The 144,179-nt window shown below is 42.6% G+C and overlaps 4 protein-coding genes and 1 non-coding gene across 11 annotated transcripts; 4 read left to right on the top strand and 1 right to left on the bottom strand.

The window, feature by feature from the left end:
* The first annotated feature begins 3,601 nt into the window (after positions 1–3,601).
* On the top strand, positions 3,602–28,144 carry LOC135545991 (septin-6). 5 transcript variants are annotated; one of them, XM_064974043.1, is made up of 11 exons: positions 3,602–3,695; positions 5,892–6,006; positions 7,970–8,165; positions 9,437–9,623; positions 11,753–11,914; positions 12,660–12,756; positions 14,667–14,835; positions 17,717–17,849; positions 19,276–19,466; positions 22,384–22,432; positions 26,537–28,144. In XM_064974043.1, the coding sequence occupies exons 1-10, from the start codon at positions 3,666–3,668 to the stop codon at positions 22,385–22,387; spliced, it is 1,284 nt and encodes a 427-aa protein (XP_064830115.1). In that variant the 5' UTR covers positions 3,602–3,665; the 3' UTR covers positions 22,388–22,432; positions 26,537–28,144. The 5 variants fall into 5 exon arrangements, with proteins under 5 accessions (XP_064830115.1, XP_064830112.1, XP_064830113.1 ...); XM_064974040.1 differs by lacking the exon at positions 26,537–28,144 and adding an exon at positions 24,144–25,250; XM_064974041.1 differs by lacking the exon at positions 26,537–28,144 and adding an exon at positions 23,604–25,250.
* Positions 28,145–33,988: 5,844 nt separating this feature from the next.
* LOC135545990 (NF-kappa-B-repressing factor-like) lies at positions 33,989–38,927 on the top strand. 2 transcript variants are annotated; one of them, XM_064974037.1, is made up of 3 exons: positions 33,989–34,092; positions 35,607–35,731; positions 35,930–38,927. In XM_064974037.1, the coding sequence occupies exons 2-3, from the start codon at positions 35,641–35,643 to the stop codon at positions 38,176–38,178; spliced, it is 2,340 nt and encodes a 779-aa protein (XP_064830109.1). In that variant the 5' UTR covers positions 33,989–34,092; positions 35,607–35,640; the 3' UTR covers positions 38,179–38,927. The 2 variants fall into 2 exon arrangements, with proteins under 2 accessions (XP_064830109.1, XP_064830108.1); XM_064974036.1 differs by having other exon boundaries at positions 33,989–34,133.
* Positions 38,928–39,581: 654 nt separating this feature from the next.
* LOC135545989 (ubiquitin-conjugating enzyme E2 A) lies at positions 39,582–43,439 on the bottom strand. Its single transcript, XM_064974035.1, has 6 exons — positions 43,208–43,439; positions 42,862–42,942; positions 42,578–42,603; positions 41,249–41,338; positions 40,998–41,086; positions 39,582–40,796 (listed from the first exon to the last, which is right to left on the bottom strand). Exons 1-6 carry the CDS (start codon positions 43,249–43,251, stop codon positions 40,668–40,670), a joined length of 459 nt encoding a protein of 152 aa, XP_064830107.1. The 5' UTR covers positions 43,252–43,439; the 3' UTR covers positions 39,582–40,667.
* Positions 43,440–53,517: 10,078 nt separating this feature from the next.
* trnae-uuc (transfer RNA glutamic acid (anticodon UUC)) lies at positions 53,518–53,589 on the top strand. Its single transcript has one exon. It is a non-coding gene; the product is annotated as a tRNA-Glu (tRNA).
* A 291-nt stretch (positions 53,590–53,880) lies between these two features.
* Positions 53,881–142,972, top strand: LOC135545988 (ETS-related transcription factor Elf-1-like). Of its 2 annotated transcripts, none has more exons than XM_064974034.1 (9): positions 53,881–54,324; positions 106,932–107,267; positions 122,624–122,795; positions 122,965–123,069; positions 123,377–123,532; positions 123,813–123,896; positions 124,575–124,767; positions 131,963–132,343; positions 139,266–142,972. In XM_064974034.1, exons 2-9 carry the CDS (start codon positions 107,196–107,198, stop codon positions 140,056–140,058), a joined length of 1,956 nt encoding a protein of 651 aa, XP_064830106.1. In that variant the 5' UTR covers positions 53,881–54,324; positions 106,932–107,195; the 3' UTR covers positions 140,059–142,972. The 2 variants fall into 2 exon arrangements, with proteins under 2 accessions (XP_064830106.1, XP_064830105.1); XM_064974033.1 differs by lacking the exon at positions 53,881–54,324 and adding an exon at positions 76,223–76,311.
* Positions 142,973–144,179: the final 1,207 nt, after the last annotated feature.

The raw sequence follows: 144,179 nt of genomic DNA, 5'->3' as shown, positions 1-144,179 counted from the left end.
CGTTTCATACACATCTATGTGCTTTACCGAATAAATTAAACATGTAGGCTATGAGGATTTTATGTTTATATTCATAGCTACATCCATCGTAACAAGAAATAGATATTGATATAGATGACGGTGGTCATGTCAACTCGGATTTTTTCTTAACCGCTATGACTGATTGGTTGCACAGACATACTGATCCGCTAAAACAGTTGCCTCATAGGAGAGTGAATGCGGGTCCCGACAGAGATCACTGCAGCGCATTCGGAATATTTCATGCTGCGGGCGGATAGAAATACAATTTTGTGATAAATTGTTTTTGTTGAACCGCAGGTTATTTGTAAACTGTCATATTTCTGTGTTGTATGTGTTAGCCTACGTATTGTATTAAAAGCACACTTTTGTCGCATTATTCACACTCTCAGAATTCGCTGTTTCAAGATAAGATAACTAAATGGGACAACCACATATCTCAGTCATAGTGGTACATTCTTCCTCAATAAGGTAGAGATCAGTAAGGTCAGAGCTACTAAGGAGGGGGAAAAAGTCAAGTGCTAGTGTTAGTTCAGGATTATGATTTTTTTGGGGGGTAGGGGCGGGATGGCCAAGATACCAGAGGTGTTAGAACAGAGTGCCTCGGGTTGGGGTGTAGAGTTGGAGTAAAGCCTGAAGGTAGGGAGAGGCAGTTCCTCTTGTTGCTCCTTAGTCAAGTACCATGGTCTTACGAGTTTTGACTGGAAGCCAGTGGAGTGTGCAGAGGAGCGGGGTGACATGGGAGAATTTGGGAAGGTTGAACACCAGGCAGGCTGTGGCGTTCTAGATAAATTGTGGGGTTTGATGGCACCAGCAGGGAGCCCAGCCAACAGCAAATTGCAGTAATACAGATATGCGATGACAAGTGCCTGGATTAGGACCTGCTCCGCTTCCTGTGTATGGTAGGGTCGCACTCTATTGATGTTGAAGTGAATGAACTTGCAAGAGCGAGTTACTGCGTTGATGTTTGCAGATAACAGCAGGGTGTTGTCCAGGGTCACGCCAAGGTTCTTTGAACTATGGGAGGGGGATGCCATGGAGTTGTCAACCGTGATGGAGAGGTCAGGGAGCAGACAAGCCTTCCCAAGGAGGAAGAGGAGCTCCATCTTGTCGAGGTTGAGCTTGAGGTGGTGGGCCGACATGCAAGCTGAGATACCTGCCAGGCATGTAGAGATGCGTGTCGCCACCTGGGTGTCAGAACGGGGAAGGAGAAAAGTAGTTGAGTGTCATCCGCATAGCAATGATAGGAGAGATCATGTGAGGATATAACGGAGCAGAGTGACTTGGAGAGGGCTTAGAGAGGAGAGGGCTTGGAACCGAGCCCTCAGGGACACCAGTAGTGAGAGTACGTGGTGCAGACACAGATCCTCTCCGTGTCATCATGTAGGAGCGGCCTGCCAGGTAGGATGCAATCCAAGTGTACAGCCATGAGAGGGTGGAGGGGAGGATCTGAGGGATCACAATGTTGAAGGCTGCGGATACATCTAGGAGGATGAGAACAGAGGAGAGAGACTCAGTATTGGCAGTGCGGAGAGCCTCCATGACACAGAGAAGAGCAGGCTCGGTTGAGTGACCCATCTTGAAGCCTGACTGGTTAGGGTCAAGAAAATAGTTCTGAGAAGGATAGCAAGAGAGGACTCGTCAAGGACGAGTTAATGAGGTCTCCAGAGATGATCTGGAGAAGGGAGGAGGCAATGGGGTCGAGCGGGCAGATTGTGGGGCGGCCAGGTGTCACTAGTCGCAAGATTTCATCTGGAGAGAGGTCAAGGCGTCGGGGAGTTCCGTGTGAGTGGGACACATGGACTCAATAGGCTGAGTGAATGAGGATGTTGTCAAGCTTCTTTTCAAAGTTGTAGATAAAGTCATCCGCATAAAGGGATGAGGGGGGGTGAAAGATTAAGGAGGGAGGAGAAGGTGGAAAATAGTTTCCTAGGGTTAGAGGGATAGAAAGTGGCTTTAGCAGTGGATACAGAGGAAGACAGGGCAGAGAGGAAGGAGTGAAAGGATGATAGGTTCTCCGGAAGTTTAGTTTTCCTCCATTTTCACTCAATTGCCCGCAGCCTCAGCCACAGAGCAGGAGGGGAGGGCTGAGCCGGCCTGGAAGAAAGGGGACAGTGCGAGTCATAGGATACGTAAAGGGAGGAGAGTAGGGTCGAAGAGGCAGAATCAGGAGACAGGAGGGAGAGATGATAGGATAGAAGAGGAAAGAGTAGCAGGAGATACAGAGCGAAGATTGCAACAGTGCGTGACCATCTGGGTAGGGGCTGAGTGGCTAGGGTTGGAGGAAAGCGGCACAGAAAAGGAAACAAAGTAGGGGGGTTGCAGTAAGATTAGTAGGCAAACAGCCTCTAGTAAAGATGAGGTCAAGCGTGTTGCCTGCCTTGTGAGTGGGAGGTGACTAGGAAAGGTGGGGTGAAAAGAGGCAAGGAGGGGAAAGAGAGAGTTGGAAAGAAAGGAATCGAAGGCAGGCGTCGGGAGGTTGAAGTCGGCAAGTACGAAGAGCGGTGAGCCATCATCAGGAAATGAGCTAATCAAGGGGTCAAGCTCATTGTGGAACTCTAAGGACACCTGGTGGGCGATTGATGACAGCAATGTTAAGCTTGAGTGGCCAAGTGACAAGTGACAGCATGGAATTCAAATGAGGAGATTGACAGGTGAGAGAGGGAGAAAGAGAAAATCTCAATTTAGGAGAAATGTGCCACCACCGCGACGACCAGATGCTTTCGGACTATGAGAGAAAATGTCAAGGGACTGAGATAAACTCACTGTTCTTGACTGCAGATCAGTAGTTCCGAACACTGCCAGAGACCAGGAATTCCACATGGGTTGTGCGTGCAGGGTACACTTAATTAGAATGGTTGCAGCCAAGGGGTGGGGAGCATCTGTAAAGCCTACAGGAAGAGGAGTGAACTGAGACACACATAGTTGCCAAAGCTACAAAAGAGCAAAATGAGATCATTTGAAAATAACTATCTAAAATGCTCAAGTGAGAGAGTGATGCGGAGCCTACCTCTCCTTCCTTTCGTTGAATAACTTTTTAAAGGTAAAATCGCAACCCCAATTTCAGCCTTTGCTCAACCCCTTAAAAAAAAAAAATGCTTTTAGGTGAGAAGGTACTCCCAATCCCACTTTTACATCAGAACAAATAAGTTAGTTTTTTCCACTATAAACCAATATGTAGTTCACATACAGTGATTTGCGTTGTGGCATATGGAATGGTGTAGTAAAAGGCCATCAACACTCCATATTGTTCAGTGTCCCAACACTCCGTATTGTTCAGTGTCCCATGAAATTACACCATACATATAGATTCTACAGACCCTACTGGCTACTCCCAACCCCACTTTCACATCAGCATAAGGAATCGTTTTTTTTCTTCTTCACTTTAAGCCCATATTGTCTACAATTCAGTCTAAACATACGTCCCCCCCATACATTTCTTCTTGCATTTGCTTATAAACACAATACAAATCGACATTGAATAAAATGTTATCTATGTTTAATGTTATCCACTTTGCAATGTTTTTGAAATGCGGGCTTTTATTTTGAACGTTTGACATTACCATAGGAAAGTGACGTCGTTGTTAGTGTTGCTAGCAGAGTGGTAGTGCAGCTTCCTACATAGGGTCTTCATAAAAAAAATAACCATGGCGGCCACTGAAATAGCTAGGCAAGCGGTGAGTACTATAATTAAGGATGATTTTCTCGTTTTCTTTTGGCTAGGGCACCGTTGTAGCTTGCTAAAATGATGCATTTGGTTAATTAAGTACTGGGTGAATTGAACTCAAACGGCATGGATAGATGTCGGTGGAAAGCCCCACTCGCCATGGTTGATGCAGCGTTTTTTTAATAGGCTAACTCGATATCAAATTACCTCTATTACAACGTTACTATCGTTATGATACAATGCATTTAGATAAATATCGCTCATTACGTAATCGCATGATTTATTAAGATACAAATTCTTGGGAACATTCGATAGTCTGCATTTGCACGCATGCGTTCGCTTTTATGGTTATCGTTGCGATTCAGTATCCTCATCATTTCTCCATGAAATCTGTAGTTACTTCACATTGATATGATATTTAAGGATATTAGGACTATATATATTTTTTTAATTCTGGACATTTCAAATTTCATGCATATCCGCCGTCTATCGTGGGTTCGATTATGTTAGTAAGTTAGCCTATCGCGTTGTTTCTGTCAGCCCCGTTACTTTGTTTGCTGGGCGTTGTCTGATGTGCATAACGAGTCATATAGGGTACAACTGAGTGGGAATGATTTAATATTTGTATATAATATAGACCTAAATAAGAACGAGGGTAATGTGGATTCATCAAAAGTGGTTTCATTAATTTCAGAATGTGAGAGTCAGTAGGCTTGAAAAGTCACTGGGAGAAGGATTGGTAGTTGCCCAAAAGCCGGCAGATGGCGATGCTGAGTCGTTTAGACCATCAATACCGGATCAATATTGCCATCTGCCGGCCTTTCGGCTAGATTGGTAGGTTAACGTAAATCGGCTTTTCGTTTTGTGTGCATTTAATTCAAGAGAACAACAAGCATTATGTCATTGTGCAACTCAAGATGTGTCTTTGATCCCAAGTAGGACTTGGGTTTGGGAATGCTGCACCTGCACATGTAGGCCAGCTGAGGAGTGTTTGTTTCTCAAGAAAAACCATCTGTTAAACTAATAGCCTTTCAGCTGTTTAAACACAATTCTAACTATACAATTGACAACTGTTTACCCCAGTCTGCGGAACTATTTTCAACCTCTCCCATTTTAACCGAGTGGATTTTGCAGTCTGCCTCAATGCCACAATATATTTTCAAAACATTTAGGCCTTTTAGTGGTGGGGTTGCTTCACTATCGAGGGCACATTTTGGCAGTTCCATGTAATCTAAAATTCCTTGTATTCCTGCTCACATAACCATCCTGTGCAGTTCTAGAAGCAGAGAATGTGTGATGAGCAACTTCCTTCATGCACACACACATTTGTTTTACTGTCCTTGTGGGGGCCAACCCCCTAAACCTAACCCCTAACCTTAATTCTAACCCAAACCCAAATTGTAACCCTAAGCCTCCTGCCTTCTTCTTTGTGGGGACCAGTGAAATGTCCCTACTTGTCTGAATTGTCTTTGTTTTACGATCCTTGTGCGAACTTCTGGTCCCTACAAGGATAGTAAAACCAAACACACACACATTCATATCCATATTAGACCCTTGTGAATTTAGGGTCAGGCCTACAACAGGAGGATCCATGTCACTTGTTCAAGTTGGGTCATTTGTTGTGATACATTTATAACATAGAATTGTTACTCTCACACAAACATGCAATCGTTCTACTGTGCATGGTTTGTTTTCAACACCTGTACAGTCTGTAACTCTTAAAATGTGATGTTTTACTTTCCATATATGGACATTGTGGTTTCAACGGTCTAGACTGTGCAGTATGCAAATATGTTAGCAGGAAACAGGAAGTGTATCACAGCTAGAGCACCAGAGAAATTAGCTGAGGAGTTATCTTCATCGAATACATTGGAATGTGTCTGGCAAAAAAATCTAAATTGTAGCTTAAACCATAGAAGATTGTAGCTATGGTTAACACTTCAGTTTGTGCCTTAACTGCACGACCAGTAGTTGTGGGAGTGAATGTTTGAAATGTCATATTTCTGTGTAGTCTGGTCTTGCATGAAATGTGTAAACGGAAGTGAAATAATAATATTATGGTCAGCCTAATTTTTACCTAAGTTACGATAGCCTTATCCATACCACCCCTGTTTCATATGCATCTGCGATGATACCCGGCTGTTCATGATTAATTACACACCTTTACTCAGTGTTTCTAATTTCAAAACCATTCTTTTGTCTTTAGGGAGAAGGTGCTCGTGCCGTCCCTCTAGCCGGCCATGTCGGCTTTGATAGCATGCCCGACCAGCTGGTCAACAAGTCTGTCAACCACGGCTTCTGCTTCAACATCCTCTGTGTCGGTGAGTGTGTCATGCGTAAAACCTCCCTTCTCCTCAAGGCAAAATGGGAGCCCTTCTCCAATCCCCTATGTCAGGCGTTTCCACTGTAGATGTAAACCCAGTTCATTCTGTCTTTGTCCCACTTTGGTTGCTTCTCACTGGTCAGCAGTCAACTCTGATTACCGTGGCTCATTCATCTTCAGTCAGTCAAGCTATCGTCTGGGACTGGGGATAGAAATGGAGACCCTAAAATGATTCCAGTCAAGTGTAATTCCGCATCTCCCCCCATTCATTTCAAAGCAATAGACACCAGACATGCATGTTTATTTCACTCCCTATATTACTGTCTGTCTGTTACAGTATCTCAGAATTCAATTCGGGGTGACCTAGGCCTCATTTTGAGGTTGTATACAACTTAGCTGAATGGTGTTTGGGCATAATTGACAGAGAGAGTTGTCATAGATCTATTATGGTGAAATGGTCTGGTTATGCCTGTCGTCTTTTAGCCTTGTTTTGATTTATATGTTTAAACCAAATGGTACATTTAGTACATTTGGTTGAAAGTAGGAAACCGAGAATACAATTCCCTCTCTATTTTACACACTCTGAATTACTTGAAAGCTATCAGTGGCAATCAAAACATTCCAAAGCAATGCTAGAAGCCGAACGAACCTCTATTATTACAGCCTACTCTAAAGTCAGAGAAAGCAAAACAGTTGTAAACTGCACAGACCTAAAGCTTAAAGCCCCAGAAATGCGATCTGGAGGCTTGTGGTTGTGGTCTAAACAAAACAGCAAGAACTGAATCGAGAGCAACAACAAAAAGTTGGCTGTAGTACAGCCCCGTTTTGGATTCATAACGACTGCTGCTTTTCTTCACTAAAGTTAGATTTTTAAGATGCTGGTACATTCAAATGTGAACCTTTGGATGTCAGGGCCCCATCTTTAGCATGGGGTTCAGCATGGGTCCCTACCAATTGAGATGCTCATAGCTTAGTTCAGCCCTGAGAAGTTTCTATAAGGAAGATGAGCGACCACAGAAACCTCTCGACAAAGACCCGAGGTGGACGTTCTCTCTCAGACACAGGCACTGTGCTGTTCCATTCTATCTCCCTTTTACTATTTAGTGTGCACTGATGCTCTGTGAATAGAAGACTACTACCGTTGGCAGTCTTCTGTGTGCTCCATGTGTATATGTGGTGTCAGATGAACATAAATAGGCCTGCATCCCAAATGGCACCCTATTCCCTATGTAGCGCACTACTACTACTTTTCTGACCCAAAATATTTTCTGGCACTGGGAGAGGAAGGCGGCTGGCTCACTTGACTGATAGCTTTGCACAGTATGAGTTTGTCAGAGCCCATCGGGACATCCGTGACTCGGACCCATGCTGCCCTTTTATTTTTTTGTTGCCAAGGTCTGTTCCAGATATCAACCATGGTGAACATATGATTAGCTTGTTGAAGCGCTGCCCTACTTACTCTTACAAGCACCCAAGATATTAGACGTTTCTTCGGCGTATCTTTTTTATTCCGTTGGAAAGCTCCTCTCCTGCCAGAAGCAGCAGAGAAGCCAGAGGGGTTCACACATTACATTTAAGAAGATGTGAAACATTGGAAGTGTCCATATAATTACCATTCTGGTGGCATAGAGAGATCTGCTCTGCAGCCCGAGTCCAGATTGTAGAACTGCAGTCTTTTCAACAGGGATGCACAGTACTAAATACTGTCATGCACAGTATGTAATGTGCCTTTTTAAGCCCACATTTATTCTGACAATGGCCCAGTCTGGGATCTTCCCTGCTGTTTAATGGTCATTTCCAATAATGATATACTGTAGCCTATACCTGTTGATTATTGAAGAATATAGCTTATAAATGCCCAATGAGCTTAGTACAACTGCCTCACACAAACTCAAACTCCAGATACAGAGTCCACAAATAAAAGGACACAATAGGGAATTAACTGAAGGTGTGTGTTTCAGGGGAAACGGGCCTGGGCAAGTCCACTCTTATGGACACCCTGTTCAACACCAAGTTCGAGGGCGAGCCCACCCAGCACAACCAGCCGGGTGTGCAGCTCAAGTCCAACACATACGAGCTCCAAGAGAGCAACGTGCGCCTCAAGCTGACCGTGGTCAACACTGTGGGCTTCGGAGACCAGATCAACAAAGAGGACAGGTGAGAGACAATGACGTAGATCAACATGAATATAATGTGTGTGTGTATGACTTTGGGTAGAGAGCCCCAGGTTCCTCTTCATGTGTCTAAGAGATGTTTACACGGTACAAGAACTTATGAGTCACATTCATTAGGCACAAAATAGAAGAAAACGAATGAATACGATCCTGGTGTTTATATACCACTACCAAGAATGTGTTATCTTTCACTCTTATTCAACTTGTATTATCCCTCTCCCCATACCTTATGGAAACACAATAGACATACCCCGAGACTTGAGCCAGGAGTCTTCAGGTCTAAATCATAGTGTTTTGTCTGTGGGAAAGGGAGGACTCCTCTACCTGTCACTTTCTCCCCTGATGGCAACATTCTAGTCAACGTGGGATCCAATTGTCTCCACTCTCTCTCTCCCAACTCTCATGTGATCCTCATTCCACGTCATGAGAGATCACAGAGAGAAAGGACGGATGATGTCATGTGAGCGCCAGGCCAGGCAGCTCTCTCTGACCTCAGTCTGTCCCAGGCCCCTCAATCTGCTCTTGTTAGGCACCGAGGGGGAGGCTGTGCTAGATTACAGGGAACCCTCTTGTAGGTCAGTGCTCCAGGTTCACACTGCTTCACATCAGTTTCAAATGGTGGATGGGTGAATGGGAGCTAAGGGCTAGCAGTTATATGAGCAGCCATTTGGCTAGCTTCTTATGAGGGGGAGTGGAGGTGGGAGGAGATGTGTTGGGGGGGCGGGGGCTAGACCTGTGTTTAATCAGAGGTTCCATCTCACCTTTGTACGCGCGGTGCATCTTCCCCTTCATTGGCGGTGGTATGCCTTTGATGCCTCCCCTCTGCTCCCTGATCCGCGAGCTCCCAAATATCTTCCACCACCATGTTCTGCCCGATGACTGCCAGCTAATGAGACCCAGCTCAGCTGAATGAGGGATCAGCAGGTTCTTTATAGGGAGTTGAGCTGTACTCACTTAGCGAGCTAGCTACTTCCCACTGACTACGCTCTGGGACTAAAGAACAAAACTGGTTTTAATCTCTCACTTAAGAGATGCTTCACAACACCTTCTAATATTATAAGGTGGTGGAACTGTCTTCATTTTGAGTGAAACATTTTTAAAAAGGCAACCGAATAGCTACCCTTGAATTCTTCATAGACAATAGTAAGATACTTTCTCTTTTTGGTGCTTCGCTGTCATAAAACTAGTTTCCTTATTACCTGTTTATCATGCGTTTATAACACATTAATAACACTTATGTTTTTCTCTCCTCAGCTACAAGTCCATTGTTGAGTTTATCGACACCCAGTTCGAGGCCTATCTGCAGGAGGAGCTGAAAATCAAGCGCACGCTACACAGCTACCACGACACGCGCATCCACGCCTGCCTGTACTTCATTGCGCCCACCGGACACTCCCTCAAGTCCCTGGACCTGGTAACTATGAAGAAACTGGACAGCAAGGTGAGCTGCAAAGCTAGCTAATTACACTATGATTCCAATGGATCAATGGGCTCAATTCCTGCATGGGCCAGATACAGTATACTAAGTTGGTCTATATGTGTCACTGTCAATGTTGTGTCACTGTCAAAGTCGCGTTGGCTCAAGATATCTGCTAAATTACCATATTATGCGATCCATTCATTGAACTCTGCTGATTTGAAGTGTCACGTGAAAAGCCGTCTCCCTAATATGACGGTACCCTCAGTTGAAGAGTCATATTTTTGTCATGGCTATTTATAAAATGCAGGGGGGGAAAGAGAAAGGTCTCTAGCCTCAAGATGATGGTGGCTCATAAACTCTTCCACACACTTTGCATGCTCACAGATGCGCTCCTGTCCTGTGACCGCGTCGGTGTGGGTCAGCCGTGAAAGGCAGGCCCTTGGTCGCCACGGTGACCGCTCACTCTGTTTTCCTAATGCCACACCAAAAAGCCCTATTTGCATAGAGCCTTCCTGGATTTCGGAGAAAGGGGCTCCTCAGTGTTTGCCAGAGCAGCTGTGCCCTACCCACCTCTCAGCCTCTCGCAACAGTGTGATCTTTGATCCAGAGCAGAAGCCTCCCTGTGTATACATCACACGGCCCTTAGCATCAGCCAAGCATCATTGCTGCAAGTGACTGTAAAGCCCTCCAAGAGCTAGTACTACTGGATGGCGTTTGAGTCCGGCCAAAGTGAGTGAAACAAAAGTTGGTTGTGCAGGAGGAAGTGCGGTGTCTCTTGAGTTTATGAGCAACAAGTGGTGGTGGGTGGATGTTTGACACAGACCCCCCCTGCCTATTTGTGCTTCTTCAGTCCTGTGGGCTCCATTAAAGCGGATATATGGATATACTGTATCTCTTCCCTCCCTCCCACTTCATGTTCTGCCTCTGTTTTTCACCAAACATGGGCGCTGGAGGAAGTGTTTCTTCTGAGCTAGCTGGATCAGTAGGCTCTCATCAATTAACAATGTGTTTGGAGGGCTCTTCACGGGATGGCTAAAGCGTTGGAGGTTCACTAGTACTACTCTCTCTCACTACTCTCTCTGGTAAATGCTCTTACTGCTCTGCCAGTTAAAAAAAAAAAATCTCTACTTCGTTCCAAGCTCTGATTTTTGTCAGAAATGCACATAGATAAGCCGAATCGAAAATGCACAAATATTCCTGAAGCTAGTAGAGACTAGAGGTGTACAGATATAAAAAGACAAGCTATATTTTTTTTGTTTTCGTATCCGGCTAGATGATATCCCTGCTTTTGACCAAGGCACAAGGAATCCAGAGAAACATTAGGAAGGGAGGGAAGACCCATATCTCAGGGTCTTTTCATATCCTGTCTTGGCCAGATGTTCCCCAATTGTCTCAGGAGGTTTAGCTAGCTAGCTAGCTGTGATGACCTGGCTGCATAGGAGATTCTCGCATGTAAATGTAATTTCAGTTTTGTTTTATAAATTATAAAATATTTCTAAAACACCGTTTTTGCTTTGTCATTATTGGTATTGTGTGTAGGTAAATGAGGGGGGGGACTATTTAATCCATTTTAGAATAAGGGTGTAATGCAACAAAATGTGAAGGTGTCTTAATAATTTCTGAATGCACTGTATGTGCTTATTATAGATTAATCTTTTTCCTGTACTTAAAATAATTCTCAGTGGAGAAGCTCCATCAAAGGGCTTTTTAGTCCAGGAACTAGGTTTCATCTTTATCTGGGAAACCAACCATTAATGTGTGGAGCTGAGACTGGTTTTGTATGAAATATAATTATTCATGGCTTAAGTTGGAATGTAGATCCAATTTAAACAATTTATTTTCAGTTGTTGTTTTCTCCTGGTGAAAGTATAGTGTTGTAAATTGCATTTGCCATGAGCCTCAAAGCCAATCTTTTATTTAGCTATATCCCAAAGTATAGGCATTATTTGTTTGCACCTTGTCATTGTGTCTTCAAAATAATTGTGATTGTGTGTTTTTATCTTGATGCAAGTCTGTAAGGTATAACAGGATCTGTGTTATTTGTATGCATTTTGATGGATTATTTTGTATACATGCAGCACACATCATTTCCTCATCAGCGGATAGCCTAATAACGTTTTAGAATCTAATTTAATCTCCTCAAATGAAAGGTCAACATCATCCCCATCATTGCCAAGTCAGACGCCATCTCCAAGAGCGAGCTGACCAAATTCAAGATCAAGATCACCAGTGAGCTGGTCAGCAACGGTGTTCAGATCTACCAGTTCCCCACCGACGATGAGACGGTGGCAGAGATCAACTCCACCATGAACGTAAGCTAACCCTTCTCTGATGCCGCTCACTGTAGTTCAGTAGCATTTCAGCAAGTTTTATAAATACAGACTTACTAGTTATAGTTGTGAAGTATAAGTATGGACAAGGTTTGATGAGGGAGAAATATCATATGATGCGTTTCTTGATGGTCTGTTATCATGGAATACATTTTTGTGAGGACAGGCACATTTGGGCTCCCGAGTGGCGCAGCGGTCTTAAGCACTGCACCTCAGTGCAAGAGGTGTCACTGCAGTCCCTGGTTCAAATCCAGGCTGGAGCACATCCGGCCGTGATTGGGAGTCCCATAGGGCGGCGCACAATTGGTCCGGGTTTGGCTGGGCTAGGCCGTCATTGTAAATAAGAATTTGTTCTTAATGGATCTGTCGAGTTAAAAAATAATAATAATTAGAAAACAAAATACATACAATACAGTGGACAAAATCATTACAGGAGTAGATATGGTTGTCTTCAATTGGGGTTTAGAAAAGGATTTTATGTTTATTTTAATATTTTATAGCAAAATGGTGACCAGCCCTGTAGGGTTCACATACTTTCAAGCAGCACTGTATATACATTTGCAATTTTACGCCTAACATGACATGTCACGTGTAATTCAGTTTGTAATTGGTTCACTCTGCAATTGGTTCCCCTGTCAAGAGATATGCTCCAATTGATCAAAGTCTAAACAAATAAATAATGGAGTTATGTAATAGAGTGAATCCTTTCTCCACTACGGCTCTGCAGGGCCATTTGCCGTTCGCCGTTGTGGGAAGCACAGAGGAAGTAAAGATCGGCAACAAGATGGTGAAAGCGCGGCAGTACCCCTGGGGAACGGTGCAGGGTAAGCTCGGTCACGTATCACAGAGGAAATGGTAGGGGTATCCTCCCGCCATCATTTCCCTCCCACTCATTCCGCCCTAACTTCCTAAACAACTACATTCATACCGTCGAGGGTCGAGGGAAGCCATCACTGCTGCTTATGTAATCTCATTCATGTTTGTCTATTTAACACTGCATGGCTCCACTCTTGCATAAATGTATAACCTGCAGCAGCTGTTGCTTGAGTCATGTCACTTAGATGGGGGGAAAAACCAAATCCCATGTCAGAAATTTGAGGATTTATTGATTTATCTCAATAATGCTTGAAAAGTGGTAGATTGTGAAACCTGTGACGATTATCAGAGAAAGTTACTGACTTACTATAGAAATATGAAATGTCTCGTTATTTGGTTTCCTATGTTGTGCTCGTACTTATGTCAGTTTTGGCTGTGTGTGGATACGTGGGGGGTAGTATGAACTAGAGGTCGACCGATTCATCGGAATGGCCGATTTAATTAGGGCCTATTTCAAGTTTTCATAACAATCGGAAATCTGTATTTTTGGGCGCCGAATTGCAGAATTAATGTAATTTTTTTTTTATACCTTTATTTAACTAGGCACGTCAGTTAAGAACACATTCTTATTTTCAATGACTGCCGAGGAACGGTGGGTTAACTGCCTTGTTCAGGGGCAGAACGAAAGATTTTCACCTTGTCAGCTCGGGGATCCAATCTTGCAACCTTACAGTTAACTAGTCCAACGCAATAACGACATGCCTCTCTCTCGTTGCACTCCACAAGGAGACTGCCTGTTATGCGAATGCAGTAAGCCAAGGTAAGTTGCTAGCTAGCATTAAACTTATCTTATAAAAAACAATCAATCATAATCACTAGGTAACTACACATGGTTGATGATATTACTAGATATTATCTAGCGTGTCCTGCGTCGCATATAATCTGACTGAGCATACAAGTATCTAAGTATCTGACTGAGCGGTGGTAGGCAGAAGCAGGCACGTAAACATTAATTCAAATAGCACTTTCATGCGTTTTGCCAACAGCTCTTCGTTGTGCGTCAAGCTTTGCGCTGTTTATGACTTCAAGCCAATCAACTCCCGAGATGAGGCTGGTGTAACCGAAGTGAAATGGCTAGCTAGTTAGCGCGCGCTAATAGCGCTTCAAACGTCACTCGCTCTGAGCCTTCTAGTAGTTGTTCCCCTTGCTCCGCATGGGTAACGTTGCTTCGAGGGTGGCTGTTGTCGATGTGTTCCTGGTTCGAGCCGAGGGAGGAGCGAGGAGAGGGATGGAAGCTATACTGTTACACTGGCAATACTAAATGGCCTATAAGAACATCCAATAGTCAAAGGTTAATGAAATACAAATGGTATAGAGGGAAATAGTCCTATAATGACTACAACCTAAAACTTTACCTGGGAATATTGAAGACTCATGTTTTAAGGAACCACCAGCTTTCATATGTTCTCATGTTCTGAGCAAGGAACTGAAACGTTAGCTTTCTTACATAGCACATATTGTACTTTTACTTTCTTCTCCAACACTTTGTTTTTGCATTATTTAAACCAAATTGAACATGTTCCATTATCTACTTGAGGCTAAATTGATTTTATTGATGTATTATATTAAGTTAAAATACGTGTTAATTCAGTATGGCTGTAATTGTCATTACTACAAATATTTTTGGTTTTTAAATCGGCCGATTTAATCGGTATCAGCTTTTTTTTGGTCTTCCAATAATCGGTATCGGCTTTGAAAAATCATAATCGGTTGACCTCTAGTATGAACTCGCCCTGTCCTCACATGGAACACAAATACAATAGTGCTGGCCCTATCCTGTCTCGGACATTGTGCTCCACACTCTATTCAGTTCACTCTATGGTGTGTGTGTGTGTGTGTGTGTGTGTGTCGTCGGCAGTGGAGAATGAGAACCACTGTGACTTTGTGAAGCTGCGGGAGATGCTGATCCGGGTCAACATGGAGGACCTGCGGGAGCAGACACACACGCGCCACTATGAGCTCTACCGCCGCTGCAAGCTGGAGGAGATGGGATTCAAGGACACGGACCCCGACTGCAAACCCTTCAGGTGCGGCTGTTTCCCTTCATATTTCCTCCTTACTTCCTTTTTTCTCTTTCCTCCCTACATCCTTCCAGGACTGTGTCACAATTCTCCACCCTGCACGCTTCCTGTCATGGATGTAGCTCTTTACGCTTGTACCCGTATTCGGGTTGAAAGTGGCAGATTTGGATACTGATAAGCACCTAAATTGGAACACAGTGGATGTACCGTAACATGCTACATGATGTCAGAGCTCAGGGTCTCCACTTCACAGACCTGTATGGGTTTTGACTGACAGCCTTTCTGAACTTGAGCACCGCACGCGAACAAAAAGTTGACCCCATCCCTCCTGATAATTGGGCGACTTTTGCTAATGTTTTGTTGTCTGAGTGAGGGAAAGCTTTAAATTATGAGGACTCAATGTATTTTGAAAGATGAGACATTGAGGAATATAATATATACTGCTTTGATGTCATACAAGCAAGCTGAACACCCGTGAGTTCAAATGTGCACTCCAAATTTCCATATCATGAAACCCATGTAATATATAGGATCAACGTATATAATCACTATGTTTGATGTACAGTTACAAGCATCTGAATGCACTCATGACTCCATTCCATGCGCACCAAAATGACCATCTGCTTCTCTGAATTGCCTTGTGAAGCCTAACACTGTAAGATCGTATTCAGAATGGACAGATTTGCAATTTATAATGGACCATTTTTGGATTGCGTAAATAACAACAGTAATTGTGTAAAGGCAGGGCTGTGTTCCAAACAAAACAACTACAAGTGTGCTTACTCTAGTTCCTTAGCGGCACAGCGAGGAGAGCAAAAAACAAACATAATCTTTGAGTCATAAAAGTGCATTGTTGAATTGACTTAGGAACTGTGCACGCTTTGAGAGGTGTGTGGCCACTTGGAAACACCAGTTAAATCTCTCTCTAACCTGTCATTTTTTTTGTCGTTTGTTGCACCTACCCCAAATTTTCAAAGAATATTCTTATCATGTTACTGAATGTATCCAGAGTATTTGCAGATGTTGTTATCAACAAATAAATGTTAAATGCACATAAAATCAACAGGTGAATTGTTGTCCTCACTTTTTGTCTAATAATTTCCCCAGAATTTAAAAACTGTTCCCTTTTAATTTCCACCATGGTTTCTGTAAAAAACATTTCAATTTAGCCCTATCCATATAGTCCAATTCCCACTAGAGAAAGGGGTTTTCACAATGGTTGAAACTTTGGAATCACTACTTTCCAATTCCTACCACCCCCTCAGTTAATCACAACTACTTTTTGCATTCTGATGTCAATTACAGTCTGATGTAATTGACTGTAATGTGAATGTAGGGACATAGTACTAACATACAGTGCCTTCGGAAAGTATTCGGACCCCTTGACTTTTCCCACATTTTGTGACGTTACAGCCTTATTCTAAAGTTGGTTAAATAAAACAATTTATTCAGCAATCTACACACATGCACCCCATAATGACAAAGCGAAACAGGTTTCTATTAATTTTTGCTAATATATTAAAACAAAAAACAGATACCGTATTAACATAAGTATTAAGCTGAGGCGCATCCCGTTTCCATGGATCGTCCCTGAGATGTTTCTACAACTTGATTGGAGTCGACCTGTGGTAAATTCAATTGATTGGACATGATTTGGAACAGCACACACCTGTCTATATACGGTCCCACAGTTGACAGTTCATTTCAGAGCAAAAACCAAGCCGTGAGATCGAAGGAATTGTCCGTAGAGCTCCGAGACAGGATTGTGTTGAGGCACAGATCTAGGGAAGGGTACCAAAACATTTATGCTGCTTTGAAGGTCCCCAAGAACACAGTGGCTTCCATCATTCTTAATGGAAGAAGTTTGGAAGCACCAAGACTCTTCTTAGAGCTGGCCTCCCGGCCAAACTGAGCAATCGGGGGGGAAAAGGCTCTTGGTCAGGAAGTTGACCAAGAACCAGATGGTCAATCTGACCAGAGTTCCTCTGTGGAGATGGGATAACCTTCCAGAAGGACAACCATCTCTGCAGCATTCCACCAATTAGGCCTTTATGGTAGAGTGGCCAGACAGAAGCCTCTCCTCAGTAAAAGGCACATGACAGCCCGCTTGGAGTTTGCCAAAACGCACCTAAAGCCTCTCAGACCATGAGAAACAAGATTCTGGTATGATGAAACAAAGATTGAACTCTTTGGCCTGAATGCCACGGAAATGTGGCACCATCCCTACGGCGAAGCATGGTGGTGGCAGCATCATGCTGTGGTCGAGAGAAATCCTTGATGAAAACCTGCTCCAGAGTGCTCAGCGCCTCAGACTGGGGCAAACATTCACCTTCAAACAGGACAACGACCCTAAGCACACAGCCAAGACAACACAGGAGTGGCTTCGGGACAAGTCTCTGAATGTCCTTGAGTGGCCCAGCTGGAGACAGGACTTGAACCCGATTGAACATCTCTGAAGAGACCTGAAAATAGCTGTGCAGCAGCACTCCCCATACAACCTGACAGAGCTTGAGAGGATCTGCAGAGAAGAATGAAAGAAACTCCCCAAAAACAGGTATGTCAAGCTTGTAGCGTCATACCCAAGAAGACTCAAGGCTGTAATTACTGCCGAAGGTGCTTCCACAAAGTACTGAGTAATGGGTCTGAATACTTATGGGCATGTGATATTTCATTTTTTTTTTTATGAATAAGCAAACATTTCTAAGAAACAGCTTTTTGTTTGTCATGATGGGGTATTGTGTGTGGATTGATGAGGGGAAATGGATTTTAATCAGTTTTAGTACAAAATGTGGGAAAGTCCAGGGGTATGAATACTTCCGAACTCATTAGTATATGACTCATTAGTATGACTTAATTTCTGAATGTCCTCTTCCTGTCTGGACCCCAGTCTGCAGGAGACGTACGAGGCCAAGAGGAACGAGTTCATGGGTGACCTGCAGAAGAAGGAGGAGGAGATGAGGCAGATGTTCGTCCAGAGAGTCAAGGAGAAGGAAGCCGAACTGAAGGAGGCCGAGAAAGAGGTGCGTGTTTGTGTGTGTACAGGAAGGTTTTTCCATTACCAGTTAAATGCTTTAATTCTGCCACATCATCACGCATCCTACCAACCTCACAAGAACTAGGGTTACATGTGCCACATCTCCATTTGTACTCAAAGCTACAGATATCTGTATAATTCTGGCCCCTCCTTGGACACTGTGTTAACTAACCTCCAGACAAGCTTCAATGCCATACAACTCTCCTTCCGTGGCCTCCAACTGCTCTTAAACGCAAGTAAAACTAAATGCATGCTTTTCAATCGATCGCTGCCCGCACCTGCTCGCCCGTCCAACATCACTACTTGGACTGCTCCTACTTAGAATACGTGGACAACTACAAATACCTGGGTGTCTGGTTAGACTGTAAACTCTCCTTCCAGACTCACATTCAGCATCTCCAATCCAAAATTAAATCTAGAATCGGCTTTCTATATCGCAACAAAGCATCCTTCACTCATGCTGCCAAACATACCCTCATAAAACTGACCATCCTACAGATCCTCGACTTTGGTGATGTCATCTATAAAATAGCCTCCAACACTCTATTCAACAAACTGGATGCAGTCTTATCACAGTGCCATCCGTTTTGTCACCAAAGCCCCATACACTACCCACCATTGCGACCTGTACGCTCTCGTTTGTTGGCCCTCGCGTCATACTCGTCACCAAACCCACTGGCTACAGGTTATCTACAAGTCTCTGCTAGGTAAAGCCCCGCCTTATCTCAGCTCACTGGTCACCATAGCAGCACCCACTCGTAGCACGCGCTCCAGCAGGTATATCACACTGGTCACCCCCAAAGCCAATTCCCCCTTTGGTCGTCTTTCCTTCCAGTTCTCTGCTGCCCATGACTGGAACAAATTGCAAAAATCTCTGAAGCTGGAGACTCACATCTCCCTCACTAGATTTAAGCACCACCTGTCAGAGCATTTTACAGATCACTGCACCTGTACTTAGCCTATCTGTAAACAGCCCATCTATCAACCTACCTCATCCCCATACTGGTATTTATTTATTTATTTATTTTGCTCCTTTGCACCCCAGTATCTCTACCTGCACATTCATCTTCTGCCGATCTACCATTCCAGTGTTTAATTGCTATATTGTAATTACTTCGCCACAATGGCCTATTTATTTCCTTAACTTACCTCATTTGCACTCACTGTATATAGACTTTTTGTTTTCTTTTGTTCTACTGTATTATTGACTGTATGTTTTGTTTATTCCATGTGTAACTCTGTGTTGTTGTATGTATCGAATTGCTACGCTTTATCTTGGCCAGGTTCGCAGTTGCAAATGAGAACTTGTTCTCAACTAGCCTACCTGGTTAAATAAAGGTGAAATAAATAAAATATCACACCTTCTAAATGAGTTTCTATCTAAGATGTGCGTTTTTTCCCTCGCCACACAGCTGCACGAGAAGTTTGACCGGCTCAAGAAGCTGCACCAGGATGAGAAGAAGAAGCTGGAGGACAAGAAGAAATCCCTGGATGACGAGCTCAACGGCTTCAAGCAGAAAAAGACGGCCGCCGAGCTCCTACAGTCCCAGGCCCAGCAGGCAGGGGGCTCCACCACACTCAAGAGGGACAAGGAGAGGAAAAAGTAAGTATCTCCTTCAACGTTCAACTCCCTCCTCCTCACACAGCAGGCATAGGTGTTCAGGGTCGTTTTCATTAGGCACCCAAACAGAAGATAACGTCACGAAACAGGGAGAGACTACCTGGACCTGTCAAATGAGAAATGCTAATTTTCATGTTCCATTGCGAAATGTTTTAACACGTTTGCTGTTGCGTGCCCTAATGAACACAACCCAGCTATCCTTGAGGATTCCTTAGGTATACTGGACCGGAGCTGTCTGGATGTTACAACCTGATCTAGGAGGATCAAAGAACAACTGGATAAATTGTCACTATAGTGTTTCCCCTAGAATGTTTTCCAGGCAGGGCGCAAAGGCCCCCAAATCAACATTTAGGCCCTCATTAACCAAAATGAGAGGTGTCCGCCCAAACAATAATATGGGAAACACTAGGTCATTAATTCCACTTAGAATAGATGCCATCTAAATTATTTCTCAAAATAATGAGTAAATGTATTCTTGTCCCTGCCTATCCCATGTATGCACAGTGGCAAGAAAAAGTATGTGAACCCTTTGGAAATCCATGTATTTCTGCATAAATTGGTAAAAAATGATTTTATCTAAGTCACAACAATAGACAAAAACACTCTGCTTAAACTAGTAACACACAAACAATTCTATGTTTTCATGTCTTCATTGAACACGCTGTGTAAACATTTACAGTCCAGGGTGGGAGAAGTATGTGAACCCTTGGATTGAATAACTGGTTGACCCTCCTTTGGCAGCAATAACCTCAACGAAACGTTTTCTGTAGTTACGGATCAGACCTGCACAACGGTCAGGAGGTATTTTGGAACTTTCCTCTTTACAAAACTCTTTCAGTTCAGCAATATTCTTGGGATGTCTGGTTTGAACCGCTCTCTTGAGGTCATGCCACAGCATCTCAATCGGGTTGAGGTCAGGACTCTTGACTGGGCCACCACTCCAGAAGGCGTATTTTCTTCTGTTGAAGCCATTCGGTTGTTGATTTACTTCTGCGTTTTGGGTCGTTGTCCTGTTACATCACCCAACTTCTGTTGAGCTTCAGTTGACGGACAGATGGGCTTTCCAGCTTTATGCAAGTCAACAGTTTTTAATCTTAGGTCTTCTGTTCGAGGCATGGGTCACATCAGACAATGCTTCTTGTGAATAGCAAACTCAAATTTTCTGAGTGTTTTTTATAGGGCAGGGCAGCTCTAACCAACATCTCCAATCTAGTCTCATTGATTGGAATCCAGGTTAACTGACTCCAATTAGATTTTGGAGAAGTCATTAGCCTAGGGGTTCACATACTTTCTCCAACCTACACTGTGATTGGTTAACTGATGTATTCATCATTTGTCAGTTTGTCTGTTGTAGTGACTTAGATGATGATCAGATACAATTTTATGACCAATTTATGCAGAAATCCAGGTAAGTGTTTACATGCTTTTTCTTGCCACTGTACATCTGGCAATACAGAAGATGGACGAATCAAAATATAAATGTTGTATGCATGTGGACCACTTTACTGGTGTGCGACACTGTACACTGTTGCATCAGCCGCACCTCAGATATGAAGAGGCCTGGCACACACCACACGTAAACAAATGACACGGTCATTAATCAAAGCTTTCATTTGCCTTATGTCGACGCATTTGTAGGAACTCTTTTCCTGTCCACCGCTTTGGCTTGTCCCATTAATGTCACCAAGCACTGAGTGGTTTCTCTCCCCAGTTTAATGGATTAGCGATAACCAACGTAGCTGGCTCTGATTACATTGAAATGGAGGAGCAATAGATGAATAGATGCTCCCTAAGGCTTAGTTTAGCAAGCGTTTTCTCTTATGCCTTCATAACTTTGGTATAGAGGTGGACTTGCTATTTTTCTCCTCCAAAATGAACACACATATGCACCAGAGATTAGGATCGCTGTCACTTTACTAGGATTTTACATTGTTTTCTATCCACCTTTATTATACAGAGTACTGTAGCTAGTAATATCCTGAACCCTTCTCTGGCCCTCAATGTAAACCAGATTCATCTAGATTAGATTTCGTATTACAGTAATCTGATTGTATTGAACCCAGGCTAGTGAGACTGCTGGTATAAGTCTATATCCCATAGGAATGTTGGTTCAGTAATTGTGACGTTTTGTTTTACCTGTAGTATCAGGCTGCAGTAGGAGGGCCGTGTTGACAGTTAGAGGTTGTTGTCATGGGTCCCTTCATGTTGGTAATCACTCCTGGTTGTCTATTCAAACTGATGCGAGCCCTGCCACCTGTCTGGTTAGAAAGGATGAAGACACTTGCACTGAAAGTTTTTTTTTTTTTTTTGTAAATTATTTTCTTTACAGTTCTTCTGTCATTTCTCTCCGCTATCTCTAAACTCTGTAGTTTTTCCTCCTCCCTTTCACTTAATGTTTCTGGGTTACTGATCAAAACATTATTGGCCAGTTTCCCGAACATAGATTAAGCATTGACCTGGACTAAAAAGCCTAGCTTAGTCTTGTCTGAGAAACCGGCCCGATGAATGCTAGTTAGTACTTCCTCATTTGCTAAACCTTTGGATCCCAACTTGGCCTCTCTATTTCCTTATCTTGTTCAAAACATAATCCTGTTGATAGCTTGGGCTACAAAACCAATGTTTTATTCAGTCACCAAAGGACATGAGCATGGCATGTTTTAATGAGTGGTGTAGATGTGACATGGAGAATGTGTATGTGTTGCTGTGTTTAAGACCACTCGGAAACTCAGAAATGTCCAACTTGGAAACTTGTTGTAGAAAGATCTGAATCAACCAATAGGATGCTCTACGCCCAAAAAATATGTACATTTTAACTCGGAGGTTCCGAGTTGTCTTGAATGCACCATATGTCTCCCATGAGTCCATGTGTCACCTATGTTGCATCCATGCTGTTTTACAGTTAACTCCTCCCCCCACTTGCTGCATGCTGCATGAAACATCTTGTCCTGGTAAGGCTTGCTCTCTTAACTGTTCCCCTGGTAACCAATGACAAAAAGCACATATATATATATATTTAAATACAAATTTAAAAAAACATCTAAATCTAATGTCAGTTAAACACATATTTGAATTTAAATGAGAAGGACAAGGAAGTCCTTAAATGTATTTTTTTTTTTTTTAAGTAACAGTATTTTACCTTCTAGTAGCTGTTATAAACGCAGGCAACATCTGTACAGTAGGCCTACTTTCAAAACATTAGTCTACATTTTATACTAATCAGACCTGGGTTCAAATACATGTGTATTTGATTTTTTGGTATTTCAAATACTTTTGTCTGTGTATTTGAGTATTTTAAAATACATAGCCCAAAACAAGTACTTTTATTTCAGTATTTGAATTATTTGCAAAAAAAAATAAAAATAGTATACCAAATAGTTTGAGAGTATTTTCAAATACACTACATGACCAAAAGTATGTGGACAGCTGCTCGTTGAACATCTCATTCCAAAATCATGGGCCTTAGTAGTTGGTCCAACCTTTGCTGCTATAACAGCCTCCACTCTTCTGGGATATCTTTTCACTGGATGTTGGAACATTGCTGGTGGGGCTTCCATTCAGCAACGAGCATTAGTGAGATCGGGCACTGATGTTGGCCGATTAGACCTGGCTCGCAGTTGCTGTTCCAATTCATCCCAAAGGTGTTCGATGGGTTGAGGTCAGGGCTCTGTGCAGGCCACTAAAGATCTTGAAAACATCTCTGTATGGATCTGATTTTGTGCACGGGGGCATTGCCATGCTGAAACAAGGAAGGGCCTTCCCCAAACTGTTGCCACAAAATTGGAGGAGGAATAATGGTCTGGGGTTGTTTTTCATGGTTCAGCTAGTGCCTTTAGTTCCAGGGAAGGGAAATCTTAATGCTGCAGCATATAATGACATTCTGTGCTTCCAACTTTTTGGCAACAGTTTGGGGAAGGCCTTTTGGTCATGTAGTGTACATTAAAATATTCAACTTGTCTTTTCAAATAAAATATATCTGAATATGAATGTAATTTGAGATATTTAAAACAGTATTTTAAATCAGGTTCTGATACTAATTCAATACAACAAATATTTTGTAACAAATCCCATAACATTTGTGTTCTTACATTTTATTAATGTCTGTATCCACCCACGGTTTAGCTAAAGATGACATCACTGCCGCAGAATTGGATCATATCCTGTGGTTGGCTGTGCCTGTGCCAGCCTCTGAAAGAGTTTCAAATTAAATCAGCAAGTTTATTAGCCTCTGTCTGATGTGCTGCCCCATCTGCCCTCTGAAACCACAACAATCTGCTTTTGTGGTACACCCCTGCCCTTCCCGGCCCCGCCTAGCCACTACACAAAGAGCATTCAGAGTCCAGCGGGAACTGCAAGATTTTTACAGTCCTTGGTATGACTCGGATGGGAACTCCAAATCTTCTAATCTCAGGGCGGACTCTCTAACAACAAGGCCACTGAGTTGGTGTGTTAGCTCATTAGCATACCAAATAAATGTTCTTTCAGCATATACCCTAAATCTCCCCACCTCCATACAATCATAAGTCTTATTAACAGTAACAACCTTAACACATGTTCCTTCCGACATTACATTTGACCAATAACATGAATGATTCTGTTATTTGATTGAAAAAGTTTGTCTACTAGTGTTAACGCGTAATGCTCCTTCTCTCTTATTTCCAGTTCAGGATTCCTGTAGAAAAGTGCTTCCTCCCTCAGCCAGCTGTGAATGAGTTTTCACCCCATCCTTGGCAGTGCCATGCTGTTCTCTGTGCCCCCCCCCCCCCCCCATTCCAACCCCCGCCCTGCTCTGAGGAAGAATCCAGCCATTACTGTGAATGGGAATCCTTGACTCGAATGCATGCTTCTTTTATACGTTCTTTCTCAAGTCATCATTCTGCGTTTGCCTGTTTTTTGTGTGGTTTTTTTATGTTGGAAGGTAGACCTTCTCTTTTTGTTTGTTAGCCTGTTTCCGCACGACTGAGTGTGCTTTTAACTTTAACATGCGCAACTACTGTTTTGACCGGCAGGAGTTTGTGGAGGCTGAGGTGAAACGCACATCCGCTATGGTCTGACCAAGCGAGTGGTGTGTGTGTGTGTGTGGCATGTAGTCTGTGCTCATTGCATATACTTGGCAGGGGCAGCATATTCACGTCCATGTTTCATACTACCACTATTCTACTCACTCTACTAAACCACTCCAGTAGTTTGAGATAATAAAGATGTGCACTGATATCGTATTGGCATACAATGCATAATTATTGAAAATGAAGACACAATCATAGTACGTTTCTAAATGAAGGCATGTTGTCCACCGCCCATCAAGAGAGTAGCCTGATCCCAGATCTGTTTGTACTTTTGCCTACTCCAAACCATGCATGACTATCAGTTACAGGAAGTTGGAATGATAGCCTCGGCGCCAGTTTGTTTGCGCTATCAAGACAGTGAGTGTTAATAGTGAACTGCTGATGTTATTTCATCTTAGCCTGGTGCATGTGAAGACATTCATGCTTTCTCGCCATCTCTTTGCCATACCTCATTGTTTTTAATATACTTTGTTATCTGCATACTTGTTAGCTTTTGACATTTTACACAAATATGATTTTGTATTTCTATTGCAATTGGGACTTTTTTATGTATATTTTTTTATATATGTAAAAGCACATTTTAATCAATTTAAACAAAAAACAATCATGTAGTGATCAGTATTACACTTGTATCAGTGTTACACAAAAATACTTAATATCCAAAGGAAATAAAGCGTGAATTTCACCAAATATTTCAACTGTGGCCACGATTATTGTGTATGAAATGTATAATCAAGCAGTATTTTAAACATAACAGTGTGTGAGTGGGTTCTGCAAATGTGAGGATATAAGGGTTTCACATAGATTCTGATTACAGTTGGAAACACTTGGTTTGGTCTAGATATTTAACTCCTTCAAGGGCTTTGAGATATCCCACCATTGTTATTGTCAAAACAACTCTCCTTACAGAGCAACATTGTCTGCAAACCTGAATTCATAGGGCTGGATCCCAACTTGAGTCAAATGTCCACAGATGTAGGTATTTTTTTTCCGTCTAAATGTATCGAAATGAGTCGCTTACGTACTTACACATTCTTGTACAGTGGTGTAGTAGGTGTGGTTTACAACTTCTCACAATCCCTTCTCAAATTGCTATTTGTCTCAATGTCTCTGGGGGAACTGTTGTCCTAAGCTCTATGGGTTGGCAAGGTGTGCCTTGGTGTGTGGTCATTCATACATACTGTGCTTTAGTTCCTCTGCTCACTGCTCTGTGTGTATTTACCTTTCCTTTGCAGTAAACCCTGGCTCTGCACTGAGTAGGTGCTTCCACCCTCAAGCTTTGCTAAGGGACCAGGCTTTGTGGGTAGCGGGTACCCCAAGGCTGAGGAGAGGCATTGTGAACCCACCCTTCTGGGTTAAAAAAAAACCCATTCATCTGCTTTATGTATTAACAAAAGGATACCCCTATCTGTATTTCCTTGCTGCTCTATGTGCTGACTCTGTGGCTAAATCTGTCTTTTGCGTATGGTTATGCTTTTTTGTCATGTCGTGTTTTTGCTGTGCTGACTGACTAATATCACCATTTGCTTTTTGATTCTGTAGGGATAGATATTTTCTGGACTGTTTTTGTTGTGCACTTGGTAGTTTGCCCATCATTATTAGGTTTAAGATGGTCTTTTTTGATTTATTAACTGACACTGAATACCTTTTTTGTAATTTACAGAGGACATAATATCTGCTGCAAGCAGTTCTCACAAGCAATTTATTCAATGTTTTAAATCTGTATTATGCTCAAATTGAATTGGTCAACTCAAGTACTGTAGTATTTTATTATGAGTAGTTATTTTTTAGCTTACCACACAGACATTGCATTTGTAACAGAGTTAGTGTCATTTGAAGTACAGTAGCAACTATACATGCGTTAGGAAAACCCAAATACGTACGGTCTTCCCTCCCCAAAATGTCAGTAATCCTTCTGGTAGGCACTGTTGCTCTCCCTGACTGCTTGGGCATCTCTTGTAACCTTGCATTTGTCTCCTTTCTCTCTAGCTTCTTTTAATCTGTCTTGGCCACCTGTCTGAAGAGGGGATTGCAGCTTCAACAAGAACTAAGCACCCATTTCCTCTTCCTGTCTTTTCTCACTGCATCAACCTTTTTTTAACTTCCATCTCATCTGCTTTGTTGAACATGGCCGTATGTGGACTTCACATGGTATTTTTTGGATAGTTGACCTTTTGCCACCTAATCAAGGTACACTTTGGCAAGTGGAAGTCCTTCACTGATAATATTTTGCAGATCTGTCTTGGTGTATGAAAGAACAAAGCTTTGTTCAGGTGCTCAGGTAGGATTCTAAACAGTTGTTCAAGAGAAAAACATCAAACCAATAGTTTCATCATACCATTTCTGGCTGAGCCAAGGCTCTGGATTAATTTATATTTTGCATAAAACTATCAGAACTTAATTAACAGTACATTTTAAGAAAGTCTTTATGTAATAACGTTCAATCATATTCAGTCCATTTTGAGAAGGACTCTGTTTTGAAATAACCATTACAAATTGCCTATTATTAATGTGCTCATCATTCAAAGGGGGGGTTATGATTTTTATTTATTTAACTAGGCAAGTCAGTTAAGAACAAATTCTTATTTACAATGACGGCCTACCCCGGCCATAGCCTAACCCGGACGACGCTAGGCCAATTGTGCGCCGCCCTATGGGACTCCCAATCACGGCCAATTGTGATACAGCCTGGAATTGAACCAGGGTCTGTAGTGACATCTCTAGCACTGAGATGCAGGGCCTTAGACTGCTGCACCACTCGGGAGCCCCTATGAATACAAATAGCACAACCCAGATCTCAATAAAGCACTGATGAACCCGCCATATTTATTTGATTGATAGTGCGACGCCTTACCTTGCGTGTGAGTAGTAGAAACTTTTGTCAATACGGATTTAAAAACCATAGGACAATTGCGATCCAAATAAATACAGTATTCTTTGTTCACTGCATAGGTTGTTTCATTTGAACTCAGAAGAGCCAAAGACATGTTCATGTCAAGCACTTATTTAGTGAAAACACCTTTTCCGTACTGAAATGCCATGTAGGTCGCATTTAATGCCCTTTACGCATTGTGCTTGAACTACCATCAGTCTATTCTGTATTTTGCATGTCTTTTTCTTTCATCACCTCTGTGATCTTAACCTTTTGCTCCCCATTGTAGTTTTCTCCCCTAACAGTTTTGCACTCTTTCACATTTGATGCTCTATTGTTTGGACCAGTTTTATCTTGTGTATTACTAGTTGTTATGTGCAGTTATACCCCTCTCCACAATTTCCGGCACCCATATTGCCAAATATTACAATGAGATGGAGTTGAATCCAAAATGCAGATAGATACTCATGCATTTGTATAATTTATAAGGATATATTTTGTGTATGGAAGTGGAGACCTGTTTTATGAAATATGATCTTTGGACGTGACTCTTCTCTCTGTGTAAAGTTACATTTTGTTGTAAGAAATTGCCATACCTTTTTCTAGCATCTGCCATAATCACCCCTCCTAGTCAATTACCTGTCCACACCACAAATTAATGATAAAATATGTGATTGTAGTTTGATTCCATTTATGTAAATTTTCAATAAAATGATGATGAAAAAGTGTGTGTATATGTTTTTTATGCCAAATAACTTAGTTGCGCAAATAATAAACTGAAGACAGGTTATACTTTAAATTCACTATAAAAGTGAAGAGAAAGACTGCCCCCTTCTGGTTAATGGGGGGAGGGGGTAAAACCTATGATTTTTCTTAAAGTATTAGCCAGCCAGCTATTTAAAATATATACTGAACAAACATATAAATGCCACATAAAACCATTTCAAAGATTTTACTGAGTTACAGTTCATATAAGGAAATCCGTCTATTGAAATAAATTCATCAGACCCTAGTGAAATCCATAGACATGACTGGGAATACAGATATGCATCTTTTGGTCACAGATACCTTAAACGAAAGGTTCGGGTGTGGATCAGAAAACCAGTCAGTATCTGGTGTGACCACCATTTGCAGCGTGACACATTTCTTTTGCATAGAGTTGATCGGGCTGTTGATGGCCTCTTCAATGGCTGTGCGAAGTTGCTGGATATTGTCAAGAACTGGAACAGGCTGTCATACACGTAGATCCAGAGCATCCCAAACATGCTCAATGGGTGACATGTCTGGTGAGTATGCAGGCCATGGAAGAACTGACATTTTCAGCTTCCCGGAATTGTGTACAGATCCTTGTGACATGGGGCTGTGCATTATCATGCTGTAACATGCTACAATAACAAATGATGATCAATAACATCAAAGGCTGTACTGAATTCTAACATTACAGCTCCAACTACCATCTTATTATAAGAATGGCACGACAATGGGCCTCAGGATGTCGTCACGGTATCTCCGCATTCAAATTTACATCAATAAAATGCAGTTGTGTTCGTTGTCCGTAGCTTATGCATGCCCATACCATAACCCCACCGCCACCATAGGGCACTGTGTTCACGTTGACAATCAGCAAACCACTCGCCCACACGACGCTTTACACATGGTCTGCGGTTGTGAGGCCAGTTAAGACATACTGTCAAATTCTCTAAAACGACGGAAGCAGTTTATGGTAAAGAAATTAACATTAAATTCTCTGGCAACAGCTCTGGTGGACATTCAACATTGTGTTGTGTAACAAAACTGCACATTTTAGAGTGGCCATTCATTGTCCCCAGTTTAAGGTGCAATTTTTTTTATGATCATGCTATTTAATCCGCTTCTTGATATGCCACACCTGTCAGGTAGATGGATTATCTTGACAAAGGAGAAATGCTCATTAACAGGGATGTAAAATGCAAATCTGTCATCAAGGCAAAGGGTGGCTACTTTGAAGAATATCCAATATAAAATATATTTTGATTAGTTTAATCCTTTTTTGGTAACGAGAGGATTCCATATGTGTTACTTTTGACTGGTACTGGTCAAAGATTTTAGAACACATACTCATTCAAAAGTTTTTATTTTTTTACTATTTTCTACATTGTAGAATAATAGTGAAAACATCAACTATGAAATAACACATGGAATCATGTAGTAACCAAAAAAGTGTATATATTTTAGATTCTTCAAAGTAGCAACCCTTTGCCTAGATGACAGCTTTGCACACACTTGGCATTTTCTCAAACAGCTTCACCTGGAATGCTTTTCAACAGTCTTGAAGGAGTTCCCACATATGCTGAGCACTCGTTGGCTGCTTTTCCTTCACTCTGCAGTCCAACTCATCCCAAACCATCTCAACTGGGTTGAGGTTGGGTGATTGTGGAGGCCAGGGCATCTGATGCAGCACTCCATCGTTCTGCTTCTTGGTCAAATAGCACATACATAGCCTGGAGGTGTGTTGGGTCATTGTCCTTTTAAAAAACAAATGATAGTCCCACTAAGTCCAAACCAGATGGGATTGCGTATTGGTGCAGAATGCTGTGGTAGCCATGCTGGTTAAGTGTGCGTTGAATTCTAAATATATCACAGTGTCACCAGCAAAGTACCCCCCACACTATAACACCTTCTCCTCCATGCTTTACGGTGGGAAATACACATGCGGAGACCATCCGTTCACCCACACAGCATCTCACAAAGACACGGTGGTTGGAAGCAAAAATCTCAAATTTGGACTCCAGACCAAAGGACAAATTTCCAATGGTCTAATGTCCATTACTTGTGTTTCTTGGCCCAAGCAATTATCTTATTCTTATTGGTGCTGTTTAGTGCTTTCTTTACAGCAATTTGACCATGAAGGCCTGATTCACACAGTCTCTCCTGAACCGTTGTTGAGATGTGTCTGATACTTGAACTCTGTGAAGCATTTATTTGGGCTGCAATTTCTGAGGCTGGTAACTCTAATGAACTTAGCCTCTGCAGCAGAGGTAACTCTGGGTCTTCCATTCCTGTGGCGGTCCTCATGAGAGCCAGTTTCATCATAGCGATAGATGGTTTTTGCGACTGCACTTGAGGAAACTTGTTCTTGAAATGTTCCGGATTGACTGACCTTCATGTCGTGTAAAGTAATGATGGACTGTCATTTCGCTTTGCTTATTTGAGCTGTTCTTGCCAGAACAGGTACTTGGTCTTTTACCAAGTACCTGTCACAACACAACTGATTGGCTCAAACGTAATAAGGTAAGAAATTCCAATGAACTTTGAAGAAGGCACACCTGTTAATTGAAACACATTCCAGGTGACTACCTCATGAACCTGGTTGAGAGAATGCCAAGAGTGCGCAAAGGGTGGCTATTTTAAGAATCTCAAATATATTTGTATTTGTTTCAACACTTTTTTGGTAACTGCATGATTCCATGTGTTATTTCGTAGTTTGTCTTCACTATTATTCTACAATGTAGAAAATAGTAAAAAATAAAGAAAAACCCTTGAATGAATAGGTGTTCGAAAACTTGTGATGGTAGTGTATATATACAGTGGGGCAAAAAAGTATTTAGTCAGCAACAAATTGTGCAAGTTCTCCCACTTAAAAATATGAGAGAGGCCTGTAATTTTCATAATATGTACACTTCAACTATGACAGACAAAATGATATTTTTTTCTCCAGAAAATCACATTGTAGGATTTTTAATGAATGAATGAATTTATTTTTATTTTATTTAACTAGGCAAGTCAGTTAAGAACAAATTCTTATTTTCAATGACAGCCTAGGAACAGTGGGTTAACTGCCTGTTCAGGGGCAGAACGACAGATTTGTACCTTGTCAGCTCTGGGATTTGAACTTGCAACCTTTCGGTTACTAGTCCAACGCTCTAACCACTAGGCTACCCTGCAAATTATGGTGGAAAATAAGTATTTGGTCACCTTCAAACAAGCTTGATTTCTGGCTCTCACAGAGGCTCCTCTGTCCTCCACTCGTTACCTGTATAATGGCACCTGTTTGAACTTATTATCGTTATAAAAGACACCTGTCCACAACCTCAAACAGTCACACTCCAAACTCCACTATGGCCAAGACCAAAGAGCTGTCAAAGGACAAGAAGACTGGGAAGACTGAATCTGCAATAGGTAAGCAGCTTGGTTTGAAGAAATCAACTGTGGGAGCAATTATTAGGAAATGAAAGACATACAAGACCACTGATAATCTCCCTCGATCTGGGGCTCCACGCAAGATCTCACCCCGTGGGGTCAAAATGATCACAAGAACGGTGAGCAAAAATCCCAGAACCACACGGGGGGACCTAGTGAATGACCTGCAGAGAGCTGGGACCAAAGAAACAGCCTGCCATCAGAATCACACTACGCCGCCAGGGACTCAAATCCTGCAGTGCCAGATGTGTCCCCCTGCTTAAGCCAGTACATGTCCAGGTCCGTCTGATGTTTGCTAGAGAGCATTTGGATGATCCAGAAGAAAGATTGGGAGAATGTCATATGGTCAGATGAAACCAAAATATAACTTTTTGGTAAAAACTCAACTCGTCGTGTTTGGAGGACAAAGAATGCTGAGTTGCATCCAAAGAACACCATACCTACTGTGAAGCATGGGGGTGGAAACATCAGGCTTTGGGGCTGTTTTTCTGGAAAGGGACCAGGACGACTGATCCGTGTAAAGGAAAGAATGAATGGGACCATGTATCCTGAGATTTTGAGTGAAAACCTCCTTCCATCAGCAAGGGTATTGAAGATGAAATATAGCTTTCAGCATGACATTGATCCCAAACACACTGCCCGGGCAACGAAGGAGTGGCTTCGTAAGAAGCATTTCAAGGTCCTGGAGTGGCCTAGCCAGTCTCCAGATCTCAACCCCATAGAAAATCTTTGGAGGGAGTTGAAAGTCCGTGTTGCCCAGCAACAGCCCCAAAACATCACTGCTCTAGAGGAGATCTGCATGGAGGAATGGGCCAAAATACCAGCAACAGTGTGTGAAAACCTTGTGAAGACTTACAGAAAACATTTGACCTCTGTCATTGCCAACAAAGGGTATATAACAAAGTATTGAGATAAACTTTTGTTGTTGACCAAATACTTATTTTCCACCATAATTTGCAAATAAATTCATTAAAAATCCTACAATGTGATTTTCTAGATTTTTCCCCCTCATTTTGTCTGTCATAGTTGAAGTGTACCTATGATGAAAATTACAGGCCCCTCTCATCTTTTTAAGTGGGAGAACTTGCACAATTGGTGGCTGACTAAATACTTTTTTGCCCCACTGTATACCTAATACACATTACATAAGATAATACAGTCGACCACCTCCAATATATTTAGTTCCTCTGCCTGTCTGCTACATAAGATAATACAGTCGACCACCACCAATATATTTAGTTCCTTTGCTACATAAGATAATACAGTCGACCACCAATATATTTAGTTCCTCTGCCTGTCTGCTACATAAGATAATACAGTCGACCACCTCCAATATATTTAGTTCCTCTGCTATATAAGATAATATAGTCGACCACCTCCAATATATTTAGTTCCTCAGCCTGTCTGCTACATAAGATAATACAGTCGCCCACCTCCAATATATTTAGTTCCTCTGCCTGTCTGCTACCAGCTCCGCGGTTACATGCGGAAACTGACGCCACGATTTGAGAGGGACAAAAAAAGAGGGTTATTATGGGAGGTTGATGCGAGTAGCTACTGTAAATTCACTTCGAGTGAAATTCTGCAATCAATTGCTCAACACATTTCTGAATGCCACATAACGACCAGTCTCAATATAGCTACCACTGCAGCATTCGAGTCTACTTATTTTCCACCATAATTTGCAAATAAATTCATTAAAAATCCTACAATGTGATTTTCTAGATTTTTCCCCCTCATTTTGTCTGTCATAGTTGAAGTGTACCTATGATGAAAATTACAGGCCCCTCTCATCTTTTTAAGTGGGAGAACTTGCACAATTGGTGGCTGACTAAATACTTTTTTGCCCCACTGTATACCTAATACACATTACATAAGATAATACAGTCGACCACCTCCAATATATTTAGTTCCTCTGCCTGTCTGCTACATAAGATAATACAGTCGACCACCACCAATATATTTAGTTCCTCTGCTACATAAGATAATACAGTCGACCACCTCCAATATATTTAGTTCCTCTGCTATATAAGATAATATAGTCGACCACCTCCAATATATTTAGTTCCTCAGCCTGTCTGCTACATAAGATAATACAGTCGCCCACCTCCAATATATTTAGTTCCTCTGCCTGTCTGCTACCAGCTCCGCGGTTACATGCGGAAACTGACGCCACGATTTGAGAGGGACAAAAAAAGAGGGTTATTATGGGAGGTTGATGCGAGTAGCTACTGTAAATTCACTTCGAGTGAAATTCTGCAATCAATTGCTCAACACATTTCTGAATGCCACATAACGACCAGTCTCAATATAGCTACCACTGCAGCATTCGAGTCTATTCAGCTAGCTAGCTGACAGCGATGACCCCCCCCCCCCCCCCGGATGTTATGGTGATGACCGAAGCCTTTGCCGAAGCTGTTAGTTAGCTACGGACATTCAATACGCATTGAACTTGCTAGCCTGCTAACTATTTTTGAAAAACTGACATCAAAAGGTACAAACAAAGAGACGTTGGACTTGGAACTTCGCATAGAGGTCAGAGTAGCTCAAATCTTCATTTGAGCTAAAAAAAATCAATTCGACAAAATCTGTCTCGTGTTTCATATCACATTTCCGTGCAAGATGATGCATCAATCTTTTTTTTCCAATGAGCTAACTAGCTACCGTTAGCCATCTTTGCTCGTCTGCTGCGTCACTTGTTTCGCCAGATAACATGTTTTACTTTTAGTCAGATAATTGTCTGCAGATTAAATCACAACTAAAATGAGCAAAACATGCTTGAATTATTTGACTTCATTGATAACGTAGCCAGCTAGGTAACGTTAGCTGTTGTGCTAGTTGTGTGCACGCTAAATCGGTATACTTCGTAGACATTTTTTGGGGGGGATAAATTGTGCACGAAATGGAGTCGTAAATTAAACAGATGTAGCCAATGTTAGCATTAATAATTGCAGTTTCCACATTAATGAACGGTTTTGACCGAAGCATCAGTCAGCCTATTCTTATTGATCTATCACTTAGCCCCATAATTCTTAGCGATAGTGGCCATGCTGGCAGCTGGTAATAGTTTTTGCGCAGAGGAAGAGGCGAAGCGAGAGGCATAACTGGGCCCAAAACCTGTCTTCTCCAGCAGGTGGCGTTTTTTTCCTGCTCACCAAGCGAGAAGCTTTTCGTTCAATGAGTGTCGAATTTGGTCAAAAAAAATGTAATGGTTTATTTGCTACATGATACTTGTTTGATCGAATAGAAGTTTCGTAATGCATAGACTACTGATATAAGTAGGACAGGTTACATCCCGGAAACTTTGAAAAGACAAAAAAAAACACACTTTATGGGAGTTGTTCCTGTCGTTCACCCGCGACTCTGCCCTCTCATTGGCTAGAATGGGCCCACCTGATCTTGCCTCCAACCGACTGCCTTCCATTTTTGAAGACATTTATTATCGTTTTTAGAGCTGCCACTTGAGTATCTGGTCAATATAATGGATAATCTGTGACTGCAGTCTGTAAACTGAGTTTGTTAGCTATCACTAGTTATGTTGGTGCCATCTTCCTGATGTAATGACGACATTTACACAGCCAAATCCCTCTCAATGAGTTTTGAAAGTGAGGAACAGTGGTAGGCATATAACGATTTATTGTGAAATTGTATTATCAATAGTTTTGGCAAACAATGTCTTCATCATGGGGTGCAGGTGGGATTTCAGAAGAAGAAAATTACTTGAACTGACTTGAATTTGACCTGAATTTAGAGAACTATTTCACCCCATCACCCCCCATGTGCTTCTCTGTCCAACAACAAAGCATATCCTGACAACTGGATAATGAAATGGGCATCTACCTTGCCTACAGATTTGTTTTTAGTCCTCAATTTGATGTGGGAAGTATAACAACACAAGTTCTCTCCCTAATAGAGTATTTCCGGTAATAAAGTGTCAGTATGTTACTGTGTTGGGATGGAAATACACATTTTGCTTGTTTACCTAATACAGCTCTGTTTTCTTTTAAGGTATGGACCTGATCTGAGGAGAGAGGTGCTGGATATGGCTGAAGGGATTTACATTGGCGAAATGCACTCCTTTGACCTAGTTCCAAGTGCTGAAGCAAAAAAGAGACCCAATTCATCAGATGGCAGTGAGTGATTTTTGTTCTTCAGATTAAACTCCTTGCCACATCTTAACTCATTTTGGCTGTTGTTGAAGTATTTTGCTTATCTACTTGAAGGTGGCAAATAACTTAACTCAACATAATGTATACTATATGCTTTTTATTGTTATATTATTGTTTTATACTTGTCATTGATTGATTCTCTGATTTGTTCTTTAATGTTAGGAGAAGAGCCAATGAGGAAGATGCCGGTGTCCAAATTTTGTTCCAGACCGCTGTTTGAGCCTGTGCACTTTGTTAGTGGTGGCAGCAATGGTGGGTCCTGTAATGACGAGAAGGAGAATGACAAGGAACGCCGGAGGACTGAGGTGAACAGTTTGAGACAGCGGGACTCTGACCGTCCGTCTTATGGCAGCAACCGAACTCAGGGCTCCTCTGCAGCTAGACCAGCATTTGACAGAGTTTCATCATACGGTTCTTCTTCTGACTCTTGGAGGGACAGAGATGGACAAAGTGATAGAGAGAGAGATCGAAACATACCCTCAGGTAGCACAAGTGGTTTAGGTTATGGGAGCCGAGGATCCACTTCAACTTATATGACTAAAGTGCAGCAGGACTACTCAGACAGATATGAAGCCCATAGCACTAGGCAGCCGGACTCATACTCTCAGGCCCCTAGGTTTGATGGATATGGAGGGGGCAGTCGATCAGGGGGCTGGGGGGATTCAGGACGCCAAGGACTTGGCTTCGGGCATCAGGACAGACCCTCATCTAGCAGGCCATTCAGCAGAGTCTACAGTAGCCCAGGGAGGAGTAGCCCCTCCTCAGTTTCTGGGTCTTCTTCACAACCCATCCCCATATCTCAAGCCGTACTGGATGAAAAGCAGAGGCTGATCAATAGTGTGGCATCTGCCATAGCTGTCACTTTAAGAGACCCCGCATTCATGTGTGGAGCTGAATCTCCAAACTACAATTTCATGCTAAGCCGTAGCATCCAGGCCTGTAAGACCAACCCAGAGTACATTTATGTCAACCTCAAAGATATCCCTCCAGCAGACCTACCCAAGAACAGGAAAGTACCAACTGATGGCTATGCCTGTGAGCTGAGATGCCAGTGTGTTTACCTTGCTACTGGATACTCTGGAAGCAAAAACGGGGCCAGGGACCGTGCTTCCGAGCAGGCTATTAAGCTTTTCTTTAAACAGGTGGAGGTCCGTGTAGTGCAGCGCAAATTCAAACACTCCTTGGTCAATGATATTGTGGTCTGCCAGATTAACTGCCCTACCCCTGCTTTTCTACCGGCACTGCGTAATCCAGAGGATAAGCCGACGCCTAGCTCCAAGGGGCAATACGAGCCTGACAAACGCAAGCACTGGACCGATTTTGTCATTGTTGACAACGCTCACGATGCCATCTGCATTCTTAACAACTCTGCCGCCTTCAACCGCATGAAGATTGACTACAAGTTTGATGTGGTTCCCAACAGCAGTGCATGGCAATGTAGTGTGTACCTGCAGGACGAGCTGGTGGCACAGGCCAAGGGAAGTAAGAAGACATCTAAACATACAGCAGCTGAAGAGGCAGTGAGGAAACTGCGCATGAACCAGGCAGCCCGGCAGCAACAACAACCACAGCAGTTCTCCCGAGGGAACAATCCCTCTGACCCATCGGGTGGCCGTTTCGGTCACCAGGGTGGTAGGAAGAAACACTTGAGTGAGCTGGTCATCCTAGAGAACTCAGACAATGCCATCTGCATCATTAATGACACTGCCCAGTTCAACAAGGTAGCTGCCGATTATAAGTTCACAGTGCTACCAGATCACCGCTGGAGGTGTGAGGTATACCTGGAGGGTCAGTATGTAGCGTCAGGCATCGGACCCAAGAAAACGGTGAAGCACATTGCAGCAGAGGAAGCCCTGGCCACACTCAGGCAGACACAGGCTGTGGTTAAATCTAACCTCAGGAAGGAGGGTAATGCTGACGCCCTCTCTCGCCACCAGATTCTGACGCGCTCTGGTGAGGAGGCCTCGAGACAGGAGATCAAGGAGGATAACATTGGGAATCAGCTACTCCGCAAGATGGGCTGGAAGGGTGGTGGATTGGGCCGGGAAGGGGAGGGCATCTCTGAACCCATAAAGGTCAAAGAGCAGTTCTCCAGAGAAGGACTGGGTATGGACATGGACAAGTCTGGGAATCAGCTCACCAAACGGAACATTGAGGACATAATCCGTAACTATGCCAGTTCAGACCGCCAGGACGACCTGCGCTTCTCCACTGAACTCAACAATGATGAACGCAAGCAGATCCACCAGATATCCCAGAAGTATGGCCTGCGGAGTAAGTCATATGGCCAGGGCAGGCTGCGCTTCCTCATCGTCAGTCGCAAAGTGCACAAAGACCAGCTCATTGGCCAGCTCCTGCAGGAAGGGCAGGTGGGACGCTACGAGCTGGTGAAACCTCAGGCCTCACACTGACTGGATGTAGTATAGCTCCAACAAACTACCGATGACCGATACTTCAGAACAAAAACAGGTGTGCCTGATCTGGGCAAAGGTTGTACTTTTATTGGGGATGTTTCAATCTTCTAGGCTTGTCTTTTGGGGAAATACTTCAGTGTTTTCTGCATTCCAATTCCTACAATTACATATTTTCTGGCATTGTTTTAACGCTTCTTGTCATTCTACAATTTGGTCTTCTGTCAGCTTCACATTTGCACAATATGCTAGTGACTTGTGCTGTAACAGTTGATTAGAGTTATGTATCTTGACAAAAAGGCTCAAAACATTTTAGCAAACATTTTTCATGGCTACAGAAATAGCCTAAACCAGCAGAATGCCCGCCATTTTACCTACACACGTTTCATTAGTAAAAATATATATGGCATCACATCAAGTGACATCTGTAACTATATGCTGACATTGACACATCCCTGACATAATACTTTCTATGTTATTTTCCCCCCTTGGATAGTTAGATAATAGAAAAAATTTAAGCTGCCTCCAAGACTTGTAATATGATCTTTGTCACATGGTAAAAGCGCAAGCTGTGATCCCTTTGAAATGTCAGATGTATATGTCTTAGTGAATAGTTAACTTGTCTGCTTGTTTTCACAGCTGTAATAATGATCAATAAATTAAGTCTTATAGTTGTCTACTGTCTGGACTTCAATACTTGCTTGTTTTCACAGCTGTAATAATGATCAATAAATTAAGTCTTAATAGTTGTCTACTGTCTGGACTTCAATACTTGTGAGTTGACTGATGTGTATTTACAAATATATTCATCAAAATGCATTGGAACATTTATTTTTATATTAACACTGATGTTCCTATGAACAATGACTATATTCCAGTTCTGTTCAATGTTTGCAAGTCTAAGTTTGTAGCAATATTGTAAAGGTTTTACCTTTAGGTTGAATCCCCGAGCTGACAAGGTAAACAACTGTCGTTCTGCCCCTGAACAAGGCAGTTAATCCACTTTTGTGTCAATTTTCTCACCAGTGTTATGTTTCCACCAAAATTCACTTGTGGATAAAAAATCAGTGTGATAGTGCACACAAAATGTACTTTTTCGCTTAAGTTATGTACCAAAGAAAGGTATAAAGTACAATGTGTTTCCATTGCATTTTCAACTCTACCGATAGTTTTGCCACAAACTATTGCGTTAAATAGCAAATGTGCCTACTCTTGTCTTGGCACCTGTGCTCTAGGCCAGTGTTTCCCAAACTTGGGTGATGGGGCCCCCACTGAGTGCACATTTTGTTTTTTGGGGGAGCCCCAAAGCCAAATTTGGGAAACCCTGGTCTAGTCTACATGAGATTATTATGGACGAGATTGAGAATATTTTTATTTGTCAAATGGAAGTCAAGCATCGATCATCATGTCACCAGAATAAGACCCTGGATATTTATTGGAAAGCAGCATTAAGCTCATCACATGCACTCTCACCCCCCGTGAAGTTCATCAGAATGTATTTCAACTGCAGCCTAATAATCTGCATAAACCGAGTTGTAGTGGGAATATCACACACACCATATCACCACGACTCCAAATGTACTTTGACATAAGGTTATATCAATATTTACACAAAGGCATTGCCACTGCCATTTCCCACATAATTCATTTTACCGACAAAAAGATCACACCATGTCAAACGAACAAATGATCTGGCATTTATAAAAGTACACCGAAACACCCTTTTTCTATCACAGCTGTCGTGATTTTTATATTCACACACATATACACACATTATTTTACTTGCATAAAAACTGTCCATGGAAAGATAGTTACTTATAGCTTTTTTCTTTTTGTTGCAACAGTTACAGGACTTTTGAAAGTGCACCAAGTACATTCCTTTCTGAAACACTTGATTCCTGATGCATATCATTCATTGATGAAAGCGCCATTTGGCACAAAGCCCTAACAAGAACACGGTTTGTGCATTAAAAAAGGATAGGATATTGAGATTGACATTGGTTGGGAATAGAATTCCATGACAGGTGTTCATCATATTGTTTCTTAGTTAATATACTAAAGTTTCAAAAAGGCAAATGGGTGAGAGAAGCTAGAAACCAAACATTCAAAGAATAGAAAAAAAGAAAAATGTTGATCCACACAGCAAATCACACTGTAGAGGACTTAAAACCACTAAAATGACAAGATACAAAAGTAACTACAAATTAACATACCTTTTTGTCTCAAGATAGAAATATGGGGTAAATTACATTGTAAGTAACCCAGATTTAACAACGTATATTTACTTTAATGATGTGCTCTTGTCCAGGAGGAGCATTCTACATTAAGTGATACCACAACAACATACAAACCTCACTACAGACACACATAATGCAGAGAAAGATTTAAACCATGATGTGCATTTAATTTCCTTTATGAGATATTGTCTTCTGTGTTTTTGTTTTGACTTGAGGCTGGATATTGTTCATTCTTTGTGAATGGTGAGGGGGTCAACAATCACGCCAACTCTGTTCCACGATGGCAGACACCCTCTTTTCATACTCCCGCTTGTTCTCCTGGTACAGCTGAGCTGCCTGGCTGTTGGCTGGACTGTTCGGATTCGGCTCATCCAGTAAAGACTAGGACAATGCAATAAGACACTTTTTAATACCAACAGTATTCCTTTTTTACTTTACTTTTTAAAGAAATTGTTCCTAACATTGAAATCAGACAACACATATTTGAGGACTAATTAAAGCACATCAAAAGTTCTTTACGAGGAAAGAATCCAGCGAATAAAGTATTTCCCGCTGGAAATCTTTGGAGAATGTTTAGTATACCTGTATTGAAGTTAGGATTGAAGAAACATCGTATGTCGGACTCCAGCGGTTTTGAAGAATGTCCAAGCATATACTACCGTCTGCATAGACTACACAATACAAAACATACATTTACTCTTCATAACAATGACTGGTGGATTGACTTGTTGACAAAGATTCAGCTGTTCCATTATAAAAAAGGATCCTGTAAGCAATAAGCATGTTTCTAAAATGCTGTGCCCACCTCCTTTCCAGAAAGAAAAAAAACGTACCGTTTGGATGAAACATTTTGGAGACAAAACGCACTGTTGGAGGCTTGTTAGGGTATTCCTCTGTGAATTCTATTGTGAGTTTGAAAGTTCCTGAAATGAGAGAATTTATAAAGTGGGCACTAAATCATCACACAAGGTTAACCGGTTAGCTTCACAAGGACAACAATGGAGTTGGTATTGGCAAGAGCACAAACAGATGTGGGACCATGCTAAAACAGAATGGCTTAAATTCAAAGTTGTTCTTGCTGCCAAATGTTTTGAGCAACCAAATAGCATAAGCATACTGTATTTGGCCAATACATTTTTGCAGACATTCAAATACCAGAGAACATTATCTAGTATACAGAGAAAAAATCCTAATGTACATAACTGCAACTCAATCACAGACATTCACTAGAACAGAGGATTACTGGTGGCTGGTGGGCCTGATTAGACCTTGATCACACATAAGAGTCAATAGACGAAGGGGTGTTCTGTAGGGGGCAGTATTTTAAAGATCCCTGACGCTCAATCAGAATATTAACATGCATCGTGGTTTTGGAAGCATAAGAACCCTACACACCTCGATAGGGGTTGCGGTTAGTGTTCCCACACAGACATATCTCCATGTTACAGCGCTTGTTTACGGAAAACAAATGGCAGACAAGAGACTACCACCTGTGCTAATTAGCAATCTAGTATGCGTCGAACACCTGTGTGTAAATTTAACTCGGAAAGTGTAGTTTTGTCAGATGGAAGCACACATAGCTGTATGGATCTGTGCTAAACTGCTAAGTGTAGCTTTTTATATTTTAAGCATTCTTTCTTGCTGATGAAAGACAATGGCCATATGTTTTGAAAGCCGTATTACAATAAATTATTACTGACTTTTCTAAACGTTAAAACAGTGTAGGGAATCTAGTTCACGAGGCAGTCGTGGGAAAAGCTAATGGCTGAGAACTGTAGTGAGATGCCAGGATGCCACCTAGAGTTTGGGAGCTAGGGTCTGATAAGGCATATTCACTGACTGACATGTCATAAACATATACAATCCCCTGGTTTTGAAAAAACAAACGAGGGTTAACCCATTCACAGGCGTCATTCACTTGCTGGCAGGCAGTAATCTCAGCTCAACCATGCAACAGGTGAAAGCTGATTCAGCTGGATTGCTGTACTTTTCAGATAAGACACCACCTGGTCTACAATGTACTGTTCCAACTAGCAGGTCTCTCCCAATTAATGAGCCATTATCGTGGTACTGATTACTTCCATTTGAGTTATTAAACACATACACCAAAATGGAACAGCTACAAAAAGTCAACACACAGCTAGCTAACGTTAGCTACTTACCATCTTCAAAGGGGGTTCCCTCTGGGCTGCGGGAAGGGAGAAAACAATTTCAATATAGCTAAATCACCTGTGTCAACTAGCTTGATAACTTTACATGCTTCGGCTAAGAGCTGTACTAGAAATTAATTGCTTGAAAATGAACAGGAAGTTCATAACTAATAATACTCTACGTTGGATACACGTTGACATTTCATTGATGTGCGGGTAGCGGCGTTTCTGTACTACACAACTAACGTTACTTGTTCTGGCTAGTTAGCAACTACTTTTAAAGTGCAGTCGCTTACCCAAAAATTACGGCATTCCACACCATTATATTGTTTTCAGAAGGGGCTCCACTAACTCCAGCAGGAGGATCCTCTTGAAGCCTGAGAAATACGTTTATTTTCGATGGTTAGCATTAGTTAGCAAGCTAATGAAATAGGCTAACGATAGAGCTAACTGGCATGGCTAGCTAAAGTTCGCTACAACTTGAAACGATTAACCTGTAACGTTATCTTTATGTTAACACTCCAAGTGTTAGCTAGTAAAGTAAGTTACCCAGTAGCATATACGTTTGATAAGATGAAAGTTAACATTTAGCCAGCTAGCTGAACAGATTCACCGAGCCTTAACGTTACTCTTCCCACGTACCGTTTAAAATCTCTCATTAAACGCCGTCTTGCTGGAGTTGACATCTTATTCAGTTGATAAAAAAGAGGTATGGATACGGTTAGAAGTTACACGTTTTAAAACAAAAGATTTTCACAGTAATTATTATATTTCCAAAGATAGGGTTCCGCAATCTTTGTCTAGCTAGCCAAATATGTTTGTTTCTCGCTAGGAGTACGTTAGTAGGACAAGATCTGGGCTCGGCACTACGTCGCGAAAGGGGGGTGAATACGAGGGCATAGTGAGTGCTGCCTGTCTTCGATTAGTTTAAATTAATCTGTAATTAACATATAAAAAATACGTATATTATTCAGTGAATAATCAACATAAAAATGTATTTGTACAACACATTTCAATGGTCAAGTATTTTTGAATGTAGCAACCTTCACTCTCCACGTTTGTTGTTCCCCTGTAACAATTACGTCAGATTTAGCATGGGGTTGTTACCACAGCCACAAAGTCAAAATGAGCTATATATTAAAAATGTAATGAAAACAAAAATTAGATTTTCGGTCTTAATTTAAGGTTATGTTTAGGGATACGGTAAAAATTGTGGTTAAGGGTAGGTTTGAAACAGTTGCATTCAAACATTTTCAGCGAGGAACACGTTTGTTCGGACATAAATTATGGGGACACCACCCCAAATCTAATGACACAACCTTAAAATAGGTCCATTTGGATTTTTAAAAACAACAAATGAAAATGCAATTATTTATTGAAGGTTATCTCTTATCAAAATTGTGTAGCCTTTTCTTCATTTTTTGTTCCTAAAAATAAATACAATAATAATAATTATTATTTTGGCAAAATATTGGTGACCCAACTGCAGGTCCTCCGTGACCCCCGAATACCACTGGTTTAAAATCAGATTTAAGAAGAGAAATTGTAAATAGTCGGGTTAAACCATAATTATGACTTTGTGGCTGTGATAACTTGTGAAGACCTTAGCATGGGTGTGCAAGGTAAATTCCAGGATGTGTGTAACAGTTATTGTAAACTGTAAATCAATCTGGGTGGCAAATGTGCAGTCACATTAATTTAGCCTACTCTAAAAAGCAGTTGGTGATAATCATTGGTGATCCACCAATGAGTATTATGGGGTATTATGTGAACTGAGTGACAGGTTATGACCAAGATGCTGTGCCAGAGATGCTAGCAGCAGTTTATATAACATTCAAGCTCAGGGATGGGCAACTTTGATGGGTTGGGGGCCACCAAAAATCTGAATTCATCATGGGGGGCTGCAGTGGCTTGTGTTGGGCCAGTAACCGAAAGGTCGCTCGTTCGAATCCCCGGGTCAGACTTTCTAAAACAAAACGGTCGATGTGCCCTTGAGTAAGGCACTTAACCCTAATTGCTCCTGTAAGTCGCTCTGGATAACAGAAACTGCGAAATGACTCAAATGTAAATATCTGTATACCCACATCCATACCCACACATGCAGTCACAGCCACCTTGTGAGAAAAACACTATTGACAGTGGGTAGAAAAAAATGTTTTAGATTTTTTTTGCCATGGGGTGTAGAGAACATTTAGCCGTTTTAAAGCAAGTTTGCTGCAATACTACACATTTTCCCATGGATGGACAGAAGATTTGTGCATTTTATAACTAATTTCATGCAATTCTACTCATTTTTTCATGAGGCAGAGAGAAAAATTAGCAGTTTTACAGATGATTTCCTGCAATTCTACATATTTTTCCATAGGGTGGAGAGAAATTTTTGAAGTTTTTAATATGATATCTGAGTGTGAGTGACTAACTAAATTAATGGGGCCACCCCCCAGACAGTAATTCGGCCATGATTACGAGAAGCTTAGATATCTGGCTAGAGTAATTTACCAATCAATGTTTTTTAGCTGAAATGGTTTTATTGGATCACTGTCCGTGTCTGACATAACAAGAGAAAAACTACACAAATTAGTTTGGTTTGGCCAGTGTAGGCCGTCATTGTAAATAAGAATTTGTTCTTTACTGACTTGCCTAGTTAAATAAAGGTTCAATAAAACATAATATATTTTTATTTTTTTTACAAATGCTCTTTAACTTTGGTGACTACTAACTACTTTTTAAAAACCAATGTAGAGTTCATACATGCATAATTACTGTCTTATCTCATTTAGCCATGAAATCCCTAGTTTAAAAGCGACTGTTTTTCTGGAAGCTATGCTGCATAATTTTCCCTACATTTCCCCCCACATGGACCAGCCCTCAAGCAATTTCAGTTCAACCAATGAGCTTCAGATCCTCTCCATTTGAGTGACAGCTAGCAAGAGGCACATCAATGCACTCACAGCAAAGCAAGAGAGAGAGCAATGATGTGGAGCAAAAATCTGCACATATGTGACGTAGTATGCAATGTCCGGGGACAACTTTTTGCTTGTGAGCACTACTTTCAGAACTACTGGCTAAAAAGTACACAAAAGTACCAGATCATCTCTTTAAGTAGTAGAACATGTTATTATGCCAATCTCTTGAAAGTGACAAACTGAAGAGGTTTTAATTTTCGTCAAAAGCAACTTTATATCTAAGAAGTAACTTTTAGTGCCTTTAGACCCGATGATGTGTTTCTGAACATGAGCTTAGATAGCCAACTTCGCTATGACAGTGCCTACATGTTCCTGAATGGCCTAGTTGCAGTTCTGACTTCGTCTGTGTCTGGTCCGGGCTTCCCATCTACAAGGAGGCCCCCATTGCCAGATGCCGCTGCTTTCGACTTCAACAGTGAGTGACGTATCTTTATGGCTGGCTGGTTGATAGGATCAAGAACATCCACTGTGACGACCCTCCCACTCTGTCTGCCGTATTCTGTCTTTGTTCTTGTTTCCTTATTAGGATGCCGGTGGGCGGAGATGGGGAGGGTCGTCAGCTACATGGGAAACACCTGGGCCAGGTGTGTCCCAGGATAAATGGACCTCTTCCACATTAATGGAGGAGACTCTCTCCATGCAGACACCTTTGTAGATTGTGTTGTGGTTCTTGTTGGCCTTTTGTTTGTTTGCATTGGCACCTTTCAACACCCTGCATTATCACATTCATGCATGCAAAACACTCACTTACATTACTGATTACACACACCATTGTATATTTTCCTTAGTTGCTTTAGTTAATAAATATATATTTTGTTACTCCTTATCTCCATGTTTTCTCCCTTTGTTACGGGCTTTGAGCTGGTTCGTAACACGTGGGGGCTCGTCCGGGATCGTTGAATTATTGGTTTGGGAGACCGTGGAGGTACGTGTTTGGTTTGCATATTGTGTTTCAGTTTGATAGGCCCAGTATTGGTTGCTTTTGTTTGGTTTGTGTGCTGTGTTGGAGAGAGATAATGGTTAGTTTCCAGGCCCTGCCTAGCCTGGGAACTCTTGTTCTACTTTCTGTTGGTAAGTTAGTCTGAGGAGGTGAGTAAATCTGCTGTGTACCTCGGTAGGAGATTTGTGTAGGGTAGTGGAACTTGCTTCCCAGAGCTATAGCCTTTTACCCCTTATAGGCTTAGAGACGTGTTTCATTTTTGGACATGTTGGGCATGGTTAAATGTTTGTTATTTTTCTGTGGTGTCTGTGGATTGAGCAGTTGTCTTGGGGGCACATCCGTGGCCTGGTGGAATTTGCCAGCATGCTGGGGAGTTCTATTTTCTTGCCAGAGGCTACAGTGTGTATATACCCACCGCAAATCTGCATGAAGACTAGGGTTGAGTTATTGTAGGTTTTGGGGAAGCTCCGTATCTCATCTCTCTTCTGTGGTGCTCAGGGTGATTGTCATTTCTCTGGTTGTGGTCTGATGTGCTCAGCAGAGGGGTTGAGCAAGATTATTTACGTATGACTATGGTGTCTCATGTACACAAGTTCATTCGCTTTCCATCAGAGGACCTGTTAGAATTATGTACTAAAGAACAGCTGTTGAAGATGGCTGAACACTACAAGGTTAAATGATTGAAATTAGTGATTCTGTTTTGTTGGAAGTGACTATGAATCGTCGGGAGTGACTATGAATCGTCGGGAGTGACTATGAATCGTCGGGAGTGACTATGAATCGTCGGGAGTGACTATGAATCGTTGGGAGTTCTAAAAATTAAGGACCCTGATGTTCTTTTCGTTGGAGTTTGTAGCTGTTGTGGTCTTTTGTGCCATGTTACTGAATGTTTACGTGACTGACCATTGGTTGGGGTTGTCATCTTCTATCTTTCCTGTGTTCCTTCCTGGCCTTTTTTTCTTTCCTCTTAAATATTGCTTCCTATGCGCAAAGGTTGCTGAGGTCTGGGGAGGTTGGTTGGTGCAGGTGGAGGTGTGAACACATAACCCCTCATCAATTTGGGACGCTGTGTCAATTTGGGACGCTGTGTCAATTTGGGACGCTGTGTCAATTTGGGACGCTGTGTCAATTTGGGACGCTGTGTCAATTTGGGACGCTGTGTCAATTTGGGACGCTGTGTCAATTTGGGACGCTGTGTCAATTTGGGACGCTGTGTCAATTTGGGACGCTGTGTCAATTTGGGACGCTGTGTCAATTTGGGACGCTGTGTCAATTTGGGACGCTGTGTCAATTTGGGACGCTGTGTCAATTTGGGACGCTGTGTCAATTTGGGACGCTGTGTCAATTTGGGACGCTGTGTCAATTTGGGACGCTGTGTCAATTTGGGACGCTGTGTCAATTTGGGACGCTGTGTCAATTTGGGACGCTGTGTCAATTTGGGACGCTGTGTCAATTTGGGACGCTGTGTCAATTTGGGACGCTGTGTCAATTTGGGACGCTGTGTCAATTTGGGACGCTGTGTCAATTTGGGACGCTGTGTCAATTTGGGACGCTGTGTCAATTTGGGACGCTGTGTCAATTTGGGACGCTGTGTCAATTTGGGACGCTGTGTCAATTTGGGACGCTGTGTCAATTTGGGACGCTGTGTCAATTTGGGACGCTGTGTCAATTTGGGACGCTGTGTCAATTTGGGACGCTGTGTCAATTTGGGACGCTGTGTCAATTTGGGACGCTGTGTCAATTTGGGACGCTGTGTCAATTTGGGACGCTGTGTCAATTTGGGACGCTGTGTCAATTTGGGACGCTGTGTCAATTTGGGACGCTGTGTCAATTTGGGACGCTGTGTCTGTGTCAATTTGGGACGCAGTGGCTGGTATGTTGTTCCGGGGTCCTTGTTGGTCCCCGGTTTTATGGGGGGGATGTGACGACCCTCCCACTCTGTCTGCCGTATTCTGTCTTTGTTCTTGTTTCCTTATTAGGATGCCGGTGGGCGGAGTTGGGGAGGGTCGTCAGCTACATGGGAAACACCTGGGCCAGGTGTGTCCCAGGATAAATGGACCTCTTCCACATTCATGGAGGAGACTCTCTCCATGCAGACACCTTTGTAGATTGTGTTGTGGTTCTTGGTGGCCTTTTTGTTTGCATTGCCACCTTTCAACACCCTGCATTATCACATTCATGCATGCAAAACACTCACTTACACTGCTGATTACACACCATTGTATATTTTCCTTAGTTGCTTTAGTTAATAAATATTTTGTTACTCCTAATTGGTTTATTGATACATTTCCAAGTTCATAACTGTGCACTCTCCTCAAACAATAGTATGCTATTATTTCACTGTAACAGCTACTGTAAATTGGACAGTGCAGTCAGATTAACAAGAATTTAAGCTTTCTGCCCATATAAGACATGTCTATGTCCTGGGAAATGTTATTGTTACATACAATGTAATGCTAATCACATTAGCACACGTCAGTCCTGTAGAGGTTTTAAAGCCTTATTCTGAAATGGATAAAATAATCATACCCCAAAATAATTATACCCCATAACACCCCATAATTACAAAGCAAAGAAAGGTTTTTGGAAATGTTGGCTAATTTATAATATACCCCCCCCCCCCCCCGAAATATCACATTTACATATTCAGACCCTTTACTCAGTACTTTGTTTTAGCACCTTTGGCAGCGACTACAACCTTGAGTCTTCCTGGGAAAGATTCTACAAGCTTGGCACACCTGTATTTGGGGAGTTTCTCCCATTCTTCTTTGCAGATCCTTTTAAGCTCTGTCAGGTTGGATGGGGATCGTCGCTGCACAGCAATTTTCAGGTCTCTCCAGAGATGTTCAATCAGGTTCAAATCTGGGCTCTGGCTGGGCCTCTCAAGGACATTCAAAAACTTGTCTCGAAGTCACTCCTGCGTTGTCTTGGTTGTGTGCTTAGGGTCATTGTCCTGTTGGAAGGTGAACCTTCTCCCCCAGTCTGAGGTCCTGAGCACTCTGGAGCAGGTTTTCATCAAGGATCTCCTTCAATCCTTGTGCTGAAAAACATCACCACAGAATGATGCTGCCACCACCATGCTTCTTCGTAGGGAGGGTGCCAGGTTTCCTCCAGACGTGACCCTTGGCATTCAGGCCAAAGGGTTCAACATTGGTTTCATCAGACAAGAGAATATTGTTTCTCATGATCTGAGAGTCCTTTAGGTGCCTTTTGGCAAACTCCAAGCGGGCTGTCATGTGCCTCTTTACTGAGGAGTGGCTTCCGTCTGGCCACTCTACCATAAAGGCTTGATTGGTGGAGTGCTGCAGAGATGGTTGTCCTTCTGGAAGGTTCTCTCATCTCCACAGAGGAACTGGAGCTCTGTCAGAGTGACCATCAGGTTCTTGGTCACCTCCCTGACCAAGACTCTTCTCCCCTGATTGCTCAGTTTGGCTGGGCGGCCAGCTCCAGGAAGAGGTGGTTCCAAACTTCTTGGTGGTTCCAAACTTCTTCCATTTAAGAATGATGGATGCCACTGTGTTCTTGGGTGACCTTCAATGCTGCAGACATTTTTTGGTACCCTTACCCAGATCTGTGCCATGACACAATCCTGTCTCTGAGCTCTAAGGACAATTCCTTCGACCTCATGGCTTGGCTTTTGCTCTGACATGCACTGTCAACTGTGGGACCGTATATAGACATGTGTGTACCTTAACAATATATTGAAAAGGGAAATTGGTCTAAATACTTTCCAAATACACTGCAGGTGAATGACATTCAGCACTTGGATGGTATGAAGAGGAGAAGAATGGGACACTACGCTGATGATACATTTAAATACTTTCCAAATACACTGCAGGTGAATGACATTCAGCACATGGATGGTATGAAGAGGAGAAGAACGGGACACTATGCTGATGATACATTTAAGTACTTTCCAAATACACTGCAGGTGAATGACATTCAGCACATGGATGGTATGGGAGCGGCAGGGTAGACTAGTGGTTAGAGCGTTGGACTAGTAATCAAAAGGTTGCAAGTTCAAATCCACTATGCTGATGATACATTTGTATTTATGCCCGGATAATTGGAAACAGAGTGAACTATATTAAGCTGCTTGATGAAGTTAAACGTGCATTCAGATGAGCTTTCCCGTTTAAACGTTTCGTAAACTACATTACATAACACTGTTATTTGTTAACTAATATAAATACCTATGTTGAAACATATCAGAAACCAAACTATGAGTCAGTGTTTTGATATGATGAAGACTGGGAAGGCCATGCAGAACATGAACTCTGACCCGGAGACTCATTTTGAGGAGTATGTAATGGACCCCACAGATTGTATGCTTCTGGATGACTTCATCACCACCACCACTACCACCACCACTGCTGACTTCACTGCTGACATTCCCACCCAGGCTGCTCCCGCTACAGTCCAACCTGCTTCCTTCAGTGCCAAGTCTGCTGCCACCAGTATCTGGCCTGTTTCACCTACAGCTCAGTCTGCTGCCAGCCAACTCCACCCATGCAAAACACTTGAGTGGTTTGATAAGTAGCAACTCATCACTAGTTTCCATATAGACTGTGCTGTACTCCAGCCCTTTTGGTCTTGTTTCTAAAATGAAGGTCTCAATTCAATCAGATACATAGTTAACCTGCGGTTGCTCTTGTGTGTCACAAACCACTCCCTTCCTACCACGTTAGAAGTTCAAATCAGTGATAGAAAGTGTAGGCTGTTTGGATGGGGGAATTTAAAGCCTGTCAGTCTAATCAAGAGTACGGTCTATAGCCTACAATAGAACATCACACAGTGTTTGAATTTGTAACACGGCTGCAGGAACTTCTAACATGGCTGCATGGGTTTTGTCGAATAGAACGTTTGGTAGTTTTGTGACATCCAATGGCAATGTAGGCGATGAGTTAACACAAGAGCCGCTTGTGGATTTGACAGCTCTAACACAGTTCCACCTCCGATACCGCCAAAACAATCATAGCATTATTCTGATTAAATCGAGCCCTAGATGTTTCAGGTGGAGATTTTTCCTCTGTTTGCAAGGATGCTGTCACATGTTTGGATCCTGCTGTGTTATTCACTCAGAATCAGTCAGTTGCCATACCCACTCATTACCTACGTATGTGTGTCACGTTTTACATTTGTCATTAATAAACACGTTTCTTTATTTCGACCAATTCTTAGAATGACTTTTGATTGTAGGTAAATCATTATTCACTTCTAATAACAAAAATGTTTTGCTCTCACAGGAATGTATAATAATTACATCAAGAAATATGCAGTCCACAAAGAAACAGAACTGATAATTTAAGATAATTGCATAAACAAGGGAGTATAAACCAACCAGTAATAAAGCAACCTCATTAGAACAACATGTCTTCTATATGTTATGATTATGCTACCTTCAATGTTCCATTAACTCAGGTGATCTTAAATTCACCGATATGAAAAATAACACTTTTAGACACTATAGTGGATGTTTAAAAATGTTATTTCTGGCCAAGGCAGGATTCGAACAGGGTCTTTCGGGGCCACCCTTGCCCTTTCTCAAACAGGAAAAAACAACAATTTCATTGTTTTTCATAATGAACAATGATTAATAAACATTTATATTATGAAGAAGAAACAACGTTTAATTTCCTCTTTTTTCTTCTCCCCATTCTTCCTCCCTTAACATACTATTGTTCGCCAGCTTTGGATAAGTCGCGTTTGCCTAAAAGTGTCTGTTAAATGGCATATTTTCTTATTATATTATAATCCATTTTCAGACTAAAGGTCGCCTATAAAAGAATGCATATAATAGTAATAAAAACTGCACTTTTGTTAAATTATTTAAAAAAAGGTAGTCTGTGAAACATTGTGGAAAAACCTGGATCACTTCAAATTTAAGAGAACCGTTTTAGGGAAATTGCACTATACACCACCTGAAAACACATACATTTCAATGTAATTATTATTAATTATTTGTTCAAATATGACATTGTCCTTATTTAACAATGCTTACCTTTGGATCCTATAAAAGCCATTGAAGTGTACACTGAGTGTACACAAAACATTATGAACACCTGCTCTTTCCATGACAGACTGACCAGTTGAGTCCAGGTGAAAGCTATGATCCCTTATTGATGCCACTTCAATCGGTGAAGATGAAGGGGAGGAGACGGGTTAAAGAAGGATTTTTAAACCTTGAGATAATTGAGACATGGGTTGTGTATGTGGGTGAATGGGCAACACAAACAATTGAATTGCCTGGTAGTAGGTGCCAGGTGCACCGTTTTTTGTCAAGAACTGCAACCCTGCTGGGTTTTTCAGCTTAACTGTTAAGTATCAAGTGTATCAAGAATGCTCCACCAATGTGAAGCATTGGAGTCGTCATGGGCCAGCATCCTTGTGGAACGCTTTCGACACCTTGTAGAGTCCATACCCAAACGAATTGAGGCTTTTCTGAGGGCAAAGAGGGAAGGTGTTCTTTATGTTTTGTACACTCAGTGTATATCTAAAGTAATTTATGTAATATTGTTGACATGAGTAAAAATACTATTAGAATTTTCATTCTAATATGGCATTGCTGTTATGAAATTCCTTTTTATTTCTCAACCACTTGGTAAAGCTCTGTAATTTCCAAAATAATCAAACTGGGAAAAGAAACAAATGGAAGTTCTTATTTGACTTGTAAGTTGTATTATTTTAAGGGTGGGGGGGTCTGCATGTCGGGAAAAAGGGTTATTTGCTCAATGGCAAGCACGTACAAAAAGGGAAGCAATAAACACATCGTTGGAAAGCAGTTACAGACACTTTTTTTCCCCAGTGCAAGACACAAGTTACACGAAGTCGACACTAGGTGGGGGTGAATTGCCATAAATAGCAGAAATGTGTTAAATTCAGGCCTTAAAACAAGTAGTCTATCTGTAATAATCTAGAAAAGAATCAAGGAACGGAGGAGGGCTCGTGTGGAAGGGCCAGCCAACCGTAACTGACATGCTTGAAAGCCTTAAAAAAAAGGATCCCCATAGATTTGAGATATAGTTGAGTGCTGTAAGTACATCGGTTCCCATATGGTCTAGCGGTTAGGATTCCTGGTTTTCACCCAGGCGGCCCGGGTTCGACTCCCGGTATGGGAATGCAATGTTTTAATATTGTCGCGAACTTGCTATTGTTTCGCAGGACCGATGTGTCATCAGCCTTTCTGATGAAGTCTGAAATGTATCTTACTGTTCAACTGGACAACCAATAGAAACCCATCCACACGGTCATATTTATAACATAAAGTCAATTTCCAAAATAGGCAATGTACCAAAACTGCGATCCCTTAAGTGGGCGGGTTTGAAAGTGTAGCCAGGGCTGTTTATACCACACGGGACAGTGTGCATTTGGTTTCAATGTATCAACGTTATACACATCCTTGAAGTTGTATATTCAATGCATTTTTTGTTCGTGATTGTAAATCTAGTTGGTGTTAAAACAATCTGCTAAAGATAATGATTAAGATTACATTCCAACATGACATTATTTTTCACAACATCCTGTTTTTTTTTCAACCGAATCCCTAATGCTGGCCAATCATTTCTTAGGGAAAATGTGACTGCTAGGAATTCCCCACGCATCAGTTTTCGGTAAGAAAAAAAGAAGAAGAAAATTAACAGTGTAACCTTATGTCAGCCACGCGAACGTAGTGAAAGTAGAGTTGGCATGTTTACTGTACTGATAATGTCGAGCTTCATCTCACAAATGGGATTATTTTTGGGGGATAATAACAAGATGCTGATAAGTGCCTACTGAAGATAATATGCTACTGGACGATTTTGATGAAGACATTGTCATTTTAAATGTCTGACACTATAAAATAAGGATTTAAGGTGAGTCTTTGCAATTCGAATTGCTAATGATGTACTTCTAATTTGTTTTTGTTTTTTACGTTGTCTTGACTATTAGTCTGGAATGTGTATGAAACAGTTGTGTTACCCCCGCGCAAGCAGTCCTTTTCATATCGTAGAATGCTCTCCCATTCAATAAATGTATGGATTGAGTGCATTTGATGTTTTTCTTTCATTCATTTCTATATAGCCTACATACCGCATTTAATTTATGTAACTCCACTTGTAAATCTACAACAAATAAAATGCAAGTTATTTGCTGTACTGCATCTATTCACCTTGTAGACTAGAACAAATATGGACTACTTTAATTTCTTAAATTCAAAAGAGTTCTATACACAATGTTCTGCCACTGACCCACATTACTGAACATTTGACATGAAAAATCACAGAGATGTATGACCCACTGCTCTGGTTTATTAACCCTCCTATTGAGAAGCCGTGTCATTGTGTGATACACCCTTAGAAAAAAAGTGCTATATAGAACCTAAATGGGTTCTTTGGCTGTCCCCATAGAAGAACCCTTTGAAGAACCCTTTTTGGTTCCAGGTAGAACCATTTTGGGTGCCATGTGAACCCTTTCCACAGAGGGTCCTACCTTTCCAAAAAAGGGTACTCCCTGGGTCCTACCTTTCCAAAAAAGGGTACTCCCTGGAACCAAAAAGGGTTCTTCTATGGGGACAGCCAAATAACCATTTTGGAAAAGTTTTTTTCCAAGAGTGTACCATGCCTTCCATGTGACAGGGGTGCTGTGTGGTAAATGTGAGAGGCTGTTGTGTGCTGCTGACAGAGCTAGCCTGTCTGCAGTGTCTCTAGGTTCCAGTTGCCATTTGTGCTTCATGTGAGTGTGAGGGATCAATTATACAGCCCTGAAAGCAATAGATTGTTAATGTTTTATCTGTTAAGTAAAGAAGAGTTCAACTGCACCCTACTGTTGCAGCCTCCACAAGTATCAGTCGTCACAAGCATACCCAATATCTCTTCAGTCTCTGAATATACTATTGGAGAATATTCTGCATCATTGCACCAGTGCTTGTATTTCCCTCTGATTTGTAGAAATGACAAATGGTACCATTACCAATGTTCTGCTGCTCTATCATGAAGTTGGCCATTTAGTTCAAGAGGCTGAGAAAGACCCCCCGCTCTTTATTGAGCACTTGTATGAACCATGTCTACTCATCATGTTCATCTAACATGTTCATCAGTTAAGATATTCTTATTTTCATGTCATTAACTACTTCCAACTGCCAGACAAATGTGATGGCTTGGATCTACACTAAACTGTGTTTTCTCAAATGACCTGATCTCCTCAACCCATCTGTGGTCAATATAAACGTTTGCCAGATGTTTACATTTTTGGTTTAAGATGCTGGCCTTGTGGGACTTTGCGAGCTGAGAAATCTCATTGGTCTTCCGTGCCTACTGTTGTCCGGAGAAAAGTAGGGTCGAGACAGGGGAATACTTGTGCTCTCCTTATTTGGAGGGTTAGGGGGATGTTTGCGCGACTCAGCTCAGCCCGTCAGCAACAGAGATCAGCTGGTCCTGCTGACCCCGACTCCTCCTCCACTGTCCACCCACCCCCACCTCTCCCCCCGCAACACAGCCCGCCTATCCCAGAGGCCCAGTAGATAATTGGAAATCTCAGTCTTCTGAAACCAATTATCCCCTAACAAGAGCCTCTAAATATACTCGTCTGCAGTGTAGTGGTCTCTTGCATATGTTTCAAGCCCCAGACTCCATGCATAGTTAAAAAAAAATCCCATGGTGCCTGCCTCACTGCACACTTCCCACCTTCTTTCCCTCCTTCCCTCTCTCTCTTGGTCTCGACAGTCATGTGCATTAATGACCCTGCCTTCTCCGCCTTTGAACTTTGTTGCTGGAGGGATTTCTCCCTCACAAAGGGACTTTGAGGTAGTAACCTCCCTTTCATGAGACAGGGCCTGGATTAACATGATGGAGGATGAGAACAGGCCAGGCATCAGGTTTCAGTTAATAGTCAGTTTATGCACACTGATTGGGAACACTAGCCTATGCCTATCTGGGGCTAGTGACATGCCTGGTACTTATCGCGTGACCGTGATGTCACCATCAGCAGGGCACAGCAGCCAGAGCAGCTGAGGATTGTGACTGGGTGACGAAGACTGCAGACAATGGGAGAGCTGTTCTCATTTGTGCCTCATAATATTGAGGGCTGCTATCAATGTCCTGGCCTCAGTCTTGAATATTTTCTAACTGGCCAAGAGTTGCCCTAATGAGCTCTTGGATCTGCCCTTGGCTCTTTGTGTACCTCCGACCAAATCTTCGGCTACCCAAGAGGAAACACAGGTGAAAAAAAGCAGGAGAGTGGGCATCTTGGTGAGTCTAAGGTGATGTGAAAATCAGCCAACACTTCCCTCCATGCTATTGGCCATTGTACAGTCACTGATAATAAAATGGATGACCTCTGATTGTGGATTTGCTGTCAACGGGACTCTCATAACTGCAATACTCTCTGTTTTTCTGAAACATGGCTTTCTGACAAGATACCCCCCATGGCTAACCAACGCAATGGATTCTCCATTCACCAAGCAGACAGGACATTGGATTCAGGGAAAACCAGAGGGAAAGGGCTATGTTTCTGCATCAACAGCAAATGGTGTGCAGTGGAAGTCTCAACCTATTGTTCACCCATCTTGGAATATCATATGGTCAAATGCAGACCCTTCTACATCCCAAGAGAGTTTTTATCTGTTATCATGACTGCTCCACCTCAGGACAACAACAACAACAACAAGCTGACACTTGACAAATGGTACAAGGCTATAAACAAGCAGGAAATCATGCACCCAGATATTACTTTTCTTATTGCCGGTGATTAAAATTCAGCGCCACTAAAACACGTGATGCCCAACTTCTAGCAACACGTCTTCTTTGTCACTAGGGCCAATACAGTCCTAAACCACTGTTACTCAACCCACAAGCAAGCATACAAGCCCCCCCCACTTCCCCCCTTCGGCAAATCAGATCATGATTCCATACTCATGCTTCCTGTTTACAAACAGAATCTCATACAGGAAGTACCCGTGACAAACTGCATAGAAAAATGGTCTACCGTATCAGAGGCTATGCTGCTGGACTGCTTTGCTAGTGCTGACTGGAATATGTTCTAGGACTCTGCCGATAACATTGATGAGCTAACCACCTCCGCAACCAGCTTCATCAGGAAATGCATCGCCGATATCATCCCCACGGTGAAGGTTTGCTGCTTCCCCAATCAAAAGCCCTGTATTAACACAGAGGTCTGTGCTAAGCTAAAGGACAGAGCTACCACTTACAGGGCTATCACAGCCAACCCTGAGGCTATGGCTGAGGTCAAGAAGACGTACATGAAGTCCTGCTACGACCTCCACAAAGCCATCAAACAGGCAAACAACAATATCATAACAAGGTGCAATCCTATTATACTCGCTCTGACACTCAGTGCATGTAGCAGGGGCTACAGTACATTATGGACTATAAAGGAAGCCAAGATCTGTCCAACAATGCCTCTCTACCAGACAAACCAGTTGCCTTTTATGCACGCTTTGACAAAAACAACACAGAGCCCTGCATTAGGGCCCCTGTAGATCCTGAGGACTGGGTGATCTCTCTCTCCAAGGCTGACGTGAGTAATGTCTTTAAATGGGTCAATACTCGTAAGATGGCTTCCAGGGCATGTCCTCAGGGCATGTGCAGACCAGCTGCCAGGCATCTTCACTGACATTTTCAACCTCTCATTGTCCAAGTCTGTAATCCCCACATGTTTCAAGCTGACTAGCATCTTTCCTGTTCCCAAAAACTCTTAAGGCATCCTGTCACATTGACTACCGGCCTGTAACATTCACATTTGTAATAATGAAGTGCTTTTAAAGGCTGGTCATGGCACACATCAACTCTATCATCCCATGTACCCTGGACCCACTCCAATTTTCATACCGCCCCAAAAGATCCACAGACGACGCAATCTCAATTGCACTCCACACTGCCCACTCCCACCTAGAAAAGAGGAACAGCTATGTGAGGATGCCGTTCATCAACTACAGCTCAGTGTTCAACACCATCGTGCCCTCCAAGCTCGTCACCAAGCCCTGGGTTTGAACACCTCTCTGCAACTGGATCTTGGACTTCCTGATGGACCGACCCCAGGTGGTAAGAGTAGGGCACAACACTTCCGCCATGCTGACCCTCAACATGGGAGCCCCCCAGGAATGTGTGCTTAGCCCCCTCCTGTACTCCCTGTTCACTCACAACTGTGTGGCCACGCATGACTCCAACTCCATCATCAAGTTTGTTGATGACACCACGGTGGTAGGCCTGATCACCTACGGCGATGAGACAGCCTACAGGGAGGAGGTCAGAGATCTGGCAGTGTGGTGCCAGGACAAGAACCTTTCCCTCAACGTCAGTGAGACCAAGGAGCTGATTGTGGACTACAGGAAACGGGTGTGTGTACACCCCCATCCACAGGGCCACAGTAGAGAGTGTTAAGAGCTTCAAGTTTCTTCGTGTTCACATCACTGAGGACCTAACATGGTCCTCTCACATCAGCACAGTCGTGAAGAAGGCATGACAGTGCCTCTTCTCCCTCAGGAGGCTGAAACTATTTTGTATGGCTCCTCAGATCCTTAGGAACTTTTACAGCTGCACCATTGAGAGCATCCAGACTGGTTGTGTCACTGTCTGGTATGACAACTGCACCTCCCTCGACCGGAAGGCTCTACAGAGGGTGGTGCGGACGGCCTAGCACATCACTATGGGTGAGCCCCCAGCCATCCAAGACATACATGCCAGGCGGTGTCTGAGAAAGGCTCAAAAAATTGCCAAAAACCCCAGCCACCCAAGAGAAGGAATGTTCTCCATGTTCCCATCCAGCATGCGGTACCGTATTAAAGCACCATTGAAGCACCACTAGAGCCTTACAATGGACAGATAGCTTGTGTAGTGGCCTTGAGAGAGACAGGTGAGTGAATGAAAGGATTCTTGTGTTTGTCATATCCATTTTGGTCAGGGTTCAAGCCAGATGATGTAGGAAACATATGCTCTATCACATCCTCTGAAAAAGCATTACATTAGAAGTCCCTGTAATGTCTCTGAGATGCCTGGTTTGGAGTCTTCTTTCCAATCTAGTCTAGTGATCAGTCTCTCTGAGGTAAATTAGTGTCATTTGACACCTCATAGGTAACCACAAGGTAGCAATGTTTAATATGTCTCTGACTATGGGCAATTCCACATTAACACTCAGAGCGCCGGAATTCCATAACTACTGGAATGGCCATGACGGTCATTGTTGATATTTCAATTGTATAAATATTCCATAATAAATAATACATTTCTAAATGAATGCATTTATGTTAAAATAGGTAATAAGAAACCTCAGGACACCAAATGCCAATTGTAATCAGTCAGAAAATGTATTGATTGATCCAGAAGCACATAGACTGTAAATACTAAAATAAGATGATTGCAGTTGCCAAACTACACCTACATTATATTGAAACGAATTTCACATATAATAATAATATATATATATATAGCCTAAAGACAAGATGAAATTTACTATAGTCTGATGGGTGACAATATTATCAATCGTCGTATAGAGAATTTTGTGACTGATGACCTGTGCAGCGTGCATTGACAGCGTGCATTGTCAAAGAGGAAAGGAGCTTACCAAATAGCACTTCTCCCATATCATCCTACAGAAGTCCATGCAGATGTTTTGATTGCTATACCCTATCAGAAAGAGCAGATTCCGATGTTTCTAATGAACCTATTTTTGCCAAACAACTGTACAAATTGCGAGAATGTCTCCGTTTCAAAATATGACTTTTTCCTAGAATAACCGGGGCTCCATGCATTCCTCATACGAGTAGGCTACCGGTGACAATCAGCGATAGCCATTTGGGATATTCAAATATATTCTTACTGAAAAACATGTGTCTTGACTGTGGCAGGGCCTGGGATGAACTAAACAAACGAGTTGATTTAATTGGCATGGCACAGCCATAGATTGGCATGGCGTCGCCATAGCCATGTCTACCAAGCACAGATAAATACAACTGAAAACATGCTATTCTGTTCTTTTGAAGTTAATGAACATGTATCATGTTTATTTATGACCTTCCTAAATGAAATATTAATGGATGTATTTGTGATTGTATATATTAACACTAGAAAGGCAGAGGATAATAATGTTTCAAAATAAACTGAAATGTTAAAAAAATTTTTTTTTAAAGTCATGTCCCCCTCGTCCTTAACCTTTTCTCAACACATCTATACAACACACTGTTTAAGTTAGAATCTTAATATCACAAACAAAACTGGAGTTTTAACCATTTTTAGAAGCGCATGTTATTTAAAAAAAAAAAAAAGATTTCACCCAGCCTGCTCCACTCCTATGATAGTTGAATGTCTCATGCCCAGTTGATGATCAACCGATAATTGCCCCGAAACTGATCCGTACTATACCTTAACTAATTTCAAACATATAACAACAGATTAAATAAATGAAGTATGATAGGGGAGAAAGGAGAGAATGGGTGAGTTGATGAGTGAGGGATTCGTAATTCTGTAATCACCAATAGTGAATGAAGAACAGGGAGGGCCATTCTGTTGTATTGATCCATTCTAATTCTAATCTTAAAATGGTATGTACCCTATATCAGTCCACCGAATCAAAACAGTTTTATTAGTTTACTTGGAGTAGGCTACACAGTGAGAACATGCATCATTTACAATGGTAAGACCATGACAAATGGATGGCGGGGAAGAAATGGTCCGTATCTGATGATGATTCTGATTCATGCTGAACGGCTTTCCATTTCTGGGAAAGGATCCATATCGGGCAGCAGGTGAGCGAGTGTTGGATAATGTTTTTGATCAGGAGGCATGGCTGTACTAGGTGAAAGGAGGAACTTGCCGCTGGCCTGTTGCTGTGTATTACAATATGCTTGACTTGGCTGCTATCGACAAACACATGTTGTTCAAGCAGTGCAAGAACAACACCCATGAGCGGGAGAGACGTCACCATGAGTCTGGCACACGGGCTACGTGAGAGACATATGAGGGCCAAGGCAGCAGCAAAGATTCCAAAGAGCCATTTGCGCGAGCCAAATTGCACACAGCTCCCGGGGGAGGAGAAGCTGCAAGGTGATCAGATTCACTCGGAAACAGAACCTGGACACTTGCTTCCGCTGCAAGTGACTTGTGTGGGGGAAGTGTTGCAATCAAGTGAAAGTGACAAAGATTTGTGGTGACTGTTCGGACAAGGGATAACAGCTAAATGAGATCCAACTGCACACAATACTTTAAGCACAAGCAAGGCCACAAATAATGTGTCCAATAACTGACAATAATATGCTATTTTTGACCAGTTACAGTATATCAACACATATTCATTATAATGCCAACATTCTTTTTGTGCTGATTTTCTCTATTCACAAGCACGCTTGGCACCTATACTGATATTTAGGCTACTAGTATTTTCAGATATTTTCTTAGTTGACAGTGCGTGTCTTGCGGTTTGGGTATTTTCATTTGTTTGGTCAGTAGAAAAATAAGCTTTTACTTTGTTTCAATGCACAAGCTTTCTGCTTCATAGTTGTTACAAAGGCACTCCACGAATGAAATAGATTTTATACTTGGAAAGCAATGGCTTTTTTCTGGCTACTCTTCCGTAAAGCCCCGCTCTGCGGAGTGTACGGCTTAAAGTGGTCCTATGGACAGATACTTCAATTGCCGCTGTGGAGCGTTGCAGCTTCTTCAGGGTTATCTTTGGTCTCTCGGAATTTGGTCTCTCTTGGCAGGTTTGTTGTGGTACAATATTCTTTCAATTTTTTATGAATGGTGTTCCTTGGGATGTTCAAAGTTTCTGATACTTTTTTATGACCCAACCCTGATCTGTACTTCTCCACAACTTTGTCCCTGACCTGTTTGAGGAGCTCCTTGGTCTTCATGGTGCCGCTTGCTTGGTGGTGCCCCTTGCTTTGTGGTGTTGCAGACTCTGGTGGTGTTGCAAACAGGTGTTTATATACTGAGATGATGTGACACTTAGATTGCACACAGGTGGACTTTATTTAACTAATGATGTGACTTCTAAAGGTAATTGGTTGCACTAGATCTAATTTAGGGGCTTCATAGCGAGGGGGGTGAATACATATACACGCACCACTTTCCCATTTTTTCTTTTTTAGATTTTTAAAATTTCACTTCACCAATTTGGACTATTTTTTGAATGTCCATTACATGAAATCCAAATAAAAATAAATTGAAGGTACTCCTGGGTGGCGCAGTGGTCTAAGGCTGTGCCACCAGAGACTCTGGGTTCGAGTCCAGGCTTATTTTCTAGTGAAATGTATTTATTAGACAGGCCTGGCTATTCTACTGTTAAATATGCATAAGGTCATTTTGACCATAATGGCTCTTTGAGGATGAAATTCTTAGAGTACGGAAGAAACTCACTCAACCATACAAATGCCCCGTCTTCAGTCAGCTGTTCGTCCCACACAAAAACAGTTATGACGGTTATCTTATTTTCATGATGGTCTTCATCCATAATCGTCTGTGATATGATTGTGCCTGCCCTAAAGATATTTCATGGTGGCTCCCCCTGTTTTCTGTCGGAAGACAGTAGGGAACTTGCTCTGTAAAGTTCCTTAGTTCACTGTGAGTTTGTTTCAACAACCGAGGTGCTGTCACCTGAGTTTCACGTCCTCTGCTATATCCATTTGATCACTAGGCAGGGCTACGGCCAAGCGGCCGACGTGACGTCAAAGAGAAAGGGGAGCCAGGGGAAATTCCACCTGTAACCCCATCCCGCCTGCATGCTGCCTCTCACAATGTGAAGCATGTGACTCCAGTCCAAACTATACACATGGACTCCATATCTCCATACGTACTTACTGTCATTTGTAATGTCATCATGTTTGATGTCTTGTAAACTACATAACTTATCTTGTTTTCCCCCGAGAACTTAAGAGGTCATAGATTTTAGACTCTGTGTTCCCTTTTCTCCAGAGGCAGCCTTGAACAACTGAAAACAAGCTCCAAAACAACAATGCAATGTCTCAGTAGGTTTAACCTCTTGGAACTCTAGGGGCGCAATTTCATTTTTGGATGAAAAACGTTCCCGTTTTAAACAAGATATTTTGTCACAAAAAGATGCTCGACTATGCATATAATTGCTACTGTTCGAAAGAAAACACTCTGACGTGTCCAGAAATACAAAGATCTTCTCTGTGCGTGCCCTTTAACGTGAGCTTCAGGCAAAACCAAGATGAGATGGCATCCAGGAAATGACAAGGATTTTTGAGGCTCTGTTTGTCATGATCTCCTTATATGGCTGTGAACGCAAGAGGAATGAGTCTGCCCTTTCTGTCGTTTCCCCAAGGTGTCTGCAGCATTGTGACGTATTTGTAGGCAGATCATTGGAAGATTGACCATAAGAGACCACATTTACCACGTGTCCGCCCGGTGTCCTGCGCCGAAATTGGTGCGCAAAAGTCACCTGCCAGTATTTTTCCAAACAATACAGAGAGTAAAGCAAGCTTCCACGAACTGCATGTCAATGAAGAGATATGTGAAAAAACACCTTGAGGACTGATTCCAAACAACGTTTGCCATGTTTCGGTCGATATTATGTAGTTAATCCGGAAAAAGTTTTACGTTGTAGGTGACTGCATTTTCGGTTCGTTTCAGTAGCCAGGCGCAATGTAGAAAACGGAACGATTTCTCCTACACACAGACGCTTTCAGGAAACACTGCGCATTTGGTGTGTAACTGAGAGTCTCCTCATTGAAAACATCAGAAGCTCTTCAAAGGTAAATGATTTTATTTATTTGGTTATCTGGCTTTTGTGAAAATGTTGCGTGCTACATGCTACACAAAATGCTATGCTAGCTTTGCATACTCTTACACAAATTAGTCAATTTCTATGGTTCAAAAGCATATTTTGAAAATCTGAGATGACTGATGACTGGTGTGGGGGCTGTGCTTTGGCATAGTGGGTGGGGTTATATCCTTCCTGTTTGGCCCTGTCCGGGGGTGTCCTCGGGTGGGGCCACAGTGTCTCCTGACCCCTCCTGTCTCAGCCTTCAGTATTTATGCTGCAGTAGTTTATGTGTCGGGGGGCTGGGGTCAGTTTGTTATATCTGGAGTACTTCTCCTGTCCAATTCGGTGTCCTGTGTGAATCTAAGTGTGCGTTCTCTAATTCTCTCCTTCTCTCTCTCGGAGGACCTGAGCCCTAGGACCATGCCCCAGGACTACCTGACATGATGACTCCTTGCTGTCCCCAGTCCACCTGGCCGTGCTGCTGCTCCAGTTTCAACTGAACCGCGGCCCTAGGACCATGCCCCAGGACTACTTGACATGATGACTCCTTGCTGTCCCCAGTCCACCTGGCCGTGCTGCTGCTCCAGTTTCAACTGTTCTGCCTTATTATTATTCGACCATGCTGGTCATTTATGAACATTTGAACATCTTGGCCATGTTCTGTTATAATCTCTACCCGGCACAGCCAGAAGAGGACTGGCCACCCCACATAGCCTGGTTCCTCTCTAGGTTTCTTCCTAGGTTTTGGCTTTTCTAGGGAGTTTTTCCTAGCCACCGTGCTTCTACACCTGCATTGCTTGCTGTTTGGGGTTTTAGGCTGGGTTTCTGTACAGCACTTTGAGATATCAGCTGATGTACGAAGGGCTATATAAATAAATTTGATTTGATGACAGTGTTGTTAAGAAAAGGCTAAGCTTGAGAGCAAACGCATTATTTTAATTTTATTTGCGATTTTCAGAAATCGTTAACGTTGCGTTATGCTAATGAGCCTGAGGCTTTAGTCACGATCCCGGATCCGGGATGGGGAGTTTCAAGAGGTTAACTTAACTAACAATATATAATTTTTCTTCCCATGACCCATATAGGCTATTACTCAGTTATTACGCTGTTGCAATGGTAGCAAAAGATGACCAACCACTAGAGATTGACAATCAGGCTGGACTGACCCAGTGGTTTTGTTGCCATCTCGTTTTTTTGCGTCACTGGGGAAGCCAGAAAAAGGCACATTACATTACGTCTTGTGATAATTACATTGTTTGATCTATAACCTGTTAGTTCGTATGCCTTGACACCTTGATATATAGGCCTAAGGCCGATACAAATAAATTCAACCACACCTTTGTTTCATCACAAAACCGGAGAGCAACATCTGTCCAGGGAAGTCCACAAAACATATTGCATGTAACAAACAGTTACATGACCGAGAGCATGGTCAGGCAAGTTAATATGTTTCTGACATTGTCGACCACAAAACAACTCTTGATTTAGATCCACGGAGAGTTACCACAAGTCGCAAAGAAAACAGGCGATGCCTCCACTATTCCAGCACCATTTCAACATGATCTAATCACTTATGCTTATTGTTATACAGTGACAACTGAAAGATACCAACAATTATTTAGTCCAATCAACGTAAGCTAAATATGTGGCTGTCGATCGTGCTGATTTATGTGTGTATGTACAGTTGAAGTCGGAAGTTTACATACACCTTAGCCAAATACATTTAAACTCAGTTTTTCACAATTCCTGACATTTAATCCGAGTAAAAATCCCCTGTCTTAGGTCAGTTAGGATCACAACTTTATTTTAAGAATGTGAAATGTCAGTATAATAGTAGAGAGAATTATTTATTTAAGCTTTGATATCTTTCATCACATTCCCAGTGGGTCAGAAGTGTACATACACTCAATTAGTATTTGGTAGCATTGCCTTTTAATTGTTTAACTTGGGTCAAACATTTTGGGTAGACTTCCACAAGCTTCCCACAATACGTTGAGTGAATTTTGGCCCATTCCTCCTTGACAGAGCTGGTGTAACTGAGTCAGGTTTGTAGGCCTCCATGCTTGCTCGCACATGCTTTTTTTGTTCTGCCCACACATTTTCTATAGGATTGAGGTCAGTGCTTTATGATGGCCACTCCATTACCTTGACTTTGTTGTTCTTAAACCATTTTGCCACAACTTTGGAAGTATGCTTGGGGTCATTGTCTATTTGGAAGACCCATTTGTGACCAAGCTTTAACATCCTGACTGATGTCTTGATGTTGCTTCAATATATCCACATCATTTTCCTTTCTCATGATGTTATCTGTGAAGTGCACCAGTCCCTCCTGCAGCAAAGCACTCCTACAACATGATGCTGCCAGCCCCGTGCTTCATGGTTGGGAGGGTTTTCTTCGACTTGCAAGCCTCCCCCTTTGTCCTCCAAACATAATGATGGTCATTATGGCCAAAAAGTTATATTGTTGTTTCATCAGACCAGAGGACGTTTTTCCAGAAAGCACAATCTTTGTCCCCATGTGCAGTTGCAAATCGTAGTCTGGCTTTTTTATGGCTGTTTTGGAGAACTGGCTTCTTCCTTGCTGAGCGGCCTTTCAGGTTATGTCGATATGGGACTCGTTTTACTGTGGATATAGATACTTTGTACTTGTTTCCTCCAGCATCTTCACATGGTCCTTTGCTGTTGTTCTGGGATTGATTTACACTTTTCGCACCAAAGTACGTTCATCTCTAGGAAACAGAACGTGCCTCCTTCCTAAGAGATATGACGGCTGTGTGGTCCCATGGTGTTTATACTTGTGTACTATTGTTTGTACAGATGAACGTGGTACCTTCAGGAGTTTGGAAATTGCACCCAAGGATGAACCAAACTTGTGGAGGTCTTGGCTGATTTCTTTTTGATTTTCCCATGATGTCAAGGAAAGAGGCACTGAGTTTGAAGGTAGGCCTTGAAATACATCCACAAGTACACCTCCAATTGACTCAAAGTATGTCAATTAGCACATCAGAAGCTTCTAAAGCCATGACATAATTTTCTGGAATTTTCCAAGCTGTTTAAAGGCACAGTTATCTTAGTGTATGTAAACTTCTGACCCACTGGAATGGTGATAGAAGTGAAATAACTGAAATATTCTGTCTGTAAACAATTGTTGGAAAAATGACTTGTGTCATGCACAAAGTAGATGTCCTAACCGACTTTCCAAAACTATAGTTTGTTAACAAGAAATTTGTGGAGTGGTTGAAAAAGGAGTTTTAATGACTCCAACCTAAGTGTATGTAAACTTCAGACTTCACCTGTATGTGCGTGCGTGTCAATAGAAACGCCAATGCCATCTTCCTCTTTCATGTTGCCTAAATGGTCTATGACTCTGTCATACAGTACATGCATTTAGTTTTTGTTGTTCTATGCTACCTGGCCAAGACGTTTGCTCGCTAGCTTAATTTCCTTTCATGGGCAACGACGCGCCAGGCCAGCTAGTTAACGTTAGCCTAATGTTACTACATCTGTTGAACTTCCATCCTCTCAGGCCATGGGCACAATATATGAATTTATGGTTTGATCAGAATTGCCATTATAATCATTGGCCAATACAGAGAATTAAGTAAAACCACAAATCCATATCCCTATCTCCATCAATGGATAATTTAGGAAAGGGCCACTAGAGGACAACAACACAACGAGATGCAACAATTCAAGATCTGTCAATGACGTTTGGCTTGTAACCAATGTGATTGATGTGAAGCCAAATCCAAACTGGCTTCCCTTTACACTTTTTTGTTGGTGCGCCAGGGCCATTCACAGCTGAGCTCACTCAGTTTAGCTCAACGCTGATGGGCTATTATTATATTTTAAAAATAATCAAGGGAGGCCAAATGCTCGCTGGCTACCCTTGCATTCAGTGCTACAGGTGGCAACAATCTCATGCGCTTTTTGACCAGACAGCATAGATTGGCGCTGTTTCGTTCGCTTGGATGCTTTCTCCGGTGAGATACATTCAGCCTCTTGTGAATTGAAGGACATTTATGAAACACATAAAGATGAAAGATACAAAATAAAAATACAATTCGAGGAAACCTGGCTTCCCTTGGCATCCATGAATACACTCCACTGTTTTACACTATTTGATTCGTGCAAATTCAAGGTAGAACCACTCAGCCCGTTACTTTTTTGTTGATACTGATGTGATCAACGCATAGGTAGCTTGGGTATTTTTAGTCAATGTAGCAGGCACAGTGTGTATCCGATGCTTGATTAGATTGGGGGGTTGCTGGGTGGTGGTTTGACTACGAGGGTGATCCTCAAGCAACAGCCAGCTAAACTAACCAAATTAATAGCAGTGGCGACTCCTCAGAGGAGGAAGGGGAGGATCATCCTCCTCTGGGAATTTCATAAAAAAAAAATATATATATTTTTAAATATTTATTTTTAGATGCAACTATACTAAGTATATTCACGTCACCAATAATTGATTAAAACACTATTTTGCAATGAAGGTCTACAGTCGCCGCAACATCACTCTGTAGGGTAGCAGCATGGTTTAGCCGGAGGACAGCTAGTTTCTGTCCTCTGAGTACATTGCCTTCAATACAAAACCAAGGAGGCTCATGGTTCTCACCCCCTTCCATAGACTTACACAGTAATTATGACAACTTTCGGAGGACATCCTCCAACCTATCAGTGCTCTTGCAGCATGAGCTTACATATTGTACACACAATCAAAGGATCAGAGAATGAATCTCGTACAGAAAGCATAAGCCACAGATAGATAGCACTGCAGTGCATAAAATGTGTTGAGTATTTGACTCAAGAGAGAGAAAGACAATAGTTGAACAATTTTGAACAAATTAATTTCTTTAAAAAATTAAGGAGAAGCAAGTTGGAGAGAGCTAGCTATAGTTTTTGTATTTTTTACCACTTTCATTTTGACTTAGCTAGCAAAATCAACTAGCTAGTTTAGCCTACTCAAACACCCGGCTCAAACAGAAAGGGATGCTATGTTAGCTAGCTGGCGATGAATATCCAACACTGGAACACTTCCAAGTCAAGGTAAGCTTGTCATTGAACTCATTTATTGCCACCGGGGCCCGCCAGTGTAACTGCTAAACTGCTTGCTGACTGTACTGCATGATTGTAGCGGGTTTACCTATGTGTTAGTTCTAGTAGCTATGTTGACTTTGACGTTAGCTAATATGGTGACAACGATGTAGGTTGTGTGTAGCGGTTATGATATGAAGGTTTGGCTTGGAAAGTTTTTTTCGCCTGGTCACTGTCACAGACAGCTGATGTGTTGTGCGCTGAAGTCCACAAGCAAAGGGAAAAGGTGAGAGGAGGAGAGAGCGTAGATGCAAGAAGGAATTATAACTACAATAATCAAAGTGATCAGGCTGTTTGTATGTGGCTGCTATGAAAGTGAACTGTATGTGCGTGTGATCAGTGGTCTATTCATTCCGCCGATTCTGTTGAAAAACTTTCTTAAACGGAAGAAAACGGAACAGACTAATGATTACACCCTAGATCAGATAGGTGCAGACAAGAGTGTGCAAGGCAGTATTGAATGTGTCACTGTCTGTCACCTTGATTACTCAAATTTCTCTCAACCTGTGCAACTACATTGTAAACTTCCATCCATGAGCTAGGTTGTAGCAACCTCATGATGGGTATAGGGAAAAAGGTTGTGTCATGTAGTAGCATAAACCTATCGATATTACATTGAGCTGGGTGAATGGAATATGAATGACAGTCATCCAATATGCTGTAGAAATAAGGCCATGCTCACAAAAAATTATAATTGTCCTCCCTCATCTTAAACGGCACTGACCATAGCAGCCTGTCGCCCTCTCTTTGCCTACACTGTCATTTGAATTGGTGCTTTGTGTTGGGATGTATGCTGGTCAGAGGAGTGCTAATATGTCTGTCATGAAAGCTTGACATGCAGAGTATTATCAGTGTGTGTCTGTGACCGTGTGTATGATGAGCTGCCTCCCAGGAGAGAGAATAAACTCGCCTCACTCAGCTTATCCACAGCGTCAACAAGTTAATGTGTAAAATGTAATGACATCTTAAATAGAGAGCTTACAGCATCTGTTAGCCAGTTAGCAGCTCATCACCGACACTGAGAAGCATTTACAGTATGTAGCCGGTGTCTGTCACCACATCATATAGGCTAATGTGGTGAATTCTAGAGTCACAGACTGTCCCTCCTTCGGGCCTGATATTTGAATGATTTAATATCAACGCTCTACTATTGGGTATTCATTCAACAGTACGCTTTCAAAGACTGTGGGCATCATATACTCTGAATGTGAAACAAAAATGCTTAGTTCTCTTAACGGCAAAGCCCCTGTATATACGAGAAGAAACTTGAGTCCTTCCAGCTGTCAATCACTATGCCCTTGGTATACACTGAGTATACCAAACATTAGGAACCCCTTCCTAATATTGAGTTGCACCTCCCCTCAGAACAGGACTCTGTGGACTGTACAAGGTGTCAAAAGCATTCCACGGGGATAGTGGCCCATGTTGACTCCAATGCTTCCCACAGTTGTGTCAAGTTGGCTGGATGTCCTTTGGGTGGTGGACCGCTCTTGATACACACAGGAAACTGTTGAGTATGAAAAATCCAACAGCATTGCAGGTCTTGACACATTCAAACTGGAGCTCCTGGCACCTACTACCCCATTCAAAGGCACTTAAATATTTCAGTCAGTCAGTTCACCCTCTGAATGGCACACATACACAATCCATGTCTCAATTGTCTCAAGACTTAAAAATCCTTCTTCAACCTGTTCTCACCCCTTCATCTACACTGATTGAAGTGGGTTCAATAAGTGCCATCGATTACGGGGATCATAGCTTTCACCTGGATTCGCCTGGTTAGTCATGGAAAGAGCAGGTGTTCTTAATTGTAGTATTCTCCTTGTAGATTACATTAGACAAGTGGTTAAACATGAGAGAGTCAGTCAGTTAGCCTCAGTGGAGACAGCTCTAGTGTTTGTCCCGACTACAGGTAGTGGATTCTGTTGACAGAGGTGTGATGCGGACTGTCTGGAATGTTGGCCTTGCCATGTGTGTTTAATGTGATACCTTAACAGTAATGTGTCTGGTCCTTCCTGTAAAAAATAATTTAACTCCTTCCGCTCTGCTCTTATGTACTCCAAATATGCACAGCTATGAACAGAAGATTTATGTTTGTTGTCCACTTTATTTGTGTACGGCTGCAGTACCGCACAAAATAACATGTAAACATCGCCAGGAAGTCCCAGGACTTGTTACATGTTATCACATGAGCGGAATATTCTGATGTCGCAATAACCTGGATAAATAGAGCTCAATTCCCGTACTGGTCTATGAGAGAGTGAGTGACTCAGCTGTAGGCTATGTGGATTTAATGCATTACCATTCAGCTAAATGCCTACACCCCTCTCTTTGTTAGTTCTGTGTGGCTGCAGTCATTGCAATCATCCACAGTCACTGCTGTGAGTCAGAGTTGACCATTCCCAGTCCTGGTAGGTCACAGTGTGAGGATGTCCGTAGCAATGGCCAAAGCTGCATAATCTTTTTGACAATTTGTTATCTTCCAATTAGCTGAAGGTTGAAAGAGTTAGTGGACGAGAATTGATTGTCTCCTAAGGGTGATTGGCCTCAAACAAACTGTCTGGTGTTCATATGAAAATATTCCAACAGCGCGTCACAGACTTTTGCTTTTTATCACCCATTGTTCGAAGCAAGTCTGCCCCAAGTAACATTGACACCTTTTTCTCATGGTCATTTACAAGTGTGTTGTGGTGTTTACAGCACTTGTACCTCTTTGTCCATGTCAGTTGGGCTCATTGGAATGCATCCCTGCCTGTTCCTCCTGCTCCACCTTAATCGGTTTGTCCCGTGAGGGCTGCTATCTTGGCCCTGTTAGCCTTGGCTGAGGACTTTCCTTGGTTATGTCCCAAATGGCCTCTTATTCCCTGTTTAGTGGACTACTTTTGACCAGGGCCCAAAGAGGACACACCCCTCCAACTCTGAGTCACTCATGGAACGGCCATCAGCTGACCTCGGAGCTGCACAAACAGCACTGCCTGTCCTTCACAAGGCTCCACATCTCAGGCCTTCAAGGTTCGGCTTATTTCCAGTCTTCAATCAGGCCCTGAACTCAGATTTATACTCTTCATAGTACTGAGCTGAGATGAGAAGTACTGTGTTCTACTGGCCTTGGTACACATCCACCATAGCTGCTGGAACTGCTGGAAAGGACTGGCCAATGTAAAAAAGAAAATGTCAGAGCCAGGGTGTACCACATATAGCTGTGTTGGCTGACGTTATTGGGTAGTGAGTGCCTATATGTGCAAGGTATTTGCCCATGTCTAGATAAGTTATGTCAGCTGATTAATGTTCAAGTGGACAAAACAAGGTCGAAAATGCACTAGACCTAGCTCTACGAAAACAGACTCAGTTTAATATTTGACCCATATTATTGTGATTCAGGTCTTTATTTCTCTGCCTCTCTTTGAATTATTTTGCTTGAAAGAGAGTGAAACAACTTGAAACAAACAGATCTTCAGGCGAAGTGTTGCTGTGTCTGCTTTTTAACAGGTCATGCTGCAGAAAATGTGGCCTTTTTGTGGCTATTCTCTGTTTTAGTTGGACTCTGATATGCAACAGCAGCAATATATGACTCTTAGCCATTTTTATTTTTTAGCCTACAAAGGAAAAACGTGTCTCTTCACTTAGTCAGCGAGGTCTAATGGTTGCTTTCTGTTCACATAAAGGCTACAGCTTTCTCTTTACCCTCCACACTCTCCTTTTTGTGTCTTGGCTTGATTGCCGTTTCAACTTACTTTTACCCCAATGAGCTCGTTTTGGATTTTGAAACTTTTTGTTCCATTTGTAGATTTTCCCTCCCTATAGCCTTTTCTGTGTGTCACCTTTCCCCTGTGACCTTGCTGTATACATATGTTTCACGTCCTAGCCTTCATTATTTGATTGTGCTCGTTTAGCTACCGTGCTTAATATAAAATATGGCACACATCTGACATTTCACAAGCTAATAACGAAACACACACCAAGAGGCTTGATATAGTGGCGTCCATATCTAGCTTAAATACTTTGTTTTTCTCCATGGCGAAAGCCAGACCCAAGATTCGGTGCAAGTAATATCGGCCTACAGCTGAACTGAGGAAAATAGCCACCAGAGACAGAGACAGGGTGACAGTCCTCTGACACGAAGAGATGGACTGAAATAGTTTCTGAGACCTATGTCTGCCGAGCTATCATCATATTCCCTCTGCAGATGAAGGGGACTACAGTGGGGACTGCAATGGTGGTAATGTAGTCTTTGGCATGGGTGCTGGCAGAAAGTGGAAAAAATGTGCATTATTGAGACTGCGGTAGAGAATAATGGAGTGCTGCTATCTGTGCCAACCATGAGCTCAGTGTCTATTGAACCTTCCCTCTCATCTGTTTTCTTTTCTCATCTGTTTTCTTTTCTTTTCTCTCCTATTAACATACATTTTTTGTCAGCGAAGTCAATTATCCCACCACCCGTTACTAGTGTGTTGCTTTGTTTATGCAAATGACTTCAATTAACAGCCAATTAAAAAGTCAAGGTAATTGTCTAATATCTGAACTGGCATCTTTGTTGGGGGGAAGTTGGAGGGAATGGATTACTGGGACTTCTCACAGAAGTACTATAGATATCAATCCAAGCTGTAGTATCACACCCAGATACTACCAAGACTTAAGTTTGCTTGTACACTGTAACCTATATGTCGATAAATATTTGGTAAGACAATGCAACTTTCTCAATGAGAGACCTTAACCCCATGTTCTCTTAGTCTTTGATAGGACTGGGATTAGCCTCAGGGAAAGCCACGTTGCTATCAAAAAAATCCTAAATGAAATGCACCACCAGACACTATTCACAGATTAATGAATATAATCAGCACATCCACACTATTTACTGCAAAATTATTAAAGCAACTTTCCACCAGGCTCCAGCCATGGTCCTGAGATCAATTAGCGTTGACACAAAGATAATTGTTTATCTTCAGGGTTTAGATAATGATCTCTTGTTCATGTGCGTGTGGTGTGTGTTGGTGTGTTTGCATCTCTCACCATCTAACAACCCTGGGGCTTTTTAAACCTTGGAGTCACAGTCTTAATAGATGCGAGACCAGAGCACAATGCTCTCAGATTGGGGTTTGTTAAGCGGAGTGAAAAAGGGGAACCCAAGAGCTGACTCAGACGAGGAGACTGGGATGAAGTAACCAAGGTTTTTATTGAAACAGGGGGAGATGTAGTGCAGGTTAGGGGAAGCTTGGGCGGGTCGCTGGAAACCAGGTGCGGAGGCTGAGGTTGGAGCGAGAGGGGTTGAGACAGGGTAGTGTGGGGAATCCAGGACAGAGTAGCAGGATGACGAGACGTGGGACTGGAGACAGGGACCAGAGTCAGAGCGGGCAGAACTGTAGCGGAGAGAAAAACAGGCAAGGAAAACAGGCAGAACAGGATCTGAATAGTAACAAATGGCTAGAAATGTAGACTGACTGAGCAGAGATTACGATCTGGCAGCATGGAAGTGGCAGGGCTGAGTATTTGTAGAGGTCTTGATTATGGAACAGGTTGCAGCTGGTGGGGATCTGCTCTGACTCCAGCGCACCTGTCTCTGCCCACACAATCACCCACACACAGAGAGAGAGGGAGAGAGTTCTGGGGGAGTGGCGGCAGGTCAAGGAGACAGGGGTTAGTGAAAAAAAAAAGTTAGTGAAAAGTTGACCACATCAAATGCAGCTCCTTTTAATGGAAAGATTGTAGCTGAGATGTCTCACCTCTACACACACACACACACACACACACACACACACACACACACACACACACACACACACACACACACACACACACACACACACACACACACACACACACACACACACACACACACACACACACACACACACATCACAGAACTACTCAACTTCCTGTTTGTCAGTCTGATTGTTTCTGATAAAATAAAGATGTTTGTCAAGCTATCTCAAGGCCCATACATCAGAGCACAGCGTAGGATGAGTTGGGGCATGGTGTGTGTGTGTGTCTGTATTTGTGTGTACACGAGTACGGCCACTCATATGCATTAGAATTATATCATCCAGGTGGGTACAAGGGGGAGGAGGGGGTCTATAGACCCACTTGTGCTGAGGCATTAGCTAAGACCAGTGGCCTGCCTCTGATGTCTAATTGTGGTCAGGTGAGACTGCTTTAGTCTTTATAGCCCACTATTCTTGTACCTTCCAGTGAAGCCCCATAAAAAGTTGGTTTTATGGTGGCCTCTATTGCCACAAGAGCTACTCCCCTGGATTTACCTCTTACTGTCTCATTTGCTCTGCCTTAATGACCTCAAAACTCATTTCTAACTCTGCTTTGAAAGCTTAAGGATGAAAATGAGCTTGCATTCTTCTCTGACCCATATTTTTACATTCAAGTGTGTCCCATGTCTTGTGTATGCCTTGAATCATTTTCCTTACAGACCAAGACAAGACTGCTTTATAGTGATTGGTCAAAGTCCAAGGGTCCTCAAACGAATGCATACCAGACCAATGGTAAACTAAACTATGCATTTACAGCACCCTTCTTCCACCCCAGCACTCCTCCGCAGGAAAAACTTTGCTCAAGGTGTGGCTTACTGGTTGGTCCGTCCTCACTCTCCCCTCCCCCACATCCATCCCTCAGCCAATCCCCAACACCTGCCGTGACTCACCTGAAAGGATTTACATACAGGGCCCACCCTAACTTGCGATTGGCCAGGTGCAGCCACTCTGCGTGAAGGCTCACCCACCAATGGATGTCGAGCTACATGACTCACAGGGAGAGCCAAGGCAAGTTGCTTCACTACACTTCTCCTTTTTGAAATTTCAAACAGCAGCCATTGCCTCGCTTTTTCAGGTAGAGGGCAGGTCAGTGTTCCACACGTTCTGTACAGCACTGTGTCCCTCTGCTCTCTGGAGGCACTTCCTAACTTGGATTATTTTTCTAAATTGCAGTGGTATCACTTTTTCCCCTTCAGTTTTTTAAGTCACTTAGATCTGTCATGTGTTCTACTGTTAACATGGAGTTCGACACCCAAGCCCCTTGTCTTTGAGGTTAGTGACTGAGCTGTTTCTTTGAATTTCTGATGCTATTTTGCTTCTTTATGGGTGAATAGGTGGTTCAAACCAATTAGAGTTGTTTATATGGGTTATGTGTTTACCATATGTGTTCCTCATTTGGTTTTCTACATTGCAAATGTGTCACAAGAAAATGAAGAGTAAGATGGCAAGTCAACGGCAATAAAATGTCATGTTGATACAATTCAATGCTCAGCTTTTTGTGGCATGTTTTGTGTGTTTTCATACATGACACATTTCATAACACGCTTTCTTAAAGATATCAACCATTGCTGTCAGTGACAATTTTGTTTTGGGCAGCACTAAAACTTTATCAAACACCTTTCATAAAACCGGGTAATCATTTATAACACTATTACAACGTACTTTATACCCTTTCATCCTTTTCCAGTAAAAGTGTAGACCGACATTGAGCTCAGACTGAAAAGACGTGGTTCAGATGTTAAAGGGTGGATAGCCAGAATAGATTCTGACCCTATGCTTGCTTACAGCTGCACTGGGGTCGGACAGGATCCTGTTTAGATTAAGACACAGTGGCGCCAGATACGGCTCAGAAAACGTACCTCAATCCAGTGATGAGAAATGCATTGTACTCTGAATTGTCCCATTATCCCAACTGTTATACCGAGAAGATTGAACGAGACGTCCGACCCCAGCCTGTCCGACCCCAGTACAGTTGTAAGCTAGCGTAGGGTTGGAATCTATTCTGGCTAAAGGGTGGATTGCGTGATGCTCAATGTTCTTGACACACCTTAGATACAATATACTTGTTGAGGTATGTCAAGTAGATTCAAACAGTGTTTTTATAAATGTATGCTTTGATTCTATCGAGGTTTAATTGCAATGAAAGATATATTGTTTGTGAGAATGATCATTTGTATGTTCGATGTCACGTCTTCGAGTCATTGCCATATATGGCGCGCTTTAGCTAGGGAGTGAAGCATGTTTTGCAAGCCCCCCCCCGACCAAGCCCACATGAGAGTTTACAGTTGGTCATGGTGTAGAAAAACTTGTAATTATCTTTCATGGCAATTCTGAGTAGACCTTAGGCCATTATTCTGAAAAGGTTATGCATTCTTCTCACCGACTTTGCTTTGGTCTGGCTCTAGCCTACCACTAGAATATTTTATTTTAAAAAGTAATTCATTGCTATAGTATCTAGATCCTAGAAGGTGCTCCTCCCCACTCCCTGCTGTTTGATTTCAGGCTTGCGTATCAGGACTTAATCAGGCCACTGGAGCCCTGCACGAATGTTGCTCATTCTGTAAGGCAGATGAGGATCAGCAGGTACTCAATGCAACTCACGGGGGATGACAAAAACGCTGGTGTTGTGCCACCATTATCTTCTATGTAGTTGTGGTAGGTTTCTGTTGCTAAAAATTGCAGCAGAGATAAAAGCCTGCTTCCTGTTTCACCAGAAACATGCTCTGCACTGACAAACCGCTCATGAGCTTCAGAAATGGTCCAAACAACACATTGTGCACACGCCACTGAGCAAACATGGGACTGTTTAAACAACATTCATACATGCAAACGGAGCCTTTATTGAAGTTGGCAGTTGGAAATGTCTCTGTGACACACTAATAATAAAGTGCCCCATATATTTTGTTGTATGGATCCCACAGACCTCGAAAGACCCAGAATAAAGCAGTTTAACTTAATGTTGGCTCGATAATCTTCTCACATATCATTTGTGAAGCTTACATTCTACCTTGTAGATCTGATGTTACCAAATCAGCCCTCTGTGATTGTTGTCCTGATTCATGCAGGCTATGCCAGGCTGATGATCATGGCAACGAGACAAAACCAGGCTGCCCCCTTACCCCTCTCTATATCTCGCTCATGAAAAGTCCTAGTTATGAGGTCACTGTTTTGGTCTAGGTCATCAGGGTCTACACCTGGAAAATGTTAGATTTAATCCCATGAGTCAATAACCCAGTTTGAACATTGGTGAATAGCTCAGTTGTGCCCCGTACCAATCCCGAATTTGCATCTGACCCAAATCTTGCCTCGTGCTCACCCTGGCCTCTTGATTTGGCTTGTAAATGAGGCACAGTACCTGAGGTTTGGCCATGACATGAGACAAACACACAACACACCAGAGCAGCCCATTGTTGGCTTATTGAGGGACTGTAGAGAGTTTCTGTCACAAGGGAGGGAGAGTCAGAGAGATAAAGAGAGGGAGGAAAGGAGGGAGGGAAGCAGTAGTGTCAGGTTGGCTCCTCACACAATACAGAGTCAACAAGTCTTAGCCTGTAATTAGGTCATTAGGCCTGGCCGAGGAGGAGGGGTGGATTTAATCAGACCAGGCTTGGCATGCCTGCATATGGAACAATCGAGGGTTGGGTTTGTTCTGGTTCACATTTTCTCCTTTCACAATCCAGCCTGTGGCTGGCTTTGAATGACCCAAGGGCAGCAGTTTGTTTGAGCTGTATTGCGGTTGATGGGTAAATAAGCACACTCTGTGTCATGCTGTTGGCTTGTCATCAGTGTTGTTATGACACGTTAACAATGTTCTTTCTCACATAGTCTATCAGGGGATCTCTGGAAACGGGGATGACATGATCTCAGGTGATGGGGATGACATGACATGGTCTCAGGTAATGGGTGTGACAGGAACCTGTTTGGGTTGGCAATTCTAGGTTGGGTTATGGTCCCTTTCCTCGATGTCCCGTGTGGCTCAGTTGGTAGAGCATGGCGCTTGCAATGCCAGAGTTGTAGATTTGATTACCATGAGGGACCAGTATGAAAATATATGTGCTCACTACCAATGTTCCCTGTAAACTGCACACAGCTCCCCTCAGACTGCCGCACAGAAGAAATATGAGCCTGCACAAATAAGAACAAAATTTAACTTTACTCAACTTTCTACAATTTTAGTTAACACTATCAATGTTTTGCTCTACTGTGGGAATTGTGATCGAATCAATGCAATATTAGCCACTTTCGATGTAATAGACATAAACAAAACGAACTATGCAAGATTTAGTATGCAAAACTAACTGTGCAAGAGATTTTCTTGTAGGCAGAGCTTGTTGGAGTAGGATTGTATTGCATTGACAGGCACGACTCAGGCCAGTACTCTACACAGACCAGTGCGCCATAATGAATCAGAGCTGCAGTAGGCCTATATGCAAATAGTGATTCCCATATATGGATCTGTGCCATTCACTATGAACTGGACTGTGTTTAGGATAAAGTATGAGCGGTTTCAAGTTTGGAGATCAAAGTGAGAGCTGCATGTAGTGCACATTTGTTCATATTATTTGCTAGTTAGTGAGTTATTTACCCAGTTATAGCCAATTTCTAGTCAAAAATGGGGGGGGGGAGTGGTTGCTTCCAACAAGAGCACAAAATGTGTGCATTTCTAGCCATCTTTGAAAAGCGAGTCAAGTAAAGAGCTTTTTTGTCTTTAAAGGGGAAGTGTTGTATTTTGAGGCGGTATTGAATAAGCTAAATAGCCAATAGACAGAGCGTAGCATAATTTGTCTGATTCGCTGTAATAATTGTATGGGAATAATAATTAACTTCATTTTGTAAAGTGGTTTCTTGCATCAAACACAACATTTTCAGTCACCTCCTTGTCTGAAGGACAAGTGGATAAACAGGTTAATGTGTGTTTTTCTTCTTTAAAACTAATGGAACGTAGGCATTGATGAACACCACACATAGGCTGCTACTGTTGGCTGAATGATGAACATCTATGTCCATGTTAAAAGGTTATGGGATGTGTTTTTCTCCATTGTTTTTGATGGTAGGCCACTCTTGGTAGGCTTACATTATGATCAAATAGCCACAGTAGCCTACTGTGGGTACAGCCTCAGTGTTCACAGTAAACACGTGCTGGAACTGGCACAGAATTTTCACAACGTTCAAGTTTGCACTCAGCAGACCTGACATTTGCTTAGTGCCGAAAAAAAGGGAACATTGCTCACTACTTTAAGACGCTCTGGAAAAGAGTGTCTACTAAATGACTAAAATGTAAATGTTTAGGGGTTTAGCGGCTTCACACACACATCTAAGGGCCTTAATGATGGGAAGATGGGCTGAAACAGGTTAAAATGTGCTTGAGGTTATCTGAACTCTACTCCTCTGGTTTGAAACTCCCCTCAACCACTCCTTTATTGTGGGGGATGCTGCAGGCTCTAGCTAGCCCGGATGAACAGGATGAAGACCCATACATGGACCCATTCAGTATCAATAGCCTTCAGCAATATATCATGTTGATGGTAAAAGTGGGTGCTGTGTGAAATCCGTAGTTAAAAAAAAATAAATATATATATCATTTTATGTGACATCGGAGCTCACGCTAGTCACCCTCAATTCCATCGTAAATCGTGGAGCTGAGTTGACTCGGCTAACAGTAACTGTGCGTTTCTGACTGTTCATGCTAAAAGTGCATGGTGGACATTGGCCACATTTGAAAGAGTTAGTACCCTGTGTTTCTTGCGTTGCATTGCCTGGCTGAGGGTCCTTTGTGTTGACCCAGGGGTTAATTTGCATCACATTTCCATACTCGTCTCTCCATTTCCATTGAGCAACCCGCAGCTCTCCCAATGTCGCAACTGTCTGACACACACACAAACAAGCTGAGACTGGCAGGCCATTGTTCTGAGGTACGGGGGAACCAGAGCTGTGAGCTGGGTGTCTCATTACTGGAAGCAGAAACATAGGGCAGAATTTCTGCTCGCAATGGAATAATGATGTGAATTTCATTACAGTGACTGATGATGCTGATGTGATCTTGTTCAGCCACTGCGCTATGTGAGCCATCTATAATACAGAGCTATATACAGGTAACTGACAAAATAATGGAAACACTTGAGTAAATGAGGGATACAAAGTATATTGAAAGCACGTGTTTCCACACAGGTGTGATATCCTGAGTTAATTAAGCAATTAACACCCCATCATGGTTAGGGTAAAAAATGCTGGGCAGGCCATTATTTTGGCTACCATGACTATGCCCCCATAGAATGACAATGGCCCCATCCACAGGGCACGAGTGGTCGCTGAATGGTTTGATGAGCATGAAAACGATGTAACCATATACCATATACCATATACCACTTATGGGAGATTCTGGACTGGCCCCTGAGACAGTGTTTTCCTCCACCATCAACAAAACACCAAATGATGGAATTTCTTGTGGAAGAATGGTATCGAATCCCTCCAATAGAGTTCCAGGCACTTGTAGAATCCACGCCAAAGTGCATTGAAGCTGTTCTGGTTCGTGGGGACCCAATACCCTGTTAATACGCTTTATACTGGTGTTTCCTTTATTTTGGCAGTTACCTCTGTCATTAATCAGTTCCATCTGTCAGCTTGAGGTGACAAATTATTTAAAAATGCACAGGCCATGTCAGTATTTTCAAGTCACTGTTAATATCGGCATGATTATCATCCCTAGTTCAAATGCCTTACAAAGAATCATGAGATGTTTTGGGATGCAAGATAGTCAGTCTCACAGGCTTGTTTGGTTTGTGAACCAGGGTGATCAAGACCATATCTGACTCATGTTTGGGGAACACTCTGAGCGGCACGCTCCCATCTACCTCCCTACCAAATCTCTTTTCCTCTGCCTCGCGGGATCTTTAGCCAACTCTATTACCTCCCCCCATAACCAAATGCCCACCAGAGCCCCCTCTATCTCTCCCTCCCTACCTCCCTCCCTCTCTCCCTCCTTCCCTCCTACACTAGCCCTGACAAATGGGCAGGTGCACTCGATTCCCACCACCATGCCCCCAGCCAGCCCGTTATGGTAATTTTAAAAAGTTTGGGTTGTGTGGAAGATGAAGTCACACCTTCCTATTAATAACGTTCTCGGTTAATGCAACATCAGGCCTGTTAGCTGAGGAGGCGGAATCTTTACAGTTCTGGGAATAGGGTTGGCAGTGTCAACAGGGTGCCTTGGGCTATTGGTGCCATAGCAAGGCTAGTTACTGAAATACAATGGAAATTCAACAGAATCCATCATCTTGAAAATTAGGATCCTTTCTTAGTAAGGACAACAAATATGCTCAGGCTTGTCAAGTACGTCAGCACTGAAGGAGTATGTTGCATGTCTTTATAGATAAAAGTTATTGTAATTTCCCATTAAAACCATCAATGGTTCAGTATCGCCTCTTGTTAGATGTCTGTGTTTATCATGGAAACATCACATGTATGTGGGCGGCAAGAGAAATATAGAGTTTTTTTCCCGAAATGTATTCATTTCAGCAATGATGGCTTCTTCATTCAGATGAAACAGTGCTACTTGCAACTTTTCTTGTTTAGTGAAGAGATGGTAGGTGGAGTAGCAACGTTTCCACCAACTTCAACTGACATCTCAGAAGAGCACAGTATAATTATGTGGCCTCTGCACATGCATCTACGGCATCATGTTTTTCTTTCCAGTTGCATTGGTCCAGACCCACCCTTAATGAGGTAACATGCCTTGAAAAGACATTACAGTGCTTCGACTGCGGGACACATCAAGCCTAATACTACAGATGTCGGATCTTAATTTGACCGGTCGTGGCAAAAAGAATCCTGCAGCAACAGGACAAAAATATAGCATTGTGTTAGCGCAGATTTTCAGTGAATTTATGTACATCATGAAGCTCATCTGGACTTCCTGCAGCACAGGAAAACTCTCAGCAGCAAAATAGTTGCTGAGAGGACACCTGGATTCAAATGACCACCAACCAGTAATTTGAATCCAACTCTAACTTCTACTTCTTCTCCTTATAGAGTATCGCTCACAGCTGGCTTAATACAATCTGTTACACTGCCGTCTTCAATAGCATCTGGGCCTGCAATGCAGAGCCATGTAATACAATCAGCCATTCTGACGCTGGGAGATAAGGATTTTTCTTTACGGTTTTCGGATCCTTGGCTCCCAGACGGCCCAGTTGCACTGTTGTCTGTGGTTGGACGGGAGTGAAGTGCGCCTCTGCAGTCAGTGGTGTGGAAAACTGTGCCCTGCCTTTTATGCCTTTCGTGACTCCAGGAACACAGACTACTCCTGTGTCTGCTAAGCTCTGAGTCCTCACCCAGACACATGCATGTGCCCACAGTTACAAAGACTATCTCAGAACCTCTGTTCGTCATTAAAACTGTCCATACCTTCCATGACTCCGGTACAGAGACGGATCTTGTCTGCTAGGCTTCTGACTCAGACATATGCAATAGCCCACAATTACAGAGACAAGATCAGAACATTAATCAAAATGCCTTGCTCAATGCTTTAGAAGACAAGCTCAGAACTTCAGAAGCTGAGAATAATAATGTCACAGTTGTGAATAGAGCCAAGGCCAGTGGGGAGGACATGAGAACAGTGTATGAAGGGCAAAACCAGATACAGGATGGCTGCTTGGACTGATGTTGTGAGAAAGTGGCTTCACATGTGTTAGACAACAACCATGGTGCCATCATGAAATTATAAATATTCTGCATGCGGATTGGTCTGTATTGTGCCGTTTTGAAGCTAATAATGGCTTGGGTTCTAAAAGGTTGCAGCCAAGGATGGAGATAGTTCTGTAGAATGTAAAATATGTTGATAATTATGTACTCACAATTCACTTAATTAATGAAGGAACTTTCACTGTATCCAAAATTGCCACAGAAAACATGTCTAAAAATAATCAGATGCCATAAGAAGCCAGCTCTTATTTCTGAGCTAGAATGTCTCCTAAAATGATCCACGCTGCCCTGGCCATATCGAAGTTCAATGTTAATGCAGTCACAAAATGGCATCACAGAGCCTGGTTGAGAATGGCTGCCAGTGGATGAGTGTAAGTTGCCAGCCATTAAGCTCTCCCAAAGCAGCCTCTCTAATACAGTAATGTAGCGGAGATCAGCTTGGATCAATACAGACTGAGCTGAGATGAGAGTGAGGATGACAGGGAATGCTGTCTGTGGCTTAGGGCATGATGTACTACAGTACCCATAATGCCTGTCTCCTTACCAATACATGGCTTGTATGTATCCAGGACAGGATAGTACATACAGTTGAAGTCGGAAGTTTACATACACTTAGGTTGGAGTCATTTCAACTCGTTTTTCAATCACTCCACGAATTTCTTGTTAACAAACTATAGTTTTGGCAAGTCGGTTAGGACATCTACTTTGTGCATGACACAAGTCATATTTCCAACAATTGTTTACAGACAGATTATTTCACTTATAATTCACTGTATCACAATTCCAGTGGGTCAGAAGTGTACACACACTAAGGTAACTGTGCCTTTAAACAGCTTGGAAAATTACATAAAATTATGTCATGGCTTCAGAAGCTTCTGATGGGCTAATTGACATACTTTGAGTCAATTGGAGGTGTACTTGTGGATGTATTTCAAGGCCTACCTTCAAACTCAGTGCCTCTTTGCTTGACATCATGGGGAAATCAAAAGAAATCTGCCAAGACCTCAGAAAAAAATTGTAGACCTCCACAAGTCTGGTTCATCCTTGGGGCAATTTCCAAACGCCTGAAGGTACCATGTTCATCTGTACAAACAATAGTATGCAAGTATAAACACCATGGGACCACGCAGCCATCATACCGCTCAGGAAGGAGATGCATTCTGTTTCCTAGAGATTAACGTACTTTGGTGTGAAAAGTGCAAATCAACCCCAGAACAACAGCAATGGACCTTGGGAAGATGCTGGAGGAAACAGGTACAAAAGTATCTATATCCACAGTAAAACGAGTCCTATATCGACATAACCTGAAATGCCGCTCAGCAAGGAAGAAGCCACTGATCCAAACCAGCCATAAAAAAGCCAGACTACAGTTTGCAACTGCACATGGGGACAAAGATCATACTTTCTGGAGAAATGTCTCTGATCTGAAATGTTCGGCCATAATGACCATCATTATGTTTGGAGGACAAAGGGGAAGGCTTTGAAGCTGAAGAACACCACGGGGGTGGCAGCATCATGTTGTGGTGGTGCTTTGTTGCAGGAGGGACTGGTACAGAATAGATGGCTTCATGAGAAAGGAAAATTATGTGGATATATTGAAGCAACATCTCAAGACATCAGTCAGTACGTTAAAGCTTGGTCGCAAATGGGTCTTCCAAATGAACAATGACCCCAAGCATACTTCCAAAGTTGTGGCAAAATGGCTTAAGGACAACAAAGTCAAGATTTTGGAGTGGCTATCACAAAGCCATGACCTTAATCCTGTAGAAGATTGTTGTGGGCAGAACTGAAAAAGTGTGTGAGAGCAAAGAGGCTTACAATCCTGACCAGTAGCGTGCCGTGGTTCTGGGGCCTGGGCCTTCAGTGAAGTCCTACACAGTCCCACCCGAATTAATCCACCTCTTATTACCATCATTATGATGCCATGGCTCTAGACACTATACATTTAGACAGAAACGCAGTATAACCAGGCGTTGCGTCACCTTGAAATTGACATTTTTATTCAGAGAATTGCAGGGGAAGAGTACAATACCTTTTCATTGTGCAGCTTCGTTGCCCTGCGCGCTTGTTCGTTGAGCTGTAGATCCACTCGGGTGTCCCCAAAAGTTGTCAAAAGCACCATTGTTTGTAAGTGCCCAGCCGTACTTTGGTGTCTCGTTGCTGCCTTGGTTAGACAACTCAGGTTTGCAAAGCCAGTGTGGCTCCAAACACCAAATCGATCACTTGCAAATAATAGGAATTCCCAGCAGTACAGTTTCAGTGCTTCTCGGAGCCTGTCTTTGTAGCGTCGGCTTTGTAGCGTCGGCGTCTACCTCTCCTGACAATGTCTAACTTTTCTTGAAAAGTTTGTCTTGAGAATGGCGTTATAATTATATCCTCGACCAAATCGATATCTTCTCCGTCCGCCATTGTGGGTTGAAAAAACAGTTTAGTAGTACGCAAATTAATTCATTTATAAATTTCAGTTTCCTAGTTCTGAGACCTGCCCATACAGGACCTGCCTCTCAATATTGGTAATCCAATCAAAAGACGTGCAGGCACTACTCCTGCTAGCTGGCTCCTGTGTAACACTGGAGCCAGCCAGCAGGCGTACAATAGCCAACTCTAAAGCTGATTGGTTGACACTAAATTTTAATTTCCATTCTCTTTGATGGCTGAATATGATTGGATAAAATATCTAACATGAAGACCAGCCCTCCAAATCTCAACCTGGGGCTGGAAGCAGTGCAACCAAGAGGAACGCTATGACATGAAGAGTGTAACTCTTACTCTGGGGAATAATTTAATACATATTTGTGTGAAAATATATTTAAAAAAAAATTATATTCTGATGATGTTTAGGCCAGCAGAGAAGGCCTTGCTGGCCCTGACGGCCCACCACTGATCCTGACTCAGTTACACCAGCTCTGTCAGGAGTAATGGGCCAAAATTCATCCAACTTATTGTGGGAAGCTTGTGGAAGGCTACCCGAAACGTTTGACCCAAGTTAAACAATTTAAAGGCAATGCTCCCAAATACTAATTGAGTGTATGTATACTTCTGACCCACTGGGAATGTGATGAAAGAAATAATAGCTGAAATAAATAATTCTCTCTACTATTATTCTGACATTTCACATTCTTTAATTTAGGTTATTTAAGATTTCTTAATTGTTTGTATTTCAAATTGGGCTGTGTTACACTTAGATGCTCTGGGGAAGTTAAATCAGTCAAGTTTTTGAGCATTATTCCAATATGATGCTTTCCCTTGGCAAATTGCCAATCAACTTCGACTTGAGTGGAAATTTAAAGAGTCTTTGTCCCCTCTAACTCATGTTTACCTTAATCACTACCTACTCTCTCAAGTGCTGCTCATTAGTTCTGTTCCATTGACTCAAAACAGTAATTCTATATTTTTTCCCTTCAACTTGTTAAATTGAGTGTTTGAGCTTCCATCATTGTGAAGGATGGCAACATTTACATCATTATCCTCCTCGCAGAAAGATTACGTTTAGAAATGCATGCCAGTAAGTAAATGAGTTACTCACGGAGAGTAGCTCTTTGAGGGTTGTGTGATTGAAATACTCGTTCACGGCTCTGGGAGTGTGTGTTTGAATATACATGTATATTCTCACTCACTCACTCACTCACTCACTCACTCACTCACTCACTCACTCACTCACTCACTCACTCACTCACTCACTCACTCACTCACTCACTCACTCTTTCTCTGTCTCTTTGTTCCTAAGCAACACTCCTTGTTTACCTATGCATTTTATTTATTTATTATTGTTTGTCTCTATGGCCATGTGGTTTATTGTCCTCATCTCCTGCATCAATGATGCACCTTCCCCTCTGCTATCATAATCAAATGGCCTGCTTTATAAAGCCCGGCCGGTCGGTGCTGCTCCACAAATATTGACCTGTACCGGCTTGGCTCCCTCTCTCCTACCTGCACCCAGCCTCACACCATACAATACCCTGCAGGGGAACCACATGACAAAACATAATCACTAGAACATGAAGAGCTACAGCAATTTGATGGATGTTGATTTTAGTAATTATATTCTATGATTCTGAACACAATTGGTGCCAAGCTTGTCCCTCGCCCCTACCAACTCACTTGGAGGGCCCTCCATTGTCATGTGTTGCTTATGAAGCTCAGAGGGCGATTTCCAGACTTCCAGTGGCGAGGGGATCAATAAACCCATCAACTTTGGGACACATTCATGACTTGAATGATGCAATTTATGTTCCACATTTTACATGATATAAACCTCAGTAACAGTTCATTTGGGAGATATTTCGTTTGTTTTATGTGGCAAGTCTCAAAATCAGAGAAAAAGAAACACAAGTGTCCTATAATTAGGCACACCTCACTTCCGACACATCATTTTCATCACAGTAATGTTGTTGTTTTTTCATAAAAACTGTGAGAAGCAGTTAATCTCTCGTCAACCCTCAAAAAGGAAATACTTGCGTACATGCTGTTTATGTTAGCTGTGTATGTGCCGTTAAGTGAAAGGCGTGTTTCTCTGTTTTGAGCCAGCTGCTTCTTTGCTCGGTCTTCTTTGCAGCACTTAACCATGTTACTGGACAGTAATGAAGATGGGACAAGAGCAGCGCCTGAACAACTAGTACTGTTGATTTTTGCGTAAAAAACACAGAACATCTTTTTATAACAGACATCCCCTCCTCATGTCCACAACAACTTTGCCATGATAATTGCCCATCCAGTGCTATACCTAGGACTTTAACTTCCTCAACTTGCTCAATGGTCACACTCTTTATGTACAACACTAGTTGAGGTTTATGTCTTAAAATTGGTTTTGAACCAAACACAATGCTTTTAGTCTTAGCTGTACAGTGCTTTCACAAGGTACTCATACCCCTATACTTATTACACATTTGTTGTGCTACGGACGGAATTTGAAATCTAACAACACAGCTCCAACTATCATCTTATTATCCATTTCTTTTAACCAATCATCAGTCATCTGAGTCAGTACAAGTTGCCTGCCCTTTTCTAGTTGCATGGTGAAAGTCAATGTTCTTTGAAAAATAACATTGTATTATTCTCTATCAGTTTACCAAGAACAGTCAGCAAACTGATTGGGCGGCTGTTAGAGCCAGCAAAGGGTGCTTTACTATTTTTAGGCAGTGGAATTACTACAGGTTCCTTACACACCTGTGGACACACACACTCCTTTATGCTTTGGTTAAAGACAAGGCATATAGGGGTGGCAAAACAGTCTGCTACCATTCTCAATAGTTTCCCATCCATCAAGGTTGTCTACACCTGGTGGCTTATCAATATTTATGGATAACAATAGTTTTTCCACCTGTCCAAAACTATCTTGACCAAATTCAAAACTGTAATCCTTCTCTTTCATTATTAGACATTTTATTGATTTATTTTAACCATATGATGGTACTGTTAAATGTTATTTAACTTCTGAGTTTTTCCACTTTACTAGTGAAATAGTCATTGAAATTATTGTAAATATCACATTTTTTGGTTGAAAATGACCCACCAATTTCAATGAACGATGAATTGAGTTTTCTGCTCATGATGTACATTTCAGGTACTCTTTTTCCATTGTGTTTTTTTATTCTTGTTTGGTAATATAATTTCCCCTTCTTTTTTGTTAAGTTTATTCACATAGGTTGACATACTGTAAATTGAGAAACTATCAGTGAGCAGCCTGACTTGTTTGCCACCTCTTTTGCATAATTTATTTGAACCATACAATTCTTTCAATTCATCATCAATCCGAGTGGCTCCAACAGTTCTCACAGTTAGTTTCTTAACAGGTGCATGCTTGTCAACAATTGGCATGAATCATTTTACAAATACTTCCAGTACTGCATCTGGATTCACTTCCTCATACACATCAGACCAACAAACATTTTTACATCTTCAATAAGAATCTTTGTCTTTTCTTGTTATTGCCACAATGTTATGGTCACTACAGCCAATGGAAACTGATATTGCTTTGGAGCAAAGCTCGGCAGCATTAGTGAAGTTATGATCAATATATGTGAATGTCACAGATCCAACACTATTGATATGCACTCTAGTTTGTTGAGTGATAACCTCTGCCATATTACAGGCATTAGTCACAGTTATAATCTTCCTCTTGAGAGGACAGCTAGTTGCTAACCAGTCAATGTTCAGGTCACCTAGAAAATAGACCTCTCTGTTAACATCACACACATTATCAAGCATTGCAACACATATTATCCAAATACTGACTGTTAGCACTTGGTGGCATATAGCAGCACCCCAAAAGAAGAGGCTTTAGATGAGGCAGGTGAACTTGCAACCACAAAACTTCAACAATATTTGACATGAGATCCTCTCAAAGTTTACGGTAATATGGCTCTGAACATATACAGCAACACCTACCCCATAGGCATTCCTGTCTTTTCTGTAGATGTTATATCCGTGTATTGCTACTGCTGTATCATCAAAGGAATTATCTAAGTACATTTCAGAGATGGCCAGTATATGAATCTTATCCGATGTCAGCAAGATATTAATTTCATTAACCTTATTTCTAAAGCTACAAATATTAATATGGGCTATTCTTAGCCCTTTCCTTGGTAGCTTATTAGAGATATGTGTGTGCGTGTGATGTGGGGCTGAAGCTACTGACCCTGAGGCTTGGCGCTCTCATTCCTCCCAGGCTTTTAGGAGGGAAGGTGGACAATGAGCATGTCGTATCAGATGTAAGCAATGTTCTCATGCTCTGTGGCAGCTTTCATAGCTGGGATAAGTTCTTTCTGCCTCTGAGGCACAGCTTCAGATAAGTTCCTGTTGAGGAAGATGTTAGTCCCTCTTAAGTTCTTTGCTCTCTCCAGAACAACCATCTTGTCCTTAAAACTCAGGAACTTGACCAATATCGGCCTGGATATCTCACCTGGGCTGGTTACATGCGTGCTCCCCCTCAGTCTTCATATGAGCCATCTGCTGCTTTTCACTGATAATTTGTCTTACTTTCTTCTTAGTGACGACCCAGTTCTCATGTGAAGACTGTTATGCTGGTATTTCATTGTCTGAAGTGCGATAAGCTAATTTGAAGGAGAGATAGTGTTCTCCCAGTTGTCTAGGGTGTGAGTGGTCCTGGCTGTCAGGGTTTTAGAGGGTATCAGATTGTAAGAGCTGATTTTGTGGTTGTTTAGCTGTTTACAGACAGCTCACTCTTAGTCTTTACATTTCTGCTAAAGCTGCAAATTAAGTAATTTCGCTCCTAATCTGTGGAATTTCTAACTGAAGTGATTTACCCAAAGGAAATATGCCACAATTTCAGAACCAAATGTACGATTCTACTCAATGCAGTACTATAGATGCAGGCAGAGGCGTCATGCAAGTGATTTGTTTGAATCGGCACTGATTACCAAATTCAATGTCTTTGAATTGATTGTTTTTTAAAAATCTGAAGAAATCTACAAATGCATCAAATTGAGGGGACGCAGGACATGTGCTCACTTCAGTTTCCCCATGTCCTCAGTTTCAATGCCTCTGGATGCATGCAAAAAACTCCTTCGCCCACAGACAAGTCCCATCTAGCACATTTGGTTTCTTGGAAGTTTTTGGTCTCCAATTGATTCTGAGAACGAAGCCATACGTTTCCGGAACGGTAAAACAGAACATTTTTTTAAAAGGAAATTAAAATGTTGCCTGTTCTGGGAACGTACGTTTTTTGTTGCAGGGAGGTTCTGCGAAAATGGTACTATAGTCCTAAAGTTTTTAGGTTAACTGTTTTGAAAACCAAGCACAGCCAGGACACATGGAAATTCATTTGCTTAGGCATTAATCATGCAAACATACTTATTTGTTTATTGTGGTACAGCATCAGTGAGATTTGAAACTATAATCATATGCTCTCTAGCCATGGAATTAGTCCACTGCACCACCAAGATAGAGCTAGCATTCCATGTTTTTTTTATGCATACAAAGTTGTTATTTATATTCCATTTAAACAGACCCCATTTCAAAGGAAATAAGCACTCATTAAGTTTAGGTGTAGCCAATTAGCGGGTGCGGCCAAAACACCTGAACACACTTAACAAGATGGCGGATAGAGAGAGTTTTGTTGACGCAGAGAACAAAATATATGTTTTTAAATAACATTATTTTAATGTTCTTTGAACACTACTGTTTTCTTGTGGTTTTTATGGAACTTTTTCTTGCTTCTACATCTGGATTGTTTGCTGTTTGGGGTTTTTGGCTGGATTTCTTTACAGCACTTTGTGACATCGGCTGATGGAAAAAGGACTTTATAAATACATTTGACTGATTGATTGATGTTCTGAGAACATGACTTTAAATAGAACCATGAGGAAACCTGCAGAAAATGTTGTGCTGAAGTACTGAAATTCCCACAGAAGAACATTGTTTCTTAACATTCTCTGAACGCTCTGAGAACATGACTATAAATAGAACCATGAAGAAACCTGCAGAAAATGTTGTGCTGAAGTACTGAAATTCCCACAGAAGAACATTGTTTCTTAACATTCTCTGAACGCTCTGAGAACATGACTATAAATAGAACCATGAAGAAACCTGCAGAAAATGTTATGCTGAAGTACTGAAATTCCCACAGAAAATACATATGGTTCTCAGAACGTTATGTACTAGCTGGGTATCCTGCATCATTCGCAGAATGTTGTGGGAAGGTTGAATGAAAAATAACCATACGACAACCACGCACTCACCAAGCTATAAGAAACACAGCTGTGGTAGCTTTATTTTATAGCATTTGACCCCAAACTTTGGCCAAGCCTGCGATAAGATTGAGGCCAATGAAGCAGAGTTAAGCATCTCTTTCTGTAGGTGTGCTGACTGTGTGTGTGTTGCTGACTTGCAGCATGCCTGACGATGGGTGGATGCACCAGCCCGCTTGTGTCCAGACCTGTTTTGGTATGTACCGCTCTTAGCAGCCATGTCCCCACTCCCAGAAGAAGCCAAAGCCTCAGTGTTCTGATAGTACTCCAAGATTTGAGGGCACAATTTCAATAAAGGCTCGGTATGCTGTAATCTCTGCCTCAAGCAACTACTGGAGAAACAAAAGTATCTTGACTGCATTTTCCTCCCCATTTGATAGCCCTCTATGGAACCATGATTCTTAGGGTGAGCCTTGCCAACTTGCATGTATTACCAGTTGGAGAATGGAGAGCAAGTTTCAAGATGCAGTGGTCGTCTGATGAGGCTAAAACTTTTTTTTTAGTTCAAGGTTGCTGCTGCATGAGTAGCTGTGTGTGAAGCATGGGTGTTGTGCAGCTGGTATGTTTAAGGCATGGTTTTTCTCTCCTCTTGCTGACCTGTGCTGTGACATGTTGGTATTAGCACACATGTAAACAGATCAGGGATGTGTGTGTGTGAGAGCGAAAGAGCGAGATGGTGGGGACAGTGCTATTTCATAACCATACCATGGAGCAAAGTTTTAAAAAGTCCATGTGAGGGCCATTGGACTTGGAATTAGCTTCAGAGGGCCATGTTTTAGCAGTAGTTTCCAGTTCGTTTGGACACAAACTGGTAGAATCAATGTTATTTCAACGTAATTTGTCCATGTACTGTGACGTTGAATCTACGTGGAAAATACATTGGATTTGAAATAAATCATCAACTGTTGTTTTGAGGGTGAAATTTCAGTCACAGGATTATGTCATCATTGTAACCAATTTTCAACATAGACAAACCTTGCATAAAATATGTAGAATTTGTACCTTTTGAAATAACGTCAAACCTTCAACATCATTGCACTATGTACTTTTATTGTAATCTCATCTGCAATCCAGGTCACTTGGTTGCACTAATAGAGGAAGCACAGTGATAACACATTAAGTTGTTTTATAAATACAAAATATCTGACATTGTATTCCCATTTGAACTTTGTTGCGCTTTTAAATGGTTGAAAGCGCTGTGATACCACTTTTAGATGACCACTAAACCAAAAATCCAACATTGTTAGGTTGTGCTTTTAAAAAAAGAATATTGTTGAAAGCATACATTAGGAATTCAATAAACTTCTTCCTGTCTTTTGGAGTGGGTGAATGAAGGTTGAAATCTCATTGGAATGTGTTGTATGAATACAAAATATCTGACATTGTATTCCTATTTGAACTGTGTTGTGCTTTTAAATGGTTGAAAGCATACATTAGGAATTCAACAAACTTCTGGCTTTCTTTTGGAGTGGGTGAATTGATCAACATCTCAACCAAATGTGAATAAAATTGTCACGTTGAAATGATGTGGTGTGCCCAGTGGGATGTTAGCGTTTAGGCAGCTGTTGCTTAGGAGATAGGTGGGGATAGGTTGGGATACTGGATGGAGTTGAAAGTGTTTTTGCTATTCCAGTTTGGTCACGTACCAAATTCTTCCCCCACGGCAGCCAAAACAATGGGAGAGTCTTCAAAACAAAGCATTTCAAATATTTCCAAGAGAGTATAATTGTCAATGCGTAAGAGACAGCTGAACTGAGGCTGAAAGAGAGACATACTTTAGTCGTCTCTGTCTTGTGTCTGTGTTTTTCCATTTCAACCCACTTTGTCACTCAAACACATAAGGTCCTAAAAGCCCCAAAAAAGAGAGAGAGAGACATAAACGACTAACACCCACCCAAGATCATACCACAGATTTCAAAACCATTAGATATTCTATCAAAATCATACATAATCCCCAAACTTTCTTTTGACGTGCCTTGAGAAGTAGGGAAGTAATTCTTGGACCAAGGACAAATGTGGAGATTCTTCAGCAAGAGAGTCATCCGTCTACGCTCACATTTTGCAATCATGTCAGTTTGCTACTGGATCCTGCGAATTGGCCCCAAGCTAATTATTTCACCTCAGTGCACATGAAGCAGGTTGGAGATGGGGGCAATGATGATGAGCAAACAAGCATCTCTCATGTGAGATGTGTATTGCTGCTCTTCAGCACATCATTTTATATACTCATATACCATTTGTTTGGTCACATATGACCAATAGGCACCTTCGCAGTTTCCAGATGCTAATCATTCTTGATATTTTGTGAACAGGTAAAATGGCCAAATGGACATTTGAATGAGTAGCTTCTAGTAGCGATCAAGTAGCTACTAGCTTTACTTAAGAGATAAGGGGACATATGTTTTTAGTGTCCCTTGCTGCAATTTCCTGTCCTGCTTTCACAACTCTAATGGCTCTTCCTATCTATGGCGCGTGGTCTGTTGCTACATAATATAAATAGATTGCTGGTGGTGGGGTGGTAGTTCTAAAATTTTTTTTTTTTATAATCCATGGTTAAGACAGTGGGCCCATTTACTGCTGGTAAAATAGAATATATTACGGAATATACAGTGCATTCAGAAAGTACTCAGTTTTTCCACATTTTGTTTCGTTATAGTCTTATTCTAAAATTGATTAAATTGTTTATTTCTCTCTCATGAATGTACACACAATACCCCATAATGACGAAGCAAATATTGGTTATAAGAATTTTTTGCAAATGTTTAAAAATAAAAATATCACATTTACATAAGTATTCAGACCCTTTACTCAGTACTTTGTTGAATCACCCTTGGCAGCGATTAAAGCCTCGAGGCTTCTTGGATTTGACGCTAAAAGCTTGGCACACCGATATTTGGGGAGTTTCTCCCATTATTCTCTGCAGATCCTCTCAAGCTCAGGTTGGATAAGGAGCATTGCTGCACAGCTATTTTCAGGTCTATCCAGAGATATTTGATCGGGTTCAAGTCCGGGCTCTGGCTGGGCCACTCAAGGACATTCAGAGACACTCCTGCTGTGTGCTTAGGGTCGTTGTCCTGTCGGAAGGTGAACCTTCGCCCCCAGTCTGAGGTCCTCAGTGATCTGGAGCAGGTTTTCATCAAGGATTTCTCTGTACTTTGCTTTCCCTCGATCCTGACTAGTCTTCCAGTTCCTGCCTCTGAAAACCATCCCCACAACATGATGCTGCCATCACTATGCTTCACAGTAGGGATGGTGCCAGGTTTCCTCCATACATGAAGCTTGGCATTCAGTCCAAAGAATTCAATCTTGATTTCATCAGACCAGAGAATCTTGTTTCTCATGGTCCGAGAGTCCTTTAGGTGCCTTTTGGAAAACTCCAAGCGTGTTGTCATGTGCCTTTTACTGAGGAGTGGCTTCCGTCTGGCCACTCTACCATAAAGGCCTGATTTGTGGAGTGCTGCAGAGATGGTTGTCCTTCTGGAAGGTTCTCTCATCTCCACAGAGGAACTCTGGAGCTCTGTCAGAGTGACCATCTGAGTGGCCAGCTCAGGGAAGAGTCTTGGTGGTTCCAAACTTCTTCCATTTAAGAATGAGGCCACTATGTTCTTGGGGACTTTCGATGCTGCAGAAATGTTTTGGTACCCTTCCTCAGATCTGTGCCTCGAAACAATCTTGTCTCGTAGCTCTACGGACAATTCCTTCGACCTCATGGTTTGGTTTTTGCTCTGACATGCCCTGTCAACTGTGGGACCTTATATAGACAGGTGTGTGCCTTTCCAAATCATTTCCAATCAATTTAATTTACCACAGGTGGACTGCAATCAATTTGTAGAAACATCTCAAGAATGATCAATGGAAACAGGATGCACCTGAGCTCAATTTTTTGTCTCATAGCAAAAGGTCTAAATACTTATGTAAATAAGGTATTACTGCTTTTTTAAATTCTAAAAACATGTTTTTGCATTGTCATTACAGGGTACTGTGTGTAGATTGATGAGGAAAAAATGAATTCAATCAATTTTCTAATAAGGATGTAAGGTAACAAAATGTGGAAAAAGTCAAGGGACATGCTGATCTGTTCCTACCTCTGTGGATATTTGGTTAAAGTTTTAGGCCTTTGGGTCATATTCTGCTAATCTTTTAGGTATCTTGAAATATCAGTTCAGGTTAAATAAGGGACTGTCTAAACCCTGTTGCATGTATGAGGAGAGAGGAAATGTGCATAGGGCTGTTTCATGTTTCATGTTCTCTGCGTTTTTGCGGCTGTCTCTGACTTTATCCTCTATTGCACTTTAAGAAGAAGTTGTACTAAAGGGTCACCCTTGAATGTTTATATTTGGTAAGCTTCGAATGGAAATTTGTTGCCAGAACAGCTGGGCTAACAACTCATAAAATACTTTGAGGGGCCTCATATGAACCATCCTGATCTCGCAAGATTGTTTTTACCTTCCGTTTCTCACGAGATCAGGATCGTTCGTACGAGGCTACAGTAACTACCCACTGGGCAAAAAAATCAACACTGTTTCCACGTCATCTTCACCTAAAAAAGCCATCTATGTACTGTAAGGGTATTTCATATTTCCTTTACCAAACTTCTAACATAAATCCAATGACAGGGTGACATCTTTTGGTTGATTTCACATTGAGTCCAGATCAGTTGACAACTCATCCAAATGTAAATTAAAACTAGACATTGAATTGACGTCTGTGCCCAGTGGGTATTAACTGTCGTGGAGAGGAACTATAGTGTTGATTTTTTAGAACTACTGGCAGGACAGTGTTACAGGAACGTGGTTAGAATTGGCGTGAAACCAGTGACGAAAGGGGCCAGCTTGGTGGTGCGGTATGGTGTGCTGCAGTGGAAGGCAACACCTTGCTCAGGAACACATGGGGGTTTCTATGTGTGTGTGTCTATATGTGGGATTGTTAGATGTGAGTATGAGTTTTGAAAGGGCACGTGTAGCATATCAAGGTTAACAAGAAGAGGCCCACTGACTCCATTTCCATTCACTAACACGTCCATTATGAACAGTAAACTTAGTATTACTCGCTGACATGTAAAAAGGTGCGATGGAGGTCGAGGAATAAGTCCTTGTTCAAGGTTGGTCTTTCTGAGGAGATACATTTATTGAATCAGATCTGTAATCGCAATACAGGAATTTTCTATACACACATGAGTTTTGGACTTTGGAAGGCACAGAGAAGGGGTAGAAACACATCAAAGGCCAAATCAGTTGGTTAGAAGGAAGGAGGGGGAGTTGTGCGAAATAACTTTCCACTCTTGCACCGAGAGAGACGTTTTCTACTGAATGTGGTTTAACAGACAGGAAGTCGCTGAAACCCAGTGATGCATTTCCTGTCAGTGCAAGCTTTACAGGTCAGTTTGTGGCTGCTGTTTCAATTCTCTCAATTATATTTGCCGCCTCTATTTTCACTACACTCCCTCTTCTCTCTGTTTCCTCATGCATGGTATGCTCTGCCATGATATGAGGGGTGTGTGTCAATATATTTCCAAAGCACCAGGATACCTGTGTAGGCTACAAGTAAGCTACAATTTATTATTTTAAACATTAGTATGATTTAACATCCATATGAAGACTCAATGCAGAAGTCATGTGAATGTTGGTCATCTCACTGTGATCAATAAATTAATCATGGCTGAGACTACACACATAGCTGATATTTCTGCTTTAAAAAATAGTAAATTACCATGCAAATGATCATGGATTAACAGGCACTCATGTGACTCTATGAGCTGCGGGTTAGCACTAACAGCACCAGTCTGTGTTTTCACACCCCACAGAATGCTAGCAACAGCTAGCAACAGCTAGCTCTTCAGAATTAGCCTGTGTGAGTTAGCACTATTATCTCCAGCCTGTTGTCACGCACCAAAGAATGCTATAGCTCTTTCGGGTTTGCCATAGTAAGTTAGCACTAGCGGCACCTGTCTGGGTGAGGGTGTCGGTGCTGCTGCCTTCGACCTTGTTTTTATCGCTGTCTTCATTTGGCTGTGGCACGACCACCTGATGCCGTGCATTTCTACAACAGACAGACATCACTGTTGTTTTGGAGGCAGCTGTTGTGTTTAGAATGACAACTCCATTATCAACTTGATGTTGTTTAATGTCAACTCATACAGAATAGAGTAATCAATCCCATATCACAGACGTCAGGCATAACAGAACAATAACAGCACTGTTGAACTGTGTGTTAATGTTACTCTTAATGCAACACCACGAACTCCGATATATCAGAGTGCAGCCATAACAGCAGCATGTTTTGTTGTTTTACTGGCCCCACTCTTGCTTACTGGCTGTTATTATAGGATTCCTATGTCCACTGCTTTCCTTTCAGGCCATATATCTCGCCCCGACATGGCAACTTGCAACCCCCTATTACCCAATAAAGTTTTGTCAGTTTAAACATGCCGTGACTGTGAGCATTGTGCCATAGCCCATTCCATAGCCCATGCATGGACATGTACATGTGCTGAGCAGAGCTGAGAATACTTCTACCAGTTTTTATACACACACACACACACTGGTGTAGGTTGCGGTGGCGGTGAAAGTACCTTCTGTGTCTGTGTATGCTCTGTTCTTTGCCTGGCATGGAGGTAGCAGCCTCTTAATTGCTGTCCCTTCACTCTGTCGAATTAGCAAACAGTCACCTCATAGGACTATGACCTTTGGATAATTCCCAATCAACCGGCTAGTTTGCCTTGAAAGGTTGTCTGTTCTTTCTTCCGTGTGAGATGATGTCTCTAAAAAACTGTATCTTTGCCAACTTGCATGTCTTAAAGACTCTTTTAAAGTTGAATTGTCTGTGACCATGTCAGGGCAGTGGCTACTTCATTCTCTCACTCAGTAGGGGTGTGCTGTTGTTGTTGAATAAGATAAATATCTTAGCCTCTAGTCTGCTAAAATCACGTGTTTTTTTCCCCTATTGATGTGCATGAGGCCAAACAGTACAGGCAAACAATTAGCCAGAGAGGATTCTACTATAGCAGGGCTCCAGGACTGACTTGACACCAGCCTAATACCACTGAGTCATTTCCTCAACAGGAACCCAGAAGCATTCCTGCAAAACAGCACTTCTCTGCTGACTACACTTGATGACCACAAAAAATTGATGTTGTCCTCAGTTTTTCTGCCAACATGTACATTGGTATTTTGCTTTGCTCTCTTCAGTCAGGTCTCTGTAAACACAGCTGAATTGGGTTACCTTCAATGTAGCCTCACTTTTGCCAGGCTAATAGCTAGCAGTTTATGGGAACTAGAGCAGGGGTTCACAAACTTTTTTATTCAGACCCCCCTTCCAGCATTGTCCTTTGGTCTGGAGTCCAAATTGGAGATTTTTGGTTCCAACCACCGTGTCTTTGTGAGATGCTGTGTGGGTGAACGGATGATGTCCGCATGTGTATTTCCCACTGTAAAGTATGGAGGAGGAGGTGTTATGGTGTGGGGGTGCTTTGCTGGTGACACTGTCTGTGATTTGTTTAGAATTTAAGGCACACTTAACCAGCATGTCTATCACAGCGAAACACCATCCCATCTGGTTTGGGTTTAGTGGGACTATCATTTGTTTTCAACAGGACAATGACCCAACACAACTCCAAGCTGTGTAAGGGCTATTTTACCAAGAAGGAGTGATGGAGTGCTGCATCAGATGACCTGGCCTCCACAATCCCCTGACCTCAACCAAATAGAGATGGTTTGGGATGAGTCAGATCACAGACTGAAGGAAGAGCAGCCAACAAGTGCTCAGCATGTGGGAACTCCTTCCAGACTGTTGGAAAAGCATTCCAGGTGAAGCTGGTTGAGAGAATGCCAAGAGTGCGCAAAGTTGACATCGAAGCAAAGGGTGGCTATTTGAAGAATCTCAAATATAAAATATATTTTGATTTGTTTAACACTTTTTTGGTTACTCAATGATTCCACATGTGTTATTTCATAATTTTAATGTCTTCACTATTATTCTACAATGTAGAAAATAGTAAAAATTAAGAAAAACCCCTGAACGGTTGTGTACATTGGAGGCTAAGCTTTTCTGTCAGTCTCTCTCAGATTTAGACTTAACCACTCGAGTGGAGGCATATATTCCCTTTGTGATGAGCTGTACTAATTGACTGCAGTGGGTCAGTTTTCCTAACCGTTGCAGTGTTTGGATAGTGAAGAGAGGACTTTGAGAGCACATTGTCTTTCATCTCCGTCTAAAATCGCATTTGGAAAATCAAGCGTGTACTGCCTGAAATGCCAGTCTTAAGTCCGTTTCCTATTATCGCCATGCAGGAAAGAATGCCACACTCCTCCGTGTCCTCTCTCTCTCTCTCTCTCTCTCATTTCTCCCCTTTTTCCCCGAAAGCGCTCATCAGATCAAGAGCTATTCTGAGACTCTGAACTCAATCTCTCGACACAGGGCGAGTGAGTGTTTGAGCAAGCATTACCACCCATACTACAACCGCCAATCACATAGTTATACCAGACCCACTGGAGCATGCTCCAACCACCCTATAACGTCACCTCTTTGAACGTTAAAAAAAAATATTAGAGAAAGGAACCGGAGTTGATAAGAATATGTGGTTCTTGGAAGGTTTGCTCATATCTCACAATGTTTGCGTGGTCGCCACATGTAGGCTGACACATTGCCTAGTTATTTAATTGGCTAAATTACCTCCTTTCATTGTTAACAATGCCGAGGAGAGCGAAGACGGGGAAATAATGGCCTGCTGGAAGCTGTACATTTGTTCATGAAGCCAGGGGTGTATTCAATTCCGTGAAGCGTTCAGAACATTGCAGTTAGAAAGGTAGGGCTAACACTATTCTCTATTCCACCGGACAGACAGTCATGTCTGTTCTACACAATACAACGCTCTGTGACGTCGCTCCCTTCTGAACAGACCCCAGGCCTCTAATTGGTTGTTATTGCGACTGCCAGTCACATTGCGCCAGGAGAGGTGGAGTAGTCTTCTGCTGTTTGTTCTTTTCTACTCCTCAATACACAGCAGGTAGAACTGACACGAGAACGCGCTACAACAAACGTTTGTTTGAGGAAGGGAGAGCGTGGAGCACATCAACCCTCAGTCACATGACATGTGCCACAGTGGAGTGCTAATTCCTTCTACTAACTCCAGTAGTACTCAAGAGGAAAGCCACTTCGATACTAAAGTAACTTTTTCGTAACAGGTTAGGAGAACTTAAGCAGTAGGTTACGAGAGTTAACCTCAGTCTCCTAAACTGCTAAATTAAGGTTAGGAAAAGGGTAAGGGTTAGCGAAAATGCTTTCCTAACTTGCTATGAAAATCACTTTATATTGAAGTGGCCTGAAAAGAGTGTGTCCCAGTACTCATGTAGCCTGAGGCTGGCCAAGAGTGGCCCCATGCAGGCTAAAGTCACACTCTGCTTTATCTGCTCTGTGGAGGCTTGGGAAATTGAATAACACTTTTACATATAAAGTCCCCTGTTTAGTGGACCTGCGTGGTTCTGGTACTGGTTCCGACTGACATTTTCGCTTATGAATCAATCTGTGGACACCGTAACGGACACTCTTCCGTCTGTTTGAAGTAGGATGGGAAATCTGGCACCACTTGATGCTGGGATGTACCATTTCATTCGCTCTTCTGACTGTCCATCAACTCCTGGCTGAGCCCACCATCACAGCCACAGACAAAGCACATACATGCCTGCGAAGTGGTCACTGTAGCACATTCAGAGATCGATTTTTGTCAACTTTAACAAAGTAATATAAAATCATTCATATATTTTGAAGCCAATCTAGAGCTCTGTATGATGTTCACGGCGATGGCGGCAGTCATTTTGATAGAGAGATCTTTAGAAAATATGCATATTTTCTCTAACACTAATCATACAAATATGTATTTTACACGTACAATGAAGGTGAAATCTTATAGTTAGTCATTTTATAATTTGATTATACTACATTTAGAAAGCGTATATAATTTCAAGCCTTATTCATGCAGTTTTGTTGAATAGGAAATACATCATAAAATATTTCAGATTTTCAGATTTATATCATATTTGTACTGTGTACTTGAGCTTGTGTCCTCAAAAGTGAATGCACCTCAGCAATGTATAACAATATTTACCAGAAAAGTAAGATGTTAACCTTTGTTGGAGTATGCAGCATTACTAGTTATTGTTTATGGCCCTCTCATGATAATATATATATATATAATATTACTTAGGGGATTATGTAGATTACAATTTAGATTACATTTTAGTGGGCCTCCCGAGTGGCGCAGTGGTCTAAGCCCAGGCTCTGTCGCAGCCGGCTGCGACTTGCAGGTCTATGGGGCGACACATAATTGGCCCAGCTTCGTCCGGGTTAGGGAGGGTTTGGCCGGCAGGGATATCCTTGTCTCATCGCGCACTAGTGACTCCTGTGGTGGGCTGGGCGCAGTGCACGCTGACCAGGTCGCCAGGTGTTTCGTCCGACACATTGGTGCGGTGTTTTTGGATGTGCGTTGTGTCAAGAAGCAGTGCGACTATGTTGGGTTGTGTTTCGGAGGATGCATGGCTCTCGACCTTCACCTCTCCCGAGTCCGTAAAGGAGTTGCAGTGATGAGACAAGACTGGAACTACTACCAATTGGGGAGAAAAAGGGGGAATAAAAGATTACACTTAACTGGTGAGTTGTTCTGATTTCCTTTTTTCCACTGTCGTCTCCTCTGACTGGTGTACTGTAGGGTGATCTCAGCCATGTCATCTGTCGTGTGCTCTGGGACACTGTACAGGTCTCTCTAATGGCTGACTGTCTGTAGTAATCTGTCTACCCTCAGCACTCTGCCAACTGGGTCACCCAGATCGATGATGTGATAGCAGGAGGGATAAAGAACACACACACACACACACACACACACACACACACACACACACACACACACACACACACACACACACACACACACACACACACACACACACACACACACACACACACACACACACACACACACACAAACACCTACCATGCATTAAACCCTCTGATAAAAAGCCAGGCCGTCCTATAGTGATATTTCTATTGATTTGATAACAGGCCTTTTCTGGCATCTGTGCAAATTATTCATTCAGTCACAAGCCTATCTGTAAACTCTGGCAACAAATGTAATATAATTTGAAAGTGCCATGGAACAACCAAACTACTGACAGTTATGGTGGATGGCATGAGGAGTAAAGAGAAATTGAAGAGTGAAATGAGACAGGATTGTAGGGGTCATATCATATTCTGTCCTCTCTAAAAGGCACAGTTCATTCAAAAATCAACCCTTTTCAGGTCCTATATTCACAAAACACTCACCCATTTTAATTGATTGAACTTGATTTTGAAGTGAACTGTCCCTTTAAGTCTAGAAGGGGACATTGGAGTTGGGCAGTACCAATGAGGTCATATACTGTATGATGTCTATGGGAATCTAGGCATGCCCATAGACTGAAATAAATATATGCAGCCAGGAATGGGCTCCCATATGAACCTGACCTCTAGATGTTTACTTTCTTCCCAGAGAAGCAGAGAGAGGGGATTCTGCTTAGTCCAGGCTTATGCGTGCTGTCTGCTCCATGTGTGGCCTCTGTGTGACTACTGAGTGCGGGGAGTCACTTAGTTGTCTGTCTGCCCACGGAGGTAGTTTAATGTGGGGCCTGGAACTGAAGGCTCCATCTGCTCCACCTCCCACCAGGAGGTCCATTCCACTGAGAGGGGCAAATCTCCTTCCCAGCAGATGCCAAGGGCACTGGCAGTCATAGGGCTCCAGCCTATAATGGCCAGCAGTGGGTGGCAGAGGGGCATGGAAACTATCCATGGGCAGAGTGAAAGAGAGAGCGAGAAAGAGGGAGGGAGAGGCTGTGTGAAATGAAAGGCTAGCCTTCAGTACTCTTCCTACTCTTCCTTTCCACTCCTCTTCTCCTCTCCAGTCCCCCTCTCCCTCCTCTGAGCTTCACGTTATGCATTTACCAGAAGCAGGCAGGGGAAAGAAACAAGAGACTTTTAATCACACATATGTTTGACGCCCCCCCCCACCACCACCACTTTACTCCCCCAGTTTGAACCCTCCGTCTTCACTTTCTCACCCTCTCCCCTTTCACCACCCCCCCCAGAGACACAATTGAACTAGGAATGCGCTTCGTCAGTCACACAGGCATTTCAAAGCAAACGGGCCCCACCCTGCAGCAGTGGTGAAGGAAAGGGGGCAGGTAGGGGCGGCTGGGGGTGTGGTGGTATCGGGGGGGGGGGTTCTAAGTACTGCTGCCATCTCTATCTTTATCTTTCTCTCTCCCCTCTCTACTGTTGCCAGCTTTCATCTCCTCCCCCCTCCACCTCCCGATTTAATCTTTGACCAGACCCCCGGCCCCTTCCCATCCACACCCCTTGAGACCAGCATGTGGGATGCGGGCTACACTCTCACTACAATCCCCCTATCCCTTCATCCACCCATCTCTTCCACCCTCCCGAATGGGGCTTGGGCAGAGACCATCAAAAGAACTGTGTTCTTTTTCCAGAACTTGTTTCCTGTTCTTCAACCCCACCCATGTGCCCCCCCCCATCATTTACACTGGCTCTCATGACCAGGGGTGAGCTCACATCCTTGGGTGGTTGGGGGGTACTACAGGTGTGACGTCAAAGGGGGACTAGTCTACTTACCGCTACTTACCGCTACAGGGCTTTGATGGAGTAAAGGGAACCATGTGCTTCTGAAAGTGGAGCAACACAAACCAGACGAAACTCTTCTGAGTTTATGCAAAAAGCAATCAAACAAATTTCTTCAATCAATCAAGTGCCTATACTGAAACCCAGCCTAAAACCCCAAAAAGCATCTTCGTGATCCGTGTAGTCATGTCTAAAATGGATCTAAAATTTTAAATTGATTAAAATATTTTTTTCCCCTCATCAATCTACACATAATACCCTGTAATGACAAAGCAAAAACATGTTTTGTTTCTCTTTTTTCAAATGTTTAAAAAAACAACTGGAATTTCACATTTACATAAGTATTCAGACACTTTACTCAGAACTTTTACCCTGCGAGGGTAAAAAGAAAAGAGCCCTGTTAAGAACTTTTTTTTTTTTATATATATATATTTTTTTTATATATTGACTTTCAATGTTAGCAGTGATTACTGCCTCGAGTCTTCTTGGGTATGACGCTACAAGCTTGGCACACCTGTATTTGGGGAGTTTCTCCCATTCTTCTCTGCAGATCCTCTCTAGCAAACTCCAAGCGTGTTGTCATGTGCCTGTTACTGAGGTGGGGCTTCCGTCTGGCCACTCTACCATAATGGCCTGATTGGTAGAGTGCTGCAGAGATGGTTTTCCTTTTGGAAGTTTATTTTATCTCCACAGAGGAACCCTCGATTGCTTAGTGTGGCCAGCTCTACAAAGGGTTTTGGTGGTTTTTCCATTTAAGAATGATGGAGGCCACTGTGTTCTTGGGGATCTTCAATGCTACAGGCATTTTTTGGTACCCTTCCCAGGTCTGTGCCTCAACATAATCTTCTCTCGACCTCATGGCCTGGTTTTTGCTCTGACATGAACTGTCAACTGTGGGACCTTATATAGACAGGTGTGTGCCTTTCCAAATCATGTTCAATCAATTGAATCTGAGCAATATTTTTGCGTCTCATAGCAAAGGGTCTGAATACTTATGTAAATATTTATTTATGTTTTACATTTTTATAAATTAGCAAACATTTTGAAAGACCTGTTTTTGCTTTGTTATTATTGGGTGTTGTGTGTAGATTGATGAGGAAACATTTTTATTTAATCAATTTAAGAATAAGGATGTAACGTAACAAAATGTGAAAAAGGTCATGGGGTCTGGATACTTTCCGAATACACTGTCGCTTCTCACTGAGGTGACAGCTATAATCACACACTTTTTCAAGTGACTACAATAGAAACTGAATGTGAAGCTGGGCAATGGATGTATTGGAAAGTGTGGTTGAATTTTTCCATGTGCTCCGTGCTAGTCTTGATTCTACTTTGGAAGACTGTGAGAGTGCATGTCAACCCAGCTAAGAATTCTATGGAGAGAGAATGTTTTTGTAATGTTACCCTAATGTTTGAGTGTACAGTTTTCCATTAGTTATGGGACCATTCTATCTGTGTTAGCAAAAACCTTCTGAGAACAATTTAGCATGTTTCGGCATTAGGGTTAAGAGAACATTGCCTTAATGTCAAACAGAACATTTCTGTGTATCAATTGTCAGGACATTGCCCGATGGTCCCAAAGAAACGCTGTATATACTGTAGTTTCGCTATTGTTATTTTACTGCTGCTCTTATTCTTATTCTATTCTGCTTTCTTATTCTTACTCATATTTAGTATTTTTTTTAACTGCATTGTTGGTTAGGGGCTCGTAAGTAAGCATTTCACTAAAGGTCTACATTTGTTGTATTCTGCGCATGTGACTAAAAAGATTTGATTTTGATTTGATTGAATAACTGTGGTTACTGACATGTTCCCTTCTCTCAGGCAGGTGTAGATGCTCCAGACGCAGCAGGCCCCAGGAAGAGGCTGCCTCCATCCAGGCTCAGCGCGGCTCTTCTCTCAAACAAGTGTGAAGAGGCCACTTGAGAATCTCAAAAAGGGAAGCCATTTTGTTGTGCCCCACATTGACTCTTCAGCAGTGACATTGACATTTGAACCTTGGGTTCAGTCTGGTGGATTTTCTGGACAGTCCCTGGAGGGGTAGGAAAACACCCTACCCATCTGTGTCCTACCCTCTTCTTCGTCACCATGGCAACAGGAGTGCAGCCCAATGAGCTAGTGTTTGAGTTTGCCAGCAATGGAATGGATGAGATCAATCAGGTACCTGTCATTACATTGGAAATAAGCAGTAGTCAATAACAGTAGTGTTATCAATATATACCACCACCAATATAGAAATGTTAAAGCTGGAATCTGCAGTAGGGAGAAACAGTGTCCTTGGCTGCCCCACCACCATTGTTATTGTTTTTGTTGCCGAGCTGAGGAGCATGGTAAAAAAATTGCAGTACATATTGTGCTCATCTATGACACGTGCAATGATATCATAGGGGACAAAAGATTGTTTATTCATTGTTTGCAGTAACTTTGTTGTTGTAATATTGCAAACAGATGTGGCTGTTTCACCATTAAGGACTCCAGCTTTTCCAGGGAAATTTTACAGATAATATTGAGAAAAATACTGAAAGGATTTGCGAAACAAAGATTATTGAAACCAAAACTGACTTCTAAATGCAACTTTTGATAAACAACATGGTCAGAGGGATTTGAACAGGGAAGTCAGCAAGCCAGCGGGTCAGAGGCTTTACTGTCTTCGTGACGTGATCGAGAGATTGAGAGAAGGAGTGGAGGAGGACGGGATGGCAGGACTGGGAAATGGAGTGTGGGCTGTTGGCAGGACAGAGACGGAAAGTTTGAGGGACCTGAGCCCGGTTTCCCAAAAGCATCTTAAGACTAAATTCATCGTTAGAACCCCTGGGAAACCGGGCCCAAGAGTTTGGACTCTTTTAGTATGCGTGGGAGGAGACGGTGGGGCTTTGCCAGGACCTGTCAATTTAGGGTACAAAGGTTACTCTGTGTGTGCTTGTGTGTCTCTGTGTGTGTATGTATGTAGATGTGGAGAGATGAGTTGTCATTGGATCCTCTTGCTTGAATAGCAGTGGTTCAGGCCTAACCAGACAGACCTGTTGTGGGAGGCTGTTTGTGAGGTGATGTGCTAATTTCACCGAAAAGCCTACCATTGTTTGGAAATAACACAGGCCTCCTCTTGGGTTCCTCCCTGTGCCCACTCAGTCAATTACCTGAGGATTACATTGCCTGTCCACGTGGTAGCTGGACAAAATGTCTTAAAATAGCACTGGGATAACTTATTCACATTTAGCGCTAATGCTAACGAAGGTGGCTATTTTGTTTTCGCTGGAGCTAGCTTGTCTGAAGGGTTTATCTTTCTGTATGGGGGCTGTTGGAATCAAAGAAAGCCACAGCTAGCCTAGCCTGCTGGACTGTAATGATTAGCCTTGTTATATTGGATTGTACAGTCAATAAGTAACTCCCTGAGTCAGGGCCATGGTGTAATGACTTCAGAATTATGTTTAGCTCAGTTTAGTATCTGAAAGCTTCTATTATAGAGTTCTATGGAAGCCTGGTGTGGTCATACACATTTACACCCACTCACATTTTTTACTGAATAGTAATTCAATTACAGCACAATTACAGCACCCCATTTTATGTATTTCAGTTGTTATCTGGGGTGTGGCTATGCAGTGGTGTCATGCCCATATGGGGAAAATGCATGTGCCCCCTCAGATTTGTCCTGTTTTAGAATTCTTCAGATGTTAAATGAATTACTAAACGTTTTATCATAATTATTTATATAAAGATCTGTCAGCGGTATTTTGCATTGGGGGCACACTGACTGGACCAGCCCCCCCACCTCATTCTCACTAGTAAGTGGTTCCTTTCAAGGTGCATGGAGAAAATAGTCCCTAGGCAGGAGGCTAGATATATTGTCAGTGGAGGAGGAGAGAGAGTGTAGAGTGACTCACACAGCATTTTATTTGATTTTAGCTGCCAGGGATGGGCAGGAGGTAAGTTTGTAAATGAATGTGATCTAGCTATGTAGCCTATTGATTCCTTCTTGATGAATAAATAAAGCATATTTTTTTGTTTCTCTGTAATTCTAGCCACCTAGCAATTTTATGAAGATGGCTTAAACGAGCCAGCTAGATAGTTTCACAATCTCACAACCTCATAGCTAGATACCAAGGCATTTCAGGTTATCAATCAAGTTAGAATAGCTTGTCTAACTATCTTACAGTTCGACAAGCTGACTTATTCCAATGACTTATTCCACATTTTGTTGTTACACCCTGAAATCAAAATGTATTCAATTGTTTTTTAAAATCTCATTTACTGACAAAGTGAAACATGTTTTTAGAAATTTTAGAACAATCTAATTTACATAAGTATTCACACTCCTGAGTCAATACCTTCTAGAATAACCTTTGGCAGCAAGCTCTCTAAGAGCTTTCCACACCTAGATTGTACAACATTTGCCCATTATTCTTTTCAAAATTCTTCAAGCTCTGTCAAATTGGTTGTTGATCATTGCTCGACAGTTTTCAGGTCTTGCCATAGATGCTTAAGTTGATTTAAGTAAAAACTGTAACTCGGCCACTCAGGAATATTGACTTTCTTCTTGGTAAGCAACTCCAGTTAAAATTTGGCCTTGTGTTTTAGGTTCTCCTGCTGAAAGGTGATTTCATCTCCCAGTGCCTGTTGGAAAGCAGACTGAACCAGGTTTTCCTCTAGGATTTTGTATGTGCTTAGCTTTATTCCCTTTTTTTTCTATCCTAAAAAAACTCTCCAGTCCTTAACGTTTACAAGCATACCCATAACATGATGCAGCCACCACTATGCTTGAAAATATGAAGAGTGCTACTCAGTAATGGGTTGTATTGGATTTGCCCCAAAAATAACACTTCGTATTCAGAACAAAAAGTTAATTGCTTTACCACATTTTTATCAGTATTACTTTAGTGCCTTGTTGCAAACAGGATGCATGTTTTTATTCCATACAGGCTTCCTTCTTTTCACTTATCACTGTCAATTTAGTTAGTATTGTGGAAAAACTACAATGTTGTTGATCCATCCTCAGTTTTCTCCTATCACAGCCATTAAACTCTGTAAGTGTTTTAAGGACACTATTGGCCTCATGGTGAAATCCCTGACCGGTTTCCTTCCTCTCCGGGATCTGAGTTAGGAAGGACGCCTGTATCTTGTAGTGATTGGATGTATTAATTCACCATCCAAAGTGTAATTAATAACTCTACCACAAGAGGTTGGTGGCACCTTAATTGGGGAGGACAGGCTTGTGGTAATGGCTGGAGTGGTGGAATGGTATCAACTACATCAAACCCATGGTTTGATGCCATTCCGTTCCCGACATAATTGAGTCGTCCACTCCTCAGCAGCCTCCACTGAATTACTCCAACTTGCTCAAAGGGATATTCAATGACTGCTTTTTTTAACCAATAGTTTCCCCTTCTTTGGAAAATCTCCCTTGTCTTTGTGGGTGAATCTGTGTTTGAAATTCACTGCTCGACTGTATGCGTGTGGTCATTCCAAAAATCATGTTAAACACTGTTATTGCACACAGAGTGAGTCAATGCAACTTATTATTATTTTTATTATTATTATTTTTTTCACCTTTATTTAACCAGGTAGGCTAGTTGAGAACAAGTTCTCATTTGCAACTGCGACCTGGCCAAGATAAAGCATAGCAATTCAACACATACAACAACACAGAGTTACACATGGAATAAACAAAACATAGTCAATAATATAGTAGAACAAAAGAAAACAAAAAGTCTATATACAGTGAGTGCAAATGAGGTAAGATAAGGGATTTAAGGCAATAAATAGGCCATGGTGGCAAAGTAATTACAATATAGCAATTAAACACTGAAATGGTAGATGTGCAGAAGATGAATGTGCAAGTAGAAACACTGTGGTGCAAAGGAGCAAGATAAATAAATAAATACTGTATGGGGATGAGGTAGGTTGATATATGGGCTATGTACAGGTGCAGTGACCTGTGAGCTGCTCTGACAGCTGGTGCTTAAAGCTAGTGAGGGAGATATGAGTCTCCAGCTTCAGAGATTTTTGCAGGTCGTTCCAGTCATTGGCAGCAGAGAACTGGAAGGAAAGACGACCAAAGGAGGAATTGGCTTTGGGGGTGACCAGTGAGATATCCTTGTTGGAGCGCGTGCTACGAGTGGTTGCTGCTATGGTGACCAGTGAGCTGAGATAAGACTGGGCTTTACCTAGCAGAGACTTGTAGATGACCTGTAGCCAGTAAGGTTTGGCGACGTGTATGAAGCGAGGGCCAACCAACGAGAGCATACAGGTCGCAATGGTGGGTAGTGTATGGGGCTTTGGTGACAAAACAGATGGCACTGTGATAGACTGCTTCCAGTTTGTTGAGTAGTTTGTTGGAGGCTATTTTATAGATGACATCACCGAAGTCGAGGATCGGTAGGATGGTCAGTTTTACGAGGGCATGTTTGGCAGCATGAGTGAAGGATGCTTTGTTGCAATATAGGAAGCCAATTCTATATTTAATTTTGGATTAGAGATGCTTAATGTGAGTCTGTTAATGTGACTTGTTAAGCACATTTTTACTCCTGAACTGATTTAGGCTTGCCATAACAAAGGGGTTGAATAGTTGTAGACTCAAGACATTTCAGCTTTTAGTTTTTTTGTAGAAAAAAAAACAAAACAAAACACAATTCCACTTCAACATTATGGTGTGTAGGCCATTGACACAGAATCTACATTGAATCCATTTTAAATGCAGGCTGTAACAACAAAGTGTGTAAAAAGTCAATGGGTGTGAATACTTTCTGAATGCACTGCAGCTAAGATAACCTATGCAGAAAAATATGTAAATTGTTTTGGCTCTTGATTGCAGGAAAAAGCTGAATGCACAGACGAGTGTTTGAAAAATGCAAAATTCTTCAACTTCAACTGTCACCCCACCTCCATCTTCATGAACTTCGTGCCCCGTCTAAAATAATGGGTGCTTGACACCCCTGTGACTATGGTATATTTTCCATTAACTTCCTCTATCAGCCCTATTAGGGGATGTTAAAAGTATAGAGGTGGTGCTAAAAATTGCGACATGGGAAGGTAAAGCAGAACCGGGTTGATTATAGGGGAACCTCTCACACACAGGGGCTTGCTTCCATAGCCAAAACTGGGAACTCTGAGATGCAAATACTCCAGTGATCGTTATATCTGGTTGAGAGCAACAAAGAGGAAGATGCAGCCAATATGGCCTTTGTGTAAATCGTACTAAATACCATACTCTGTTTTGCACCTTTCATTATCTCGTTGAGATAGTTGAGTGTCTTTTGGCTAATAGGAAAGTTAGCTAGCTGGCTACCCACTGGGCAAAAACTGGTTGGCGTGGTTTCCACGTAATTTAAACAAAATTCAATGTGATGACACTGAATCAACTTGGAAAAGTTATTAGATTTGCCAAAAGTAATAAACGTAAGGGAGTTTTGTATTTATTTCACCCAACTTTGAACCTAAATCAAATGACATGGTGAAACGTTTCATTGATTTTATGTTGAATTCCTGTTAGTTGACAACGACATGCAAATCAAAGCTAGAAATGACGTCTGTGCTCAATAGGTAACTCTTTGGTCCTGCTTTGTGCCAAACCCCGCAGGTGCTTTGTTTGAAACTGAGTCCCATTATGTCAAAACAACAACAACAGACAGACACAGACGTCTTCTGCCCCCTCAGCAGAATCTGTGTTGGTTTCAGTTGGTCTGGTCTGGTTCTGCTAGGGAGGGGAGACAGTGTGGTGTTAATGCACAGACGAGTGAACAGAATTACTGGTGCTCTCATTGCCTGGTCACTAAAACATGCACAGACACAAGGTCACAGGCTCCCGACCGACCGAGATATCTGGTATTGTGTCTAGCTACCACAGTCTGAGAACAATAGACAGCATGCTGTTGTGTCAATGAAATGTCAGCTTTTACAGTCAAAGGACACAACAAACTGCATTCTTTATCTTTTATATTTCCCAAGTGGAGGTCCCAAATGGTCTCGTGGCCCACTGTTGACCATTGATACTGACATCATGGAAAAGCAGTTTGTTTGATGGACAGTGTTCTGAAACCTAAGATATTGTTTGTGAAGTTAATTGAACAGTCCCTGAACTCCTAGCTATGCTTACATAGTCGAATTGTTTGGTAATGACTCTTAAAGGTTGAATGATTCCACGTAATGCTGTTGTCTGTGGCAAGGTGCTGTTAGTGTACTGTTAGTTTACACCACTGCTACTCTCTCTCGTTATCATCTATGCATAGTCACTTTAATAACTCTACCTACATGTACATATTACCTCAATTACCTTGACAAACCGGTGCCACAGCACATTGACCCTGTACCGGTACCCCGCTGTATATACTGTAGTCTCGCTATTGTTATTTTACTGCTGCTCTTTAATTACTCATTACTTTTATATATTATTCTTATTTGTACTGCATTGATGGTTAGGGGCTCGTAAAATCATCAGTAAATGTAAAAAAAACTCAGAACGTTGTTTGTTATTACTTTTATACCTATTTGTTGTTCATTACACCATTTTGGAATTTTAAGTCAAACTGTTGTTACTGGACTTTCAATGTGACAAGGTATTTGGCTACTAATGTTTTTTTTTTTTTTTTTTTTTTTTTGGGGGGGGGGGGGGTAGTACAAAGCAGCACATAGATGACAATCAGGCAAAGAGCTGTAGTCTGTCTCCATCTCCTGGTAATTTTCAGAAACTTGACACTGAATGTCTTTTTCATCCTCTGGCTATGAGTGCAGGCCAAAATACTTTGCACCATTTCATTAGAGCATTTTTGGTTGTTTGATATTTAGAATAACTTAACCTAACGTTAAAGGACCTAACGGTAAAGGACCTGCAAAAGCTATGAGTCCTGCCTGCTCCATGTCCTTTTGGAGGACAAAGAGGTGCCATACACACAGCCTCCTTTTGTGGTGCTTATTGAAGATAGGAAAATAACAGTGTGCTGACCGAAAATAAAATCTGTGTCTTTACTCCACAAGGATTCACAGAATGAGAGATAAGAGAAGCTTATCTGGGAAACAAACTGCCATGTCACATTGGTGGACCTACTGTAGACAGTGTTTCCCCTACCATTATATAGAGCCAAGTGGGAACCCCCACCTATAGGCCTGTTCACAAAAATGTTTATATTTAAATAGACCCTGAATGTTTGTTTGCAACCCCTCTGGAAAACAAGATAGGGGTAACACTGGTGGACGCAGTAAGTGTTGAAAAGTGTTGCCAAGTGAGCTTTGTTGCCACACGCAACAGTTTCTCATATGGTCCTCATACGGTTTGGCCAGAGCTCTGGCAATTTCCTTAGTTGAGAAATGTCCTCAGCTCTTCCTGTGTTGAGAAATGTTGTGCTGGAAATGAGGGGGTGTGTCTGGAATTCCCAGCAATAAGAATGTCCCAGTGGGCCACTGAAACACTGTTGAAATGAGCTCTCCCTCAAATCAAACCAATGCAAACAACATTTTACTGGTCACATTCACATATTTAATAGATGTTATTTATATATATATATTAAAAGTTCTTGCTAATTTCCAATTGGTAGTTACAGTCTTGTCTTATCACTGCAAGTCCCGTATGGACTCGGGAGAGGTGAATGTCAAGAGCCATGTGTCCTCTAAAACACACCCCAAAGAAAGCCTCACTACTTCTTGACACAATGCCCACTTAACCCAGAAGCACCAATGTGTCAGAGGAATCACTGCACACCTGGTAACCGTGTCAGTGTGCACTGCCCGCCACAGGAGTCACTAGCTCACAATGGGACAAGGAAATCCCTGCCAGCCAAATCCTTCCCTAACCCAGACAATGCTGGGCCAATTGTGCGCCGCCCCATGGGTCTCCTGGTCGCAGCCAGCTGCGACAGAGCCTGGACTCAGACCCATAATCTCTAGTGGCACAGCTAGCAATACGATGCAATGCCTTAGACCACTGCGTCACTCGGGAGGCCTTAGCACATGTTATTGCGGGTTTAGTGAAATGCTTGTGGTCCTAGCTCCAACAGTGCAGTAGTATCTAACATTTCACAACAATACACACCAATCTAAAAGTAAAAGAATGGAATTAAGAAATATAGAAATATTAGATTGCGCAATGCCGGAGTGGCATTGACTAAAATACAGTAGAATATAATACAGTATATACATATGAGATGAGTAAAGCAGTATGTAAACATTATTTAAACATTATTAAAGTGACTCGTGTTCCATTATTACATTTCTTGATACTACCCATCCCGTATCCGGGATCGTGAATACAGCCTCAGGCTCATTAGCATAACGCAACGTTAACGATTTCTGAAAATCGCAAATTAAATGAAAATAATATGCCTGCTCTCAAGCTTAGCCTTTTCTTAACAACACTGTCATCTCAGATTTTCAAAATATGCTTTTGAACCATAGCAAATCAAGCATTTGTGTAAGAGTATTGCAAGCTAGCTTAGCATTTTGCATAGCATTTAGCACGCAACATTTTCACAAAAACCAGATAACCAAATAAATAAAATCATTTACCTTTGAAGAACTTCGGATGTTTTCAATGAGGAGACTCTCAGTTACATAGCAAATGTTCAGTTTTTCCTGAAAGAATCTTTGTGTATGTAGAAATCGCTCCGTTTTGTACATCACATTTGGCTACCGAAACGAACCGAAAATTCAGTCACCAAAACGTCAAACTTTTTCCAAATTAACTCCATAATATCGACCGAAACATGGCAAACGTTGTTTAGAATCAATCCTCAAGATGTTTTTTCACATATCTCTTCATTGATATGCCGTTCGTGGAAGCCTGCTTTCGTCTCAGAATCCCATGGAAAAATACCAGCAGCTGAAAATGACGCACCAATTTTGAGGACACCAGGCGGACACCTGGCAAATGTAGTCTCTTATGGTAAATCTTCCAATGATATGCCTACAAATACGTCACAATGCTGCAGACACCTTGGGGAAACGATAGATAGGGCAGGCTCATTCCTGTCGCATTCACAGCCATATAAGGAGACAATGGAAAACAGAGTCTCAAAAATCCTGCTCATTTCCTGGTTGCAGTTTCATCTTGGTTTTGCCTGTAGCTCCTGTTCTGGGGCACTCACAGAAACTTCAGAGTGTTTTCTTTCCAAAGCTATCAATTATATGCATAGTCGAGCATCTTTTTGTGACAAAATATCTTGTTTAAAACGGGAACGTTTTTCATCCAAAAATGAAATAGCGCCCCCAGAGTTTCAAGAGGTTAACGGTCTGATGGCCTTGAGATAGAAGCTGTTTTTCAGTCTCTCGGTCCCGGCTTTAATGCAGCTGTACTGACCTTGCCTTCTGGATGATAGCGGTGTAAACAGGCCTTGGCTCGTGTGGTTGATGTCCTTGATGATCTTTTTGGCTTTCCTGTGACATCTGGTGCTGTAAGTGTCCTGGAGGGCAGGTAGTTTGCCCCTGGTGATGCGTTGGGCAGACCCCAACACCCTCTGGAGAGCCCTGCTGTTGCGGTCTGTGCAGTTGCCGTACCAAGCAGTGATATAGCCCGACAGGATGCTCTCAATTGTGCATCAGTAAAAGTTTGGTTTTAGGTGCCAAGCCACATTTCTTCACCCATCTGAGGTTGAAGAGGCGCAGTTGTGCCTTCTTCACAACACTGTCTGTGTGCGTGGACCATTTCAGATCGTCAGTGATGTGTATGCCGAGGAACTTGAAGCTTTCCACCTCCTCCATGGTGGTCCCGTCAATGTGGATAGGTGCATGCTCCCTTTGCTATTTCCTGAAGTCCACGATCAGCTCCTTTGTTTTGTTGACGTTGAGTGAGAGGTTATTTTCCTGGCACCACTGTCCCAGGAACCTCACCTCCTCCCTGTAGGCTGTCTCGTCATTGTTGGTAATCAGGCATTCTTACTGTTGCGTCATCTACACACTTGATGATTGAGTTGGAGACGGGCCTGGCCACGCATTCATGGGTGAACAGGGAGTACAGGAGGGGGCTGAGCACGCACTCTTGTGGGGCCCCTGTGTTGAGGATCAGCGAAGTGGAGGTGTTATTTCCTACCTTCACCACCTTGGAGGCGGCCCGCCAGGAAATCCAGGACCCAGTTGCAGAGGGTGGGGTTCAAACCCAGGGCCCTGACTTTAATGATGACTATGGTGTTGAATGCTGAGCCATAGTCAATGAACAGCATTCTTACATAGGTATTCCTCTTGTCCAGATGGGATAGGGCAGTGTGCATTGCGATGGCGATTGCATCGTCTGTAGATCTATTGGGGCGGTAAGCAAATTGAAGTGGATCTAGGGTGTCAGGTAAGTTGGAGGTGATATGATTCTTAACTAGCCTTTCAAAGCACTTTATGATAACAGAAGTGAGTGCTACGGGGCGATAGTCATTTAGTTCAGTTGCCTTGCTTTCTTGGGTACAGGATCAATAGTGGACATATTGAAGCAAGTAGGGACAGTAAACTGGGATAGGGATAGATTGAATATGTCCGTAAACACTCTATTGTCCTCAAAGTGGGCGAAGAAGGTGTTTAGCTTGTCCGGTAGCAAGACCAGGGTGGCCGTGATGTGGCTGGTTTTCCCTTTGTAGTCCGTGATTGTCTGTAGACCCTGCAACATACATCGTGTCTGGGCTGTTGAATTGCAACTCCATTTTGTCTCTGTACTGACGTTTTGCCTGTTTGACTTACAGAGGGAATAACTACACTTTTTGTATTTGGCCATATTCCCAGTCACCTTGCCATGGTTAAATGCGGTGGTTCGTGCTTTCAATTTTGTGCGAATGCTGCCATCTATTCACGGTTTCTGGTTTAGGTAGGTTTTAATCTGTTGTACAATGAGTGTACAAAACATTAAGAACACCTGCTCTTTCCATGACTGACTGACCAGGTGAATCCAGTTGAAAGCTTTGATCCCCTTATTGATGTCACCTGTTAAATTCTTTAAAAGTGCTTTCCTCACCATCTTAAATAAGCATGCCCCATTCCATTTTTTTTAACCAGCAACAGACATAGCCCTTGGTTCACTCCAGACCTGACTGCCCTTGACCAGCACAAAAACATCATGTGGCGTACTGCGTTAGCATCGAATAGCCCCCGCGATATGCAACTACACAGGCAGTTAGGAAAGCAAAGGCTAGCTTTTTCAAACATAAATTTACATTCTGTAGCACTAACTCCAAAAAGTTCTGGGACACTGTAAAGTCCATGGAGAATAAGAGCACCTCCTCCCAGCTGCCCACTGCACTGAGGCTAGGAAACACTGTCACCACGGATAAATATGCGATAATTGAGAATTTCAATAAGTATTTTTCTACGGCTGGCCATGCTTTCCACCTGGCTACCCCTACCCCGGTCAACAGCCCTCTACCCCTCTGCAACTTGCCCAAGCCTCCCCCATTTCTCCTTCACCAAAATCCAGATAGCTGATGTTCTGAAAGATCTGCAAAATCTGGACCCCTACAAATCAGCAGGGCTAGACAATCTGGACCCTCTCTTCCTAAAATTATCCGCCAAAATTGTTACAACCCCTATTACTAGCTTGTTCAACCTCTCTTTCGTATCGTCTGAGATCCCCAAAGATTGGAAAGCTGCTGCGGCCATCCCCTACTTCATAGGGGGAGACACTCTAGACTCAAACTGCTCCAGACCTATATCTATTCTACCCTGCCTTTCTAAGGTCTTCAAAAGCCAAGTTAACAAACAGATCGCCGACCATTTCGAATCCCACCGTACCTTCTCCGCTATGCAATCTGGTTTCCGAGCTGGTCATGGGTGCACCTCAGCCACACTCAAGGTCCTAAATGACATCATAACCGCCATCGATAAGAGACAATACTGTGCAGCTGTATTCATCGACCTGGCCAAGGCTTTTGACTCTGTCAATCACCACATTCTTATCGGGTAGACTGCTTCGCCTGGATCACCAACTACTTCTCTGACAGAGTTCAGTGTGTCAAATCAGAGGGCCTGTTGTCCGGACCTCTGGAAGTCTCTATGGCGGTGCCACAGGGTTCAATCCTCGGGCCGACTCTTTTCTCTGTATACATCAATGATGTCACTCTTGCTGTTGGTGATTCTTTGATCCACCTCTACGCAGACGACACCATTCTGTTTACTTCTGGCTCTTCTTTGGACACTGTGTTAACTAACCTCCAGATGAGCTCCAATGCCATAAAACTCTCCTTCCGTGGCTCTTAAATGCAAGCAAAACTAAATGCATGCTTTTCATCCTATCGCTGCCCACACATACCCACCCATCCAGCATCACTACTCTATACGGTTCTGACTTAGAATATGTGGACAACTACAAATACCTAAGTGTCTGGTTAAACTGTAAACTCTCCTTCCAGACTCACATTAAGCATCTCCAATCCAAAATTAAATCTACAATTGGCTTCCTATTTCGCAACAAAGCATCCTTAACTCATGCTGCCAAACATACCCTAGTAAATCGGACTATCCTACCGATCCTTGACTTCGGCGATGTCATTTAATAAATAGCCTCCAACACTCTACTCAGCAAATTGGCTGCAGTCTATCACAGTACCATCCATTTTGTCACCAAAGCCCTATATACTACCCATCACTGCGACCTGTATTCTCTCGTTGGCTGGCCCTCGCTTCATATCCATCGCCAAACCCACTGGCTCCAAGTCATCAAGTTGTTGCTAGGTAAAGCTCCGCATTATCTCAGCTCACTGGTCACCATAGCAGCACCCACCCGAGCACGCGCTCCAGGAGGTATATTTCAGTGGTCACCCCCAAAGCCAATTCCTCCTTCGGCCGCCTTTCCTTCCAGTTCTCTGCTGTCAATAACTGGAACGAAATGCAAAAATCACTGAAGCTGGAGACTCATATCTCCCCCACTAGCTTTAAGCACAAGCTGTCAGAGCAGCTCACAGATCACTGCACCTGTACATAGCCCATCTGTAAATAGCCCATCCAACTATCTCCTCGCCATATTGTTATTTCTTTGAATTATTGCAGTGCTTGAGGCGTCACTATAGACCCGGGTTCGATCCCAGGCTGTGTCACAGCCGGCCGTGACCGGGAGACCCATGAGGCGGTGCACAATTGACCCAGCATCATCTGAGTTAGGGGAGGCTTTGGCCGGATGGAATTTCCTTGTCCCATCGTGCTCTAGTGACTGTTTGTGGTGGGCCGGGCACCTGCAAGCTGATGTACAGCGTTTCCGACACATTGGTGCGGCTGGCTTCCAAGTTAAGTGAGCAGTGTGTCTTGGCGGGGTCGTGTTTCGTGGGATGCGTGGCTCTCAACCTTCGCCTCTCGAGTCAGTAGTGGAGTTGCAGCGATGGGACAAGACTGACTACCAATTGAATATCAAGACATTGGGCAGAAAAAAGGGCTAAAAGTAAAAAAAATATATATTAACAAACTGCAACGCTGCTGGATTTTTCACATTCAACAGTTTCCCGTGTGTATCAAGAATGGTCCGCCACCCAAAGGACATCCAGCCAACTTGACACAACTGTTGGAAGCATTGGAGTCAACATGTGTCAGCATCCCTGTGGAACACTTTCCATGCAACGACAAATTGCGGCTCTTCTCAGGGCAAAATAGTGTGAAACTCAATATTAGGATGGTGTTCATAATGTTTTGAACACTCAGTCTTGTACAAAATCAGTTGAAAATGATCTTGCGTTATTACCAGCAGTTGACGTCAATTCTTGCTAGGTTGGTCCAATGAGAAATATGGGGTTACGTAGATACAGTGGGAAGAAAAAGTATGAACGCTTTAGAATTACCTGGATTTCTGTATAAATTGGTCATAAAATGTTATCTGATCTTCATCTAAGTCACAACAATAGACAAACACAGTCAGCTTAAACTAATAACACACAAACAATTATAATTTTTAATGTATTTATTTAACACACCATGTAAACATTCACAGTGCAGGTTGGAAAAAGTATGTAAACCCTTGTATTTAATAACAGGTTGACCCTCCTTAGGCAGCAATAACCTCAACCAGACATTTTCTCGAGTTACGGATTGCACCTGCACCACAGTCAGGAGGAATTTTGGACCATTCCTCTTCACAAAACTGTTTCAGTTCAGAAATATTCTTTGGATGTCTGGTGTGAACCGCTTTCTTGAGGTCATGCTACAGCATCTCAATCGGGTTGAGGTCAGGACTCTGACTGGGCCACTCCAGAAGGTGTATTTTCTTTTGTTGAAGCCATTCTGTTGTTGATTTACTTCTGTGTTTTGGGTCGTTTTCATGTTGCATCATCCAACTTCTGTTGATCTTCAATTGGCGGACAGATAGCCTTACATTCTCATGCAAAATGTCTTGATAAACTTGGGAATACATTTTTCCAGCGATGATAGTAAGCTGTCCAGGGCCTGAGGCAGCAAAGCAGCCTCAGGGCCTGGACAGCATTTATAGACAATTTGTCTTACCGTGGACTGATGAACATCAAGGCTTTTAGAGATACTTTTGTAACCCTTTCCAGCTTTATGCAAGTCAACAATTCTTAATCTTGGGTCTTCAGAGATCTCTTTTGTTCACGGTTCACATCAGGCAATGCTTCTTGTGAATAGCAAATTTAAATTTTGTGTGTGTTTTAAATAGGGCAGGGCAGCTCTAACCAACATCTCCAATCTCGTCTCAGTGATTGTACTCCAGGTTAGCTGACTCCTGACTCCAATTAGGTTTTGGAGAAGTCATTAGCCTAGGGGTTCACATACTTTTTCCAACCTAAACTTTGAATATTTAAATGATGTATTCAATATAGACAATAAAACTACAATAATTTGTGTGTTATTAGTTTAAGCAGACTGTGTTTGTCTGTTGTTGTGACTTAGATGAAGATCAGATCTACTTTTATGACCAGTTTATGCAGAAATCCAGATAATTCCAAAGGGTTCACATACGTTTTTTTTTTGCCATGTCTCATGTCTGTCTCCATGTATGTGAAACGAGTATGAATAATTTACAAGTAAGTCGTACCTTTTTGTTCACCTGCATGTGGACAAAGCCAATGTGTGAGATATATCAGAACAACCGTAAAAGCACAGTGTGTAGGCCTACATGAACTTTACCATGGTTAAAGACTCAGATTTTTCATTTTAAAATGTATACCAAACAAAACCATTGATTTCAAAGTTTAACAAACAATATAACTCTATGCACAAGGACAACTTTTACAAATCTCCACTGAAAATTTAACAAAAACACATATACCAGAAGAACTGTGCAGATATAACATTTGGTATCAGAATAAAATGGATGGATATTTTACTGTAATTCGGTTACTGTAATAAACTTTGCATCTGCACAGTTTTTCCAGGATTATTTTTTTTTTTACTGTGAAAATTGTTTGTAGTAGTTGTTGTGCACAGAGCTGTATGGTTTGTAAAACTTTTAAATCAATGGTTTTTGTTTGGCATACATTTTAAATTGAAAAATCAGTCTCCGCGTAGTATTGTTATCGTGTAATTGCCCATAAGATAAAAACGAAGCAATAGACATACACATGTAATTCTGTGATCTAACGTCTGTGGTCTCTGTCTGTCTGTTGGTCTCTCTGTGTGTCCAGCTGGATGACCCGTCCGTGTTTCCAGCTGTCATCGTAGAGCAGGTGCCCGCCACTGACCTGATGCAGGTCTACTCGGGCATGGAATCGGACGAGGTGGCAAACGGCATCATGGTGGACACCACTCTACACGTGGTGGAGGAGCCCATTATGGTCGGAGACGTGGGCCTCTCAGGTGAGGAGGAGATGATACTTTACACACATGCCTAGGGGATAGGGGCTAGGTTTTTTTCCCAGACAGGGCCTGGTATTAATTACTACGTGATTGTAACATCCTTTCAAGTTTGTCTTAAAATCTGTCTGTTTCATGTTCTGATGACAATCCCTGTCTGATTGGCCAATAGAAACGACGGTGTCGGGCACAGAGGACAGCATGGAAACCAACGAGGCTGCGGCAGCCCTTCTCAACATGGAGTCACCAAACAACATCCTGGACGAGAAGCGCATGAGTACGATTTGTGTTGTTTTGTTGTGGCTACTTGCTAGGAGGGAGGATAGGGGAAGGATTATTTTTTTAAAATCTTTTGGTACCACTTGTTTGTTAACTGAATCCAATTTCTACCTCAAAGCATTTACCACTTTCAAAGCATTGTTAAAACGTATAAGTTTTTGATGAAGGCTATTTGTAGGCAGTTTCATTTGTAGTATTTTCACTAATTCCCATAATTATCTCTGGCTGTTGCTTTAGTTCCCAGTCTCATAATATTACATAACTGGGAGTAAAATTGACTGTACTACTTTTCTCCATTGTTGTAGTTCACACCTATGGGACCATGTTGGAGTCTGACTACACCTACATCCCTCTTCGGCCGGAGGCCAATGGCTGCATTGATGTATCGCTGGATGAGGAAACATCCTCCATGGACGAGATCCCTCAGAAGAGCATGTCCAAACCACAGAGGAAAACTAAAGGTACCACAGGGGTCCTCATGGACTGGAGTGTTACAAAACATTAGGTTGTCAAACAATGTTATTTAGTCTTGTTTTTAACGTTCTAGATTAAAATATTCAATTTACACTCATGCTTCGAAGAGATTTTTTAAGAGTTAACACAGGAGTGCATTGGTAAATATATGTGCTTATTAGCCACAGCTTACAGCCTTATTAGCACACTGTGTTTTTATTTAGCCACTGACAGTGATATGCTTAATTTGGTGTCACAGTTTTGACCTGAACGCTTCTCCCGTCTTAGTGCGCAAGCCGCGGGCGGTGCGTCCATACTCCCCCATCACCACTCCCAGCCTGCCACTCAAGAAGAAGAGCAAGGAGGGCAAAGGTGAGCGTTCTTCTCAACCAGCTCACTTCTCGAAAAACAGCCAATTGAAATCATGGTCTCTCCTGGCCCTGTCTCAACTGACTCGCCTCTTGAAAAAACAGCCAATCGAAATCAAGGTCTCTCTCTTGGCCTATTCTGTGGGCTAATGTGCACGTTTCTGCCTGTAGAGTGGTGCAATCAGCAACCAGCAGCCCATGTAGTCCAGTTGGGTTGGACCTCAGCTTGCTAATTGATTGGGTACTCTCAAAGTGCTGTGTCTCACAGGGAAATAACTGTAATTGCGGCTGTGTGTTCCCTTGCACAGCACAGAGAGGGGATGGGGAGAGGGGTTGGTTCAGCCGGACACGTATACAAGTGGCTGCTGGAGGGGTCTCTGTTTCTAAACACTTCTGGTCCTAACCATTTCACAAACATGAGTAATCTACTTTCAGAGCCCCATCCAATTTTCCAACCCTAGACACACACACACACACACACACACACACAATGAGAATAGCAAATTAATTGATTTAGGTTATGGGGTGGGAGTGCTGTAATTGCGTCTCTGCCTTCTTTTTTCATTTGTTAGGTAAAACCTAAATGAATTATGAATGGGTGTAGCAGAGCTCCAAGCTCACATGTACAGTATTAGGCTCACACGTTAAAATGGCAAATTCCTATTTTCTCCCCCCTACGTAGGGAACACCATCTACCTATGGGAGTTCCTCCTGGCCCTGTTGCAGGACAAGAACACCTGTCCCAAGTACATTAAGTGGACGCAGAGGGAGAAGGGCATCTTTAAGCTGGTGGACTCAAAGGCCGTGTCCAAACTGTGGGGCAAGCACAAGAACAAACCTGACATGAACTATGAAACCATGGGCAGGGCACTCAGGTGAGAGGAGTGTTATTACACACATGGTGTTGGCCTACATCATAGTGTTCAGGAAACCAGCCTACTGATTTTGCTGCACTCGTTATGTTTAGGGGGGGTCTTAGGCCTAGCTACATGGTCTGTAACCTGATTTTGATGTGATCATGTCAGGACCCGGTTTCGAACCTGGGTCTCCGGAGTGAGAAACAGTCACTTAACCAACTGAGCCACGAATAGACAGCAGAACCCAGAAGATGAGGCAGACACAGCAGTACTTAAGACGGTGTATTTAATAAAGAAAAAATCCTAAAATACAAAAAATGGCAAATCCAAAAGGTGGTAGGTAAAACACAAAAAGACCTCAAAAGAAACTCACCAAAAATAAACAAAAACAAAAAACAGAATACCACAAGAACGTCACCCGGAATCGACAAGAGCACACAGAACACTAGGGCAGGGTGCTAACATACAAACACAGAGCACAGAACTGAGGGAAACAAAGGGTTTAAATACAATCAGGGAAAACGAGACACAGGTGCAAATAATAATGGGGATCAAGGGAAAAACATAGGGACAAAAAGCACAATGGGGGCATCTACTGACCAAAACCCGGAACAACCCTGGCCAAATCCTGACAGAATCCCCCCTCTAGGAACGGCTCCTGACGTTCCTACCAGCTCTCTCAGGGTGGAGAACCCTGAACTGACGAATGAGGTCAGGGTCCAGGATGTCTTTGGCAGGAACCCAGGAGCGCTCCTCAGGACCGTAGCCTTCCCAGTCCACCAGATACTGCCAGGACCGCTGCACCCGGCGGGAATCCAGTATCCGGTGGACGGTATAAGCCGGCTGGCCTCCAATGACACGAGGCGGAGGGGAGGTCTGTCTGCCGGGACAAGGGGAAAAAACAACAGGTTTTAACAATGACACATGAAATGTGGGATTAATCTTAAGGGATCTGGGTAAGTGTAGGCGATAAGAAACTGGGTTAACTCTCCTGGCAACCTTGAAGGGACCGATGTATTTTTGGGACAGCTTGCGAGACTCCACCCGTAGAGGTAAGTCTCTTGTGGAGAGCCAGACTCTCTGGCCGGGGCGCAGGGTAGGCCCGGGACGGCGACGTCTGTTGGCTTGTTGTTGATACCTCTGTGAGGAACGCATCAGATTAAGACGGGTCTTCCTCCACATAAGCCGACAGCGTCTGACGAACCTCAAGGCTGAAGGCACTCTGACTTCTGCCTCCTGGTCCGGGAACAATGGAGGAGCATAGCCAAACTGACACTCGTGCGGGGACATACCAGTGGAGGAGGAGCGCAAGGTGTTGTGCGCGTATTCGGCCCAAACAATAAAGGATGACCATGTGGACGGGTTGTCACGAGTCATACATCGGAGGGTGGTTTCCAGCTCTTGATTCATCCTCTCTGTTTGGCCGTTGGACTCCGGATGGTACCCTGAAGATAGACTGGCAGAAGCCCCCATGAGTTGGCAGAAGGCCTTCCAAAACCTTGAGGCGAACTGGGGACCTCTGTCAGAAACCACATCTTGAGGAATGCCGAAGACTCGGAACACATGATTAATTACCAACTCAGCCGTTTCCTTGGCAGAAGGTAACTTAGTCAGAGGGACGAACCTGGCCGCCTTTGAAAACCTGTCGATTATGACTAGGATAGTAGTATTGCCATGGGATGGAGGAAGTCCAGTAATAAAGTCCAATGAGATATGGGACCAGGGTCTGTGGGGAACAGGTAAAGGGTGAAGGAGTCCTTGAGGGCGGAGGTGAGAAGATTTGCCCTGGCAGCACACGGGGCAGGCATTGACGAAAGTGGCAACGTCTTCTCTTATGGTAGGCCACCAGAACTTACGCTGGATGAACTCCAAGGTGCGACCTACGCCCGGATGACAGGTGAGGCGAGAGGAGTGCCCCCACAGAAGGACCTGAGTCCTCACTGCCTTGGGGACAAACAACCGATTGGCAGGGCCTCCTTTAGGGTCCGGTTCGCTAGCTTGAGCACGTCTCACGGTATCCTCAACTTGCCACGAGATCGGAGCCACAATCTTAGCAGCAGGAAGGACAGGCATGTCCGTGTCATCTCGAATGGCAGGAGCGTAGACTCGGGACAGGGCATCCGGTTTGAGATTCTTCGACCCGGGCCGATAGGTGAGGATAAACTGGAATCGATTGAAGAAAAGAGACCATCTAGCTTGTCTAGAGTTCAATCGCTTCGCCTGCTGGATATACTCCAGATTTTTGTGGTCCGTAAGCACTTGAAACGGGTGAGAAGCCCCCTCGAGCCAGTGTCTCCATTCCTTCAATGCCATCTTAACCGCTAGGAGTTCACGATCCCCACATCGTAGTTCCTCTCAGTCGGGGTAAGCCGGTGTGAGAAGAAAGAGCACGGATGAAGCTTCTTGTCTTCACCCCTCTGAGACAGGACAGCTCCAACACCAACCTCTGATGCGTCTACCTCCACCACAAATGGTTCATCCGTAGTCGGTAGTATCAGGATGGGAGCAGAGAGGATGCGCTGCTTGAGTCCTTGGAAGGCCGTCTCAGCTTCTCTTCCCCAAAAAAACCTTGCATTGCCACCTTTGGTTAAAGCTGAGAGAGGAGCTGCCACCAAACTGAAGTTCTTGATGAACTTGCGGTAAAAGTTTGTGAAGCCCAGGAAACGCTGAACATCCTTAACGGATTTGGGGGTGGGCCAATCCGCTACCGCCCCTACCTTCCTAGGGTCCATTTGGACTCGACCGGATTCCACTACAAATCCCAGGAATTGTACTCGGGATGAATGGAATTCACATTTTTCCGGCTTAACGTACAGATGGCTGTCCAGGAGGCGTTTGAGTACTTGTCTGACATGCTTAGTGTGTTCTTGAAGGGAGCTCGAAAAGATGAGGATGTCATCCAAGTAAACGAACACAAATATGTTAAGCATATCCCTAAGCACATCGTTTATGAGCGCTTGGAACACCGCTGGGGCGTTGGTCAGGCCGAAGGGCATCACCAAGTATTCATAGTGACCAGTAGGCGTGTTGAAAGCGGTCTTCCACTCGTCACCAGGTCTGATCCGCACAAGATGGTATGCGTTCCGCAGGTCAAGCTTAGTGAAAACAACTGCTTCCTGGAGCAGCTCGAAGGCTGTGGCCATAAGGGGTAGCGGGTAACGGTTACGGACGGTTATGTCATTGAGTCCCCGGTAGTCGATGCAAGGACGTAATCCACCATCTTTCTTGGCCACAAAGAAAAACCCTGCTCCCGCCGGGAGGTAGATGGACGCATGAGACCTGCTTCCAGAGAGTCCTTGATGTAGGTATCCATAGCAGCTCGTTCGGGTGGAGATAGGGAAAAGATCCGACCCCTGGGGGAGCAAGTGCCCGGAAACAGGTCGATGGGGCAATCGTAAGATCTATGGGGTGGTAGCATGGTGGCCCTCTGTTTGCTAAACACCAGTTTGAGGTCATGGTAACACTCGGGAACTCGGGTCAGGTCGATGGATTCTAAAGACTCGGGAGTAGAACTCGGGGAATTCTGGAAAATACAAGTAGCTTGGCACGTAGGACCCCACTGCTTGATAGTGCCCACAGACCAGTCGATGTGAGGGTTATGGCTGTGAAGCCAGGGGTATCCAAGGACGAGAGGGAACTCGGAACAGGAGATCAAATGAAAGTTCATCAATTCCTGGTGTTGTGAAACTGAAAGTCTCAAGGAGGTAGTGACATGAGTGACAAGTCCAGATCCCAAAGGGCTTCCATCCAATGTAGTAACCCTCATGGGGTCACTTAGAGGTTCAGAGGGAACGCCATTCTCCTTCGCCCAGACACCATCCATGAAGTTACCTGCGGCTCCAGAGTCTACCAAGGCTTGAAGGTGAAGCTTGTGGTTGTCCCAGGAGAGGGTGACTGGAATGAGCAGACGGGAGTTGGACGGATGGGAGGAGGTTATGTTTCCCGTTACAGTTCCCCCCGGTCTGTACGGGACAGAGCGTTTCCCTGGAGCCCGGGACACGTGGAACGGAAATGGCCCGGTTTGCCGCAATATAGACAGCGTCGCTCCCTCATCCGGCGGTCTCTCTCTGCCTGGGAGATGCGTCCAATCTGCATGGGTTCCGGTGGAGCCAGCGATGATAAAGGTGGGAACTCGGAGCTGGGACTGATAGGAGCTAGAGGTCTACGGTTGAGTTCTCTCTCTCTCAGACGCTGGTCAATGCGTGAGGCCAACTTGATCAGGGACTCGAGATTGTCCGGTGGTTCCCGAGTGGCCAGTTCATCTTGGATAGTGTCGGAAAGGCCTTTCAGAAAGCACACCGTGAGCGCCTCGTTGTTCCAGCCACTCGCTGCTGCCACCGTGCGGAACTGGATGGCGTAGTCCGTCACGCTGCGCCAACCTTGATGGAGAGTCAGGAGCTGTTTGGCTGAGTCAGAACCACTGCTTGGGCCTTGAAACACTCGTTTGAATTCCTCAGCAAAGGCAGAGTAGCTGGCACAGCAGGAACTATGGGCATCCCACACAGCAGTAGCCCAGGCCAGGGCTTTTTCCGACAGCAGGGTGATGATATATGCGATCTTAGACCGGTCGGTGGGAAACGACGAGGGTTGCAGCTCAAAGGAGAGAGAACATTGAGTGAGAAACCCTTTACAAGCACTTGGATCACCTGAGAACCGTTGGGGAGGTGGAAGACGAGGTTCAGCCAGGGGTTAACTGCCATTGGTACGTGAACTTGAGGTACTGGGACGGGAACTGTTGCCGGGGTAAGTCGATCAGATATTTGCTTAATGGAAGTCAGCATCTCCGACAGAAGATGAGAATGTCTAGCCATTAAGGCCTCTTGCTGAACCAGGGCGGCTTCGTGGCGTTGGACAGTCTCCTGGTGGTGGGACAGCGTGGCAAAAAGGTCCTGGGAACTGGCTGCCTCTGGGTTCATTTTTGGCTCTGTGTTTCTGTCAGGACCCGGTTTCGAACCTGGGTCTCCGGAGTGAGAAACAGTCACTTAACCAACTGAGCCACGAATAGACAGCAGAACCCAGAAGATGAGGCAGACACAGTAGTACTTAAGACGGTGTATTTAATAAAGAAAAAATCCTAAAATACAAAAAATGGCAAATCCAAAAGGTGGTAGGTAAAACACAAAAAGACCTCAAAAGAAACTCACCAAAAATAAACAAAAACAAAAAACAGAATACCACAAGAACGTCACCCGGAATCGACAAGAGCACACAGAACACTAGGGCAGGGTGCTAACATACAAACACAGAGCACAGAACTGAGGGAAACAAAGGGTTTAAATACAATCAGGGGAAACGAGACACAGGTGCAAATAATAATGGGGATCAAGGGAAAAACATAGGGACAAAAAGCACAATGGGGGCATCTACTGACCAAAACCCGGAACAACCCTGGCCAAATCCTGACAGATCATAAATGTGAGATGTAAGCATATGCAACCAGGTATTGAATGCATGTGCCCAGGGAGACAGCCACCTTACCTTAGGCCCAGGGCCAGCACAGTCATGACTCCCATGATCGTCCACCAGGTTAGTATTTGTTTAAAGTGGTGATCCCAAAATAAATATATACAAAAAGAAAACTACAAGGTAAAACCTAGTCAGTTGCACAACTGGATGCATTCAAACGAAATGTGTCCTACACAGACTTTCCCACCTTGGGGATTCAAACCAGCGATCTTTCAGTTATTGGCACAATACTCTTAAAACCACTAGGCTTCCTGCCGTCCCTTACAAAGAATCATTCCTAAACTAAAGAGGCTAACTAACACACAACCACATCAAACACTGGTAGGCCAAGTTCTCTGGTCTACAGATTGCCAATCATCCTGACAGCTCTCTGGACTTAATGGGATACTTTGGGATTTTGGCAATGATGCCCTTTATCTACTTCCCCAGAGTCAGATGAACTCGTGGATAGCATTTGTATGTCTTTGTGTCCATTATGAAGGAAGTTAGAGGTAGTTTTGCGAGCCAAAGCTCACTAGCATTCACACAATGACTGAAAGTCTATGGGTATCTACGAGCATGCTAGCAGATACCCATAAACTTCCAGTCATTGCTCTAACGCTATCTCTAACTTCAGCTCTGGACTCTAGTTTGTGCTGCCATCTGGGGATGCATTGTGAAAGTGCATGGTATTGTGTTTGTCTATATCCTAACACTAAACTTGTAAGTGAGGACTTAGTGGACTGTATATTCTTTAGGTTAAGTGTTACTTTATGTGTTCGATCCCGTGTGCTGGTAAGGGCACAGATGACAGGCGGGTAGGATTCCAGTTGAGGTGGTTTAATAATGCTGAAGATGCATAGGCATGGAACAGCACCGCACAGTGTATGTAGGCAACTAACTAGCTTCAACCAAAGTGTGTGTGTGTGTGTGTGGTATATCAACAAGGACGCACACTGGCCTTGGCTAACACAATGAAAGCTAACTGGTGGGAAAACACAAGGATGACTGGAGTTTTCTCTCACTTGACTTCTCTCGAGCTGATCTTCTTCTCAATGCTCCGCCCACTTGACCGGTGGGCGGAGCACCAGCTCTGGTATGATACTTCACAGCCTTTTGTACAAAACTACCCCTCATATCATAACAATAGAAATACATAATTGGCCTGCACAGTTAAGAAGGGTATCATGCTAAAATGCCTGTGCAGCTGTTGCAGTAAAAAGCACTACAAAAAGTAAAAAATATAAGTGCTCCGAGATCACATAGACGCCAAACCGCACATACAGTACAGTATATTGTGTTGTACCGACATAGTGTCGTCCTCAAGTGCAGAAATAACAAAATCTCAACTCGCCCCCATCTCGAAGGCAGTATTATAACATCAATGAAACACACTGAGAATTTGTTTTAATACAGTGAGCAAGGCACTGGGTGTCAGGCAGACAAGTCTGGCTGACATCTATAAATAGAAGAGCCCACACAAAAGGTTATTATGGACCCCAGACATCCTTTGTACCAGGACTTTAAGTCCCATATGAGGTCAACATTATCAAGGACCAGGTTATAAAAGAAATAGAGCAAAGCAATCATCTATTCCAGTGTCACCTTATTCAAGGTATTCAAGGTGGACCTTATTCAAAACCTAGCCCATTATTATTCTGTCTGTAATGTTACTTCATGTTTACTCAATACCACAAACAAAATGTCCTCCAAAAGGGGACAACTAAATCATGATCTTACCATAACGGTGACTACTCTCCCTCCTAAGGTATTACTACCAGCGCGGTATCCTGGCTAAGGTGGAGGGCCAACGGCTGGTCTACCAGTTTAAAGAGATGCCTCCTGACCTAGTGGTGATCGATGATGAGGACACGTGCCCCGAACTCAGCGCTGGCTACGGGGGTCAGCGCCCCAGCCATCACGGCCGGGGAATGGGGGGCCGTGGAGGCCCCAGAGGCGGTCACGGGAAAAACCATGCTGATGGGCGCCATCCTATATCAGTAAAACAAGTGAAGAGAGAGCCCATTGATATGGATGGAAGGCTGTACCATGAGGTCAACGGGACACATGCAGAACAGATGATCCAGACGGTCCACGTGCTGCAGCCCAACCAGGGGGCGGCTGTGCCGGCCTCCTCGTACAACACGAGGTAACAGATGGATGGACATATGTACACACACAAATGCATACACTCGCACGCATATCCATACACACGCAGATGCAAACATGCGCACGCACACATGCAACGCGCACACACAAACACAGGTAACATAGTAAACCGTGGCTATTGGACCTAGGCCTGGGAAAATATCTTTCAAAACAGTGTACCAAACTCCCTAATCTCGAAAAACAGAGACCGCACCCGCACTAGCATTACCAGCGACAACAACCTCATTGCTTTACAGACCTTATGGTAGCCTAACACCACCACTATCACACTATCACCAAAACAACAACAGTGACACATCAAAGGATGTGAGCTTGGCAGGCTCGTGATGCTGAGAGGACAGGGCCTGTAATACAGTACCTGCACACGTCATTTAGGAGAACATACTTTTTGTAAAACACAGACAAATGGAAAGACAGCAGTCACACCCACAGTGTCATGTTAAAGAAGAAGCAGCCCATTCACTATGACATAATAAGCCAGTAGGTTCAAATCCTAAGAATACAAAAACACAACCATTAGGTTAATAATTTCCAAACCATAATACAACTATTATTTCCCATTGCAAACATAGTGTCCCAACACCAGGGTTGTGGGTTCGATTCCCATGAGGGACCAGCATGTAAAATGTATGCCCTCACTACTTTAAGTTGCTCTGGATAAGAGCATCTGCTAAATTATTAAAATGTTAAATGTTCAGCATACAAACTATCTAAAGTTTAAATGCAACAATGTTTCACACCAGGGTTGGGCTCAATTGAGAATTCCTCATAATAAATTCCTTTTGAATTGAAGTAGTAAACAGGATACATAATTGAAATTTGAGTTTAAGTAAATATAATTGAATTCTGTGAAATTCAAATGTTTATTCTACATTAAGTATAGTCTATACAAATATACATATTGTGCATCAAATATGCATGCAAATAAAATATTGTTGGGTCATTCCATGCCATTTTCCCCCCCCGATGTTCAGAGAGTTTGTTAGGTTTTTAGGTTTATGTCCCATCCTGATATTACCAGGTCCTGACCACTAGAGGAGATCTGGAGATCAAATTATATTTCAACAAAATAATGTTGGTAATAATGGTAATCTTATCTAACTAACAACAGAAAGGAATTCAGAACAGTCTGAGATGGATGTCAAATCCTCTTTCTCGTGCTTTTTGAGGTGGAACAAGCAATGATGAAACAATTGATTTTCAGGACAAAATCAAATGCATTTTTTATTTAACGAGGCAAGTCAGTTATTCTTATTTTCAATGAACAGTGGGTTAACTACCTGTCCAGGGGCAGAATGACAGATTTGTACCTTGTCAGCACAGGGATTTGAACTTGCAACCTTTTGGTTACTAGTCCAACACTTTAACCACTAGGCTACCCTGCCACCCCATGAATGATTAAGGAAAACAAAACATGTATTCAAATTTTCATGAATCACTTAAATTTTGCTAAGAGTTAGGAAAATGCTACATTTCCCAGAATGTATTAATTTAACCCTCAAGTTGATCCCAAGGCCTTAAAAAAAGAGGCCAAACAAATGAAATGATTGCTGGAAATATAATTGGCTATTCTAAGCACAAAGGTTACAATTGTATATGAACATTGTTTCCAGAAAAATTAGATATATTCTTTGCTATCTTTTATATATATATATTTTTAACCTTTATTTAACTAGGCACGTCAGTTAAGAACAAATTCTTACTTACAATGATGGCCTACCAAAAGGCAAATGGCCTCCTAAATATAGGACAAAACACACATCACGGCAAGAGAGACAAGACAACACTATATAAAGAGAGACCTAGACAACAACGTAGCAAGGCAGCAACATATGACAACACAGCATGGTAGCAACACAACATGGTAGAAGCACAAAACATGGTACACACATTATTGGGCACAGACTACAGCACAAAGGGCAAGAAGGCAGAGACAACAATACATTACGCAAATCAGCCACAACTGTCAGTAAGAGTGTCCATGATTGAATGATTGAGTCATTGAATGAAGAGATTGAGATGAAACTGTTTGTTGCAGCTCGTTTCAGTCTCTAGCTGCAGAGAACTGAAAAGAGGAGCGACCCAGGGATGTGTGTGCTTTGGGGACCTTGAACAGAATGTGACTGGCATAACGGGTGTTGTATGTAGAGGATGAGGGCCGCAGTAGATATCTCAGATAGGGGGGAGTGAGGCCTAAGAGGGTTTTATAAATACGCATCAACCAGTGGGTCTTGCGATGGGTATACAGAGATGACCAGTTTACAGAGGAGTGCAGTGATGTGTCCTATGAGGAGTATTGGTGGAAGATCTTATGGACGGATGGTAAAGGACATCAAGCCGCTCGAGTGCACCCTTACCTGCCGATCTATAAATGATGTCTCCGTAATCTTGCATGGTTAGGATGGTCATCTGAATCAGGGTTAGTTTGGCAGCTGGGGTGAAAGAGGAGCGATTACGATAGAGGAAACCAAGTCTAGATTTAACTTTAGCCTGCAGCTGTGATATGTGCTGAGAGAAGGACAGTGTACCGTCTAGCCATACTCCCAAGTACTTGTATAAGGTGACTACCTCAAGCTCCAAACCCTCAGAGGTAGTAATCACACCTGTGGGGAGAGGGGCATTCTTCCTACCAAACCACATGACCTTTGTTTTGGAGGTGTTCAGAAAAAGGTTAAGGGCGGAGGAAGCCTGATGGACGCCAAGAAATCTTTGTTATAGAGCATTTAACACAAAATCCGGGGAGGGGCCAGCTGAGTATAAGACTGTATCATCTGCATACAAATGGATGAGAGATTTTCCTATTGCTTGAGCTATGTTGTTGATGTAAATTGAGAAGAGCATGGGGCCTAGGATTGAGCCTTGGGGTAATCCCTTGGTGACAGGCAGTGGATGAGACAGCAGATTTTCTGACTTTATACACTGCACTCTTTGAGAGAGGTAGTTAGCAAACCAGGCCAAAGATCCCTCAGAGATACCAATACTCCTTAGCCAGCCCACAAGAATGGAATGGTCTATCGTATCAAAATCTTTGGCCAAGTCAATAAAAATAGCAGCACAACATTGCTTATAATTAAGGGCAAAGGTGACGTCATTGAGGACCATGAAGGTTGCAGTGACACATCCATATCCTGAGCGGAAACCAGATTGCATACCAGAGAGAATACTACAGACATCAGGAAAGCCAGTCAGTTGATTATTGACACTTTTGATAAACAGGGCAAAATAGAAATAGGCCTATAACAGTTAGGATATGTTTGATCTCCCGCTTTAAATAAAGAATGAACCGTGGCTGCCGTCCAAGCAATGGGAACCTCCCCAGAAAGGAGAGACAGGTTTAAAAGGTCAGAGATAGGCTTGGCGATGATTGGGGAAGCAACCTTAAAGAAGAAAGGGTCTAAACCATCTTACCCAGATGGTTTTCTGGGGTTAAGTTTCAGGAGGCCCTTTAGCACCTTGGACTCAGTGACTGCCTGCAGGGAGAAACTTTGTAGCGGGGCAGTGGATAAAGAGGGAGAAGCATCGGGAATAGTCACATTAGAAGGGGTGGGAGATGAGGAAATGTCGGACGGCAAGGAGGCATGGCTGAGTCAAATAGGAATCCTGACTTAATGAAGTGGTGATTAAAGAGCTCAGCCATATGCTTCTTGTCAGTAACAACCACGTAATCAACATTAAGGGACATGAGCAGCTGAGAGGAGGAGGGTTTATTCTTCAGGTCTTTAACCGTTTTCCAGAACTTCTTGGGGTTAGACCCACAGAGAGAGAACTGCTCCTTAAAGTAACTAACCTGGCCTTCCGGATAGCCTGAGTGCACTTATTTCTCATTTGCCTGAATGAGAGACAGTCAGCCTGAGTATGCGTGTGCCGAGCCTTTCACCAAATGCAATTCTTGAGGTGGAGTAACCACTGCAAGATCACGATCATACCAGGGGCTGAACCTGTTTTTAATTCTCAATTTCTTTATGGGGGCGTTTTTAACAATACCACTGAAAATATTTTAAAAAAGGTCCAAGCTTCTTCGACAGAGGGGATCAAGCTGATTTTATACCATTTTACAGAGGCCAGTTCATGAAGGAAGGCTTGCTCATTATTGTTTTTTTGGTAAGCATCTATAACAAATCAGGACCGGTCTTTTCACTGAGCAGCCATTACGAACACAGGCTGTAAAACAGTGATCACTAAGGTCATTACAGCAAACATCCGACTGATACCTATCAGGATTATTTGTGAGGATAACATCAAGGAGATTAGCCTTTTCTGGGTGTCTGGAGTCATACATTCTGGGATTGGTAATAGTCTGAGAAAGATTTATGGAGTCCCATTGCTTTAAGACTTGGTCAGGTGGTATGAGCATGTCCCGGTTTAGGTCACCTAGCATGACAAATTCAGACTTAGTGTAAGGGGCCAGGAGAGAGCTTAGGGCAGGTAGGGCACAGGCCGGTACTGATGGAGGACGATAGCACCCAGTAACAGTCAACAAAGAGCTATTTAAAAGTTTAATGTTTAAAACCAGCACATACAATTGTTTGGGGACAGACTTGATGGAGACCACCGAGCACTGAAGGTAATCCTTGGTTAAGATTACCACTCCCCCACCTTTGGAAGATCTGTCTTGCCGAAAAAGTTTATAACCAGAAAGGTTAACATCAGTATTTAAAACACTCTTCCTTAACCATGTCTCAGTAATGACCAACACATCTGGATTGGAGCTGTGAACACTTTCAATTGGTTCATTTTAGGTAATAAGCTTCTCGGGTTAACGTGCAGAAAATCCGGGCTTTTACGAGAGCAGAAATCAGTGAAGCAGAGCAGTCAGAGCACAAGTCAGAATTGGGGCTAGCAACAGTAGATGGGCCAGGGTGTACATGCACATAGTTTTGGCAAGTCGGTTAGGACATTTCATTTGTGCATGACACAAGTAATTTTTCCAACAATTGTTTACAGACAGATTATTTCACTTATAATTCACTGTATCACAATTCCAGTGGGTCAAAAGTTTACGTACACTAAATTGACTGTGCCTTTAAACAGCTTGGGAAATTCCAGAAAATGATGTCATGGCTTTAGAAGTTTCTGATAAGCTAATTGACATCATTTAAGTCAATTGGAGGTGTACCTGTGGATATATTTCAAGGCCTACCTTCAAACTCAGTGCCTCTTTGCTTGACATCCATGGGAAAATCAAAATAAATCAGCCAAGAAAATTGTAGACCTCCACAAGCCTGGTTTATCCTTGGGAGCAATTTCACGTTCATCTGTACAAACAATAGTATGCAAGTATAAACACCATGGGACCTCGCAGCCGTCATACCGCTCAGGAAGGTTCCTTCTCCTAGAGATTAATGTACTTTGGTGCGAAAAGTGCAAATCAATCCCAGAACAACAGTAAAGGACCTTGTGAAGATGCTGGAGGAAACAGGTACAAAAGTATCTGTATCCAAAGTGAAATGAGTCCTATATCGACATAACCTGAAAGGCCGCTCAGCAAGAAAGAAGCCACTGCTCCTAAACCGCCATAAAAAAGTCAGACTTCGGTTTGCAACTGCACATTTGGACAAAGATCATAGTTTTTGGAGAAATGTCCTCTGGTCTGATGAAACAAAAATAGAACTGTTTGACCATAATGACCATCATTATGTTTGGAGGAAAAAGGGGGAGGCTTGCAAGCCGAAGAACATCATCCCAACCGCGAAGCACAGGGGTGGTAGCATCATGTTGTGTGGGTGCTTTGCTGCAGAAGGGACTGGTGCATTTCACAAAATAGATGGCAACATGAGAAAGGGGAATTATGTGGATATGTTGAAGCAACATCCCAAGACATCAGTCAGGAAGTTAAAGCTTGGTCGCAAATGGGTCTTCCAAATGGACAATGACCCCAAGCATACTTCCAAAGTTGTGGCAAAATGGCTTAAGGACAACAAAGTCAAGGTGTTGGAGTGGCCATCACAAAGCCCTGACCTCAATCCTATAGAAAATGTGTGGGCAGAACTGAAAAAGCATGTGCGAGCAAGGAGGCCTACAAACCTGACTCAGTTACACCAGCTCTGTCAGGAGGAATGGGACAAAATTCACCCAACTTATTGTGGGAAGCTTGTGGAAGGCTACCTAAAATGTTTGACCCAATTTAAACAATTTAAAGGCAATACTAATTGAGTGCATGTAAACTTCTGACCCACTTTGAATGTGATGAAAAAAATAGGGACTTTTTACTAGGATTCAATGTCAGGAATTGTGAAAAACTTTAAATGTATTTGGCTAAGGTTTATGTAAACTTCCGACTTCAACTGTATCTAGCTAGATGTATCTCCCTCGTGACCACCAAAGAAAATTCCTGTTTGCATCTTTATTTCCTCAGATTTAACCCTTTCCTTTCCTACACAAACTGAAGAGATTAAATCAGAATGTCATTGAAAATAAGAATAATCATAATATCAGTGAAATTATTAAACAATGAAATAGAAATGAAAACATTTTTTGGTTAAAGAATACATACATTTTTGGGCCTTCTCTTTGTCCTTGAGAGTCCATTCAACATACGTGTATTGAGTGCTATTTGTTCTTGATAAACTGAATGCTGTAACACATAATGAATAGTCTGTTGCAGCATATTCTGTTATACCTTTCACAACTGAGATGTGGTCTGTTGCAATCAGATTTTGAAAGCTCATATAGAATGACAGTATGTAACATGCTGGAAGCTACTTGTGTGCCGAAACATAGTATGTATGTTCTATACTATAGTGGATTATACTAGAATAGTGGATTATACTAGAATAGTGTTCTATTTAATTCTGTGTCCAATGGAGTCTGAACCTGACTGTTAAGTTCTTTGTGTCAACTGCTGATGCAAAATGGGTTTTATTGTATACATTTGATGGACCTGATCTCCTCTTTCTCCTCAGGAACATCAACATGGCTACCTCCGTTCCCATGGTCCTGACGTCATCCGGCCAGTTGCAGCCCCTCCTGTCCAACGGTGACTCCTCCAGTAACTCTTCCCCGCCCAGGATCATCCTCCACACTGTCCCCTCCACCACTGCGGGGGGCAAGGATGTCCTCACCATCCAGACGGCCTCCTTGGCCACCGGGACGGGCAGCCTCCAGGACAACCACCATCAACACCAGCAACCCCAGTTTCTGGTCACCAGCATGGGTTCCACCACTGCCACCACGGGGGTCATCAACTCCACCACGGCTTCCCTCAATGGTCTCCCCCGCCTAGTTACCCTCAACTCGGCCACTGGTCAGCCCATGGTGGCCCAGCAACCAGGAACAGTCATCGCCACCGTGCTCAAGTCCTCAAGCGGTGACGAGCTCCTCCATGGCCTGCACGGCATCAAGGAGGAGATGTTGGACCCTTACTACCTGCAGTCGTGGATTAACGGAGACCCGTCCTTTGGGATGGAGGCAGGGGAAGCAGAGCTTACCTACAGGACTGTGATCATTGGGACGAATCAAGGTCTTGGGCAGAGCCACGGGGAGACTGGCAGCGAGTCTCCAGTGAACGGACACCTTGCCCAGGGAAGCAGCCCCAGCGAGGGCCTTACCCCTGTGGAGGAGCTGGAGGTGCGTGGGGAGATGGCTCTGCAGCCAGAGCACATGCTGGGGGTCAAGGGGCTCCAGGAGCTGCCGGAGATCACCGTCCACCTCCCGGCCTCCTTCATCCAGATCAAGACAGAGCCCACGGAGGCCTAATTGACCTGGATTCTCCCACCAAAGCTGGACTATTGGAATCAACATAAAAAAGACTTCTTAACTAAGTTTCCTTTTCCTTATCCCAATGATAATCTGATTTTGAAAAGTGATGGAGTTTTGAAAAATGGAGCGACAAACATGCCAAATGTTGGCCCCTGCAGGATATTTGTCTATACTCACAGCTGTTCTGGTGACGAGCCTACATTTGAACTGCAAGGGATTGTTTTGTGATGTGTTGTTGAAGGCTCCATTGATCTGATAGAGTTCCACAGTGGAGGTGTCATAATACCCATAAAACCTAGCTGTCAAACAGGGAAATGGTTCCAACCATTTTTCCACCATCCATTTTTCCCATAGGGAATTTTAGAAACACTTAAAATGAGGGCTGTTTCGTATAGGCGTACTGTGGCATTACATTTGATAACCATGTAAATATCTCTTGGACAAGGTGACTTTTATCAATATAGTCGGTTCTATTTACTCTCAGACTTGAAAATGCTCATTTGCATCAAAGTAGACATCATGCAAGACTACAAATCCCTGCAAGCTCCTACATGTCATCTCTAGCTGACACTTTGCTTACAGGTATTGTGTCAATTTAAAACTTGCACAAGACAGTTCACAGAATTATCAATTTAAATACATTTTGTCAATTTATTCATTAGTAAATTTAGCAAACGTTAGATACTTAATCCAGAGATTGTTACCTTTGCCTCGATTCGGCAGTCTCGTCCAGATCATCATGGAATTTGTAGTTCTTTATGACAGCCACATTAGCAGCTAATTAGCATTACATTTTTAGGGGGCAAATACAGGCATATGTATTGATAAAAGTCACCATGTCATAGAGAGATTTACACAGTTAGCAAAACGTCATGCCAGGGTAAGCCTACATAAAACACAGCCCTTATTTTAAGTATCTAAAATTCCCTATGGGAAAAATGTATGGTGGAAAAACGATTGGAACCATTTCCTTGTTTTACCGCTAACTTTTATGGGTATTATGACTCATACTGTGGTACTCTATTGAGGTCCTATCGAACTATCTACCTACCTTGCTACTGTCAGTAGTCCCGCCCCCTTTCTAAACCCCGCCCCACCAGGAGAATAGCCATTGGATAACCAGGAATCTCCCCTACCACACGTGCCAGTTAGACTACTCCATTCTCTACCTACTAGTACATCTCATCAGACTTGTATCAATTCTAACAGAGACAAAAACAGCAAACTAAAAACAGGAGATGGGAACTCATGTGGGAGAATGCAATGAAATCAGACTTGTTGAGTAGAAAATGTGTAATTGTTTGCACGTCGTTTCCACTTTCTTTTTCTAAGGACTATCAATGGAAATGTACCTCACAGACCTTTTCTGAAGAGTGCCTTATACGGAAAGGTACAACGGTTCAAACTCTTGATTGGTAAAGTCTGTGAGAAGAATAAATGACAGTTCAGATTGTTTAGACTTTTCTGGAATTTCTTCCAGATTCCACCCTTATTATCACATTGTTGATTAGGTGTGCATTCCCTTCATTACACATGGCCTTACAGCAATGTGTTACTATGGAAATGTGCATTTTCCTGTCCCTTTGGACAATCCAATCACAAACCTGTTTGTATATAGCCTCAGAATTGATGCAGGGAGAGAGAAAGAGATACGGAGGAAAAATATAACATATTTTACTAGCCTCCTATCTCCCCATTAAGGCGTTTAATCCTGAACAAAAATATAAACGCAACATGCAACAATTTAATTTATTTTACTCAGTTACAGTTCATATTAAATAAATAAATTAGGCACTCATCTTTGGATTTCACATGACTGGCAATACAGATATGCATCTGTTGGTCACAGATACCTTTAAAAAAAGGTTGTCCCCAGCACAAGGTGCACCTGTGTAATGATCTTGCTGTTTAATCTGCTTCTTGATATGCCACACCTGTCAAGTGGATGGATTATCTTGACAAAGGAGAAATGCTCACTAACAGGGATGTAAGCAAATTTGTGCACAGAATTTAAGAGGAATAAGCTTTTTGTGCCAATGAAACATTTCTGGGATCTTTTATTTCAGCTCATGAAACATGGGACCAACATGTTTTGTTCTCTCTCTCTCTCTCTCTAAGGCCACAAATGTATTTATTTGGTGAATGTCTAAATTCTTTATTATTTACATATGCAAAACCTGAGGGAAAATATACAAAGTATATGAAATGAAATAACCAGGTGTCATTTTTTTTCTTCCAAAAAGCTGATATTCTTTTTTTTAAGCATTCCATATAATCAGTGCAGTGTTGATGATGACATTTTCTCTGTTTTGTACTCAGTGATTTGCCCTGAAGCAAATGATCATCTCTATAGATATCACCTGACCTGTGTAATTTTTAAAGATTGTATTGTATGTGCTTTGGTTTTTATCATCCCATTTAACAGTGGACATACCTCTAGCTGGAGTGAACAACAGACCATCTGACGCACTCTAGCTCAGGACCTGAAGACAAACTTTGCAGACCATCAGTCTTATGTCAATCAGTTCTCTGTGTCTGCATTGACAATCTGAACATTGTACAGTACAAATGCGATGCCAAGTTATGACAATTGATGCTCTCTAGGGTTACAAAGAGGACCAACACTGTCTTTAGTGTTGATAATTGACTGCATTGACATCTGTGGGTGGGGGTGATTGGATTGTCTTGCTTACAGACGCTTACGTTGTATGTACAACGCAAGTATGTTCTGGCCAACATTTTCCTTGTAAGCACTGTTTTATGTGAGATGTTGGGGTATGTCCACTCTGTCTGTCCGATCATTGTGCTTGATTGTTTTTCTTTGTCTTGTGTTTTCCATGGCTTCCTCCTATGCTGAAACTAGATTTTTTTAAAGAAAGAAAATATAATAATAAAACAAATTTTGCTTCAATTTCACTTCAGTGTTTATTCAATATAATACACTGGAATCCAAACTGATCTTTACTTTCAACATCAGCCCGAGACTCAGTCTTTTTAAAGCAGGCTATCAATATGATATCCTGGTATCCAAACTGGTTTAAAGTATATCTTCCTTCACTGTCCCTATACCAGGCTCAAACGAGTGATCCTCTGCTCACAAGCACACGTGACCATCCTCCTTGACAACGTTCCAACCATTTGAGCTATACAGAAGGTACCAATTGGATAGCTCCATCGGCTACATTTCAAGGTTGCTGTGGAATAAGCTTACGGCACATGCTTAACACTACCCCAAACACTCTCCCAGTTTTCGTCCATCAACATCTTGCTTAAAGGGAGCTCTGATGAGGGACTGGGTGTGTCTAGCCATATGTCTATCGCTCTTCCACGTCTGTTGCTGTAAAAACAATAGAAAAACGTGGGTCTGCTAGTGCTACTGCAGCAAATTTCCACACGACATGTAGACACAATAAGCTGTTCTTTGGTGCAACTAATGGCTATGATTCGTGCTTGGAACCAAAGGTTGCTTTCCAGAGAGACGTCAGGGATTGCAACATACTCTGTTTCACAGAAACATGTCTCTCTGGGGAAATGCTGTTGGTCCAGCACCGACAGGAATGAACATTTCCCTTGGGAAGAAGAAGGGTGGGGGTGTATGTTTTATGATTAATGACTCATGGTGTAATTGTAACAATATACAGGAACTCAAGTCCTTCTGTTCACCTGATCTAGAATTCCTCACAATCAAATGCCGACCGTATTATCTCCCAAGAGAATTATCATTGGTAATTGTCACAGCTGTGTACAGTGGGGCAAAAACGTATTTAGTCAGCCACCAATTGTGCAAGTTCTCCCACTTAAAAAGATGAGAGAGGCCTGTGATTTTCATCATAGGTACACTTCAACTATGGCAGACAAAATGAGAGAGAAAAAAATCACATTGTAGGATTTCAAATGAATTTATTTGCAAATTATGGTGGAAAATAAACTTTTGTTATTGATCAAATACTTATCTCAATGCTTTGTTATACACCCTTTGTTGGCAGTGATGTTTTGGGGCTGTTGCTGGACAACACGGACTTTCAACTCCTTCCAAAGATTTTCTATGGGGTTGAGATCTGGAGACCTTGAAATGCTTCTTACGAAGCCACTCCTTCATTGCCCGGGTGGTGTGTTTG

This window comes from Oncorhynchus masou, chromosome 9 (genome assembly GCF_036934945.1).
Source record: "Oncorhynchus masou masou isolate Uvic2021 chromosome 9, UVic_Omas_1.1, whole genome shotgun sequence".
In the NCBI taxonomy this organism is placed as follows: Eukaryota; Metazoa; Chordata; class Actinopteri; order Salmoniformes; family Salmonidae; genus Oncorhynchus; species Oncorhynchus masou.
This window is presented reverse-complemented; position numbering and strand designations above follow the sequence as displayed.

Bases quoted from the DNA above. Each gene is read 5' to 3' on its own strand.
- LOC135545991 (XM_064974038.1), top strand. From the start codon at position 3,666: ATGGCGGCCACTGAAATAGCTAGGCAAGCG. The intron at 8,166-9,436 runs GTGAGAGACAAT...TTCTCTCCTCAG, and splicing joins CAGATCAACAAAGAGGACAG to CTACAAGTCCATTGTTGAGT. The intron at 17,850-19,275 runs GTGCGTGTTTGT...CTCGCCACACAG, and splicing joins TGAAGGAGGCCGAGAAAGAG to CTGCACGAGAAGTTTGACCG.
- LOC135545990 (XM_064974037.1), top strand. From the start codon at position 35,641: ATGGCTGAAGGGATTTACATTGGCGAAATGCACTCCTTTGACCTAGTT. The intron at 35,732-35,929 runs GTGAGTGATTTT...CTTTAATGTTAG, and splicing joins ACCCAATTCATCAGATGGCA to GAGAAGAGCCAATGAGGAAG.
- LOC135545989 (XM_064974035.1), bottom strand. From the start codon at position 43,251: ATGTCAACTCCAGCAAGACGGCGTTTAATGAGAGATTTTAAACG. The intron at 42,943-43,207 runs GTACGTGGGAAG...CGTATTTCTCAG, and splicing joins TTAATGAGAGATTTTAAACG to GCTTCAAGAGGATCCTCCTG. The intron at 40,797-40,997 runs GTATACTAAACA...GCATTGTCCTAG, and splicing joins CAATCCTAACTTCAATACAG to TCTTTACTGGATGAGCCGAA.
- LOC135545988 (XM_064974034.1), top strand. From the start codon at position 107,196: ATGGCAACAGGAGTGCAGCCCAATGAGCTAGTGTTTGAGTTTGCCAGC. The intron at 107,268-122,623 runs GTACCTGTCATT...CTGTGTGTCCAG, and splicing joins GAATGGATGAGATCAATCAG to CTGGATGACCCGTCCGTGTT. The intron at 122,796-122,964 runs GTGAGGAGGAGA...ATTGGCCAATAG, and splicing joins CGGAGACGTGGGCCTCTCAG to AAACGACGGTGTCGGGCACA.